The 144,179-nt window shown below is 42.0% G+C and overlaps 1 protein-coding gene and 1 long non-coding RNA gene across 2 annotated transcripts; both read right to left on the bottom strand.

Moving 5' to 3' along the window:
- Positions 1 to 16,069: 16,069 nt before the first annotated feature.
- LOC118162762 lies at positions 16,070 to 21,934 on the bottom strand. The gene is made up of 3 exons (XR_004748613.1): positions 21,885 to 21,934; positions 19,830 to 19,979; positions 16,070 to 17,491 (listed from the first exon to the last, which is right to left on the bottom strand). It is a non-coding gene; the product is annotated as an uncharacterized LOC118162762 (long non-coding RNA).
- A 41,764-nt stretch (positions 21,935 to 63,698) lies between these two features.
- On the bottom strand, positions 63,699 to 137,184 carry FER1L6 (fer-1 like family member 6). Its single transcript, XM_035319179.1, has 41 exons — positions 137,114 to 137,184; positions 128,082 to 128,164; positions 124,295 to 124,418; positions 123,213 to 123,267; positions 122,986 to 123,117; positions 122,192 to 122,254; positions 118,561 to 118,639; positions 117,473 to 117,629; positions 116,329 to 116,515; positions 114,566 to 114,758; positions 113,196 to 113,545; positions 109,986 to 110,094; positions 108,034 to 108,214; positions 104,476 to 104,596; positions 103,796 to 103,896; positions 103,032 to 103,122; positions 101,648 to 101,764; positions 100,414 to 100,566; positions 98,884 to 99,070; positions 98,254 to 98,378; positions 96,185 to 96,319; positions 95,567 to 95,716; positions 91,510 to 91,620; positions 90,835 to 90,996; positions 88,934 to 89,117; positions 88,530 to 88,714; positions 86,908 to 87,030; positions 86,721 to 86,760; positions 84,800 to 84,915; positions 83,362 to 83,493; positions 82,066 to 82,191; positions 80,557 to 80,684; positions 78,601 to 78,771; positions 77,287 to 77,447; positions 74,397 to 74,539; positions 73,740 to 73,828; positions 72,075 to 72,173; positions 70,108 to 70,349; positions 69,601 to 69,764; positions 68,270 to 68,370; positions 63,699 to 64,393 (listed from the first exon to the last, which is right to left on the bottom strand). The coding sequence occupies exons 1-41, from the start codon at positions 137,146 to 137,148 to the stop codon at positions 64,213 to 64,215; spliced, it is 5,586 nt and encodes a 1,861-aa protein (XP_035175070.1). The 5' UTR covers positions 137,149 to 137,184; the 3' UTR covers positions 63,699 to 64,212.
- Positions 137,185 to 144,179: the final 6,995 nt, after the last annotated feature.

Below are 144,179 nucleotides of genomic sequence, written 5' to 3'. Positions count from 1 at the left end.
TGGGAATAATCATTAGCAACACTTAGGGCTTCTTAGGACCAAAAAATATATATACATATATATTGAGTAATTGATCTTCACAGCACATCTGAAAAGGTGAGTGACTACCTGCCTGTCTAAGAGAAGGGGAAGACTGAGCTGTGCTCATTTATCTCCTATCCTACAGATGTTTCAGAGCCCTATGCAACCTTAATTTCCCGTGCCTTACCCTTGAGACCACTTTTCAGTTACAAAGGTTACTATTCAGTTACATTCATTTTGCTGGCCTCCTGTACAATTTTCTTATTTTATTTTTATTTTTTTTTTGGCAAATATATGGTCCGAAACATTTTCTTGGAAGAAATGTAAAACTCCATGGCACCTGAAGCCAAACCTTCTGAACTCCATTTACAGAACCGTCCGCAGGAGTCTGGCAGAGAGTTCAGTGGGAGCACAACAGTGCTGATATTTCAGTTACCGTAGGTTTGCAATAAATAACCAAAGCATTAAAAAAGTGGTTTAAATGTAAATGAAGCTCTGTCTTAATACAATTATGCAACTTAAGATGCCAGACAGCTTTGCTGCTATAGCCCTGAAATAACAATATATCATCTGCAGTGTTATGTACTTGCCTTGCACTCCCGAAATATATTTAGAAGTCAGCCAAGATCTGGAAAGAAACATATATTCCTTCAGAATACCTTCTGAGCCAGAGTGAAGCCTAGCACCCCTGAGTACACAAGTAGCAGTTGTCTTAATTTTTAAAAAAATACAAATAGAATTAATTATAGAAATAAGAATTTAAAAAATCAGGTTGGCAATGGTTTTGCTCAAATCTCCTGACCAAACCCAGGAATCAGCATGCTTCTAATGGTGCATATACATGCCCATATAAATGTATATACATCATGCAAACTAACCAGCTCAGTTCCCCAAAATCCTTTAGTAGAGACCAATTAGTCAATGTAATATGAACATGAATTGGATAGGAATGTGAATAGTGGCTGCTTGGTTTTTCGGGAGGTGCATGTAATTCATTTTTTGATAAGCTTTGAACAAACTGTGACCGATCAAAACATTTAATTACATTATAGAGAAAAATGTCTGTGCTGTTTGTATATGTTAAATATCTCTAAGCACATATTGTAAATAGGGGAAAACAGATTTTATTCTAAAATGCCCCCTAAATAGGTTCTGTAGGTGTTCTGTTGCTACATATAAGTGATCCAAGAGTGATTCTTAAGTGAAGGTCATTATTGATTTAGAGAAAATATGCACATTTAAATTCATACCTATTGAATAAATGAATAGTTAAAAAATTCAGATCTGTCAAAACTGAAGTTGTTCCCAGGAGAACATTGGCCTTGTTAGGTATTTCAATTTTAAAAGACCTGGTGACATTTTAACAAAAATAAAAAAGACTTTTTACGGTTCAAAGTGTTTTTTAATTATTTAACCTAATATTTTTGGCAAATACAATATAACATCAAGCCAAAGTATCACTGACAAGCCGAAGTATCACTGACATCAAGCTTTTTGACTTGTAGTTTCAAGCTTCCAAGATTTTGACTTCTTTTCCTGATCGAGAAATGAGAAAAGCCTTAAAAACCACTTTTTTATTCCCAAGACAGGAAAGACATAGGATAAGATTTTCATTAATCACAAAAGCAGTGGTTTGGGGAGTTCATCTCCTGACAGCCTACAACACTAATACCTTTTGGGGGGCAATTACTTCTGTTACAAATACTCTCAGCTGTCCAGCAGTGGCTGTGGTGTTTGTACCTTAATAATTGTGCATGACCTGGGGTTGTTCAGTATTTTATCATCCTTCCGCACTGTTACTGAAATCCTGGGGATATTGTTTAGCCAGCCTATTACTGCAAAGTAGATGTTTTCTGATATTGCTTAATGGGCAAAACAAAGCAGCTGAATTACACAGAGCAGTGTAATGAGGTGGTAAATATGCTCATCAGGTTTTGTCTTCATAGGCAGCGGAAGGTAATTGCATCCAAGAGGAGTGACAATGAATTATTTTTTGGCCAGGCTACTCAGCACATGGGTTGTTGAGAGACCCCCAAATGCTGTTCACATTCTTGCGTAGGCTAATTGCCTCAGCCAGGAGCATCCAGATGATACCATCCTATAAGCACAATTAGGATTGATTTGACCATTGTTTCTCCCATATCTAAATGCAGATTTAGCCATTATAATTAGCTTTAAATTCTGCAATAAAAGGAACTGGATGGAGCATCAGCTGAAGCAGCTGTTACAGCAAGGTAGACCCAGACTTTGGTTATGTTAGACTCATGAAAGGATACTGCAGCAACCAGAGTTTTTTGGGGGTTGACTTCAGAGAATTGCTGACAAATCTTCATAAGCTTTATGACACCCAGACCTCTGTGCTGTTACAGATCTGTCCCACAGACCTGGAGAAAACAAATTGGACAGATTCTCCAGGTGCCAGTCTCATCCAGGTGCCTCATCCAGGTGCCTCATCCAGAGGGCGTGAAAAGATGAATTCCCTCCAAAAAGAGCTGAGAGAATGGGAACCTGGCCTCCCTGCCTTGTCTGTGACTGAAGCAGCTGAAAGCTGCTGGACTCATACACCAATGAGGCAGCACTGCTGGTCAGTGCCTGCCTGTGCTCGATGTGGTGCCTGGTTCTTGGGTTTGGGGTGCTTCGGCGTGCCTGAGGGCAACTGCAACAACAGAGGAGCCGCCTTCAGCTACAAAAACACTGCATTGACCCAAGCTGGTCTCTTCTCCTTACCATAGGATTGAGGGGACACCTGGGGAGATGATGGGGGATGAACTGGAAGCTTTCTACACCGCAGGGCTGAGGGGGGAGTCCCATAGAATTATGGCACTATCTCATTGATAACTAATATGTTTCTGATACATTTGGATATTGCTTTTCCTTGCTTTTAATTTAATGGTGTCCTTCCACAGAAGAAAAAGAGAGATTGATCTGTGATTCCCTGTAGTAACTGTAGATGTGGCTAAGCAGGCCACCTCCCTTCCAAAACACCCTCCTGGTCAAAATAGCTGTCATCGATGCCTGGGGCTCTGAAGGAAAGCATTCAGCATCTCTCATGGATACTTGTTGTGTTTGGCCTAGCTTCATGTGCTATGCAGAGAGGCGTAAGCACTCCGTGTTATTCCGCTGCACCTTGAATCCCTCAGCAGTCAGCGTGAGCTGAGGCCTGCAGTCAGCCCTGCCCTAGTTTGTTGAAGCTCTGTGTTCAGCAACATGCTCCTGCCTCGAGCGGATCACAACCTTGAGGTCATTCTTCCATATGACATCTCTACATTGGCAGGTATGTACGTAGGCTAGTGGTGTGACAAAATGTTCTCCCTGCTGTCTAGAAGGGCAGTTTGCTTTTACAAAGATTTTTTCTTCTCCTTTCCCCACAAAGCAGAAGAGCCAGAGGAATATCAGCAGCCTGACGGAGCCCACATCTCCCTCTCAGAGCAGGAGCTGGGTATTCCTCAACATGTCAGGAAGGTTCCTGTGCTCTTGGTGGTGGGAATTGCTGCCAGCCATTGTCCCCCATAGGCCACGCAGACAGGGCTGTGGAGCAGGGCTCAGTCCACCAAGTGCCCCAGGTAACCTAAATTTGGGAAATCTTTTATATCATTGGTATCCACAGGTCTGGTTGCAAAATGAAAAATGGGAACTGAAACTCTGGTTCTCTTCTTCTTCTGTTCATGTCTGTAAGCAAAAGCTACCCCCTGCATAAAATGCAGCCAGTGAAAAGGAAACCTCTGAAATGGAGATGTTCCTGCTTGACCTGAGACCAACAGCTAGCCATTCTGAGATGCCAGGCTGGTAAACCACTGACAAGCTCCATGTTCATCCTCTGCCTAAATCCATTAAGGTACAGATTCATTCATAGCACAGGAATCATTTCAGTTGCCTTTGACCTTCTGTAATTTTAGAGATAGCCAAGAAGGGCAGATAAGCACATCTGGAGAGACCATCATCCCATCTGCCATACACATTACTTTTAGAACAGCAATTATCTGATAACTATGTTCTCAGGAGAAATGGATCCCATATGCAGACTGGGAAAATAAACTGCAGGGTGAAATGCTGCCCATCTTCATTTTCATGGTTTCTTGGAAATCTGACTTTTAGGTAGATATTTGTTTTTCTTTACCACTTTGTCTCCTCTAGGCTTTCCATTATACTGGCAGTGGTATCAGTACAGTCAATAGGTCAAGAACACTGACCTCAGTGATGCTAATGTAGATGGACTCACACTAGCTGTGCTGCTGGCCCCATATTTTATAGACTATCTGCCAGACTTAAATCTGTGAATATAACTTATGCAGATGGTTATTCCTGTTTGCTTTACTGTCGTGCATGAGGGTTGCGGGATCAAGCCTGTTATCTACAGCGCTATATTACAAGAGACTGATATTGATGGAGCAGAGATAGCAGCTGGCATGGGCTTTGCAGGACTCTGATAACACTCCTAGCAGGTTTGCTGTCCTACGTAGCCCACCAGCATCACCAACGTCCTTGTGGGCTGCCAGATGCAGCCTGAGTTGTGCCAACAGCACGCTGAACTGCTGCCAAGTGATGCTAAACTTGTTTGCTGGTGAGGTGTGCCTCCTGCACTTTGCAGGTGGTGGCTAGTTCAGCTTTGCATGCACGTAGGAACAAAACTGTTTTTCAGATAAAAACCCAATTTACCTTCACACTGTTGCCCAGCCTACGAGGATGGCAGTAGAGCTCTTCTAGGGTTCAGTTTTCAGATGTAAAATGGCTTATGACTGGGCTAGTGCCGGGCAAAGAGGGAGGACAGTGTCAGGCTCCATAAACAAGGATGGAAAGGAGGTGTTGGCCCCAAGTTCAGCATTTCTGTGGAGCCTAAGGCCACAGCTGCAGGACATGGTACTATCACTTTTCCAGGAAGACCAGGCAGAAATGGCTGGAAGGAGGTGATACAAAACATCAGAGAGTCAAGACCTCACTGGTACTCAGCTGAATACAAGGACAAATTACCTTCTGAGGTAGGGTCAGGGTTCACTGAATCCATTAATTTTAATGTGTTTCTCAGCACTTCCAAAAAGTCACCTTCTTTCTCTACTCATATGGCAGATGACTGTGCATTGGCAGGGAGAAAAGGAAGTCTGCTGGTGAAATAACTCACTAATTTTAAGAGCATGACCTGGCAGGACTGACAAAGTAAAAACAGATGATAGCAGCCAAAATGTCTTCCCACGTCAATACTTTGCAGTCAGCTTTGTTGCATAAAAACCTCAGGCTTTTGTGGGAATGTAATCCAACAAACACATTCCAAATGAATAAATCAGCTTTCCCTGGTGTTAAGCTATGTGCAGAGTGGTGCTGAAGCATTCAGGGTAGCTATGGTGACAGTATCTTCCCGCTATTGAAGAAATATACTGGAATTAGAAAAAGATTTGTGAATAACCAATAAATGTTCACCCAAAAGAGTTTGTAGAAGAAAGGGTTGCAAAGTTGCCAGACACAAGTTTTTATAATAACACTGCTTGGATGTTGTGGTTAAGTTCAGAAAGCAACCCAAAAGATTACATGCCTGATTTGCTTGGGGGGAAGTAACTGGACTTAGATGAAAGCTTTTTGTCATTAGTAAAGGCTGTGGTTTCTCTCTGCTTGCACAGTTTTCAGCTCCTTTGAAAGCATTCTGCTGAACTTTTCACCCAGCTGGTGTTTGCTCACAGCCTGGATGGTCATGGCCAGAGCTGCCTTGTTCTTCTCACTGCTTCAGGGACCTGTCCTACACAGACCTCCAGAGGTCTTGGAGAGGATGAGTAGTTGAGGGATGGTAATTACCGTGTGCTGGTGAGCATCCACAAGACTTCTGAGATAAGTTTGTTTTTTGTTCTATAGCATCTCCCCAAAGCAAATTTCTAACATGAACTCCATTGCATATCAGGAAATTCACAGTTTGTGTTACGTTTTCCTTCAAGTCACCCAGCCCACCCACACCCATGCCATTAGGAGATCCAGAAGTGTGCCCACAGTCTCACTGAGCTATGTTGCTATTCAACAGCCATGAATACAGCAATATTTATACTCATATGAATTTGTCAGCATTTTGGGGAGTGATATTCACATTTTGATGTTAACTTCTTTGAATTTAGCAAAGACACACAGGCTGTTTGGCTTACCTGGTAGCTGATAGGATCTTGAGAAACTGTTCTTGCTACGCCTGCTGAAACTTTCCATAATAAAGTAAGAGAAAATATATAACAGGAGACATTTGTAGAAAACCATGAAACTTCGGAGTCTGAAAGTAGACCTGCACACTGAAAGAGAGAGTAAAGCACCAATAAATAAGCAAAATTATCATCCAGATCCCTGCATAGAAAACTGGAGCCCTTCAAAGAGCCGGGAGGTGTTGCACTGGGTACAACTGTGCCATACATCTTCCCATCTTGATGTGAGGCATCACACAGCTCTTGCGAAGACCATTTCTATAGGAAGACTACAGATCATATCCACACATTCTCCGAGGTCCATGAGGCACTTGGTTTTCCATAGAGTTTGTGCATTGTCATTGCATGAAACCCGGCTGTGTAAAAAGGCAAGTTCTCCTTTCTTCTGGTGCAAGATGTGCAGTGTAACTCTCCTTCCTTCTCATCTGGAGGGCTCCACAAGGGAAAAAAATAAATAAAGCTCCTGACTCTACAGGCACCAAGTACCACCATTAACAGCTGTGGCAGACTGTGCAGTTCCCCTCCCCAGAGCCTCAGCTGCTTCTTGTGCCTGCCCCACAGCTGGTGGCTGGCTGTCAGCAGATGGCTTGTCCCTCTGTCCCCAGCAATATCATCAATAGAACTGTTTGCTGGGCAGCTTCCAGCCTGTTCCTGCAACCTTTCTACTGGTCATTGAAGTTGCCAAAGGTGCACACCGTGTTCATCCAGCAGCTGCTCTGTTAATAGCATACCCTTTCGTTGCTGTAGGACAAGTTGTTATGTTGGATATGTTTCTTCATTTCCCAAGGAAATGAGTGTCTGGTAGGACCTCAGGAAATAAAGTCAGCACAGTAACACTGCTGGTGTGAGTACGTTGGTTTGGAGGAAAAGATCCTTGCTTGAAGCTTTTGAAAATATTATATTTTCCCGTGTCAGTAGGGAATAGCCATCGCTGGTGTCAGTGATGCACCTGCAGGTCTGCAGCGTTGTCCAACAGAAGTTTGTAAAATCAGGGGTTGAACAGAAAAAGTAAATAGGGACAGATGTCAGTTGCCTCTTCCCAGCACAAATGAGGAGCACTAGGTAGCAGTTTCAAATGTAACACAACAGAGACTTCTTCCTGCAACCTACAGTTAAATGCTTGGACTCTTGCTTCAGGGTGTTATGAACACTAAGATTTTTATGGGAAAAGATTGGGAAAGATTACATGGGAAAAATTTTACTTGGGATTTTACATGGGACAAGTGATTTTGTGAAGATGCCCAGCTTACTCCACTAGATTTTCTGGATCAGAAACACCAATCATTTCTTTCTTTACCTGGAGTCCAGTGGGATGAGCTAAGAACACTGCTGGAACATCACAGCTGACAGCGTCATCCCTTTTTTTCCAGCATCCCAGGAGACTCCTCACCCTGCCATTCCCATTGCAGACATGTCCCAGGAGTATGGGCTGCCCACACAACAGTGAACATGAAGTACTCCATAGGAAAAAAATGATGCTATTGGGAGTATTTCACCAGTTTACTCTAGGTGAGCTTTTTGGTTTGACTGTGCCTGCTGTTGTTGATATCAAATGGAGTGCTGACTCCTAAATTTGATCCCCTTTTTTTCTCAGTGTTCTGGGCCTTGTACTTAGCAGTTTTACCCTGTGCCTTGCTAAGAAAGGTTAGATTGTGTGGTTATTATTAGCATGCATCCAGGCTCTTCGCAGTGGTAGGACACAAGCAGCAGCACAACATGTAAGGACATCTGGTAATGTGACCTTTTGTTTGTGCCAGGGTATGGGCATGAGTTCACAGATACAGAAAGTACCTTAGACCTTTCTTCCCTCCGTTATTCTATTTACAACCTGAGTGTATTTAGGGTATGGGGAAGTGAATCAAAGCAGGCTTTATTTAGTGCTATAGCCACAGTTCTTACTTTGACCCCATCAAATATTTTCTTGGTAGCTGGATTCCCTTGGCTCATTGATTGATCATTTGATGCTAGAATTATGCAATCATCTTATTGATTTACTGACTTTTTTTTCTCTACAGTTAATTTTATGAAGCGATTCTTCAAATCAGTAGGTGAATGATCAGTATTTCAACACGTCTCTTACAGAGATGTGGACACCTGGTGTTACCATAAAATTTGGTGAGTGAACCCAGTATCTGTAACATGGGAGCTCAGATTGCTCGTTAAGCATACTTTTCATGCTTTTTCTTTTTTAAATACAAAATGATGATATAAAAAATGTTCATCCAGTAATAGAAAAGCAAGCAAACCGGTAGTAATATTTAGTAAGCCTATACCATCTTTCACCTCAAGATTTAAAAGTGCTTTATCAACTACTAATTAAGACAAAACCAGCAGGGTGTTACTGTAATGAGTACTGAGACATCCTACCTCACGCTGAGCTGGAAATAGTCTTGAGCATGCTAATAAGTTTCTATTGTGGGTCTCCCTATGGTCACTATTAACAGGGGCTGGAATTTTATGAACAGGATGCACAGCCAAATATTAATATCAAGGTAAAAACTGGGGCTTACAAAGGCAATTGCAGTAGTTTCTTTTCAAATGCATCTGAGGAAAACAAGATTTTTGATCAATTTCTATTAATGCAAATATTTACCTAGCTGGGGAAAGGATCCCCTCTTTAAAATTTTGGACATAATTCATTTTCCAAATCCCATCATATTAACATTTACAATGTTCTCTTCTACAATCACATGGGAAAAGCTTTTCTTTAAAGCGTGTTTACATCACCAAGTGATTTCAGAAGTTTGGGTTTTAGGTAAAACACCAAATATTTAAGATATTTATTATAAAATAAGGAAAGCTAGCAAAAATTAGGGGAAAATTATTTATTAAGCCCTAAAGCAAGTCTTGTTCAATATTTTCTTCACCGATCAATAGGGACATGAATCGCTATAAAACAACTTGAGCAAAAGGGTAGTAAAGGTGATACTAAATCCTTATGTAGGGATGAATGAAACCTGTGGAGAAGAGCTGATTTCTGAGTGGGGTGAGACACTAACTATGCTAGAGAGAGCAAAGGTGTCATAGATATGTTTTAAATAAAGTTTGTGTTTCTACTTTCACTGTGAGTGATGTTTTGAAGTTTCTCTAGTTGCTGGAAGTATCCTGTCCCAGTGGCATTAAACTTCAGCACCAGCAACTGATAACACGAATAAGGTCACAGATTTATGCTTTTGTGAGTATCTGCTCATAAACTAGGAAGGAGCATGAAACTTTCAGAAAAGAGATTTTAAAAGCCCTTAGAAATCACTTGCTGGCAAACTTTCAGAGTTTACCCAGATCCAAGTAACTATAGCTCAATGCTTGCTGTATTCATCACAAATTAAACTAGTCATAGCCCATCAAACATGCAATTTCTGTCTAAATTACAAATATCTGCTAATGATTTCTGCTAATGAGCTTGTTCTACAATTATTAGATACTGTTTCCAAAATACTTAATAGATTTTTTACCCATCTTCTCAGGCAAGTCTATACTTAGTTTTGGAACTTCCGATATGCAAACCATGGCCCTTCCACCCATAAAAGGCCTAGAAGTTTCTTGCTAGTCAAAGGTGTTTCTTTAGCCATCGTTCTGGCTTCATCTAATCATACGACATTTTTGCCACCCCTTTTACATAGCAAATAGATTAAGCAATGACTTTCAAAATGATGAAAAATCCCTTCTGTCTCCTGATGCAATAGCAAAAGTAAACGGCTTAAGAAACCTGGAGACTGATGCCTGCTATTTTATTTTCTGCTTTCTGTTCAACTGGGAACATTTCTCTTCTTTTGTCACTTGACAAAACAAATATGCTCCCCTCAGTACTCAGCACTTGCCTGCTTTATGTGTGTGTATGCAGCTCCCCTTGGAGTGAACACTGTCCATTTTTGGTAAGCTGTGACTTGTCCTTATAAATCCTGAAAACTCACAAAAATGATTTGTGCTTCCTTTGCACTTGATGACATTTCTGCGTATTTTGCTTATGTTGATCCCATCACTTGCTTCTGTAACATTGCTGAGGCAAACCTTGCGTATGAAATCATAGCAAAAGGACATTTATACCAGGGCAGCCAAGCATGCAGCACTGACCGTAGGGCTGACTGATGAAATGAACTCTTTAAACTAGCAGTAAAACATTCAAAATTATTAACAATTTTTCATGTTTATGCAAGGTGAGACAGGCAATGGACATCTAAGGCACTGCTTTCTGCATCTCCAGATATGTGTCATTGATGAGAAGAGGTCTCCATTCAACAGTTCCCTCTTCTCTTCCAGATCCTGTGGGGTAAGTTCATGGTGCTGGGTGACAAACATATGGATGGACACAGTGGACATAAAGAGGGGGCAGAACCTCTTGGTTCAGCTCTTAAATTTTGTGCATTTCATATGGAAAAACAAAAACAAAAACAAACAAAAAAGAAATAACAATAAGAACAACCCCTGCATTCCTGTTTGTAAAGGCTGATTGAACTCATTGCACTTTAAGACAAATTCATTAAAGACAAAGCCACTGATACAGGGAACAACTGAAGAGGTACCATAGTTAGAAACCAGCACAAGAAGCAGCCTTGGTACACCAACCTACCGTTTAGATTCTGACTGTATAATTACAGAGAAGTCATGTCCACTTCTTAAAATGCTCCTCACAGCACACATCTTGGCTTAGCAATCTGCCAGCTGTAGGGGAAAGTCCTGATGCATTTGCCTCTCCTGATACCTTTGGAGAGGCATTTTCCATGGAAGGCATGAGGAGCTGGTGAACATGCACACTGTGAGCATGCTAGCAGTAGAGTTCCATGTCTTTGGGCTAGAAAGGACAAGAGTTATTTAGGGGTAAGGACTCCCTCCAAGATAGGGGGAAATACTGCCTGGGACATCTAGGAATCAGAGAATCATATAAACTTCCTAAAGGCTCGTCCCTGTACATTTGGCTCAGCTTTTCTTTGAATGTACTGCTTCTTAGGAAGAAAAACGAGGCTCCTGCTGTTTGCAAGAATATGGTGGCCTTAGGAGATAAAGTAGAGTTGGGAAGGTTTTCCTTACATATACAGTAAATATCTTAGACTGCATGAGTCTGAGCCAGCAACTTGAATCTCATCTGCTTACTAATAAGATACTGTAACTGTTTTTGCAATCATTTTTCTTTGATCAGTAATAGTAACATTTTCTTATCATCAATGTAGGAATCACAAGATTATTCACATCTATTTATGTGTATATATGTCTATGTTTGTGTGCACGTGCATATTTGCAGATACACTTTTGCAAAGCCTACATGTTCATTATTTAAATAAATATTAAAATAGAAGGTTTATTTTATTTTTCTCATACATAAGCTCTCTGATTTCTCCCAGTCAGGACATTGAGATATTTAACATCCACCTCTATTCTACCCAGGCATGATCTCCACTTGCAGCTGCCCGCTCTTTACCTCGGGCTCACCTCCCGGCCTGAAGGAGCAAGAATCTGTCCTGAGCATGACTGAGTGCAGTCAGGCTCCAGGCAGCCCCCCATTGTCTGAGCTGTGGCTTTAACATTATTTCAGACCTGATGCTGTTTAATCACCTTTCAGTCAATACTCAAAGGTTTGCTCTCTGCTTAAGCTAGGCACACACCTCAGGAGAGATATATAGAGCCATTATTTTAAACCCAGTTGGTCACTTTTCCATGCACAGACAAAAAAAGTAAGGAACAAAATGTGCTTAGCTGTTTTTGTAGATATATTTTTGAAGACTGTAACTCAAATGCTGTGGAAACTTAAGGCACCTGGCTGGAAAACAGAGCAACTCTGTGCTGCCTTCAAAATCCCTGCACTTTTAACTCTTTTATTAACTTTTCTGCTTCTCCAGCAGATATTGATTCTGTCAATTCTCATTTCAACCAGGCTGCACATGGGAGTAAAATAAGGTCTGAGCAGATGGCTGACATGAAATGAACAGCAAATTATTGCACAACTGTAGGAAATTCAGTGCATTCTGCAAAGCCCTAAGTCAACATTCATTACAGATGCCAAACAACCAGACTCAAGCGACCCTTGAACATGTAGGAACAGACATAAAGTATACAGCCTGAAGACTGAAATCCTTATTTCTATGAATATAAACACTTCAGCAAGATTTCTATAGCTTCAACTTCTTGTTCTCTTTGTGAGAAAGAAATATTGTCAGCATATGTAGAAGGACCATGGAGAAATCCAAATTCTACCTGTTCCCTAGTGAAGCTAGGGCAAGATTAGGCACTTGCCTTGATAACAGGAATACCTGCAATCAGCACAGACAGAGTAAAAACATTTGTGCATACGTGAAGGGATTTCTAGTTTTATAATTTTGGGTCACAAGCTAATTAACAGCTGATGGGGTGGAAGGAAGCCTTCTTTCTGGGCGAATCATTGCACGGCTACTTTGGGGGACAGTTCTTCAACTATCTGTCTCCTCCAGAGGTGGCCTTTCTCAGAGATGGAGGACTGGACAGTGAGGGTTGTACGAGGTGAAATTGGCATGGTAGTCCCTTGCTTGCTCTATGACCTGCATAAATAATGACTCCAATGAAAAAAAAAAAAAAAAAAAAAAGTAAAAACTGGTCTGCTCATCAGGAGGCTATGTTGTGGTTGGCATCTAGCTCAAGTGGCTACATTCCACCTGTAACACCCCTTTGCTCTTCTGGGCAGGAAGAGAGAGGGAGAGCATCTTTTCTGGCTGCCTGTGTTTTCTACATCTCTATGTAACATGCCCCCTGATTTCAGTGGTGACTGAAGTCTTGCCTGAGCCAGAATTTGCCAAGCAGTTGCTGAGTTTGCAACACACTTTGAAAGCAAGAGGGTGAAAAGTGGTGAAGGGGGAGCAAGACACATTTTTTTTTTTCATTAACAGGAAAATTAAGAAGTTGTTGAATGGTCTGGTAGTGCAAAATCCAAATGACAGGTGTTCCGACCTGACGTCTTCCCTGTGCAGAAAAGGATAATTCAATATTGCAGCCATGGGTATTTTACTAAGGTGGATTAATGGACTACACTGTGTCTTTGCTTCTTCCCCAACAATACTGTGTCAAATACCATTAGTCAGTAATTATTAGTACTCTTGGCCTACATTCACGCTTAGCTGTCTATGTATATTCTGTAAAACTATATCTTCTTCACTCTCAGCCTGATGAAAGATGCTTTCATTTGCAGGCAGAGCTGGATCACAGACTGAGTCATCACACTTCAAACAGAAAAGGAAAGTGCCTGGGCCCAACACAGAGATCACTCCCTGTTTCCTCTACACCTTTCTAGCCCAGTAGGCACCAAAGCAACCCATGCCCATTGCAGGCTTTTAAGAGACAGGCAGAGTGATCAGGGCATGAAAAGCTGGATGGCAGCTTTAACCCTCCCTGTAGGTTTGCAGTCCTAGGGACTGGCATGGTTCTGAGCCTGTTGGCGCTGCTATTTACCATAGCAGTTGTCAGAACGGTCCAGGACGTGGGCATATGTCATACCGGCATTTCAAATACCAGCTACATGGATTTCTTCCCAGAGGGGAAATGAGATGGAATAGAGGATTTCCTGAGATGGAACCAGGTCTGCAAAATAGCCACACACCTACTAGTAAACTTCCACTTTCATAGCATAGGTAACAGCCCATGCTCTGGAGGCAAAAAATGGGCCAAACTGTACATGTGGCATTTAGAAACAGAACAAGAGAGGAGGCAGCTTACTCAGTGCTGATCTTCATGATAATTCACCTTTTCACACACTGCATCTTCAAAAAGTGGGGAAGGCATGGGACAAATGTCCATGGCTCCTTGACTCTGGGCTTTCTTTCCCTTCTGAAGAGCCTAAGGGAACACTGAGTTTTCAGTAGTGGTTGGGAAGAAGATGAAGTGGGGTATTTGGGAAATATTGGAGGTTTTAGCAGAAGGAGAATTTGTTTCTTAGTTGGGTTGCTCACTTTGGAAACGATTTACACTCACTGTTCTTGTACTTTAAAGGAATGAACAATTAAATACAGTCCATGTGATCCCACAGGATGATCAGGTTTTGTGAGGAAGGAGGTGCTTTCCAGCACTCCCACTCCTATTACCAGGGACATTGTTCAGATACGTTGGAAAGGTTGAAGTACCTCATTCAGGACTGCTCTAGCACACAATGAACTCAAGAGATAATCACTCAAATGCTTGTAAATGTGAAGATGATTTACCATGAGGTCAAAAATAAAAGTTTAAAATAAGAGCTTAGAGATAGGCCTTCTATGAATACATTGCCATTATCAAAATCCATGACTGGCTGTTAGAGTTTAGAGCAGTTAAATTTTGACACTTTGGAAGGCGAACTGATGCACTTTGGAATGTCACTCCCACTGTTCAGCACCTTGCAGGGCTGTGCTCTGCCATCTCTTGGGATTGGAGCCTAGACCTCCTGACAAATAATTTTTCACGTAAACTGGACAGACTTTGGGTTATTTGAAATACAGGGGTAAATACACATTTTAACTTCTAAGCAGCAGCCACTTTGGGTTTATCTTTAATTTTTAGATTGCTTTGAAATGATCTTTGGTATAACAGAGTAGTAGAGATGATTTTTAAGCCTTTATTTCCCCAGAGACAAAGCTTATGCGATTGTATTTCCTCTCATTGTCAGTCATTTCCTCCTGGTACTTCTCAAATTCATCTTTTTAATGAGTCTTGACAAAGATGGGGAGCCTGGTAAGCATCAGTAAGTTTCAGACAAGCAAAGAAGAGAGAGGCCAGACCATCTCACCACCTTGATAGAGATGCCAGTGCAAGTTCCTTGGATACCTGCTTGGTTTGACCAAGAGAATGGGAGCTGGGGATCACAACTGTACTGCCTGGGACTTCATCACTTCTCAGAGTCCTGGTTTCCTTCAAGACTCAAGGAAACTAAAAATAACATCTATATCTTGTGTCTAGAAAGGAATCATCAAGTTCAGAGGAGAAGTTCCTTGTACATTCAAGACACCATAAAAGAAGGCTATTTCAGGCTTTTACTGCACCCAGAGAGGTGACTTATTGTTTCACAAGCGAGAAATGGTGCATAAGGTTAATTCATTGTTACCTGCAACGCTGACTGCTCCCAAGCTTTTATTGCCATCATTCTGCTCACAGACCGACAATTTAGCATGACTCAAACAACAACACGATTGAGCCAGACTCATGGCCACATCTGTGGCAGTGCTGCCTCCTTTGGGGTCATCATCTGGGTGACACAGGACTACACCGAGCACCCCGTCAGCTCCCTACTCACCTTCCCAGGTCCTCCTTCAAGAAGTACAAGGGCTTCCCTTTGCCACGGGAGCTGCAAACCCCAGGACAAGCACGCCAAAAAGACCATGATGTGGTACTTAAGTATCTCCAAACTGGTACCAAGAGGTACCATGTAGCTCTCTTGCCAATTTCTCGGTCCATAATGTTTTCCAGCTGAGTTATCTGCAGTGTTGCAAGGTCTCCAGGATATGTCTGTGCAAAGGAGTTTGAGTCCCACAGCCACAGCTGTCACCGTGTAATTCAACTGAGTCCAGTTTTGGCAGCCTGGATGAGGGTACCAGGAGGCACTTCCCAGCAGGGCTTGTTGCAGGGAAGGAGCTCTGCATTCCCTTGTTCCTTTGGTCCTCTTCCAGCCCCAGAAGTTGATCTCCAAGGATGAAGGGGAGTCACAAGAAGGTCCTCTCTCCTTTCCCAGGTCTGGATCAGTCAGGCAGACTTTTTCTTCCCACTTATTCTCAACCTTATGGGTTCAGAGCCACAGCTCAGAAGTGGGAGTTGCTCCTTTTCCATATGAGAATAGGAAAACAGGAGCAAGCAGAGCTCTTCCATGCCTCTGGGCTCTCTCTTCCATAGTAGTAGTAGTCCAAGTCTGCTGCTCTCCTCATTTTCTGCCCCAGTGTCACATGGCAGAGTTGCTAAAGCAATGCTCTGCTACAGTGGTGGTGTTTTTCCTTGCCAGGGCATTGTGCTCAGGCAGAAGGTCCTCTTGAGTGGATTCAGGTGTCTTACACAGCTGAATCATCTGTGATTCACTTACACATATTTCCAAGGGTATTTTAACAAGGCTAAATTCACTCACTGCCCTCCTCTTCTATCATTGTCTATCATGATGTGCACCCTGCAATTAGGACCCGCCACAATCGCTCCTGGCCCTATTCATCATGCACAGAGCAGAGCGGGAAATAATAACGCCAGCACAGGAAAGCTGAAGTCAGCAGAAACATTTCTGGGAGCAGAAATTTCCCCTGGCCTTTCTGCCCTCAGACTCGGGTCCCGGTTGGGACCGCAGGGCACCCAGGCAGGCAGCCAGCACCGCTGCCAGCTCCACAGTTTTGCTCCCCACTCCAGGCATAGCAGGAAGCCTGCCGTGAGTTCAGGAGCTCACAGCTGACATGCAGAGCTGAAAGGAGCTTGGAAAGCAGAGATTAATCCCTGGCAAAGGCGTGCTTGACGTTCCAGCGCTATTAGATCTGCCGGATATAAAAAGCACCGGGTTGTTTGGTTATTTTGCGGGTGAGCCCAGCGAGCTGGGTCTCTTCGTTGTGGGAACTGGAATGCTGTTGCTTTCTGATGCCATGACTCACTGTTTTATAACCCTGTTTAATCGTCAGTTCTTTGCTTATATTCTCGCTGCATGTGCTTGGGTCAGAGCTGGGCAGCGTGAACGGGACTTTATTCTGCGTCTGGATTCCGTCATCAGGAACGGAGATATTTTTAGCCTGAGCTGCACTGCTGCTATTCTTAGCTGCTCAACTGGAGCCTCTTCTGCACTCTCCTGTCTTCTCCCCCTTGTGACTCCTGAGGCTTTTTACTTTCTCTCTCCCAGAGCTTGCTAATGAGGATATTGGGAATATATCACTGCAGAGGAGGGAGTGTCTTGGGATTGCAGGCATAAAAAGGCATAAAAAATAAATTATTATTTTTTTATCACACCCTAGGCCCCAGATTTTATAAAAATGAATATGCTCAAGATGTTATGTATGAAAACATCATCACTAAATTATTGCGGGGGAGGGTGTTTACTTTTAAAATAAAGCTGTCCCCCTTTTCTTTTTTTCTCTGTAGCCACGTAGGATCTGGTATGGACTTACTTTGATTAAGAATAAAAAGGTGAAATACATGCAGCTCCTGACCTCTTGCATTTGGACTGTGGAAGATGAAATAAAGCACAGGTGAAACAATGAGAGATCCCTCAAGGCATCAGCACCACCATCACACCCAGGGCTTCTCAGCTGGGGATGAGGTTGCCTCTGCACTGTGGCTACAATTCTTGCTGAGAGAAATTCTCTCATTTTCCCTCATTCTGTGCAGCCTCCTGAGAGACCTGCTGGTCTGAGATTGTGCTGCAGGAAAAAAAAAAAAAAAAAAAAAAAAAAAAAAGCTGATAATGCTCCTTATTTTCCATTCTCTTCCAACAAAAGATATTAAACTAATGCCAGAAGTTGCCATTTGAAGCCTTAATTAATTGTAAGAGGTTGACTCATTTAAATCATCTAATGTTTCAGCATTAGGGCAATATATAGAATCATAGAATGGCTTGGGTTGGAAGGGGCCCTACAGATGATCTGATTCCAACTTCCTGCCATGGGCAGGGACACCTTCCACCAGACCAGGTTGCCCAAAGCCCCATCCAGCCTGGCCTTGAACGCCTCCAGGATGGGGCATCCACAGCTTCTCTGGGCAACCTGTGCCAGTGCCTCACCACCCTCTGAGTGAAGAATTTCCTCCTAATCTCTAATCTAAATCTCCCCTCTTAGTTTAAAACCATTCCCTCTTGTCCTGTCATTGTCTGCCCAAGCAAAATGTTGCTCTCCAGCTTTTCTGTAAGCCCCCTTTAAAAAGCTACAATGAGGTCACCCCTGAGCCTTCTCTTGAGGTTGTTGATGAGATTTCAGTGTCTCTGTAGGCTTGCTTCCCACTGTGACCCTTCCTAGCCTGTGATCCCCTCCATCAGCTGTATTATTTCAATGTTTGAAGCATCATGAAAATCATTGATTTTCAGCTGGCCTTGTGGTTATCCAGCCACTTACACAAGAAAGAGGCAGGAGAAGAGAGAGAAGCCCAAGGGCTTTTGGGGCTGAGCTGTGACATGACAGATTTCGGTCACTTACGCACAGGCACAGCATCCTGACGTTAGTCTCAGCTGGATGTGGTACGGGAAACAGGCTTCTCCTGGGGCTGCAGCATGGAAATAAAAGAAGAGATGCTTTCTGTGCTGAGTGAGTGCTGAGCCCATGTCCTGGCACACAGCTGGGGAAAGCAGGCTTAATGAGTTGTCTCTAAAATTCAGTTTCCACTTGGAAAAAAAAATTAACAGAAAAATTGCAGTCAGCCTTAAAGAGAAAATGCATATTAATACTGCTAGCATCTACTCCTACTTTCCTCCTACGGAGCCTATAGTGAAAGCAGTGGGCATTTGTAACTACTGAGGGTGGCCTCAAGCGGCCCCATTTTGGAGCTCTGCACTCTCCTGTGATCCAATGACCAAATTAACCATAGGTGGGGACATACCACATCCCAACCGTGCTCCAGAGCATGCACTGGCTGATGATCTCCAGGCCCAGGTTCATCTTTAATTACTGTCCTTGCCTTTATTGTTATCCCCCTCTGACCTTATCAGCCATACCCAGTGCTTTGTACACAGACCACGCAGCACTGGCAAGAGTTGCAATTGCGGGTGAGAATTTGGAAAGAAAGGGATTAATTTGCAGGATTTTGGAAAGAATCTGCAGAATCTGGGAAATATTCAGCAAGTGATACAAAGTCCCTCAGGAAGTTTTGATGAATGATAATTATTTTTAGCTGTGAAATGGCACTTCAGCATTAGAGCTGTAACTTTAATCTTAATTAAAAGGTGCACATAGACTTTTCTTTATAGTCAGCCTCATGTAGAAACTTCTGAAGCAGCTTCAGGGTGCTCTTGATAATACTTGACAACACTTCTCCATTGTAAAGCAAGAAAGGTGAGTTACTTGTGGCAGAGCAGGAAAAAGCACAGAAATCCATTTTGACCATTTCTTATGGCTGAATTATCAACTCCTATTCCATAAGGAACTAGGATTTGAAAGCATGCTCAGGAAACTACTTTTTTCTCTTGAATGTAATGACCCAGTTCCCTATAAAGGGGCAGAATCATGCACTTTATGAAAATACAGCAGTTTGGAGAAGATCATTTCTCTGGCCACCAGTATAATATTCTTGCTGATGCAGCATGTTGGTATAAATCATGTCAGTATCATTGGATGACAGGTTTACTGCTTGTTTCCTTCTCCAACAGAGAATTGAGCATTTCAGAACAGAGACTTGCCCTAATTACACTTTATTTTATGTGAATGGAAAGCTTGTTCTCACATTTTTTTCTAATAGATAAACAAATTCAGTTGCTTGCAACTTTGGCCTTCAGTTGTCACTCGAATAGGGATGATTTCTCAAAGACTGCAAATTCAACACTTTGCCTTCCAACCCTTTTGTGTCTTTAAGCCTAACTCATTTAATCTATCATCAGATATTACACACAGTCCTTTTCTGCCTCTTTCCCACTTCAGATTTTGAGTCCTTTTTCCCCAGTATTACCTTGAAATCCAATTTCAAAGTGCCAAGTTGCTGCCAGAGTTATCAGGGCAGCAAACAAACACTGAGCAAGGTGTTCTCCAAAAGGACTGACTGGTTAAACATACTCACCCGCAATACATCAATATGTGGGATAGTGTATGCAGGTCAGGTCACCCAGTCTCCAAAAGGATACAGTACAACTTGAAACGGAATTGAGGAAGGCAACAAGCATGATTTCACAGCTCTGGTATGAGGAAAGGCTTTAACAGGGACCTCGGTCTGGAATTAAAACAGAGGGGGGATGTGACAGAGGCCTGTAAAAGTATGAATATATAGGAGAAGGTGGAAAGGAAAGAGGATTCATCACTTTTCACAATCCAAGCAATTTACTACTTTTCATAATACATAAGGAAAATCCAATTGATTTAGTAGTTAATGCATTTAAAACAAAGGAAGGGATGTACTGGTTAACAGCAAGTACAGCTCCACAGTTGGGCTTCTTAAAGGAGGTCAAATATTAAAAACAGGCTCCAAAAGGGAACAGATAAATTCAGGTAGTAATGGGCTATCAGTAGCTATTAATCACAATTATCTCAGTGAAGTTTTTGTCAAAGAGATGATAAAAACACTAATTAAAACATATTCCAATTATTTCAGGGGCTTACTATGGACTGGCCAGTCTGGCTCTGAGGACTGAGCACACATCAGCACCAGGAGATGCTCCTGGAGCACAACTCATATTTTGTTTCAGCTGAAGGAAGCCCAGGTCCTGTCCAGCAACGCTCTGAGACACAGACTGAAGCACAATAAGCCAAGAGGACTGAGGGATTTGTTTCTGAAGTGCCTCCTGATCTGAGCTGCAACGCACACGAAGGTTCTTTATTACACTGTTAGGGACAAAAGAGTTCCTTGACTTCAGTGGATTAATTTTCTTTCAAGGGGGAAGGTGGGAGCTAGATTATCCTCTTCTCATTACTATGCAGATGAGATAGAGGCATGAAATCCATTTGGTGTTCTAAATATAGGAAATGGCCAAAAAATACAGTGGCACCATGAATCATCCATAGAGGTGAGCTAAATTTCCACACGGGAAATGGGCTTTGGGTGGAAAGTAGGTTTGGCTCTTGGGTAGAAAATGGGTTTGCTTCTCATGGCTAACAAAATGGTTTGAAATTTTGTTGCTGCAGGGACCTGTTTTCACATTATATGCCCTTTCCTCCCGATCAAACAGCAGAAATCCTAAGGGTCATATATGAGTATTCACCGGTTCACATTGACTGAGGATTAGATTCAAGGTCTTCATTTCCTTGCTTTCAAGCAATGCAACACATAAAAGCTGCCTTGCTTTGATATACCAGAAAAAGGGAAATAAAACAGAGGAATGCAGAAATTATGAGGTTTGATCCTTTTTGATGCAAAAGTATATTGCTGTTTTCACAACTGTCCTACCCTTCATGTCCTAGGAGCATATCAAAAAATATGAAGATTATGAACATTTATTTCTCTTTGGCTACCAGCCTCCAGTCTGGAAAGGGTTAAACTCATGGTTTCAGATGCAGAGAATCTGCTGATTCTCATGGTGTTCATCCTAGTTCCCCGGTGGTGTTATTTAGGAAATTTTATTTCCAGACACTTTAATATTTATAATAATTTAATCCTTTCTGTTTTTAAAAGTCTCTCTCTTCCCTTATTGCATGACAAATTGAAAACACATCAGAACAAGCTGTACAGGCTCAAGCAGCAGAAAGCTGAAAGAAAAATATGTTAAAATATTTATTAAAGCCTTAACAGGATTACATCAGTGACTGAATTTTTTTGGCATGAGCAAGGATTTTAACTGCAGTTGCTCATTCCCACCTCACCTGGGAATGCTTTTTGGCATTGTGCATTTGTACAAAACATGAATTCTCACTGGCACCTTATTGAATTGGCTGTTAATTAACTGATCACTTAACATGGAAATCGTATGCTAATAGCATGATAGTATTATGCAGTTGAGTACTACACATAATTTTGTGTTACGGTAATGATTTTCCTAGAGAAATATTAGGACACAGGTACAGTATATGAGCAATATATTGAAAAGCAACAACAACAAAGCAATCAGAATTATCATTTAAGAAGCTACTTTGGGATAATAGAAAGGTAAATAAAAGTAAATGAGAAACAGACCACAAAGCAGACCTGTTCAACTCCTAGCTGCTTCTCAATAGGCAGTCTGAATTGGGTTTATGGGGCAAGGGTTTGGTAGAAAAGGGCTCAAAGTGTGGCTTGAGCAGAGCCCAGCAGCTACTCCATGTCAGATCAGAGCCAGCTCCAGCTGCTCCAAAAGGGACCCACTGCTGGCCAGAGTGTTTTTAGTTTGCTTTTAGTTTCTCACTGTTTTAGTCCACTAGTGATAGGCAATGTTATATTAATCTCACTATGTTGAGTCTGTTTTGCCCATGACGATAATTGTTAAGCCATATCCTTGCCCTTATCTCAACATTTGAGCCTATTTTTTTCCTTTGCAGCGTACTTTCTTCACTCCTCCACCCCCTCTTCTTTTGAGGACAGGGAGTAGGGTAAAACCACCACACAGTCAAAAAAGAAAACATGAGATTGGTTATGAGATGCACTATTCAGGAAACAAACAAACAAACAAACAGACACCTCTGTTCCAAAAACATTTCAGTTTTATACTTTTGTCAAAACTAGCCACAAATCTTATTGTGGTATGCAAGGAAGGAAAGTATCAGCATTAATTTCACTGCGGTAGGGATGTTCAGGTCATTCCAAGTTCATGTCAACCTCTAGAAGCCAGCAATGTCCATTCATTTTACAGCTCTTTACCAGAGAGAGACTGATACCAAGCTCAGCACACATCCTGACTGAATTCTGTAATAACTCCTTCAAAGCATCAGGTACATTTTGAGGTTCTTATGAATTTGTTTTTAACAAGCCCCTACCATGGAAATAATACCATTAGTGCCATTTTGCAGGGGGGTATCTATGGCATAGGCAGATGAAGGACTTAACCACACAAGTGGCTACTGTTTTAGCAGAACCATGCTCCTTTTTCATACTTGGCACCTGTGGTAAACATGATGCAGTTTGTTTTCCTTTGATCCTAACTGAGATGCTAACCTGATTTGAGCTGCTTCACTGGAATAAGTATCTTGCAAACTTAGATTATTACACATAAAGAAACCAAGACAAAATAGTTCAGCAGTCAAATAATGCTAAAATTCTTCCGTTAAATTCAGAATTGCCTTAGCCGAATCAACTGGACAGTACCTGGAGGGGGAAACATTACTTCCAGTGCACCCAGTTACCCGTGGCTGAGAACCACTCCTGGTATGAAAGGCCAGGGGTGACAGTTCAGCCTTACAAGAGTTTCTCTGCAAACTGAATTGGCCCTGGGGGCCTTCTAGCCATCAGTGAGAGTTACATGCCTCAGATCCTTGAAAATGTGGGTCCTGACTTTTTCCAGCAGAGAGAGTTAATTTAAAAAATACATCTAATTGAATCCTGCCCTTTCTCTGTTCTTCTCCCATTTGCCTTATACATATTGTAACGCCTTGTTGGGTTGTGAACCAGAGTTCATGTGATGCACAGGGCAAAACTGAATATAAAAGAACCATTTGCTGCTTTCCGTAAGTTTATTTATGCATTACTTTCAAAAGTTAAGGGAGGGATTCACCTAGCTTCAGTCTTCAGAACTTCAGACGCTTCTCTAAGGCAATCATACAGCTCCTTCTATGCTCAAAGGAGAGAGAAGGGAGATCCAGAGTGTGAGACGTCATGCTAAGTCTTCTGTCTAAGCCAAGCAGAGTGATTTCACCTTTGGAGAGGTGGATGGATGGATCTCAGCTGACCCTTCTGGCCTCTGTTCTGCCCCTCAGCTGCTCATTCATCCTCCCTTCTCATCATGCAATCATGCCATGAAGTTCAAATGAGAAAAATGGTTAGGAAAAGCAGGAAATATTTCAAAGGTTTGTTGAACGTTTGATGGAACTGCTTTGTCTCAGCAGTCTATTCAAAGTGGGTTGTTTTCTGAGTCATGATGTCTGCTGAGATATATCAAGAACTTCAAACTATTAATTTCTAAAGAATCAACCAGCTTGATAACTGAAGCCTTTACAAGACAGACAGCTAAAAGGAAATAGTAAGAGGAGAAGTATGTCCTCAGCTGGCACATGTGTTTGAAAGAAAGATGTGAATGGCTTTTATATTAAGACTAGACAGAAATTTCAGTCATTTGATTTCATGTCAGATCAGTGAAATCTCTCTGGCTTTGACAATATTGCTCTTTTTTTCAATTGTGTGAGTACGTGAAGCCCTACAAATACACAAAGCTCATCCATGTAGGAGGAAGCATGCAGCACGATCCTGTCTTTCTACTATTTTGACTTCATGTAAGAGAAAAGGCCCTTTTCCAGCCTATTGGCATGCTATTGAAATTCATTGTCTGCATAAATACATCCTCTGCTGTATATTCAGTGCTTCTAAGGAGCCAAGGAAAATCATTTTAACCAAGGTTAAAGGATTCTGAAATGTTATCTAGCACCCATTCCCATGGTTACTGAAAAAGTGTTTTAGCTTGCCAGGCAGATAGTAAAGGAAAACTTATTAGCTGAGTAGCTCAAACAAAGGTTTTTGAAGATCCAAAGTAAAATTACATGAAAAGGAAGTAACTTTGTTTTAATGCAAAAAAGTGACTGTAAAAAACAGTAAAAATTATAAAAAAACCACCAATCTTCAAAATCTGGACTGAGTGCAATGTAAAAACTTGCTAAGTGTCAGGGATCAATAAAACCTCCCTCCCCAGTCCCGCACCTCTCAAATGAAGCACAGACATATATTTGAGCTCTCGTAATTTTTTTTTTTTATTAATCTGATTCTGAAATGTAGTTTCTGGAAACACTACAGGGATTGACTTTGGAGGTTCTTGGGACAGTTTTGTCTCTCTCAGTAAAGATTCCTGCACACCTTAATGCTTGTAAGTCTCTCACTCTTGCTAGCACAGGCCAGCTTGAAACTCAGCATGCCTACAAGAGGACATTAATTTTCATAAGTTACTCCTGAACTGAACCCAATAAATTGTGTTTGAATGAAGTGGTAACATCATTAAAACCACCACTCCATATGCCATTTCATAGCAGTTATAAAACATAGAGCTAAAGTTTACAGATCTGATAATTTAGGACTTGTTAGATTTTCCTATTTCTTTGGAAATGCAAATCATCACCTCTAAGAATCATAAAATTCAAATTCTTGCCCTTTTTAGGTTGTGTGCTATTAAAGTCTTCATTTGCTGGCAGTCTACCATTGGTTGTTAACAAGATTTAGGCAATGTGGTTAAAATGCAGAAATAAGGGAACTCAATATTAACTTATTTAAATTCATCTACCTTCTGTTTTCAGTCATTTTTATCTCTAATTAACATTTTTAGTAGCCCAAAAGAAAGTTCTCACCCTGTTGTGCTGAGTTCTGAGCAGATATGTAGTAAATCTCTGCAGAAACTTAAGACCTAACAAGTAAAACAGATAAAAGGCATATTGTTTCCCCATTTACAGATGCACAATGAATGAATCGTAGTAGATTGTTAAAGATATTGGAGTTATCTTTATGTGACTGCAAGTGGTTGTGTTAGCGGGCACTTTGGACCATAGCAGTACTCACCCAGAACCTCCTTGCAATGAGGTCTAACTAATCCCACCTGGTTTAAGGTAACACCAGGAGAAGAGTGTCAGGTACTGGTCAGATACAGTCACAGCTGAGAGCTGTCTCTCGTTGGGCTGGCCACAACTGCAAAACAGCAGTATCTAAAGCCATTCAACTCACAGAAGCTGTCCCCAAAGGACTCTCCAGCATTACACAGAAAGTCTGTAAGCAGAGCACCTATTCCTGTGCTTTAACTTCAGACAGGGATGAAAAAAAATATGACTATTTCTAGCTCAACTTCTGCTGGCTATTTTCACATACCACTAGTTCCTGGCTTGGATGCTCTTATTTGACACAGTCAGAGCTCCTAGCTCCTCGTCCTTGCAAAAAATTTGAAAAATAAATGAACTCAAAGAGCAAACAGAAGGCAAATTAAAACTTTTATATAGAGTTAGGTAGATAGATAGATAGATCTAGTAGCTTTAAAGACACAGAAATTGAAAAATCACTTATTTTTTTTTATTATTATTATTTTTAACTTCTAGGTTTAGCAGTTCAGAAAGATGCTTCAGAAGAGTTAATATGGAAACAGCTCAGCTGGCAGCCCTTCATCCAGAGACTGGCATATCTTGTACTTATCAATTCCAAGAAAATTTCATTCCATGGAGATTTCCTCACACTGCCTAGAAAATTGCAGAACTGCAGAGCACAGCTGCACAGTTCTAATGGTAAGGGCCAATCCTGTCCGTGCAGCATTGGTTTCATGCTTTCATTTCCAGTCTTCTGGCAGCTCCGGGGTGCTCCTGCAGGCAGCCCCAAGGATAGGACTGAGTTATTGGTGCTGTGATGCACTGTCCGTGATCCTGTGTTCTGCTGCAACCTGCTGGAGGAGGACGTGTAAATGGGGAAATGACAGCAATGCATCAGGGCCTGGGAAGACAGTTGTGCTACTTTTGTAACTCAACTTCTGGCAAAAGAAGAGCTTTGTCTCCGTTTACAGCCTGGCTTGTTTCCACAGTGAAACTGAACCCCCTCCAAAGCAAAGACACAGGCTGTTTATGCAAAGGCTGTATGGGATATTTTTGTGTGAAGGGTAACTTCTTAATGAAGTAAGGCAGGAACACCAGCAACAGCACTGTGCTTCCACTTGTAAAGCCCTACACGGGTGGAGGCAGCAAGGAAGTGACTTGCTCCCCACATCAGCACAACACACGCTCACAGGAGGGCAAAGGTTTGTAGGATAGCTCTCCTTCAGCAGCTTGTGGAAACACAGGCAATGGAGCTGTGAGGTCCAGGGGACCATAGAAGCATAGAATGGTTTGGGTTGGATGAGATTTCTAAAGATCATCTAGTCCCAACCCTCCTGCCATGGGCTGAGACACTTTCTGATAGATCAGGTTACTCAAAGTCTCATCCAATGGGACTTTGGACCAGATGGAAACGCATAAATTTGCCCCTCTGCCAGACACATGCAATGTAGAGGAAAAGCCCTCAGCACAAAATGCTGTGATGTACCAAGTTGCTTGCTAGCACGGACATTGCCAACATGGGCTGAAATGACTGCAAAGGCCTTTATTTTTAAAATGACATCAAATCCCAGCTCTAAAAAAGACAAAATGACCATAGTGATGAGGTGTAAACCCTTTTTTTTCTTTTTTTTTTTTTTTTTTTTTTTTTTTTCTCATCTCTAAACCCCAAATAATAACATTGAACCTAACCACAGATGTTGTAAGGATAAGCGAATTTCTAAGGCTTGCCTCTCAGCAAAGATAGGGCTTAGAGCTGTGGTCTTTGAGGATGCTACTCTTATCCTCATCACTGGATCTATTTATTCCATTTACTGCTTTATCTGATCTCTTTCCATTGTAGTAGTTCTAGGGTTTAGATATAAAAGAAATGAAAAAATATTTCAGGTTGAGGAGTGAAGTCAACTTAATGTTGCCAAGCATTCCATAACTAGGGAAGTGATAAAACCCCCAAGACTATAAAATAACCAACCAAAGCCAGTGGAATTATTTTCATTTGCCATCTGTTTTTTGTAATTTGAAAGCATAAATATTAAAGCCAGCAAATCTGGTGGTTAAATGCTGTTAAATAATTTGTTGTGACATTCTGAGTGGTGGAAGCTTAGACTTTCACCTTGGGGTACTTGGACTAAGCCTAACAGCATGTGTTTGAGTAAAACAAGGCTTCCAGAAGTGCATCTGGTTCTGTTAAGATTTCAAGAGAGACACAAGAGCCTCAGCTCCACACTAAGGGTTAGAATGGAAACACTTTGGAGAAAAAAAATTGAGATGCTTTCATTGCCAAATATGACCTACCTCAGCATCGGGGGCTTTCAAAAATACATTATAAAGCCATGAGAGCCAGCAGCTACATGAATTTTAAATGACTGCTAGTCACTTCTAGGTTGCTTGTGACTCGTTAAGCAGATGTTTGTGCCTCTAGTTTTATTCAAGCTCTTCAGTTTTGCTCCTTTTTCACACACATGTTCTCGCTGACTGGGAGTGCTCAACACAGAGACAGGCCTGCGAGGCAGCATGCTTGGAGCAACACCAGGAACTCAACCCTCAGCACTCGCTAGTCCTGTTTAAAAACATGTTGTTTTTATTTTTTTCCCTCTTTTATTGCAAAAACTTCTATCCTCAATGTGGGGAGTGGATAAAAGCGGGATGTGGATAAAAGAGGTTTAGGTTGGATATTAGAAAAAACTTATATACTGAAAGGGTTGTTAGGCATTGGAACAGGCTGCCTGGGGAAGTGGTTGAGTCACCATCCCTGGAAGCCTTTTAAAGACGTTTAGATGTAGAGCTTAGTGATATAGTTTAGTGGAGGGCTTGTTAGTGTAAGGTCAGAGGTTGGACTCGGTGATCTTGGATGTCTCTTCCAGCCTAGATGACTCTGTGACTCTGTGATTCTGTGAAGAGATGATTAAAATAGGCCTTGGGAACAAAAATTACTGCTATATCCTAGCAGAAATTAGTGTTCTGTACTAACAGATCAGTGTACCTGTATATTTTTCGACTTACCCAACTTCACAGTTTAATCCAGCTGGGTGAACTTGGCTTTGTGAACAGGACACCCTGAGCTATTACTGCATGGTTGGCTCTCCCCCAGCACTTGAGAGTGGAGAATTAGACGTACCTACACACTTTTCCCATCCAGACTGGCATGACTGCAGTGCCTAATGTTGGCCACGAACCGATACACCTTGTGACAGAAAGGTCCCATGCAAAGAGAATGAAAAGACAGCACTGTGCAGGGAGTACACTGTAAATACTGTCAGTGTTGCAAAGTGCAATCGGGTCCGTGTGAGGAACTCACTTCAGCCAGTACTGAAACCACATTTAGTTGTTACCTCGGTATTTAGTGGTCTGCCTTGGCCCACACACAGGTTACAAAGTGCAGTGTGCCACATGGCTGTTGCTGCTGATTGATCTTTGGTTTACCAACCCCACAAATTCTCTCCCTAACCATCTTCTGCTGATCTATAGTGTGGAGGAACAGGCTGAAAGCATATTCTCATTGGGAAATAAATCCTTCTGTCTTTATTCAACTAGATTTTCAAGCAGTCTTCCACATCCACAAGGTCAGGAATGGCATGTTTTTTTAAATATGCATATTTGTCTCTGGCCAAGCCACCCCTTAGGGCTCCATGTAGCAGTAAAATCAATCAAAGCCCATGCTAGAAGCAGAATTTTAAATGGGTCTTTTAAGTAAAGTTGCATAATTAATATCAGGCTTGCAATGCTGAGGGGGGGAAAAGGAAAAATGAGTGTAAGCCTGTTTAGAAATCTATCTTCATTACAGACTGCCACATTTTCTGAATGTGGAGTAAATCATTTCTGTCCATAAATACAGAAAAAAAAAATACCTTAAAATCAAATGGCTGTTGCAGAAAAAGGCTGGACTTGTCAGAAGCACCTTCAGCTCAAACAATAACCAAACAGATGAGACACAACAAGGCACCTCTGTTCAGCTGAGCTCTGTTCACTACCTGCCTGAGTCAGTACAAGGCAATGCCCCAGAGAGGTGGTAATAGGTCAAAATTCAGTGAAAGGCTATATAGACCAATTTTAATCATGAGATATAACAGCTTAAGTCACATAACCTTCCAACAGGGAAGAGCTAATAGCTTGCCCATAGTCAGTTATTAATAGCCAAGTGTTATGAATGGTTGTTAAAATCGTTTACCTTTGACTGCCCACAGAGCATCCTCACATCTCAACCTCTATTGCTAGTCATTGAAGACAGGGGCTTGTAGGAGTGATTTATCCTGCCTATTTTAAACACCATTGTAAAATGATTTTCCAATGCCACAAAATTTCTCCCTGATGACCTTCTGCTGATCTATAGTGTGGAAGAACAGGCTGAAGGCATATTCTCATTGGGAAATGAATTCTCATTTTGTCACCATATGACACAAAAGTCAGGCATATTAAATCTGCCCAGTCCTCTCTGCTGACTCCAAGGGGTCAGTGCTCTAGATGAGCAGTTCAGGTGAGGACATGGGTAATGCAGGTACCACTACTTACTCAGATGAATTCTGTCCATGCTACCTTGTTAAGGCTCCTTAACTCCACAAATACCTGAATCCTCAATTGCTTTGGAGTATCTGCTTCATTTCAGATCAACTCACCTGCAAAACAAAACAAAACAAAAGGGTATTTTTCAAAGACCTGTGCATAGACTGGAGAGCTGAACACAGATACACACCATAACTCACACTCCCTCCAAATGCTAGAGTTAAAATCTATAAAACTATTCACACAAGTTCATGCTGATTTTCAGCAGTACTCTTTATACTCTTTATTAGGTTGAAAGGTACCTAGAGGATAAAAGTCATTTGGTAGTAATCATGCTCTGAAACATAATTCAATTACTCAAGGACTTTATGAGCTTTTCTTTAAGTTGGATTCTTCTTCCAGACAATGATCATTAGCTTTATTTTCAGAAATTCACAAACACTGCATGCACAAAAAATGTACAACTTAGCCCTGATTCAACTGCACAGCGAACGCACACACACAGGACGTGTTTTTGTGCCAGTGAGGCCTGATCTTGCAACCATTAAATGTGAATTAAAGGAGCTATTACCTCTGGAGTTTCAAGATCACATTCAAAGCTGTCCAAGAATGTGGGTTGTGTCCTTTCTGATTTTCCCCCTGCTGCTGTCACCTTGCAGGATATAGCTACACCATTTTTTATCCCATACTAGGAGCTTAAATCAATCAGTCAAGTCTCACCTTATGGTTGATATGACCTTAGGGTCTGTCCTGTGCATTGCTGACCCCCAGGTGTTTGATGTCACCCACCACCAAACATGATCAACATTGAGCTGCGCCGACCTTCCAGCTCCTGAATTAACAACCACTCTCTAATTCAGCCCAAGAGTGTCATCTTCCCTTCGGTTTGTGTTTGAATCTCCAGATCTTTCTGAAGCATGAAAGTTAATATGTTAAAAAACAAAAAACAAACAAACAAAAAAAAGCCTTTTTCAACAAAGAGATCAAATACCATTGTTGCTCTCTCTCTTGCTGCAGCTCATTATGTCCTCTGCTTACTCTAAGAGTTAGAGCTATTTCTATTGTATTATTTTAAATGGCTGCTCCATGTGACCTCACCGTTCATTAAAAGAAGTAAAGTGGCAAGCAAACAGACTACAAGTTGGATTTCAGGTTTTGAAGTTATGTCAGGAGAATTCATGTAGTTTGGGAACACCTTGGTAAAAAATCATTACCTTCCTATTATGATCTCTGTACAGATTTGGGGAAACTGTTATAATCAAATAATTCTATAGAGAGGACCCATCCTCCCTTTCCCCATTTCAGAAGGACTCCTGGTGTTGGTAGACTTAAGGAGGTTGCACCCGCTGTGGGAGGCAAGGACCTGAGCACCCCACATCGCTGCAGGATGAAGTGCCATAGACCTTGACCAACTAATTGTATGTGTGTCCCTGTTGTCACTGCCACAGGATCTGCCGTTTCTCTCCATGCTGTGTTAGCAGAAAGAAGTGTGTGTCTGATTGTCCTTGAACTGTCTCCCAATGCATTGCACAGCCATCACGTTGCTGTGAGCCAGGAGCTACGTGACCTCTGCACGTCTTGGGGAAACATTTGATACTGCCCGCACACCCTCACTGGCATGGGTAGCGCTGCCGATGCGCAGTCCAAGAGCACTTCCAGCCTTCACAAGGGAGCAGTGCAGCAAAGTGGAGTGCTGAGGAGGGGACTGTGCTGTTTTTCAAGCCTTCTGCACCCACCTTGGTTCAGTCTCGGGGAATTAGCTGGCATGTGGCAGCCTCCAGGGAAGCCCCTGAAAAGGAGCAAGTCCCGTTGCAGAGGCTGGGCAATCTTCCTTGTAGCCCATGAACGTCTCTTGAGCCAAAGAAGGCCTCTCTGGGCTAAGAAAATCTAAATCAAAGGATTGTACAGTAAATGCACGTTGTCTGCTTGGACTGCCCCAGTTGGAGTGGGACTGACAGAGTCTGTGGCTGGGCTTGGCCTGCCATGGGGACAAGGATGCCCAACGCCTTTGTGAAGCCAAGACCTCTGTATGCAAAGTGGCTGTGTTTTATCTTTTTTTTTTCAAGATGTGGTAAGTCTTTGTTTTCTAATACGCAAAACATATGTCACATCACAAATGATGTGATGGGTTAAACAGCCTGTAAGGAAGCCCACTCTCAAGGACTATTTAAGGAATAGCATTTAAATGGCATAAAGACCTTTGAGTAAAGGCCAACAAAAGCTCGTGGCTGGAGCCAAAAAAGCCGTTACGAGATTAAGAAGCCTTTTATGAGCCCCTGTTCATCTACTGCCTGATTTTGCTACATTTGCTGGCTCTCTGAACCATGCTTCGGGACACCAAGCACTGCCCACGTGCTGTACAAAGGGGACCTGGGGCCTCATTTTACTCTTGCAAATTCTGGGTGGTTTGGTGCCAAAACTGCTGGTGCCATGGGGTGGTTGTGGGTCTGCCCCAGCATTCAAACCCTGCAGGGCCAGTCCATGAGGATGCCGGTGTTGGATTGGGACAGCAAGTACCACTACCAATTAAATTCTTATCTGTAGGCATATGTATTCCTTTTAATGGCTTGCAGGGCTTCTGTATCTAAAATATGGAATTGTGCTGGACAGGTTTTATAATAAGGGATTCTTTATTTCCCCATTAATGCCTGCTTAAAAGACTATCAGTATGGTGGGAGACATTTTGCTTTTAACAGGGACTGAGCAGTAATGAGGGACTTAAAAACACTTGAATACTGAGCATTAATTTATTTATTTTGTTCTTTATTATAGATTATAGATATGCATGTAATCAGGCATAACAATAAAGAAACCTCAGAATTTGGGAAAATGAATGATTAGGGATTGGTTTGACCTGAACTCACATGAAAAGCTCATTTTCAACACTTATTGCTCAAGATTAGACTGTGTGAAGCATGGGAAGAATGAAATAAACAAAATCCCTCCCTGTATGAGTTTACGATCTGGAGATAAGTAAGACAGAGCACACGCAGGCACCCTCATCCCTGTGTTCAGAACTGAGATTTTGTTCCTGACCTATTTACATTCAGGTTTTGGTTTGGATTTCAAAAACAATTTTCTCTCACTCCATTTTGTGGCTTGATTCTGAAAACTGTGCCACAAATGTGCAGCTGTGGAGGATGCATTAGAAAGTGTAGAAGTACTACAAAACCAGGTTTTAAATGTCTCAGAAAAACAAAGGAAGTAGTTTTTCATGGGAGATATATACACTTGTAACAGGACACTGTACACAGTGCTTCCAAAGCTCATGAAGCTCCTTGAGCTGGTTTGAGTGCTGTGTGATGGAGAGCATGACAGAGGAGATCCACAGCAGAGCATGGTCTTGTGTCCTGGGGACAGTCCTGGCTGCTTGTTCCCCCAGTCATTCAGAGGAAAAACATATGGAGAGTAATTAGAGGGAAAGAAAATGACTAAGAACGTTCTGAGAAGCAAAACAGGTGTTGACACGTGCTAGAAATACTTGTGTGCTTTCATGATTAATATGCCGCACTGTGAGATGCTGGGTCACACCTGTGGCACACGGCCCAGTGTCCTGCAAGTGAATGAGTGATAACGCTCAAATGACCTTTTCCTAGTGTGTTAGGGAAGCATTGCTTAAGGTATAAATCACTTCCAAAGCGACCAGAATTTGCAGGCTAACACACCAAACAGCTATGCTTTATCCCTTATTGAGTCAAGGGCAATTAAAATACTTTGGATTTTACTTTCCACAGTGATCAAATATTAGGATTATATTTAAAATAAGAACAGAGGTAAGAAGTGAAGGGAAAAAATAGCAAGCAGCAAAATGCAGTATGCTCTGCAGCCCAGAGACATGCAGGAAGATGAGGACACATTTCTCCTTTCACTTCCTCATGCCAGTCACTTCCACACAGCCAAGGAACTGGAGGAAACTCCCCACCGAAAGTCATAAAATAGCAACAAGACCACAGCATAGGAGGAAACGTAATCCAGAGCAGGGTGGGACCAGGAGGGGGTGATGGTAGTTGTGGTAATTCCTGACAGAGCAATTCAGCCAGTTTAAAAATAGAAGTTGTCAGGCAAAGCAGAAAGTCCTGGAGACAAGCAGGTGGCTGCAGCAGATTTTTGTTTGAAATGCTAAGGTGGAGGGGAATTACCATCTTCTTCCAGCCTTTCTGTTTCTCCAGAATCAGAAGAAGCCAGGAAAGCATATGGAAAGCTTATCTTCCCACAGAGCATCCCCTTCCATGGGAAACTAGCTGATGTGTAATATGAGCTATTGCCTCTGAGTTGTGTGTGGATGCTCTCCTCGCTCCCACAGTTCAAGAGGTTACTTAGAGGCCAGATACATATATAAATACCATATGCTGCCTATGTCAAAGCAAACCTTTTCTTTTTAGTTTCTCCAGAGTTCTGAAATACTCCATCTGTGTCCCTAATAATGCTTGCAGCCAGATGCCTCTGGCAGGGAAGAAATGTATATATTCCTAAAGTAACCGGGTTGTGTCAGAGATGGGAAGAGGCAGAAGCAGACAAACCACAGCCAGAATGATCAGTCATTCTCAAGGGGTCCTTAGCAAACAGCCTTGATGCGCTCTCAGTGCTGAAATATACTGTCAGTGTTACCAAATAAAGCTCAGGGCATTGCAAGAGGAACAAAGCATTGTCATTGATTATATGCTACGCGCAAACCAATAAGCAAGTCATCACAGTACACGCTTTTGCAGATAATTAATTTTAAACAAAGTGGGCATAGACTTTTGTGTCAAAAGTACCTCTGCTGAGATTTGATAGGGAAAGGCAGGAAAAGATTTAGCAAAAGGACGCTGTAGTGCACGTATCTCCACCCGATCTTCTCATCCTAAGATCCTTTCTCTGACAATGGCAACAAAAAATAAACAACTTTAAATGTGATTTATGTAGTGATACAGACCTTAGAGTGAGATATGGACACCCTGATATGCCTCTCTGCCACCACTATTAAGCTCAGCCAGATGAATGTCTCTGATGTACTCTTCTCTACCTTTGACCACATGAATCCCACCAAAGGAGTAATTCATCCTAAGAGAGCTTGGCCTGTGGGGACTCCTAGTAGGCAAAAAAGTGCATTAAATAATAATAATAATAATTCCCTAAACCAAAATCACCATAATGTCATCACTACACCAAAAAAGTAGACAATTTACACACAATCCACCCTTTGTCCCTTTACCACATTAAGACAACACATATTCTTCTCAATTATATTGTAAATCCTTGACAACTGTTAAATTGTTAGACAACGTCCAGTCCATGTTTTTTCCAGTTACTTCTCCCTCTTACCGTCCTTATCTCAAATTCCTTGAGCCCCATGTTGGGCACCAGAAAGGACTGTGGTGGTTTTACCCAGCTGGGCAACTGAACTCCACCACAACTGCTCTCCCACTCCCCCTTCTCAAAGGAAGAGAGGGAGAAAATATGATGGAAAGGGCTCAGGGTTGAGATAAGGAAAGGGAGATCACTCAAGAATTATTGTCATGGGCAAAACAGACTCAGTGTAGGGAGATGAATAAAATTTTTTACCTATTACTAACAGGCTAGCACGGTGAGAAACAAAAGCAGGCTAAAAACACCTCGTCTCTGGCCAGCAGCAGGTCCCTTTTGGAGCAGCTGGAGCTGGCTCTGATCTGCCATGGGGCAGCTGCTGGGCTCTGCTCACAGAGGCCACCCCTGCAGTCCCCCACTACCAAACCCTTGCCATTTAAACCCAATGTAATGTTCCCAATTCATTTCTATCATTTGAGCTCCTTATGCAGTCTCCATTACTGGAAAAATCTAGCAATTTTGACCTTTCATTCCAAACGGGAAAGAAAAAATGTAAATCTGAAATTTTCTGCCAGTACAGATGTTTTCATTTGTAGCTGTATGTCAACTAATTAAGAAGGAACATTTGAATTCCACAAAACAAATATTTTTCAAAGGAAAGCTCCAAGTCTGGAAATTTTCAGCCAAAACATAATGAAAATTGTCTATCTCCATGTTCAGTTCTGCCTTTCTTCACTGAACTTACTTGAGGGGATACTGGGTTAAAAGATACTATTTTGCCAGCATCCTGTTCTGTAGCATTTGCTAATTTTACTCAAATAGCTTTCCCCCAGATCACCCATGGGTAGCTGGTATAAACAGTAGCATATATATTGTGACTATCCTTTCAATTTCAAAGCAAGTTCAAGTTTATTTGCTGTTATAATATCTGTTTGGCAAATGGTTCCTGGTCATAAGCTATGCAGTAAAAGATGGAATTGCCTTCTGTTTTTGTGCAATTAAAAAGTAATGATAAGTCTTAAAAAGTCATGTTGCAATGCCAGTAATGACCTTATGTGCATATTCAGGTGATGAGTATTTTCCCTGTGTTTCTCCTTATTCTAATTTAGTGTTTTTGTTCTTGTTACTGCCTTTTCTGTGGCAAAGGTAAGGAATGCAAGATGCACCTCTGGTGTAAACAAATTTATGTAAATAAGGGATAAATTTGAAGAGCTTTTCAACAGCTAATAGGAAATATGGAGATGAAACATCAGAAGCAGCACAATGGAACAGAAAGGGATTTAGTTCTGTGCATATGCTAAAGAAAGCAGTATGAGGGCATATTTCTGTATGCTTGGGAAACGAGAGGGAGGGGATTTTGTACTGTGGGCAATTGAGCATGAACTTCTTCAGTACTTTCTGAGTCCTAGCTACAACGAGCTGAGTGCTGCCTTGGGGCTCTGAGTGAGCCAGCCCCATGGGGACGGTACAACCATCACCTCACTTCACCTCTGTCCTGGCCTTCTAATGTTTCCTGAGTGAGCAACAGCTGCATGTCAGAGCAAACTCTGCCCATGCCAAGGCTCGACTGGCATCCTCTTCCTACAGTACCCTATTGAGGGACCTCACTGACAAAACACCTCCAACCTCTCCTTCTCCTCCCTTCCTTTCTTTCCTAGTCTGCTCTCTGTACCTTCAGTCCTCAGGGGAGAAAGTCGTTATGATGTCCATAAGTGAAAGGAATTATAAGATCTTATAGCTTATATCTTTCAAGTTTTTCAAAACACTTCAACGATGTCTGTAAGTAGGCATCTCATTTATCTGAAGCAGAGGTCTTTGAGGAAGAAGCGGAAAATAAGGACTGTAGGGCAGTTTCTGTTCTAGGCTTTTGACACCTAAAATTTTACATTTAATCTTGACTGGTTGCATGTTCCATCTCTGTAGCTATGGGTCACCAGAGAGAGCAAATCTTATCAAAGAGTGGGATAGGAATCATATCACCAAATTCACACATCTCCATTTGAACTAATAACCCCATGTTTCTATTGAGTCAGCAGAGAGAAGTAGGATACAATTCATCACGGCTACTGTAGGATGAGATAAACTGCACCTATTCCTCTCCTGAGATCATAAAGATAATTTAGTGACAACTGGCTTGGCAATTGATGTCTATATTTTAGAAGCTGATGTTCATTCAGTTGAATTTCATCCATTGTGATGAATGTCACTGTTCCCTGAGATTAGTTTTGGTATACCATCGAGTCTGCTTGCTGCCCTGTGATGCACATCATGTTCTGACTTAGCTCCAAGGTACAAATGAGACTGTCTGATATTGCTTGGACTTGGGTGTAACTTATAGTTCTTATCTCATGTGTTCAGCTAACTTTGTAACTAAAAAGTTCTACAAAGTAGTTGACTACGAAGTCCATTTTTCAGCCAGAACTTGAGTAAGAGGATGAGAAAGCAAGATGAAAGGACCACAACCTGACATCCTTCAGCTTTATAGTGAGTTTTAGAACCTATTAGCCTTGTCTAAGAAGGAAAACTAATAGGAAAAATGAACAACTGGACAAGAAATTGCCTTGTAGACTGTTGTGACTACTGAAAGCCACATCTTCCCACCCACCACATTACGTGCATCTCTGAAGAGACACAGGCTTTTCCAAGCTTGGGCCATCACCAATCTCAAATAAGAAATGTCATGTTCTGCGCTATTACAGACTATGACATTTATTCAGTATTAGCCGCATCACCTGCCTTCAGTCCTGCTGCCTGCTTTGGAAAATGGCATTTGAAGGAACAGCACTATGCAGAGCCAAGTTCTCTAGTAGTATGACCCTGATGTATTCTTTTTCTATGTATTTTACATTTTAAACTTTTGTGTGATAAAATCGAGTACTTTTCGCTTATTATATTTTTTCAGTTAGTAAGGCCCAAGTCATGTCTCCTGAGTAAGCAGTGCAGAAAGTGGCTAGTGACTGTGAGACACCTCATTTCAGCACAGCCAGCTGTCTTGGGCTGGGATGAATTACAGCAATTCCATCCTTGTCCATGCCAACACTGGGATACATATCTTCTTATGGCAGTTAACCTCAAATCCCATTTGAGCCCTTCCTGATAATCCTAGTACCACTGAAAACATCATTTAGTCCTGCCTCAAAGGGCCATTTTGATTTAACCAGAGGGAACAGGGAGATAAAATATTATAATTTCTTCCTGATTAAAAGAGGGGGGAAAAAAGACCCCTCAAACAAAATTTTAATGGAGTGGGTATTTAATGGAGAATGGGTATTTTTGAAGAATAATATCCACTTGGCTGAATTAATTATTGAGATAAAAAGACCTTATATAATCAGCCAGGAAAGGTGAAATCGTATCAAATGGCAAATACTGTATTCAGAAACCAAGGCATTAAGCTGTGTACAAGCCATGAGAGAAAGACAAAGGGCAGACAGCTTTTTGATCATTGTTTCAGTTTTTGTCTGTGTCTGTCAAATTGTAAGGACTCCATTTCTTCTGGGTTGTCTTACATAAATGTCAGCTTTAAAGGCCAGCACAGCAAAAATAAAGCAGCAAACAGAAATGTAAAGTAGGAATATATTTGTTGTTTACAGCATTCTTATGACTGTCTTATATAATTCTTTCCAAAATCATTGCCTTTTGGCTATCATTTAGGAAGTATTCTTTCTTTACTGGCTTCTCCTTATGGAAAAATAGGTGAGTTATTGGCTCCAATAAGATCTGTGGAGGTTTGCCAGTGGTTTCATTAGATTTGCATCCTTTGGTGCCTTTTGCACAAGGACAATGTATGTTTCTCACATTTTTTCAATAAGCCAAAATCCAAAGCCTCTTCAGTCTATGACAAGATACTCATTGGATTTGATTAACTTGGATGAGGCCTTAGTCTTTTGGTCTTGCAGTGGGAAAACAGTATGGAAAGCTACTCTGCTGCTTCTCCATAGTTAGGAGACTGCCCCAGGGCTGTTCTCCATCACGTGGCTGTTTCCTGCCATGAATCCCATACAATGCTACAGCCAGACCTCTAACACAGTATTGCTCTGGAGGGTCTCAAAGGTCCCTGTGCTTCCTGCCAGCAGAAGAAACATCACACATTTCAAGCATATCACTCTCCTCCACAATATGAGCACACCACAGGGATCAGAACAAATGTGGTTGTTTTATTGTCTACAAAAGGAGAAAAACATCCACAGAAAATTAAAAATATCCAGTACAGAACCAATTCAAGTAGGCTTAGAGCAGAGCTCAAGAGGCTGTCTGGTCCATCCCCTCTCCTCTTGTGCAGGGCAGAATCCACGGCTCTACCTGAGCCAGATGGGTGTGAAATCATATACATTTCCAAGGGACTTTGTGTATGAGATTATTTTCATGTTATTTCAATCTCTTATTCTTCTCTGAAGTTAAGTTGATTGAATTCATAGCTGAACAACAACAACAAACAACATAAAAATGAGAATAAGTAAGAAGCTCAGAAAAAAGAGTTTTTAAGTTTTCTGTGCCACCAAGTCTGAAAGTGTCAAGTGTCCCGGTGGACTGACATATCACATAGATATGTCACATAGTTTTCCTTCTTAGCCAAGGTGGACTGACAAGTCACATAGACCTTGTTTAGTAGGAGTAGCTCAAAACTAACACACTGCTAGCTCTCTCATCTCACAGAGCTCATTAACTGACAAAGCTGTCGTAGTACCGAATCATGCTCGCTCTACCTACAGGCATGAAAGGAATAAGAAATTTCAGATTTCAAGCTATGCTTGTCCAAATGTCATCTAGCTTGTTGATTTAATGGATTCCTTTGTTATCTAGAAGAAGGGGACTTCTCTAGACCTTGCCTGCTGACCACAACTGGAAGGAAATATGGGCCATGTTGTGTCTGGAAGTAGCTGAAATTTCTGTATTGGCTATTTTCAGAAACAGATTCCTGAAAAGATGGACTTAGAGTCTCTCCAATCCCATTGAGGAGTACTTGTGGAGATGTGTTGGCTTCAGTAGCAGCTGAATTGTGCCTCATTTTGCCACAAAATTATGATGGAGGATTCAAACTGTAATGTAAAATATACCTAGGTATAGTCCTCCAGTGCACTAAACAATTTACTGGTGAAATTTATAAGGGAAAATTGTATGTTTTCTCCAAGCAGTTGCTATGTTTGACAGTGCCTTTGAAATATTCTTTGAACTTCATTAGGTATATGTATTAAGCCATATCTTCTTCCAAAATATCTAGAAATAGCCAGTGCTGAGAGCAAAAAGAGACAGGATAAGATTTCTTTATGATGTTCACGTACTTACATATGTGACATTCAGGTCTGTAAGCATTCAAAAATTAACATGGTGAGAATATGAAAAAACAAACAAACAGGGCTGTTCTGTGCTGGTACCCCCAGTCCCTGTGCCTCTGTGGAGAGGGGAGAACACCAAAACAAAGCAGTGTGGGGGACCATGTTGGTTGGTTCAATGTTGGAGCAGGAGCACACAGAGGTGGAAGAATCTCCATCCTTGAGATTTCCAAAACTCAGTTGCACAAGGCCCTGAGCATCCTGATCTAATTCTGAAACTAATCATTCTCTGAGCAGGAAGCTGGACTGAATGACCTCCAGAGGTCCCTTCCAACCTAAAAGTAGCCAGAGCAGAAAACTAGATGAAGCTGCTGAGATTTTGGAAATTCCGGGAAGAACAGAAGAAACCTTCTACTTGGTGGTCTGAGAAGAAACAGAGAGAAGAAAGGGAAAACCAAAACCAAAAACAAACAACCATCACCAACAACAAAACAACCCTACAGCTACAAACTTTCAGTCTGCTTGCAAACTATTTAATTACGGTGATATTTAAGTCCATAATACTAACTGGAAAAAATCAGTCATCTTTTCTTCTCATATTTTGTCCTACTACTAGGGTAGAGAACAATTACAGCTTCCTTTTCTTCTCCTGATTTTTGTCCCACCATTCTACATTAGATGCTTTAACTGAACATCATACCTTAATTAAGTACTTCAAGCTAATAAAAAAGATAAAAAGATCTTAAAGTGAAGCGAAAGGTTTGGTGGTGACAAGTCCCCAGGGAAACACAAGTGGCGTCAGACTTGTCAGACTGCGACTCCCTGATGTGCCAGAAGCATTTGCAAGTCAGTGAGGAAGATTTATACTGGGGACTCTCCTCTTTTCTCATACCGATGTGAACGTAACTCAATGTGAATCATGATGTGCTTGATAGCCTATGATTTAGAGGAAACGTACATTGGTCTTGGTACAATGAGGCACTGCAATCAGGGACGAAAACCAGGTATGAGCAGTTGCTGGTATTCAGCAAGGTGCTACTGAGAGAGAAATCGTCTTTATATACTCAGAATTGGAATCTAAATAAGGCCTGGAAAAGTTCTGTGCTGGGATGATTTGGGAAGGTCACAGAGATTCTGTGGCTTTCCTTGACATGTGTCAGTGCTGTTGGAACTATTTTCTCAGGCTGTCTTTGCAGCTTTGCAGGAGATTCACAATGGCTGAAGTCACAGGTGAGAAGGTGCTGGTGTCTTAGAGACCCTTGGCTACTCTTTCTTTGCATATAATCTTTTTTTTAAAAAAAAAAAAAAAAAAAAAAAAAAAGGGAAGTCCTTTGCATCTATTACCATTTCCCATGCAGTGTTCCCTGAGCACATGAGACAACTCCACCAGTGGGATCTGATCCTTCTCCAGCAGCAATCATCAAATAGCAACTCGATTCCTTGTGCTAATTGCCAAGAGTTTGCAACACTGATCAGTGAAGCCAACAGCCCAGTATGGGCAAAGTGATGGTCTCTTCACCCTAGGAATGAGCCATCAAAGTCAGGGTTGCAGTTCGGTGATGGATGGGTAGATGGAAGTCTCTGCTGCATCATTAGCTATGTAATGACCTGGGATTGATTAGTGAAGGAGAGCAGCTTCCAAGGCTGGCAGGCCAATCCCTTTCCTGGACACCACATTTTCACACTGCTCTGAATGAAGGACCTGGAAAAAGCCACAGTCACATCTCCTTACCTCACCTTTTGGAGTAAGTATAAAGGTGCAAACCTACCCAGCCTACAGGACCATCTGGCTTGTCTGATTATTAAAACTGTTCTCAACACTGAATCTATAGTAATTACATTCAAGTCCACACTGCAGTTTTGAGCCACCCTCTGACTGATATAATTCCCTAAATCTGATTAATTATGATTCCGCTCCTAGAGACAGACCACCACTTTTAATGAGAAAAACCTGTATGGTTGTTATGCATCAGCCAGTTCTTGGCCAGTTTGACAAAAGCAGCTTAAAGAGATTGACACCGCCACAGTCCCTGGCAGACAGACCCAGAGGCAATGGTCTTGGAAGCTGATTTATGACAGCTAAAGATATCTGAGAGCTGGTATCCAGTACCTGAAATATAGATGTATGGAGATGTACTTCTCTGCATTCTGAAGAAATTCTCACAGAAATGCTATAACATGGCCGATGGTCCTTCAGTCTTTGGATCCCAAATTTTACATTTGTGATGCATTGTTTCTTGTTAGTTGCAGTAACACATCTTTTATTTTGCCTTATCTCACACTTACATGCTTACAATGTTCCAGAAACAGCAATTGGGGTCTGACTGAATTTCCATCATTTTCTATTATCATGGGGAGAGCTAGAAAGACAGAAATACAACATAATATGTTGCCTGCTCACTTAAACATAATGGAGTCTGCATATGCAAAATGGCATTTTAAAGCTGCATTCAAGCCTACAGAAGCAGCTTTTTCTTATGAGCCAAATGAGAGATTGCTTTATAACTGAGAAGTTGGGCAAAAGCAAAAACTCAGATTTGACTCCTGACTGCAGAAAAGAAAGAAACAGGATTTATATCTCATCTTTCCCCAGCTGAAGTGGTGCCATTGCGGGATTATTGCTCCATTTAGTGAGTAATGGGATACAAACAACTGTTTAGAGAAGACAACGAGAAATGACAGTCCAGAATGAAGCAGTCCTGCAGTGGGTTAGGGACTGCACCACTCTAATTTACCACTCTGGTAATTCTGTAATATGATTCATCCCTCATACTAAGAATTTGCGTGTTGAGCTCAGGACTAGGGATTTGGTGATGGGGTAGGCATCATGACACATGGTGCTGGGATGCTGCATGCTGCTCATCCCCTTCATGGACTTCGCTCACTCATCTTTAAGATAATTTCATGCTGGGTCACTCCCGGGGTCTGCTTGATCCCACGTTTTCCTTAAAAATCCTCTGTTTCTAACCATTTGCTATGCAGCTATATGCTTTTAATATCCATTTTAAATTTCCTTCTATAAAACATATTATCCATTTTACATCCAGAATATTCCTTTCTTCCAGCTAGCAGAAAACAGCTCCCAGTGCACATTTCCTCTCTTCTAGCCTCTAGAATGCTTTGTGCTGCATTGACACAACCAAAGAAACTGCAGTACTCTGTAGAAAACATGGGAAAGGACTAATCTTATTAAACAAAAGAATACATTAAAATAGAAGTATATTGTTCAAAAAGTCTCACTATGTCAAGGTATAATCCCACAGTGGAATACCAGTATGGTTCTCCTGTCTCTATAGCTGATTTACCTTGGATGAAGTTACATTACAATAATAAAAATAACTGAGTGGAATTTTAAATGTATTCAGTGATCTTCTATCCAGCAATTTTAGAGCTAGAATTACTCTTAACTAAGTCCTTCATTTCTTCTCATTTCCTGCTCTTTGGATAGCTGAATCACTGCCTTTCATTGTACCAGAAGAGGGATCATAAAACAGTAGATAGGACTAATCAGTCTGCTGCCTATTCTGTCACAGCTAATCCTCTCTTGACAGAAGTGGGAGGCTGAGTTTGCTTCAGGAACTTCGGGGCATACTGTTACATGGTACATTTTGTGTCTTATCTACAATCTTATTTACTTGATTATTGCGGTCTGATCTGAGGGTTATAAGGCACAGAATTTAGATGACATGTAGATAAGTCACACGTCTGCCCTTCACTTAGTTTTTGAAGTGTCTGTATCTGAATCCTTGCAGGAGCTTTTCTCTTGCCACCTCTTCTGATTGGATTCTGCATACAGTAGTCCCTAAGGCTACTCTGGGTATAATGTAGTGTTGTGTTCAGCTCTGAGGCCACCAGCACAAGAACATTCACCTGTTGGAGTGGGTCCAGAGGAAAGCCATGAAGATGATCGGATGGCTGGACCCCACTATGAAGACAGGCTGAGAGAGTTGGGGTTGTTCGGCCTACAGAAGGGAAGGCTCCGGGGAGGCCTTACATCGGCCTGCCAGTGCCTAAAGGGAGCTACAGGAAAGTGCTCTGTCAGAGTGTGTAGTGATAGGACAAGGACTAAAGGCTTTAAAGCAAAAAAGGGTAGATTTAGATTAGATATAAGGAAGAAATTCTTGACTATTAGGGTGGTGAGGCACTGGCACAGGCTAACAAGAGAAACTGTGGATGCCCTATCCCTGGAAGTGTTCAAGGCCAGGCTGGATGGGGCTTTGGACAACCTGGTCTGGTGGGAGGTGTCCCTGCCCAGAGCAGGGGGTTGGAACTAGATGCTCTTCAAGGTCCCTTCCAACCCAAACCATTCCATGTATTAGTCTATATAATGGTATAGTGGAGTTAAAAAGATTTAGAAGTGCCCTGATTCAATATGTTATGTACATCTGTCTTATGCTTTTATACTCCCCAAGCACCTTTCAGGTTTTACAAAGAGCTTTATAAATCCACTGAGATTAATGACAGGGAAATTTTTCTTTGACCATTTACTTCTTTCTCCAATGCTGACTGCAGATTATGCCTCAGAAACACAGAAAACAGAGAAGTAACTGGATCTGCCTGACTCCCCCACCCTTACCCAAACAGTACAGCTTGGCTGATCACACCAGGCTAATTATTAAGGTGACTGTTGTTATTAGCCTACAAAGTCCTTGAAGTTTCCCTGCTGCTCTGTTCAGCATGGATGAGGTCTTGGCTGGAGCACTTGAGTCTGTTCAGCGGCAGTGAAGCAGAAACATGGAAGAGATCCTCAAATACATGGCAAGTTCTTGTGAGAAAGAAGATAATAGTCCTCATTTCCACACCATGATGAACAAGATAAGAAGCAAACAAAGAAACTTTGAAGAAAGTACAGACTGAAGAGCTAGAAAGACTTCCAACAGCTCAGCATACAAGGAATGAACCACCTGCCTGTTCTGAAGACAAGATCCCTTCCACCCCTTATAAGCATGGCACCTCTCACTTGTAATTTTGCTCAGCTGTAACTGTTTGAGCTGAAATTTCCCAGCCTGGGAAATCTCCCTGGACCTGCGGTACAGAGAAACGTCTTTCAGCCCAAGCAGTGACAAAGTTTCAGTTTCCACCACTTCTCTTTGCTCCATTGCTGGCTTGGACTGGAAGGATTGAGTTTGGGAAAACTTTGCTGTTCCCAATCCTCTGATCCAAACTGGAAACTGGAGAAGCTACATAAAAAAAAAAAAAAAAAAAAAAAAAAAAAAAAAAAAGACCTCTGTACAAACCCTATAGAGACACTTTGTGTGTGTCAAACTGCATTCAGGGGATGAACCTTAGCCCCTAATGGCTCTTGAAATAAATGATTGATCCACCACTGGAAATGTTCTTTTCATTGCTACTGTTTGGTGGATGTGAAAGTTTCATCAGATGCCACTAATGGTTTGCATGCAACTAACCTCACACACACCTCTCCCCCAGATAAGTGAAAAAGTTATGAAAATGTTATTCCCTCTCTGAGAACTGGTATGGGATCTATCTCAGCCCCTTATCTAACTTCAAAAACTCTCCTTGAATTTGGAGACCAAGATGAAGCACAAGCCTTTGATACCTATGCCAGTGTCACTAGATCAGCTGCTTCTGTTGCCATATTGCAATACAAAGCTCCTGCACCTTCTTCTGTACCTTGCTGATACTACCAGGGCCATTCAGACACTATTAGGATTTCTGAATGGGGATCTTCTCCCTGCTGCTGTTCATGGGACCAGCATCCAGCTTCTGGGCTGGTTTCATGATGAAACGGACTTCATTTCAGTCGGAAACTTATTTGCAGCACAATTTAATTCCTCAGCTAGTTAGCTTTAATAATAGTAATTAGCAGATTGGAAGAGCATACTTGATTTCTGAAGTCTCTGCTGTGATTTTCCTGATGATTACTTGAAAAACAGCAATGCCCTGAACTCCAGGCAGGAGTTTCGGAGTAGCAATGATGTCATCACCTGAAGAAAAACAAGTAGACATCTTATATTTTACAAAAATATTGATGAATAAATGTTGCGATGATAGAAAGATTGCAGTATTTTCACTTGGTCAAATGTAGAGGTGAGATAATTCCCTCTTTCTTCATGATTATCTCAGACAACATCATGCCTCAGTTGCTGGAGAGGCATTTCTGTTGGCACCATGGAAAGCCACCTCATGAACCACCTCTGAAGCTCTGCAGGAGGCATGCCAGCATTTCAGAGTTTCCAAACTCATCCTGAGTGACAGGTCCCAGCAGTGCTGCCTATGCACATCACTAATTCGCTTTGTTACTGTTGAAGAGGCTTCTCAACTTCCCTGGGATTTTAACAGCAGGGACGGCAACTGGACAGATTTACTTAAACCAAGCCAAAGGGCAGGTAGCTGTACCTCGAGTAGGGGAAATGATTGCAGAAGAGAAAGGCAGAATAAAAGAACCCAACCTCAGATCCTACCTGCCCAGAAATGTTCCTCCCTGGTAGTTTCTCCTCCAATGCCTTGGCCAGCCTTGTTCCCACGTCTCCCAAGGCAGCAGGGGCTAAACTCTTTTTTTATCAGTGATGGAATTTCTTTCCCAGCTGTATATGAATTCCACTTTCTGGTCCTTCCCTGTAAATAAAAAGGGAACTTCAGTGACTCAGACTGTTATTATAAGGGACCATCTGCTCTAACATCTTCCACTGTGTGTCTTTTGGAGGTAGGCTTGGAAATATAACATACAATTCTAACAGGAGCTCCCTTGTCCTCCCACAGGGCCCTGTGGTCCTAGTGCCTTTTTTTGTCTGGGCCAAAAAATTCCTTCAGCTCTACTAAATCAAGCCTTGTAAGGTTCATTTATTGTACATAGGCTGTACAACCCACAGTCCTACAGAGCTTTATCCCTCCGCAGAGACAAAGAGCTACATGACTAACACAGTGATGGAGCTGTCCAAGCTGTGCACTCCCACACCTGCCCACACTTGTCTCACAGGGGGCTCGCTGGTGGTTTATTTATTGTCCAGTGGGGAAGCAGCCAAATGGGTTTTCATTACTTTGGTCACTACCTGGGAACAGAACTTTTTCCTTGATGTAAATACCAACGAAGAACTTTATAGTCACACTTTCTGAGTGCCTCAATTTTCTTAAAGAGTTTCTTTACCTCCCTGATGCATGGTCAGATTTTAAAGGATGGAAACAGAAGCACTCAGCACAAGTGTTAGGAAGGCCACCAGCATCCTGAGCTGTGCTGGGAGAGGCACTGCCAGCTGTTGGAGGGAGCTGGTCCTTCCCCTCTGCTGTCAGACCCACCTGAGAGCTATATGCAGTGCTGGGTCCCAGTGCAAGAAAGACATGGGCAGACTGGAGCGAGCCCAGCAAAGGGCCACAATGACAATTACAGGACTGGAGAAACTCTCTGGAGCTGGGACTGTTCAGCCTGGAGAAGACAAGGCTCGAGGGGATCTCATCCAAATCTATAAGCACCTGGTGGGGAGGGAATAAAGAAAATGGAGCCAGGCTGTTTTCTGTTGGCATTTAGTAACAGGAAAGGAGGCAAAGTGCACAGTTAGAACTACAGGAACTGTTTCTTCACTTTATAAGATTTCGCATTTTATAAGATCTTTTGCCATTGCAAAAGGGAACATCTGCATTATTTTGTCTTAATAGAGCATGCGAATCTGGTCTCCTGCATTAATTACCTGATACCTGTGTGAAGGAGCGTGCTGTGGGACATTAGATAAGCCCACAGGGGTCAAGGCCAAAGAACAACTGAGTTGTGGATCCAGCCATGCTGAGCATCTGTTCAGGAGAGGAACATACTGTGTTTTTTCCATGATACAAAAGAAATCTTAACATTTTTCAGAAATATTGTAGTCTTTGGAGAGGTTCGCAGCTGCAGTACTTTGGCTGCGAAGATTTGTTATTTAAAAGTGCTCATTTGCATCGGGGAAATACAAGGAACTTTTAGCTCTAATTGTATACTTTGGAAATATTAAAGTGATTCCCAAGACCAGCACAATATAGTGGGCTGCTTCAAACCTCCTATTGCTTCACTGGGCTTTGGGTGGACCCAGCGCAGAAGGGGCCTTATTACTGCTGCTGATGGACCAGATGTGGGATTTCTGAGCTGGGAAAGACTACGGGGCTTGGTGGCCCTGCAGAAATCTCTGACACGAATGAGGGAGGAAAATCAAGCTGCAGCACTTTGCAGGCTGATCAGTGCAGGGCGAAAAAGCTTAAGAGGTCCTGAGGATGGTATTCAGAGAGCACATCAAGAGCATTTAAGCAGCAGGGTAGTCTCAAAGCCACAAAGATCACTTGTTTCTAACAGGGGCAATCCAGTACATACCCATTTTCAAGCACATCACCCAGGGATGACCAGACACACACTGACTTTTGGCTGATTGCCATATTTGCACTAAAAATAAGGATGCCCAGCCTGGAGCCCCACTCCCCTGTGCTGCCAGGTCCCAGCCCCTGCAAAAAGGAGAGGGCTGCCTTTTACACAGCCCCTGCTCCTCTCCTTACTAAGTGAGGTCAGGTAGCTCCTCTGTAGTGGGGACCTGAGAAACAAACATGCAGCTTGGAAGGGACAGAAGAGTTACTGGAAAATTTTCAGAAAAAAATCAGCTTTTACAAACCATTTAAAAGTGCATCAGATTTCAACACTCATTTTCTTTCTGACAGCAAATTTGCTGAGCTTCTACCTCCAGCACATTTCCCTGGTACAGCTGAAAATGGTTGCAAATCAAATGAAAACATCAGGGCTGCTAAAGATGGTAAATTTGTTTATGCAGGTTGCGATTAACTCTCTCTCAAGAGGCAAACGTCTGCCAGCCAGCAACAGAAGGGACTGGGTACCCCCTGCCACAGCTACTACAGCTCTCTCAGAGCTGCCTTTGTGCTCAGCTGCGAGTCCTATCTGACTGCACAATTTCACAGCACTCAGCCTCTCTTCAGGATGCTGCAAGGCTACACAAATGTTTTTCTTCAAGAAGCAGGCTGTGAAGATGAAGTTAAACCCTACTTAGCAGCATGGTTCTTGCAACTTTAAAAACAATGGAACGAAAAGGAAAGGGGAAAAGGGAAAAAAGAAATGTGGGCTATCAGAGGCTTTGTCCTTGCTGGTCTTTAGGAGACAAGCTTGCTCTGAATGGGACTCAGTGCATCTTCACTGCCCCGAGGAGTCAGATATGTCCGTCCGTGCCTCCCCTCTCCTCCTGCTGTCAGGAGTGGGGCTCAGTGTCTCTCACACCTCCCCTTAGTCCTCTTTGCCATCTCAGGCCCCTTTAAATACTGTAAAAATAGATTTATCTCAGGCTTACTTCCATTAGAGATATAGGTGGGAGGCAGCATGCCCCCAGATGAGCCCACTGCCACGCGAACAGTCAGGAGAGGCCTTCGCTGATGGTAGGCAGTGTGCCGTGATGGCAGTCTGCAAGAGTTCGGATTAATTCTCCCAGAAAGTTTCCAACCTGTCTATGTTTAATAGAGAAGGCAGCAGCAGCGATGTCATATTGAATGAAGACCTGTCCTAAAACCCGATTTCCACCCCGTCTAACACTGATTACTGTGAGTACGCAGAATAAATGGGGAAGCTGAGAGGAGAGGTGAAGAGAGCAGCTTCTGAGCCGTTGGGAAGCTCTGCCCCCTGGCTCATGTGGGGCTTTCAGATGCTGAACTCTGCTCACACCAGTGTCCATGGGGCTCTCTGACAGCCACCATTCGATTTTATATTTTACTCCAGAAGAAAGGAAAGTGTCAGTGTTAGCTCAAGGGAGAGCTACAGCCCTTCAGCTGTGCTAGGCTGAGTGTCTTCCAGGCTTTCTGAGTCTCCCTCAACCAGTAGATGCCTTATTTTACCCCGTTGTAGGCTCTAAGAGTAAACTGCACTGATCTTCCCCTGCTTTTCCTTGCTCTCAGTGCAACTTCCAGCTGAACTGTAGCTGTGGTTTTCTTTGTACAAGTGCTCACAAAACAGAGAACATCAAACTCCCTCTGCATGCAGCCTTTCCTCCTGTGCCCAGAAGCAATCCGTTCCTGTGCTGGAGTTACAGAACACTTGTACTTGGAAAACCTATAACCCACCATCACATTTTTCCTTTTCCCAAAAAATTAGTTTGCAAAAATTGGATCTCAGTGCATCGAGAATGCTCCCTGAAATTACTGACCACCCAGACATCCCACCTCCATCTCCTATGCCCATCTCAGGCAGCAGCTCACTGGGAAGAGCCTTTCCCACCTGAACAAATCGTCGGCCCTTAAGCAATCTTGCAGGTGGGAGTGTGACCATGCAGAAGTGATGTATTGCTAAATTTGGTTCCACAAAGGGCAGAGCAGCCATGCAGAGGCATTGGGCACAAGGCAAGGTCCTGGGTGCATCCCCTTCAGCTCCTCAAGGCAGATGTAAGTCTTCTCTGAAGGGAATGTGATGGATTACAGGAGGCATTATTTGAAAGTACATGCCTGATATTCGAGCAGTAGGAAGGTGTGCTGCATTCACCCTCCCATTCCTGTTAAGGTATACTATGGAAAGGCTTTTTAAAATTTTCCTCCTAAAATACAAACTCTTCCCAATTTTTTCATTCAAAAAGTGAATTAAGGAAAGTTACAAGGCTTCTGCCAAATATGAGCCCAGGAACTAAAATTCATAAAGTTACTGCATACCAAAATACAGTGGCTCTGTAGTATTGCTGTTATGGCATATCATTTCCCTTCTCCCTGATAAACTCTCCATGTCCCCCTTTTTCTACGTTATATTGCCTTCTCTCTCCCCAGGAGATAACCTCAGCACCTTTCTCTCCATCCTATTAATATCTTTCCACTTGATAGGTACCAGCCTCCCTTCCTTCAGAGATGGTCTGATGCACAGACATCAAACCGGCAGCTTTTCTCTCCCGTTATCTGCCTTTGAAGATTCCTGCTTTTATCACAGAGCTGAAAAAGCTCGCGTGCCCATAAACTTACTTCATTTTACCTTTTTGTGATGATTGTCCTAAGAAAAAAAAAGATGATGCTTTTACTTATATACCTTGTCTTGAATTAGTAATTTAATAATATTTATTTTTTAACGAAATGTTTGCATGGCATTTTAGGATGCCAGAACAACTGAGCTTGCTGCAGCAGTTTGTCTCCAGCGTGTGGAGTGATGCATTTGCATTACCAACACCCTCATTAGGCTGGTGGATTTAGAGGCCCCTGCAGCCTGGTAAGTACACCGGCATAACAGCTCTGATTCTAAAGGACTTACCCAAAAAGTGTAACTGCAGATAACGATTAATTACTTGTTTTACAAACAGGAAACGAACAAAAAGGAACAGATGGTAATAGGATGGGTAGATGAGTCAAATTTTGCTGTTTAATGAAGCAGTCACTTCATGCTTTCCCCTTTGGGTCATGGCAAGCCATATACAACCTTTCAGAGTGGCGATGAGATAAGAGACTTTTGGCATTGCTGCTCCATTGCAGTCAACAACAGGAGGTGAAAACATAGCATATATTATGGTTAAAATTTGTTGTTCCCATAAAAATATAATGAAAAAGTAGTAATGAAAAAGAAAAAAGGTAGATATAATGACGGTGGAAAGCATCAAATGGTGTGCTAGAAACTTCACCACATTATTCATTTGGTCCCATTCTCCATTATTGCTCTTTTTCAAACTGAAATGTTACTCATTCTTTGGCCATTGCTGAGATATGATTTAATTAGAACTTCCACAGGCTCCTTTCAAGCTTTTGCAATAAGAGGATTGAAATCAGCAAAGTAGGAAGCCGGTAGGTTTCCCGATTGGCCCAGCCTTACTCTGTTGAACACTCCAGCTGTTAACCCAGCGCTGCCTCATAACTGTGATGGTTTGATGGCTGGGTTTGGTAAAACAACTTGTTCTGGGTCCCTGATGCAAAGCAACCTGAACTAAGCAACCCTCCTTTTTTTTTTTTTTTTTTTTTTCCCCAATGCTGAGTTGTTCTTTGCTAGGAGGGGCCAGTTCTGCAGCCACTGACAGATAAAAAATCTTGGCCTCACCAGCCCCATCTCAACATATTCTTTAGGGCATTATTTGAAGCAATAGGCATCGTTCCAAGCAATAGGCTTGGAGCATCACCTGCAGAGCCTTTGGTGCGGACGGGCTCATCAGGTCCTCACATCAGGTGCTGCAGTGGAGCACGGGGGGTGCCCCTGCCTCGGTGTCCCCCAGGGCAATGCCCCCACATGTCACCCACTGCTTCTGAGCTGTGCTTGGCGATCCTGGGTGAGGGGAATCGGTCTCTGGGGCTGCAATCTAGCTGCAGGAGTTTAGAGTTGAAAGAGGCCAATATTTTTGGAAGTGTTGTGTTGTTCTTTTTTTTCTTTTCTTTTTTTTCCAGTCCTCATCTTGAGCCCTAAGCAACAAAATAGAAACCCTGGAGCTACTAGCAGCTTTCTTATAATGGAACATTCGATCACAGTGGCTCCTTTTCACACTGTGTTAAGCGTCCATCACCATACACAACTATCAGAAGCTCGTATTTTTCTATGAGAGGCAACAGGGGGATTTTTCCAAAGCCTCCAGCAGCAAAGTTACTTACCCTCAACCTGCAGTTTGAAGTCAATCAATCTCAGGCCCGGCACACATGAGAAACGAAACTCCCAGCACATTGAGTGAGAGCAGAATTGCTTCCCCATGCAGTGCTCTGCTACACCAGGGGCTGAGCACGGGCAGAGCATCATCTCCAATTAATATTTAAGCTGTGCCAGGGATGACGACCACACAAACTGTATCGCCTGCTCGGTAAATAGCGTAGCGTGGATGCTCTGGCATACCAATGCTTCAGGAGCTCTGCTCCAACAGCAGGTCTCACTGGGAGAGTGCTGCAAGGTGTGAGCAGGATGCGTGCCAGCTGCTGGCAGCCCAGCAGGTGTCTGGCAGCTACGCACACGGTATTGGGAGCCACGCTCAGTGTGCCTCCCTTCCAGCAGGTATGGACGGGGCAGCAAGGAAAACCACCCCACGAGGGCTCCCAAGACCCTGCAATGAAAGGCATGTGGGTGGATTAAGAAACAGATCACAGTTGTGCATATTGTTAAGTCAAGGGCCTGGTTAAAGCTCCAAGTTAATGTAATTATGAGCAATGCAATCAAAGAGCTGTCATGTATAAAGCACTCGCAGACTGCCCCAGGTTAAAATAGCATTTTTTGCTGACAAACTTGCCTTGCCTCCTCAAAAGTGCTGACAAAATGATACTGCCTGTTTTTCTGAGATGGGGATTATGATTTATTCAACTCGGTTCCAAGGAAAACATGGCTTCTCTTGGGTTTGACTCAATCATCACCTGTGAGAAACTTGCACATAAGAGCTACAAAAAGTGCCAAAATGTCATTGGACCCACAGAGCTGAGATGAGGCCAGATCACAAGGGGGTGGGCTTGTGCTGTCAGACACTGATGTTGATCAGTGCTGAGGGGTCTCAGCAGCATTGGGTCCCATCCTCCACCACACATCCCACAGGGCACCTCGGTCCAGGTGCTCCATCCACTTCTGTCATGCCCAAGATGCTCCGAAGCCCAGAGGCAACAGGACCTCTGTGTGATCTGGAGGTGGATCCTGCTGCAAGCTCCTGCTGTGGGTTGGGATGTGCAGGAACTGGGTTCACATTCTGGATCTCATCTGTGCTACCAGACCATCTCATAAAACACACTTTTATGTAGCTCGTTTTCATTTATTTGAAATGATGTGATCCACCTGCTTTTGTCCTCTAAATTATAGCCAATAATTGAGCCAAAGCCAATAATACAGGCTCACTAAGGAGCGTACTGCTGGCTCTTTACACTGCACAAAGCAGTGATGAGCCAAGTTACACCAGGTGTGCATCTGCTTTTCGTTGCTGATGTTAGATGAGCTTGCTGCATCGGTATTTAAAATGAAGTAACATGCAAGGCTGCTTTCTTCCAAAGAGGAGGAAATTCTCTGTCTGTTACTGCAGTATAGGGAAAGGCTTGCACAGGGGAAGAGAGACGGGGTTTTTAACAGATCGCTTGGCAGTAGTGAATGTTTAATTTTAGCAGCGAGTGGAAACTGGTTTAGAAACCTCGTCTTCCGGTAAGGGACTCACAGGAAGCCCTTGTGCCCTCACAGAGGGGAGGGAAGAGAGCAGGGAGTGACCCAAAATGGGTAAGATTCATATTCTAGGATCCACTCATCCTTCAGCTCTGCTTTTAGGGGTCAATTCACAAAACAAGACATAATCAGCCTGGCTTGTTAAATACTAAGGCTTTTCCGAGACCAGACTCAATCAGCACACCAGTATTTTTCTCCCCACATATCGGTCTCCCAGTACGAATAGGAATAAATTCAGAATTGAAACTCTCTCTTTGTGCAAAGCTGCTGCAATGCAAGCGATGGCAGCGTCAGGGCTTTTTGTGTAGCAAGATCGTTTTCTTGCACTGAATAAATTAGCATAGTTGAATGCTAACCAAGTGGAACAACCTTTTTTATTCTCCATAACCTAAAAAAGGATTTGTCCCTGGCAGAAGCAATTGAGTGTCTGGGGTCTGGCATATGCCCGAAGTCCCAGCAAATTCAGTCTGCAGCTGGAATTTGCAGGTGCAGGTGGTTTATAGGTGCCACCTACCCATTTGGATCAATAGGAAGAGACCCTTGGATAACCAAACACTTGCTGGGAAATTATTTGCTTGGTGTAGTAAAGTTTCAGCCCCCAAATTAGAGGTATTTTGGGGGAAAGTGAAATACTTGGAAATAAAGAAGTTTGGGGACATGCCTGAGGACCTGGGCTCTGCAGTCACTGGAATTTTAGGGGCTGTAGTGGAATTTGGCCCACAAACATATTTATTCCAAACTCCATGGGACATATCCCTTTTAGCTGTCTCCACAACCTTTGTTCTTACAAATCCCAAGGGCCATGATCAAAACCTGTGGAGTAGGGGTTCAGTCTTTCCACCTTCCCTCTCTCCATCACAGACATTGCAGAAATGAAAATACAGTGCCGACAAAGCATCCCATTTTTCAGGGTGGGATTTTTTCAGGCATGTCCAAAGTCCAAGCAGGAGGAGGGACCAACAGATTCCTGTTTCTTGAGCTGGCCTCACCCTGCAAATGTCGCTCCAGGTGGGCAGTGAGCACCACGTGTGAGAGGTGTTTCAGTTATGCTCCACAGCTCCACAACAGCCTCTGAAGCTTCTGTGGCACAGCTCTTGGGCAGCAGCTGTGTGCACCCGGCTGCAGTGAGGGTCTCAGCTCTGGAGAGCCATCAGATAGCGGCAGTGCTGCTCTCCTGGGTGGACCTATGGAAACACCATGAGCCAGGAGCATAATGATGGTGTCAACAAGCTTCAAGCTTTTGAAAAGTGCTTTGTGAAGTGTTTTGGGGAGGTTTTATTGCGATGGCTAATTGAAAGCTCATCATGTGAGCCAAACACAGCCAGCATTTCTTTGCTGTACAGTAATATTGACAGGCAAATGCTTTGTCAGTGTATTAGAGCTGTGTGCTTGTTTCTGGAGTAGATTAACTATTGCTTATCTGTCAGGAAAAAGAAACATCACTAACAAATAGGTAAACAGCCAAACAAAATCCCGGTCTCTCACAATGTGCCAACAGTCTTCAGAGTTCCTCTTGCATCTAGCACTTTAGCTGAAATCTGCAATCACTTTTTCCTGAAATTTGGTACCTAAGTACAGAGCTGCAGCAGCCAGGACCAGAGTGTTGTGGGCAGAGCAAAAGTCCCTGGGCTTCCTTGGGACAGAGAGCACATCTGTCCCCTACCCGGAGAGGAACTGCAGCTGGAACCACTGCTGCCTGGGTGCTTTGGCCATGGAGGAAGGCTGAAGAGGCAGGGCCTCCTGTGCAGGCAGCTGGACCAGCCGAAGCCATTTTGGCTGTGGGTAGCGAAAGTGGGTGAAGAAATCCTGCCTGAGGTGTGATACCCCAGGGCACTGAGCACCCAGGTTCAGGGAGCAAGGGCACACAGAGAGCCTGCAGGATGAGGACTTAACGCAAATTGCAGTGAATGGTGAGGATGCACCTTGAGTGCTGTGTTCAGGTTTGGGCCCCTCAGTACCAGAAGGACATCGAGGCTCTGGAGTGTGTCCAGAGAAGGGCAACGAAGCTGGTGAAGGGCCTGGAGCACAAGTCCTGTGAGGGGCGGCTGAGGGCACTGGAGGTGTTTGGTCTGGAAAAGAGGAGGCTCAGGGCAGACCTCATTGCTCTCTGCAACTGCCTGAAAGGAAGCTGTGGGGAGCTGGGGGTCGGCCTCTTCTCACAGGTACCTAGTGATAGGCCTAGAGGGAATGGCCTCAAGTTGTGCCAGTGGCGGCTGAGGTGGGAAATGAGGAGACATTTCTTCTCAGAAAGAGCAGTCAGGCATTGGGACCGGTTGCCCAGGGAGGTGGTGGCGTCACCATCCCTGGGGGTGTTCAAGGACAGGTTGGACGTGGTGCTCAGGGACATGGTTTAGTGGGTAACATTCGTGGTAGGGGGATGGTTGGACCAGATGATCTTGGAGGGCTTTTCCAACCTCAGTGATTCTGTGCTTCTAAATGACAAAGAGCTGGGGCAAAGGAAACAACTGGTGGAAGGTGGCGGCAGCATAACTATGTTGTTCAACCATCCCACATAGTAATGTACATATCTGAAGTGTTCTTGGTCTTTATTTTTAATATTTTCTTTATTACAGTGGTTCCCAATGCCCAATGACTCTCAGTTTTGCCTATACATGGATGTGAAATTTCTGTACGTGCCTTCCTCAAAAGCCTTTTGGGGAAGGTGCCCTAACACTGGAGATAGCCCTGCAAATCTGCCATGCTTACAGTGCCTGGTAGTCAAGAGAAAACGCAGGCAGGGGGCAAACATGAAAACAGGTGGTAGCGGCATCTTCCTGTGCCGCCAGGCCAAGCACAGCCCTTTCAAGGAGCTGCAATATGGAAAAGTTCTGTGCTACAATGAGCAGGTAGCACTGAAAGAGCAGGTGCTGGAATTAGCTCGTTAATTGGCTGTCATTGCCATCACAGAGAGCTCAGCCAGGGCTGGCTGAACAGCGGGAGAAAGGGGAATAGTCTGAGACCTTTCCCGGTTGCTCTTAATGAAGGTGGCCGCTGTTGCTGCTGCAGAGTCTCGGGGCCACAGCAGAGAGGCACTCAGGAAGCACACACACAGTCCCACTAATTACTGTAGCACTGATAGGCCTCCATACCTGCTTGCAGAAGTCCTTGAAAAAGACACAGCCTGGAAGACTATTATAGGTCGTGTTTTCTCTAGCAGAAAGATGTGAAAAGTTGTTGTTTGCTTGCTTTTGAGGTGGGGACTTAATTAGAAAGTGGAAGGGAGAGGTGGTTGTTGTATACCAAATGTCTGGGAGTCTGGAACCAGATCTTGGGTTGAGCTTTTCCCCAGTCAAAAATAACTGATAGACAATGTATAAATTTGTCTGGAAGGAGACACTTTGGAGCTGAAGGCAAAATAGGCTGCTCAGCTAAGGTCATAAATATCCCTTTTGGAGCTCGGAGCTAGCACACGGCACAATGAGCAGCTTCTCCTGCCAATTGAGAGTTGTTTCTGTGACTAATGTGTGGAGGAAGCAACTTTTTATACCATCTCATCAAGAGATTTGTTTCTTCCAAATGTAAAAGTCATTTTAATGTAGTCATTAGTCACTACAGAGACTAATGTGCCTGGTGCAGCACACTGGTAGAAACACACGGAGTATTCTGCAGAATGCAGAGCAGGACAAACCCTCGGTGAGCTCACTCTGATCCCGTTGGCTTCATGACCCCAAATGAACCACCCTTCCAGCAGCCTCTCGCTGTCACACCTCAGAAGCAGCAGCAACTGCAATATTGCAAAGATATTTCTGGGCTTTATGGAAAAAATGGGGCTACAAACCATGGAATTGAGATTGGATTTAAAATATTATCCAGCTGTCTCTCATCTATATGGAAGAAAGAGTGGTGAGAGTTAAACATGAAAGGCCTGTAGGGTACCTTTTGGTGGGGGATGAGATTTGAAGGTCTGGGTAACACCGTCCCATTTTCCATATGTCCTTAACGTCCTGGGAAGTGCTGACCGTCTTTAGTGAAAACTGGGTGGAAGTGGAAGACATTTTGCACTTGCTGCAAGGTGCTAGGGCTGGCCTGAGCCAATGCAATACAGGGAGTGTAAAATGGTGGGAGACCTCCAGGGAGTGTGTGTAATGCTAGGGCGATGCCCACGTGTTGAGCCTGTAGATAAACTGGCCTCTGGAGCTATGGCCGCATGAGCACCAATCATAGTGCCTTTAAACCTGTTTTAAGTAGGAAAGAAATTTCTTTACAGGAGAAAATTCTCTTCAATTTGTTCAGAATTTCAACTTTCAGGGCAGTTCGGGCAAAGAAAATAACCCAAAAAGTAAAGAAAAAACACCTGCCCCCCAAATTCAGGAAGTCTTGAATTCTCAGGCTATTTCATATTGGACTTAAAAACCATGAAACATCAGCCCCGCCAAGAGGAATGAGAGCTTTTGAATTTGTCTCAGAAGAATGATAAATGCAGGACAAAGATGTATACGGTATGTTTGGGATCTTAGTTTTTATTCCTTGCTTTACTTTGTAGGATAAATTGTTCTGCCAAACCACAAATTCAATATTCATTACATTAATGAAGCCTAGCAATTAATGGCCACTCTCAAAATGGTAATCCTACCAAAATTAATCAAGTGAGCTATTCATATTTTTTGTCAGTTACATTGTGATCTGGTCTTTTTAAAATGATTGCAAGAAGAAAATAAAAAGACAGGGCTTTCAGAAAAAAAACTGCCTGATAGACTGAAATGTGTATGAAAATTGGAGGATGCATTTTCAGAAGTTATCTTTTTACCTTTCTCATCATTTCATCGACAGTTAGGTGTCTCTAACATGGGAATTTTACAGATTTAATCAGTTCTTTATGCTTTTCATGGCTTGCATGAAAACCTGACTGTGCCCTCTCAAAAGGCAGAGAGGGAGCCCACGGCAGAGCCAGGAACTGGTGGCAGATCCATTTGTGCTGCTTTTATGCACGGAGAATTCAAACTCCAGTGACTGGCCTGGGACATGGTTACATCATATCCTGCCAAACCGACTGTTTTGCCACATTTCTGGCATTTTGGAGCACTTTGGAGGTGCCAGGTGCTACTCTCGGCCACGGCTGTGCAACCACAGCTGCTGAGTGTTGCGCTGGAGAGAGCTGTGGTTCTACGCGAGCAACTGCAGCACCAGCAGCAAATTAGATGCTAGGTGCTAATAGGCTGATTGGTTGGGGCAGCCAGCAAATGCATGCATTTCTGTAGCTGCAGAGACTCTTTTGAGATGCCTGGTGTGGCAGAAGAGATGAGCACACACCTTGCTCAGAGCTCAATGGGTCCCAGCACAGGACCTGGAGACGCTTGTCCAGCAGCTGGGTTGTCAGAAGAGTCCCCCCACACTCCATTTATTTGGGAAGGGAGGCAGATGTGCTGCCCCATTCACAAGCAGAAGCAAATCAGCCCTTGGCCAAGGTCACACAGAGATGGCACAGGGACATACGTGCTGCCAAGGGGCCAGCAGGACAAAGAAAGGAAAGAAGATCTCCAGAGCAGAGCACTTGAGAGAGGGCTAAGCTGCAGGGGCGAGTTTAGCCTGTGTGGACAACACATGTCCTAGCCTGCACATCGCTGCTAGCTGCTCTTCTTCACTCCTACAGTTAGAAATCAGGCAAGATTGTGACAAACCGCACCGTGGTAGTACTGCTGGTAAGTCTCTGCTTTTAGTGGCCACACTCAAAACTTCTGCTTCTTAAGTGTTTCAGGTTCTCACTTGCCTGTAGCATCACCATGCCATCCTCTGTTCCCAAACTGAGGCAATAGGAATGACAGAGGTGTAAATGAATAGATATTTCCCTCGAGGCCTCACAATTCAGCAGGCAGTTGAGGTTTCTTTTTCAGTATTGTTCCCTCTTACGCGAGGCCCTGGTGGCAAAGATCTGATAGCGATTTTCTATCACTTTCCTCCTGCTCTGCTAAAGTAAGAGGTTCCAAGTCTCTGCTCTGTGATGGCAGCAATGCGTCTTCCTTCTAACTCAGGTAACAATGATGCTTTAGAAAGATTTCATTTTAGTGTGTGCCTGTGATGAATATGCCTGGAGCTTTTTTCTTTTCTTTTCTTTTTTTTTTTCATCTTTTCATTCATCTTTTAGTGGTTCGCATTCTATCCTGATTAGGTTCCACTTTGTTTTTCCTCCTTAAAATTAGACTTTCCATTTCCTTTCCTTGGATGCTTTCAGCTGTATTGCCAGCACAAGTGATTCATCCAGAAATCCATCCAGTCTTCCCTCTTGCTCTGTTTCTATCACTGTGCTGTTGGACACCTGATGGTTCCGTTTATAAACCTGTACAGGTTCTTTTGGTGTAAAGATTACATTACTTATAGACTGGAGCCTAGAGCCAAAAGAGTTGAACCAGCTTGCTCCCCAAATACTTAATCATGGGACTCTGCTTCTCAAGTGCCAGCAGGAGTTGAGTTTGTGTCTAAAAATCAGACTCAAGTACCTGAAATTGGGCACTCAAAAATGATTACACCCAAACTCGAATCTGTCTTCAACAGTACAGGCACAGGTCTCTCCATCTTTCAGGTTTGCCTGCCAGAAAGGCAGCATCTACTCCTACCTGAGGAAATTTCTGGAGGCAAAAAGCAGTGTTTATTGCTGCAAGCCAGATGTCTCCAAGCAAGATGTGCATATTAAGACCAGCAGTGCTAGGCTATTATTTCCACATAATTTTAGGATTCGGTCTAAGAACACGATCTTATATTCACAGCTCTTGTATTTGCCAACGGTAGCACTCAGCTATTTAATGAGCTATTTCTGGTCAGAAACCAGTTGATAAAGCTCCAAGCTGTACCAGCTGGCCTCAAAATTAAGCCAGCATAACTGCAGACCGATGTTGAAGTAACTGCTCGGGACAAGGATCTCTCCTTTCCGTATGAAACAGATAGGAGCCCTTGGCAATAACAACAATCCTCAGCGCAAACCTCACAGCCTGTTAACCACAAAGCCGTGTCACCATCAAGTCATTTAAGATGCAAAACTGTTAACAGTTGGCTTCTGTAAGAGCAGTCCAGCCTTGAGTGGTGCTGGATTTTGTTTCTTTAATACTTCCTGACAGCCCTGCTTCTCCAGCTACTTGGCAGCCATCTGGAAGATCATGAAAAGGTAGTTGATTTTTCTTTGTCCCCTGGGACAGCATTTTCTAGCTCAGCCTACATGTGTTGAGTGTAATGATAGGCCTGAGCAGTTTAAGAGTTGTAGAGGAGTTGGCTAGCCTGCATTTTGGATGAGTGATGCTGCTTTTAGACCAGACCACAGGGCTCTGCAGGGGTATGGGGACATTGGTGTTCAGCAGTACGAGGGGGTCAGGAATGGCCACGCTACAGGGGGAGGAAGACCCAAGGGGTGCACAGGTGAAGCAGTTGGCTTTTAGGCAGGGGATGCAAGGGAAGAGGGGCAGAGGGTATGTGCACAGTCACTGCTTGTCCAGAATCACACCAGGACTTGGAGGGAGATGTCACTTCGGCCGTCTTATAACAGCACTGCCAGTGTGTGCTTGCTCCTGGTGTCCAGAGCCGAGGCTTGGTCCTGGAGCCACGCAGCAGGACCCTCTGCCAAGGACAGGACATTCCAGCCACAATCCAGTGCTTCGCACAGCCCATGGCAGTCAGGGCAAACAAGCAGAGTAAGGACAGCTGGACCCAGCAGCTGCCGTGCAGGATAAGGCCTCCTTTTACACTGGATAAAGATGAGCAGCACCGCCTTCATGACTGTCACCATATATTCCAGTTGTTGTGATTCATATTCCACGTTTTGCATCAAACTAATTTTATTTGCTCTTATTGGAGCTTTCAAATTGCAATTCCAAAATTCATAGCATGGTGAGACGTACTGGGAGAAATCAGATTTCCTTTTCTGATTCATACAAAGTCGAGTGCAAAATGGCACAAAAACAAAAAACGAGTGGTTTCAGAGGAATGTGTCATATGTGCAGGGGAACTGGAGGCTGTACCAGATAAGAGTCCTGCGCAGAGGGATATGAGGTGAAGAGAGCTCAGGGGTGCCCGGCACATTTCACCATCACTGTCTTGCATTGTTACATATAGCTAGTGCAGACTCAACTAATTGCATTTTAATCAGTTGGTCATATTAAATACACACCTAAAACAAAATAGCCCAATGGTAAAACCCATCCACTGTGGTCCTTTCCCACATGTCTAATTGCAGTGTAATTACTCACCTAAACAATTCAGTTGTGTTTACTGTATATATAAGCACGAGATTTAGAAGGAACACTGAGAGCCTCAATCTACTGGATGGGGTGGGGTGGGATGCTTTCAGCCTGCATTTAGCCATCTGCCTCTGTCATCAGTGGAAAGAGGAGGAGACACTTTTAGAGCAATTCAATCCATCCAAAATAACCCACTAAAATGCACTTTAAATGTAAAACATTTTCTCAGTGGAAGTTTCTTAGACATCTATTTCTCTGAATAATGCAGTTACCACCTGTGTTGTCAGCCAGAGGAGAACACAGAGGCTCTTTGCACAGCCTTAAACCAGCCTAGGTGCAAACAATGCCACACAAACTTCCTACAGAAGTGGCTTTTGAGAATGACACTGAACATAACATTTTTATTTCTGCACCTTCAGTTTGGCAGAATGATCAGCATTTCTGGGATTTCTTTTTCTTCTCTTTTGATACTTTAAAATTTGCTAAAGGTGACGTGCTTCCAAAGAGCTCACACTTTGTGTGAGTGGAGCATGATGGAAGGCATTTTCTCAAAGGCCATCTGTACGACGTGCCTGACCATGGATGAGACAAGAGGAGATTTTTGTACCTACTTCAAAATCATATTTGTTTATTTAAGGCCACACAGACCTTAAGTTTTCAGGCCTTTCCTTGTGCATGATAGGCTGCAGCATTTTTTCTAAGTAGGATGAGGATCTTCATAATGACTATTGTGTAAGGTTTTATTCCTTGTTTTCTATAATCACTCACAACATGTTCCACTCTGCACCCTTTGTCTTTTCCATTCCTTGTTCCCTCTGTTCAGGCAGCAGGATCCTCCCTGTTCCCTCTCCTTTACAAGGATCATTTGCTACTGCAGTACCTGCAGCTGAGTCTTCATCTTCCTGATCCCTCCCCTCCAGCAACCTCCAGCACTTGCAAACTGCAGCTGAAAAAAGTTCTTTCTGTCTGTGCTTCTACCACCTCCCATCACCATCACTTACCTCAGAAGTGTTTACAGAGCACAGAGCACCTACTGGGAGGCGCAGGATGAATTCTGCTTGTGACATCAAACAAGGCAATTTAACTTCTGATTTTTTAATAAACCTTTTATCTCAAAATAATAATACCATTATAAAATCATTGAAAACAAAATCAAATAATTAATTGCAAAACTATGCAACAACTGAACTGTACATTTACTTGTATACAGATTTTGCTCTTGAAATTTAATTACCTGTTTATAATAAAACATACTTGATTGACATATCACTTTCTGCATTGCATTAAGGAATTTACTTCTAAACTCGGTTTTAGGTGTAGAATCAAGCTGTCATTGCCACTAAAGCTACATCAGGATGTTACAGATAATATACAGTAAGGCAGGATCTGAATGAGCAGACAAAGAAGTAAGACATTAAAATATCCTAAGACAGCTTTTATTTCTCATAGGAATAGTTATGCTTTCTATTTACAACACATGAGATGTGTTTCAGGTTCATTAATTCTGCATGCCTGACTTTTATTTTTAACTGAAGTGTTTGTGTATGATTGGTTACAATGAGAGCCATGATCTTATGCTCATCCTACAATTATCTTATGACTGATTGCGCCTGGCATTGTGTAGATGAAGAGCACCAAGAAGACAACAAGAATAAGCAGAATTATGCCAATGATGATGTACTTCTTGTAGTTTCTCCAAATCAGGTGATACAAACACTTGAAAGGATTTACAAACCAAGAGAAGGATGTGTCTGGTCGGCTAAGGAGGAAGAAAGAAAAAAGAAATAAAAACTTTTGTAAAGGCAGAACCGTCTATTTCCAAAGCTACCCCACTGCAAAATACACATTTGAGTCTACAAATGACCTTTAACTCCTCGGAGCCCACTAAAAGGTTTAGAGAGAACTTCTGTGAGTGTTACCTACTCTCAGGTCATCCATCTTGTCCCCAAACCCTAGCTCCACACGTGGCTAGGAATGAAATTCCAGTTCACATTTCATATCTACTCCAATTTAGGGCAAGATGTGGGGTTCAAAATTATAGAAAAGATTGTGATAAATCCTTAAGAAGAAATGCAGGCATCTTAAATTAGAGTACAAAAGCTTTCTATTCACTGCAAAGAATTTAGCATTGCAAAAGGAGTAATTGAGTCACTACAAAACGTGATTGCTTGGTGATAGTCACAGTGCCATAACAGGCAGTCAGCTCAGGCCTAGCATACAGCCCCAAATGAGATATTGTCAGAAGGAGTTTTAAAACAGGCCTCCTGAAAATGGGAGATGAGAGGAACCTCAAAATCTAGGTAGATTGCCTGGGTACGTAAAAGGAAGAAGGGCCACCTTCTGGTGGGGCATATCTGCACTCCACAATCCTGTATTTCTTCCAAATGTCCCATGTCATATTCTTCTCCATAACCAATTTCTTCATGTTGTACAGCAAAACTGCACCCAGAGAGGAAAGCAACACTCCCCTTAGGAAAAATGTCGGGGTAATCTCTCCTCTGGCATGCCAAGCAGCTTGGGAGGTCATTATGCCTCTGACTTAACAGCCCTACCTCTGCAATGAGCTGAGCCAACATCTGCCAGCAGTGTGTGATGGGATGACCTGCAGAGTGCAACGATGTCAAACAACGATAACACCAGAAAAATTGGGTGCAGGCTTTCTTTGTTATCAAATATCACTGTAATCGTGCAGATGGTACAGCAGTAAGGAGAATGAAATTGAGACTGAGGGGTCACAAAAAGTAATGTTTTACTCCAGAAAGATGTTTAAGTAATTTAAATGATGTCTTCTGGAGAATTCAGTATTCAGCACATGACAGGGAATGCCAGTCTGACAAACTCAGGAAATCTAAAGGTCTACCAAATTTATTATTTTTTTTAATTAAAGACAATATTATAGTAAGGGTAGAAATGGCTTGGAAATAAATTTAAAAAATAAGCCCTCCGGGTTAAAAGGAATTGTAAAAAAGTGGATGTGATAAAGAGTGAAGCTGACTGAATCACAGACTTGAGTAACAAAAACATTATTCCACATGTTCCACCTAAAGGGCTTTTCATAACCTTTATGGACAGGGGAAAAAAGCCAGACTCTGGCTCATTTAATTTATTTTCTGGGCAACATAGGCAACAGAATTCAGTACCAGCTGTAACAGTATATTTGTTACAACAGAGAGCATCTACCAGAAAAGCATCCTATCTTGATTGGCAGAGATGAAGAGATGGATAACCTCTTTTTACCAGTTTTACCAATATGAAGTTACACTCACTGCTAAAAACCATGCACCTTATTTCTCATTTGTCTTAGTCCCCAGACACTTAATCTTTGTCAACCTTTTATTTGGTAGATTAAAGACTCTGACACTGCATAGTAGCTCCTGGAATATAATTTAGTTTTTAAAAATATTTTGTTTTGCATGATTAAGTTTTAAAATGAACTATCTGAAAATGTATCTGCTTCTCTCTGTATGAACCTACATGATTGGCAACAAATGTGCAAACCTAGAGTACTAGCACAGAGATATGGAGACCCACCTCTTCCTGAAGAGAGCTTATTTGAAGTGCAGAAAGACTTTTCTGCCATCTCTCAACTGATTTTGACTGCTGTGTATGGGTGAACCACTTAGTCCATACTACACATGGTGGCACTGAGTTGGTAAACTTTAATGCCAACTTTATGGAACTGAGGCATACAATGTCTCCAGCTATTATTTTATTTTCTTTCCTTTCCAGTAACTGGTCTTGATGTATTTACTATCTGCATGCTGATACCACCTTTTTAACCTTAGGATTTGTTCTGACCAACATTCAAAGTCAGGTGTCCAGCCTGGTCAGTCATGTAGGGTTATTGTGCAGTCAGTGTGGAGAGGAAGAACCTTGCAGAGGACCTCTCTCCCCAGTTTCATGATGGTCACTGCTCCCATCCTAAGATGTGTGTTGAGTAAATAGGATGACTCCTCCATCTGTATGTGGGTAACTACAACAGGAACCCAAATTACTTGCTTCTGAGATGGATAATGTCAGGTAGGACTTGTCACATCCCAAATTTAATTGAGGCTTACATCCTAATTAAGCATAGATCTGGGTCAAGCCATGTGTTGCCTGTGTACTTCGTCATAAAAACCTAGATGTGGAGCCTTTCTGGTTACTTAGCACAAAATCTGAAGACTGGTTTTGCTGCATCTGGGTTGAAACACCTCCAGGCTGGTTTTGCAGCAGAGAAGGGGCCACCAGGCTAGTGACCACATGTTGGCACAACAGCACATTACCAGCAAAAATGTTCTTGAGGTGAAAATTCAAGGTGCCCTGGAGCACCAGGCTTCCTGGGGTGCACGGGCTGGACTTGATGATTTGAGCTTGAAAATGAGCTGTCTCAATCCTCTCTGCTATGTAATAAAAGTGCTGCAGTTTCCATTACTGGGCATTTTTTAGACATCTGCCAGGTATAGCTCATCCTGCTCTTGCGTAAAGAAAGATGCTCAATGATATGATTGATTAAAGTTTTTCTAAGGCTAATTCTCAATAAGTCTCTGTTAGCTCTAATTTTCAGGCAAAATTCATATCCTTTTGAGAACTATTGGCAATTCCACCTTTATGCTGTTTTCTCCTTTTTCATATTTATTCTGAAACATTTGTTTGTATATCAAACAAATGAAGAATAAACAATGTGCAATGATTACTTTTAGAATTTGCAATAGAAGCTTTGGTAGCAGGAAATGTAATACCAATTTCCTTTTTTTCAATCTAACTCCTTACTTTAGTAGAACAAAGTACTTGAGCCAAAATAGATTAGAAGTATATTTTTTTTTTCTGAATGCAAAAATCTCAGTTGATAATATATATTTTTTAATGTGGTAAATACTGAAAGATAAAATGCTCCTTTTAGATCATCTGCCTTTATTAAATCACTAAAAATGTCCTATTTAAAGAGCATTATGATGAAAAACAAGCATCTTCATTCTTTGATTATGAAGTACAGAGAAATTAGAGACATATGTTAAAGTCATATGGTTCCTGTATGACATGATTTTTGTGTTTTATGTGCCTTTATCTGCATGTGATTATGCAAGAAGAACCAGATGCATGCAGAGGTCAGCTTTTCACTGATAAATAGCAATTAAGATACCTTCAAACACTAAGACTCTGCCTCCTAACGGTCAGATTAGCAACAACAAAAACTCAACAACAAAAGAAAACTGACACAAACATGGCATACAATAACTTTAAAGCACTTAAATTTTAATGGCTTGTATATATCCTCTTAATATAGTAAATATCATTCCTCTGATATTTACTTGTGGCCAAAATAAAGTGTTGGGTATGTGCAGTGGTTGAAGAGGTTATCACGGACCAGGTCAGCCATGGAATGAGCGTGTGTGTGAAGTCTAGCTGAGGTCAGATGGGCAGTAATGTGATTTGTTTTGCCTTCTACAGGAAGATATTTCAGCACACCTGGAAGGTGCTGCCAGCTAAGAGTGCCATCAGCTAGCCCTGACACAAGGAAGCCTGGCATTGCCAAGATGGCCAAACAGCTTGCTCAAGCTTATAGCAGGAACGAGAAGAGCATGGAGAGCTGCTCTTCCCTGACTGCTGCTGAACGCCCCTGCCCCAGCTTTTTAATGAATATGCTCCTACTCACTTGGGTTTTTCCAAGGGCTCCGGCTCCTTTCGAGCTTTGCCTACTGGATTCTTCTCAGCTTCTTCTGCTGTGACTAAGTGAAATTCAGCTTCCACTTTGCCCTGGATCAGAGAGATCATACGTAAGCATCCATTACTTGGTTATTATAATTAAATCACAGCAGGAATTGGCTTGTGGAGAAATTATGGAACCAGCTGAGGGCAAATGAAACTGATGAAATAAAATAAGAGAAAGTCTATGCAGTTACAGAAAAAGCACAAAGGAAAAAACGAGGCACCAAATCCCTAACTTACACCCAAGGAGCATAAAGAAAGAGAGGTTTTCTTCCAGAAATATCTTTTCTGCTTCCTAAATCATAGTGTAATTCATCTGATAAGGCCCGTTGCAAAATTTTTCCTGTTCACTCCAACTATCATATGTCCCTGGAGAGCTGAATGGCTGAGCTGGGAGATGGTGGCTGGGCTGGTCAAGGTGGAAACGGGGAACATTCAGTCTGTCACAAGTGATTGTTCACTAGGGTCACATATCACAAAAGCAGATGGCTAGAGACCTGCGTGCAGAAAATGTCATGAAGTCCTAGAGCTCTGTTCAGGGGATAGAAAAGCTAAAAGAACCCAGCAGGTGGATTTAAAGTCAATTTTCTTAGTGGATGGCCAGAAGATGACACTCAGATGTATGACAAAAGGATAGCTTTGTTCAGAACCAATTTACCAATAATTTTCAGAATCCTGCTGTTCTACTGCTTGTTTCCATTGAAACAAGCCATTGAAATTTGTTAAGTGACCCACAAAATATTAGCACCAGTAAAAGATCATGTTTACTACACCGTGCAGTAGGAATACGTAAGTTGAGTTAACTTGTATCCTTAGTATTAGCCATAACTTCCGCTACAGAAGTTAGAGCTTCCTATATATGAGTTAAATCTTTTCCCCTTGCACTCATGGAAGCACTTGATTTTCCACCCTACCCATCCAGCGTGCTGGAAGATGAGCAGTGGAAGAAAGCAAAGAAAAATACAAAGTTGTAGCGGTTTAATCCAGCATGCAGCTAAGTCCCACACAGCCCTTCACTCACTGCCTACCCCTGGGGATGGTGCAGAGAATAGGAAAAAAAAAAAAAAAAAAAAAAAAAAAAGGTAAAACTCTGTCTGTCTGGGATTATCTGAACCAAATCTATGGGGGCACAACTGAAGCACATGCAGAGTCATGTGGATTGCCAGTGGTGTCTCTTTTTCAGGTAACATATTCAAAATTAGCATCTGTCTCTGTCAGGATTGTAGCAGAGTCTATCAGCCCGAGCAAAAATCTGTTCATCTGTAGTGAGCTGCCTACCGTGAGCTCCCCAGCCTTGATGAAAGGCCACCAGCCTCTGACACGCTTCTGCTGAAATATGGAGATCTTGTTTTCTTCACTCATTGCCACAGCCATGCCTAGGTCACAGCTCTTGGCTGTCTTTGCTGCTCGATGGAAGCCATTTAGGTTCAATTCGAGAGTGCCTGGAGAGAGAGGTGATGTGACAGCACTGAGAGACCAGAAAGACACAAAGGCATTCAAACAGCAGTTTCTAGGTAAGACACACAGAGCAATGCAGCATTTTGGCCCACGCTTCATAGCTGAGCATCTCCCTGTACCTTCAGCGATTCATTTATATTGCCTTGGCATTGCCGTATCTGAGTCCCTAATTATTCACTCTGCAAGAAATGGATAAGGTGGCAATGTGATGCCTCGGAGAAAGACGTGAAAAACTATGGTCTCAGACACTTCCTTCTACACACCTTTATAAAATACAGGTACAGAGAGACCTCACATGAAGCTCAGACGTTTTCACTGCATACTTACCCAAGAAATCATCTGAAGAGAGTCTCTCAAAGTCCCACACCTGAAGCACCAGCTCTGCGGGTATTTTGCGCTCTGTCTTTTCCAAGGAAAATATGTTTTCTCTTTTACTAACCACCATTTGTTTCTCTGCTGGGAGGTAGTGGAATGGGAACACAAAGCGCCAGTTGAAGTTGCCCTCTCCTGTCAAGGAGTTGTAGTGTACGTCTGTCTCCTGTTTGTCCTCTTCCAGGCCCTTTATCCACCTATGGCAAACACGTAGTGGAACACACTGCCATCACCAGGGAGCTTGAATTGCAGGTGTTTTCATTCAGTAACAACAAGATAAGCAAACAGAGCCTTTAACCTTTAACTATTTTTATAATCCTTTAACCTTTACTAATCACCCTGTAGTCATGTTGTGCCATGCTAATGGATTCCACGTCAATGTCCCAAAACTGGCTTAATCGGTTAGTACTAGTGTGTATAGTGTTTGCAGTTGCAGTCTTAGGGGTATAAACATGACATAAATATGTCTGGAGAAGTCTCCCCAGCTTTTCTTGTCTTTTTCCCCTGGTTTCTGCTATACTGTGCGTATCATTTGAAGTGCAATGCTATGTTACAGGAGACTATGCTTTCCTAAACATAGTCTTCTCTTCTGAAGAGCTCCACCGAGGTAATGATCCAGAATTACGCATTTTAGTTCTGAAGATGATCATAGGTTGAGTAAAGGTTACCATTTTTGCACTGCACCCAAAGAGTGGTGTTTTTCCTGCAAGCCCTATTAATTCAACAAGGAATAGGGAAAACTAGCAACAATTCGAGTGCAAATCCTGGTGACATTCAGTGCTGAGTGCACTATCTGAACATAACAAGATATGTACCTTTGTCATTAAGGCACAGAAACAAACAGATATCCGATTCTGTCATTCTCTGTCAGGCAGTTCTGGCAGTGATAGCGATGTCCTCACATTATCACACAGCTCAGCACGAAGGATGGCTCCCTATTTATTTCCTTGGTTTCTAGTTTGCACTGCATTTTATGCTCTCAGAGTTACTCTGCTACTCCTCTGAACATGTTAAGTTTCTTGCTAAGGTGGGTATATGTGTGAACACCAGGGATTTCAGAGCAGCTCCTCTCAGGGAACTGCAAGGGAAGGTTTATTCAGCCAGCATGTGCAATAGGTGCTCACTGGGGACCATGTGGCTGTGTTGGTGTACACTTATCTAGGCCAATATCGTATTCTCCAATGGATTACTACCACACAGAATGGTCAGAACTAACTCAAGTTTCCCTGGTAAAATGGTTTAGGTTGGACAGGACCTTAAATATCACCTAGTTCCACCCCCTCACACCCCTGCCATGGGCAGGGACACCTTCCACTACACCAGGTTGCTCAAAGCCCCATCCAACCTTGCCTTGAACACTTCCAGGGATGGGGCAGCCACAGCTTCTCAGGGCAACCTGTGCCTGTGCCTCACCACCTTCATAGTCAAGATTTTCTTCCTTATATCTAATCTAAATCTAAATTTATTTTGCTATATCTTTACTGCCCTAGATACTCAGATTTTTCCAGGACTTCATTCACACATGCTTACTCCCACATGAGGTTAGAAAATATTTCCCATTGAAATAGTCTGGTATACACCAGCTTTTTGTCTCTATTGTGTTCATACTTCTTTTTTTATGTAGTTAATTTCATACCTGTCTACATCTATTTGAGCCCTTACAGTTCAAATTTTGTGTTTTGTCTCTGCTGAACTGTGAGTTTGGTTCTCTTCTTATGCCAACTCTGCCTCAGTCATTTTTAAGTTACTTGATTTTAAGTGTGAAAAATGGCGAAGCGGTATTCAGCACACATGACTAATTAGGACAGGCATTTAGAGTGAAATACCAAGGTCACAGAAATACCTCCTCAGATATTTCCACAAAATATTTTATGCGACTGAATATAATTTGTCCTTTTGAAGACAAGTACTGAAGAACTTACCCTTTGACATAGATATCACTTGATTTTTGCCCTGTAAAGATATTTTCATCTTCTAGAATTACATCCTCTGTATTCCAGATAATTACCCTTAGTTCATAGCTGAAAAAGAAAAGAAACATTTTGCACAGTTAAGATCATGCTAACAAATGGTCATTTTTTTAGTAGGTGTGTGTATACTCAGGCCCAGGTCAGACACTAATGTAAAACTCTTCCAAATCATGCTTTTGTAAAGTAAGAAATGTTGTATTTGTGCAAAAGTCTTAAAATAGCACCAGCCTCAGGCCCCTTCTGTTTACAAGAGGATGTAGCAATAGAATGGGGATGGTGGCTCCTCTGCACTCTTAGAGCATGCCAAATGACAGCAGGGTCATGGCCAGCTTCAGAGAGATGGAAAATTCCTTGCTTTTTATATGCTGTTTCCTTTTCAGTTCACTTCACTAAAATGCTGCAGTGTAACAAGGCAACGTCAATATGAGCAACATCATCAGCTTTCCCATCCTTTCCACTCCATATATACAAAATTTACAGTGGCCATCCAAAGCTCTAGAAGTTTGAACTGAAATACAGATATTACAGGTGACATAAACAATTGATTAAAAAAAAGTCAGTGTGTGAACTGCAAAATTAAAAAAAAAAAAAAAATTATTTGGGAACACCCACAAATGATTTTTCTATTATGACATGCTGTCTTGGAAATAACATCAATCTCATGTGTGTAATTCTTTGACCTTGGAGTTACCAGATATCTTAGGTCATGGAGCTCTTCAGGACATGTGGACCCTGAAAACCAAGCCTCTGCACTAGACAAAGAAACTTTCCTCTACAAATCTCCATCAAACCCTGGTTCACTCAAAGCTCACCAACAAGAAAATTTTCACAAAGTGTTTGTAGTTCTATGGAGCCTGGAGTCTCTTTTGCTGCATTAAATAGGCGTTTCCAGGCAAACTGTTTAACTCCATTTTTATGTTGACTTTCTTTCTCATAATTAATGATTTGTAAATATTTTTGCCTGGTTTTGTAGACTACAAAATGGCATCAACATTTTGCTTTTGTGTTTATTATTAGTTTAAAATATTTTTGCTTGGAAAATGCTTGTTGTTAAGGAAAATTACAGAAAGTTCTGGTCTGAGGAAAGTATTTGTTACATGGACTCTTATTTTTGACAAATGTTGGCTTTTATAAAGAGAAACGAAAATAAACAAGTCTGCATTACATCGCTCCTTGTTCAAACGTAAATAAAGCAGGAATAGTGCCAGGTTCCTGGTACTTAATTCCATCAGATTAAAGATCTCACCTAGGGGTTAAGCACATTACATAACTAAAAAGGGGTTTTAAAACAGAATTATTTCTTTCAGCTTAACAAATGGATGATAATATCAGAACTGTTATGGGACTCTTGCCTCTAGCCTACTGAAATGTCTTTCTGAAAAAGGAAGATCTTTCTAGAAGATGTGTGGTAGCTCTTGATGCAAATGTTACTAGCAGTTCTTTGACTTGTTTAATGAAAGAAACCAAACCAGAGCCTCTCCTTTGACTTCATTTTATGTGTATCAGAATCACAGAAGTTTGTTGTGACACTTCTTTTAATAGTTCTTTCCAGACGCTTAAGACTCAGTCTGGAAAATTTATACCACTGTGCTGGGAGGAAGCATACAGTATTATTACCCCTTGGGTTTTCTTGGTGAAATGTCCACCGGGGGTCCTGGCAGAGGCATATCTTTAGGAAATATGTCAACCCACATCTGTACACGACCCTTGAAAAAAAGAAATAAACATCACTGTAACCCTATTTTGGTGAGACTTTAAAAGGTTTTAAATGTAGTTCTGTCTGACAAAACCATGGCTTCCCCTCTGAGCACCAAACAGTTCATTAGTCTATAGCAAGTTAATCTATAAGCAAACTACACAATATATTTTTTTTCATACACATATTCTATCAATCTCTCAGCAGTTTGGTGAAGCTGGAATTATGCTCAAACATTGGCAACTTACAAGTGAAAGTCCATATAAAAACAGTACTTGATGAAAACTGAGAAGAGCCAAAGTCCACATACAAATAGGGTTTGTGTTAGCTTAATAAATGAGCATTTAAAAGAATGGAAATAAGCAGTTACAGCTTAAGCGGCTACTGTGTTTAGGTAACTCCCTGTATACACACATGCATGACAATTTGTAGGTTGATACTGTACAAAGTCTTGTGTATGGTACATCACCTGGGCACAGTCTCTGTGTTTGCAGATACAATTAGAAAGCACTGTAACTGGAGGAAAGGAAAACTTCTCTTGGGTCTACCATCACTACACCATCACTGAGCTGCCTTACCTGTTCCATGCCTGGCTTGTCCTTATGGTAGAGAGGCCGAGTCTCAATGTGCTCTGGGACCAGCTTGTATCCAACCCCAGGGATTTCTTCCCAAGCACGTAAAACCTTTAAGGAGAGATGTTCATACGACTCAACTGGCTCCTCTATAGGAAAGAGTAAAACAAAAGAACAAAGCTAAATTAGAATGCTAACCCCCTTGGTAACATGTTCCATTAAATATATAAGATGGTCATTAAAAACCTGCTTGAGTTAAAAGGAATGATTTTATGTACCCCAGCTAAGAAGAGAAGGGTCTTAAAGTGCATTATAAATAAGGGTACCCACTAGGATAAATAGAAGAGTAGAACTTACAGAGCAGTTCATTTATGTATAGAGTAAGTCATTTTATTATTACAGTTTCTAACAGGAAGATGGAAATAACGTGTGAACTACACTTTTTACAGAAAATTGCAAATGTGAGGTTTTTGTGGCGCATGAAAGACAAGGAGACAAGACTTTGATGCAGATAACAGCAAATAGGCACTAGAAATTACATCTACAGCCTTGTTTTGCCTTGTGATGGCAACAGCAAAGATCACCCTGGAGAAGAAAATCACACCTCAAGGGAAGAACAGTAATGTGAGGGCTGAAGTCTATGGGCAAGAACATGTCTTCTGAGAAGCTCTGCTTTGCCACTGGAGGAAAATATAAGGGAGACCCTGGAGGAGGGCATTTTAAGGAAGGAACAGTGCTAATAGTGCAGGTGATGTGGATATTGAAAAGCCTTTTGAGCATTTGAGTCTCTCTTTCCTCCATTTTTGTGTGGGTTCACACAAAAGGAACCCAGAGATGTGAAGAGGGATGTCTACTAGATTAGGAGAGAAGTACCCAAGTGAAAAGAAAGTTAAAACTATTTTTGTCAGCAGTTATAACTTTTCCTAGATTGCTGCTATCTCAGAGTTGCTGGTAAATTACAAAAGGTTTCATTTGGATTTAATCAGTAGGTATTGAACACTTCCTAATGGCACAGATAGGAAGGAAGAATGAACCTGTGGTTCTGAGTCCTGGCTCTCTTTTGTGTGCTGGCATGTGTTTGAGATGCAATAGATTTCATCTAATTTTATCCAGCTAAAGACAAGGTTTTTAGCAGGACAGATCGTCCCTTGATAACCCATCCCCTGTCTCAGGCACCTTTCTAAAGACAATTTGTACGCCTTCTGAAGATGCCTGTTTGTTCCTACTGGCTGCAGATAGTCTTAGACTACTTTGGAGTAGATATATAACTTCTATACTCTTGGAGCAAAGTTAAACTGTTCTTTCCCTTGCTATTTAAAGCTGTATGTACAGCCTTCGGGTACCAGTTTCACCACCTGTAAAGTAGAAATATTGCTGTTGACCATTTTCAGTAGAGCTCAAATCTGTGGCCTTTGTTAGTTTTACAGACCCAAATGATGAACAGCACAGGAACTCAGCAGGAAATAAGGACCAGATTGCCTTGTCAGAACAGCAGTCTGGATAAGGAGCATGCAAAAGACTGCATGCTGTAAACATTCTCTGCAACATGCCAAAAAAAGTTGTGTGAGTAAGCTTTTCAGGAGGTGGACTTTTCCATCTGGTTCTGTATTTCCTTGCTTTTAGTTTTCATCATCTTGTCTGACATTGGTTGGTTTGAAGCTCATTTTAATGGACCAGAATTTTGATCTACATCTGGCAGCCACATTTGCTTGTGTGCTGGTGAAGAAAACAAGCTGCAATACTGAAAACATAAATCGCTCTCAGTCCAACAAACCAAAAAATGGATCAGCTCTTCTCCCTCCAACGCTACCTGAGCAGCCTTCCACTGGAGGGGTGGCCTATATTTTGTAGCTGCCAAAGGGAATTTGCTCAAAGATGAATGTTCTGAAACACAAAGAGGTGAATAGAGGTTTCCCTACTCCACAATGTCCATTACCTCCAGGACCAGCTCCTTTTGTTCCTCCTTGTCTCCATCCTCATTTCTCTTTTCCTTACTCAAATGATAGTAGTGAAGCACTGATAGCTCTGTCCCACTCCACCCTTACACGATATGGACACTCAACTTCCTGGTAGTTTTGCCCTCTTTTTAATCTGGGACCTCTGAAAACAAGTTATGTCCTGTCCTCTGGATTCATGAACTTCCCAGATACCTGGATTTACACAGCATTGTGTTAGCACTTCAGAAGAGCAGTCAGAGTAGTAATAATCAGGCCAGGAGGAAAAAAAAAAAAAAAAAAAAAAAAAAAAAAAAAAAAAAAAAAAAAAAAACAGAGAGAGGGGGAAAGGCAAGCAGGTCAGGTAGGACTGGCAGGGGTAAGTGGCCTGGAACCTAACTGGGGTTGAACAAGGACTTGCCTGACCTTGAGTAACTCACTTCACATATGTACATATGTAATTCTTTTTCATTTTCTCCCTGCTTGGTTCTGTCTACGTTATGTGTCTTCCTTTAGATGGGGAATACATTTTTTAAAGTCTGATGGTTACCCTCACTTCTCATGTCTTGGTTTGCTGTGTGGAGGGGTCTCAGATCATGCAAGCTGCACTAGTTTCAGATGAAAGTAAGCCAGAAGACATGTTCAAACAGCATCACCTGCACTCCAACTGCTCCCCATCCTTGGGTCAGGAAGGAGCTAGCCCAAAGTACACCCTAACACCTATGGGGATGTTAGGTCCTCATCAATGGCTGTTTTGCCCTACAGATTCTCTCCAATTAAGCTACAGTACTAGGTAATACAGACACAGCCTTCATCACCACAGTTACATGAGTATTTCATAGCAGAGACAGGTTCCAGTAATCTGATCCTAGAGAACCCTGCAAAAAGGACCCCAGCTGCAGGTGGGGCAGCCTCTTGGTATTGCTAAGACACAGTCAAAGAATGATGAACTACTGCATTACCGTTCTCATCTTCAATGAAGACCGTCTGTCCCTTAAAGACTTTTGTTCCTACTTGTATCTCCCCTGGCCGCATGAAGGGCCCATTTATTCTGTAGTCCTTACACAGCTTAGTGAGGATCTCACTTGGCTTCGTTGCATCTCGCCACGCATTGTACCCTTCTCTGCAAGGAGGGAACAGAGTGGAGAGAAATTGATGAAGTTTTCCTCCAGCAAAGTGTGCTGTCAAACAAGATTTCATATGCAGAGATTCACTTCATGGCCAGTGGCCCCAGTGTCTGCTCAGCCCAATTGTTCCTTTGAATTGTCCAGCACTGAGAGGAGACACCTCCTCTCAGGTGCTCAGACCCTGAGGCCAGTCACTCTTTTCTCTTAAAACACAAGAGAAGTTGATGCAGCCTAACTCCCAGCTTAGATAAAGTGGCACAGGCACTGGCATGCTCCCCAGAAGAAGAAGGACCAGAGTTCATTCCCTGTTCTAACTTAAGGATTCAAGTCTACACATTCTACCTCCAGAATGACATTTAAGGAAGAAGTACTCTGCTGCTCCCACATGCAGAGGAGAAGCTGAGATTGTCTGGGACCTGGAACAAGGACATAAAGAAATACTTCATACTGGAACTGGTAAGGGAAGAGGTTTGGGTCTTGGTACACACTATTGGATCACTTTTTTATTTTATCCATCTTTTGTTTATAGATAAAATAGCAAAACAATTGTACGACAAGAATCCCAAATCCTCACCTCCCAGGTAAATTCTCCACCCCAGGGCAATGAGTTATTTAGTTTGGCTTTCTTCATACTAATTAATCTTTGTGCTTAACAACCTTGAGAGTCCAGCCATGTGACTGGGACCAGGAGCTCTGCCATGTGCCTCATGTCCAGCACAGTGGCCATGCCAGCAGCCCCACACTGCTTCCTCTCCCCCTGCTTCCATGCCAGTCCCACCAGTTTTGCTTCAACTGCTTCGGTTCCATTTGAATAATGGGGAGCAGGGCTGAGCCCTGGCATAAGTTTCCTGACAGACCATTTTCCATTTGCCCTTTATGTCTGTCCAAAGACAGTTTATCAAACAGATATGTTATACATATAAGCTGTTTACTATTTAGAAGACTTGGTGAAAAAAGTTGTTAATTTTAAAATATCCCCTTACTATTTGGGAGCTAACTAAAGCTACTGCTAAGCTCTGTGGTAAATTTAATTAAAATACCTCCTGTGACTTCTGTGCTGTCTTAATATTTGGCCACATCTGGAATTTCTCCTTCAACACCTTCATTCACAGTGTGCTGCTCTCTGTGGCTGTCTGAAGAGGTACTTACATTTCGTATTGACTTTGTAACCCACAGGTAGCTCGATGCCTGCTGTAGAAACGGTTTTCCAAATCAATTTTAGTTTCCCCAATCAGATCATCAGTTCCCACGAAGTCATGGTCATAGATCAGAACTGTGAGCAAGGAATCCCTGGGAAATGTAGCCTGAATTTCAAATGACCTACAGCAAAAAGTGGGAAGTATGCGCAGTCAAATCAGTTTTGAAGCCTAAAAGATTAAGTTAATGAATACCATGCAGACCATGTGTGGGACTTTTTCTGCTTGCGTTTTTTGTTTTAATAAAATGCCTGAATGTACTAGAAACACACAGTGCAAAAATAATTTCTTCCTCCTGTTTCCATATCACCTCCTCTGCAGTTCTAAGGCTGTTCCTACCTATAGCAGACAGAGCAATGGGAAGGAGTAGATCAGCTACAATGGTTTATCCTGAACCCAACAGAGTTGAACATATGGAAAGGTGAACATATGGAAATTATGAGGCTAATGAAATTGTATGTATGAGAGTTATTGTGCACTTTTCAGAACCTCTAAAACACACTTTTCTGTTTTCTTCCAAAGGCTGTTTGTAGATGTTGAATATAGGAATTTGGAGGCACCCAGTAAAATCATCAGGCAAAGGCTTTAAAACAAGTTTCAAGAAAACAGAATAGAACTCCTTTTTCACTCTCTACATATTTTCAGGGATAAAAACCATTGTCATTAGATGTTTATGGAAGCTGAAAATCTAAAAGTGACCTTAAAAGGCATTTGATAAATTGATGGAAGACAGAACGTCCTCATCAGCATGTCACTGGCTCCACATTTTTCCAAAGCACAGGCAAACCTGATCTTCATCTTCTGAAAGAGTTTAATCCTTCTCCTCAAAATGTCCAAAGCCTAATTTTGTAGCAAGAGCAGAGCAGGTTTTGGAGGAGAGAGAAATTTGGGAAAGCTCTGGGATTGCTGTGGGGTTGGTGGTACTGTGCTGACCAGGCCTGCAAGGATGGTGAAAGGTGGTTACCATGCTGTGGCTGGAAAAGAGTTGCTGGGCCAGAGTTGCAAGGACTATCCAAATGAATAGCCAGTTACTATCTTGTCTAAATCAAATATAGCAGCAATTTTCCATTCTGTCTGTAATCTTCAGGGTTTATCACAATGATAACTCAGTTGATACCTCTATTAAAGAAGAGCTTTAATCACAGAAACTGAGATGGTATGCTATGGAGGGACCACTCTACTCTTGTCTTTTCTCCTCACACTATTTTAAGTTCCTGCTGTTGCAGACAGGATTCTTGCCTAATGGGTTTTCAGTTCAATACAGTATACTTTCTCTGTCTTACTGTTCTGCTAGATCAAGTCCATCCCAATTCAAAACATTTTCACACATCTTTAAACAGTGAAAGTTACTGTAAAAAAACATGGTTATTAGAATTAACATTAAATAAGTTTAACACCTTGACAACACAAATTTGATGTTTTCTGAGAGCTCACATCTGTCTCCCCCATTCAAAAGACTGGGGGGGTATTAATTTTTTTTTGGCTTAATCCTATAACCATGAGATTTATTTGGCATTCCGTTCAACCTGAAATGGAAACAGATTTTGAAATTGCACTTTACTGTGCTAATGTTTATTTCACTTTAAACTTGACAGTTGTACTAATTTGCGCAGACAAGATCATTTATTGCTTCATTTCCTCTCATGCATCATTCCATAAAACCTTTCACAGATTGCATTTCAGGATGTGTTTTGACTGGTATGAAAATTAAATAATTTGTAATCATACAGGGTGATAACAATTTTTAACATTTTAATCAACAGAATCATACAACATCCGGGTAGGCAGACATCAGCCTATATAACAAACACTTTATAACAGAAACAAAAGTGGTGGCAAGGGACAAAGCAGGGAAAAAAAACCACAGTCGGGAAAAAAAAAAAAAAAAAAAAAAAAAGACATTACTGACCTTCCAAATACTGGGTTTAGCTGCTTGGGGATGTAGTTTTCCCTGTCTTTAATTTCTGTGTTTCCCAGTCTCAGTACAATGTAGGGATCTGACTTGCCATCTGGATCAGCTGGGCTGAGGTTAAATGCCTGTTAGGAAGAAAGATTTCTGTCTCCTCAGGAAGCCTGCTTAAATGTAGTATGGTCACAGCACAGGTCTGTGGGTCTGTGGGTACCCTGCCTGGTCCTGGGTGTTCTAGAAGTCTGGGGGCTTTGCTTGCCTTGAGTAATACAAAGCTTGCCATTTGGCTTCACAGGCTGTTGGGAAAAGACAGTCTGGAGGAGAGAATTTCCAAAGGTGAAGCAGGTGGAAGCACCATCCCACCACTACAAAGATGGGAAAAGAGAGAAGCACAAGAGGTCCCATAGACAGGGACACCTCCCACCAGACCAGGCTGCCCAAAGCCCCATCCAGCCTGGCCTTGAACACCTCCAGGGATGGGGCATCCGCAGCTTCTCTGGGCAACCTGGTCCACTGCCTCACCACCCTCAGAGTGAAAAAATTCTTCCTTATATCTAATCTAAATCTACCCTTTTTTACTTTAAAGCCATTACCTCTTGTCCTATCCCTGCACTCCCTAACAGTCCCTCCCCAGTCCCTCCCCAGCTTCCTGCAGGCCCCCTTTGGGCACTGGAAGGCCGCTGTAAGGTCTCCCCAGAGCCTTCTCTTCTCCAGGCTGAACAACCTCAACTCTCTCAGCCTGTTCAATGCTGAGGAAGAAGCTGTCTGTACTAGTGCATGCTGGATTCAGGAAAGGTTTTCCTAAAAGAGTGGACCAGGTCCTTAGACAACGCAAACCAGATCCTCATGTTACATTTAGAAGAAATGGCTTCAAAGCTTTTATAGCCAGGAAATAAAGTAACCTCCTCTTATTCTTCTCTTCAGTTTTGTTTATCGTTGTCTCTTTGTATGACATTTGTTCCTTCTTAGATCGCCTGAAACTCTGAAATACCTGCTCCATGTATCTCTTTCACTTCTCACATTGCATTCCTTCATTATCTTGTCCTCTGTATTTCTATCTCTTTGTCAACCCCATTCCTTATCCTCAACATCTACCCCTCTGATTATACCCAATTCACAGCCCTCACAAAATATTCTCCCATTTCTCCCTCAGTGTGAAGGCTGTGTTGATGTGTTATTTTGAAAAAAAGTCTACTAATTCAAATTTACTGCATTTGCATAATATGACTGGAAAAGGTTGTCCATGATGTGTTAGTTACATTTCTAGCCCCTTCAGTCCTAACAAGTAAAGTGATTATCCTGTCTTGTGGCTGATCATGAAGCATGTGTAATGTTTTCAATTCAGAGCACACTTTTCTACAACATGAAACACTAACTGAAACACAATAAAAAAATCTACTACGTAGGTGAGGATTTTCAGAAGCTTCACAGCAAAGATACTGGAGGTAAACCAAGTTGAAAAGCAGTGTCCCACTTATTTCAAGGTTAAAAAAGCAGCTTTGTACTTACTGCCACAATATAAACCCTGATGAGGACATTGACGGAGTGGTTTGGCGGTATCCCTTGCAGAATGCGGGGCTGCCCTCCATCTAGCAAGCTGCCATCCTCAGGACACGGGTATATGCAGAAGGAGCCCTGGCAATACACTGTCTGTTATCTCCCTTGAAAATAGATTAAGTACGATATGGAAACTAACCTCTGCATGCAAGCAAAACATCATTCATACAGCCTGCACTGCAGCACATACATATGCACAACATATTTTGTGATACCACTCAAAGGGAACACAGGATTCAGCATGTTAAACATCATCTGTTAAAATGTTTTTTTGGTCTATAACATGATGCTATAGAACCACAGAATCACCGAACCTTCTAGGTTGGAAAAGACCTTCAAGATCATCACGTCCATCCATCAACTTGACTTAATGAATCCCATCACTAGGCCATGTCCCTTACTGCCACATCGACATATCTCTTAAATACCTCCAGGGACAGCGTCTAGATGGTTGCAAGAAATATTTGCATGCTCTCAGCTATCCATTTTATTATTTAAAGACAGACACCTGCTGGTACTACAAATCTACTTTTCTCGGTATTAATATTCTAAAAATAGTATTTTGCTCTTAACTACATATCTGTAAGATGGTAATTTCAGTGAGCTACTTTCGCAGCAGTGAGACTGGAAGCCAGTATGTTTTTGAAACCACCACACAACTCATAAAAACCAATATTGATTCATGCTGCTGAGTAGCTCATGCTGCCTGAAAGCAATCGGCAAGTCATGTGCACAGAAATTTGCATTGCAAACTAACAGAAGTATCAATGAGTTTAATCAGTTTCTCTGAAGTACAAAGTGCTTGAAATCCTACTAATATTATTCAGGCTTTGAACTGCATTTTCAGATTGCCTAATGGTGCATTTTTTTCCAAACCGAGTAGCTATAAAGGCCTCCAGTTAAACTACTCAAAATTACATATAAGTTGGTGTAACTGATAGTGTAGCAATAGAAGTCGCATTAGTGGAATCTGAACAACATAATATAGCTCTTCTTCTCCTTCTGTGACTTAATTTGTTTTGTTTTTTTTTCAATTCCTTGTTTCAAATTAACAGTGAACACCTGGTGCTGGATGCTGCTTTCATCTATTGGGTGATGGGAAAGGAAAAATAAGACTAGATCCAATAAAAGAGATAATTCAATTTACCACAAACTGTTAATGTCCTTTTCTTTCATCTTTGGTATACTTGAAGTATGCATGAAATGTGGGTAATAATTTAGAGACTGTATGTTGACATTAGAGCTCACCTTAAATTTTCCTATTATTCTGTCTTCAGAGTCACCATGAACTTCGTCATTAGATTTTCCTCTTAAGAGATGGAAAGTTTTCACCCAGTCCTCAAAGTTATTAAATTCACTCTCCAAGTCTCCTTCATAAATCTTTGAAAAATAGGAGAATGCTTATTTTTTTGTAGTGCAGTGAATATATTTATAGCAACTTTTTTTATTACAGGATGACTTGAAATCCATTTCAACTCAAAATACAGATTTTAATAAAACCAAGGTTTTGCAAAACTCCTTGAGGGGGAAAAAAAGTTAATTCCCAACTCAAAACAGGAACAGATTTGTTCTTAACAAAAGTCCTTCCCAAGGACTGGAACAGCTCGTTAATGCAATGGGTAAAAGAGGCTCTTGAAGATCCAGAATGAACATTTATAAGCACTGGTGTGGGAGAAAAACATTGTGGATGTGCTGCTCTTTACAACTGCTTCCTCTCTGCAACATACCTTTGATGTATCGATGCATATTAACAGCTATGTTAATGTATCAAGGAATGACAGCAAAGCAGACAACAGTAAACTGCTTTGGGGATGGAGCTTTAGGACAGGTAAAAAGACCAAATTGTTTTTAAAAGGACATTTTTTCCCCCTGAATTCCCCACCCGTAATTTATGAAGTGTTATTCAGCATGAAAGAAAGGGGTCTAGTTTAATGCCATCTCTTAAAAAATTGAAATAGCAGTTTCAAATTCCCCTTTATTCAGCTACAACCTAATCCAAATAGTCCTAATCTTTTCAGACTTCCTCATCTCTCCTGTCTTTTGGCATGTCCTTACCCAACCAAATCTAACACAAGCTGAATATTACCCCCCTAACAGGTAGAATGCACTGACAGTTACAGTAATGTTTTCCATACTTTTTTTGAAGTCATTTTAATAGGATTTAACATTAACAACATAACATTAATCCCTCCCCTCCCCCCCAGCTTAAGCCAAGCTATTAACAAGAGTTAACTGAATTGGCTAGTTAAAGTGTCCTCATCTTGTAGAGATACATTTGATTAGCTAAACTCCAAAAAAAAAACAAAAACAAACAAACAAACAAAAAAACACTAAAACAGAGAAGAAATGAAAAAAAGGAGGTTGATATTCACAATAAATTAATTCAGGGTAGCAATTCCATGATTTACAGGTGAGCACCAAAACTGAATTTTCACTCAAGGCTCTCTATGTGCATTTATATTGGTAAGTGAAGGTCTAAGAGCAAGTGGGCCACATCCATCCTACAAGACTCTGGGTGTTTTCTGGACCCTACGTGCTTATGTACAGAATCACTATTATCATGTGTGCATTATCAGTTTCAAAGTGTTTAAAATAAATAGAAGGGTATTGTTAAACTCAGATCCTGAGGTTAAACTTTGAGTAGGCTGAAAAACAGACTTACCTCTTAGACTTACTTCTTTCTTACCTGCAGTGTTGCTAGGTTTGGAGTCGTTTCTTGCAATTTCCTTTTAAATATCTTATCTTTCCTTTTGTCTGGCTCCTCTTCTATGATCAACGCAATGTGGTCAGAAGTCTGCTTATCTGCAGAAATTTCATGACATCATGTAGGTTTTTGGTCAGCAATGCTTATCAAGTGCTTCTGATAAGGATGCAAAATACATTTTGAAGATTACCCCTTGCTCTTTCTCCATTCATTCTTCTGCTACCAAGCATAGGGTCCCCTCTTTTCCCACCATTCCTCCCAGACAGAGAGGTGGCATTTCATCTTGCCTGTGGCTGATAGTCCTCATGATGATCTTGGACCAAGTGTGATGACATCCTGTATCACTCTTTCCCTCCTTTCCACCTCCCAGAATGTCCTTTTGCTTTCTCTCTCACTCCTTCCAGATGTGAACCAACAGATCTTAACACCTTTCACATAACATTTAAAACTGGAAGCTGCTATTTAGGCTAACTGGTACTTCATATAACGAGTGATCCAATCTTTTCTCTGCTTAAAGGCATCACAAAACAGAGCATATCTCACCTTGGGAAAGACCAGAAGTAGGAAAAATGGCAGGAGGCATCTGCCCAACCTTGAGCAGGACTCCAAATAATGAGAGGGGATTTCTGAACAAAAAGAGGATGAGCCCTCAAAAATGGCACTGAGATAGTTCAGTTCTTGGGCTGAAGTCTGGATTTTGAGTTCACTTAACTTTCAGTTTTTGAGTCATTCATATGTGTCTGATACCACTGCTACTCAATAGTTAGAACTACATATATATGTACATATTATATCAGTGCTATCCTATATGTATAATGCTTTTCATCACAGGTTTAAATATGTAACAAGAACTATCAGAAGAGAATTTATAAGTTCTTGAACCATCAGTCAAAAAGCAATATGCCACAAAACTGCCTGGATAGCAGATAGATGCATGTCAACATAGCAAGAAAAAATCTAATTGTAAGTGAACATCACATCTTTGTGGAATGTTTTCTATCCAAATATTTCTTCCATCTAGAAAAGTGAATTCCACTTAGAAACTGATCTCTGCCTCATCTCTCAGCAGCACTGATGATCATTGAAACACTGTCAGCTGCTATTTCGAGAATGATAGCATCTGACATTTAGGCCATGTCATCAATCTCAAGCAATCTGGATTGCTGTAAAAAAACACCCTCTTAAAAACAGAAATCATTTCAATCACTGGTGAAGTGCAGTCAGCCCTGGCATGGGAAGATGCTGTAGTTTAATTTTGAATAACAGCCCTGTGCAAGCAGTGGGCATTTGTTTTCTTTGTCAGTCCGCTCAAGCAGCCACATTTGTCAAAAATAATTTCTAGAGCTGTTTGACTAAGGAACTTGTTAAGCCATGGACTGTTTTCTTTGTGTTGTGTATATATATATATATATATACACACACATATAAATACACACTGCCTGTTTCTGACCAATTCTTTTAGGATATTTTTTTCAAATATTTTCCCCTTGAACCTAATCAAGGACCAAAGCTTAACAGCTATGGAAGTAACACACAGGATTATGGACCCTTCCAGCAGAATCTGTTCTTATGTCATTGATCCTGAATTGGATTCAAAATTGAGAAGAGCTCCTTTTTCTGAACCTGTTACAAATGTAGCATGAGATTAAGATAATCTTCACTTTCTATCATTATTATTTTGACATTAAAAATCTTTGTGCATGAGACTGGAATCACAAAAAAATCATGCTAAACCAAAACTGCCTGTGAAGTTTTAATCTACCCACCATCCAATCAGCTGTAGAGGTAAGAACTCTCTGTGCCAGCAGAATTCTGTTCAGACAGTAATGTTTAACAGTAAAATAGTAGAGAAGAAAAGTATTAGTAACACAAAATAATTAAAAAATGTAAATAATTTACTTACAGTCTTCAGCTTTTCCATCACTGGGAAAAAAATCTTTCACCTTTAAAAAAAAAAAAAAAAAAAAAAAAAAAGGGTAATCAACAAACTCTTCAGTATTAATGCAATATGAAAAATGAATCATTCGGAAGTACATATAGCTTTACAACATTTCTTATCAGTGTGAGTTTGGGGCTGCTGGATGACTTACTTTTTGCATTTTGAGCACAGAAGCATAGTATTTTGACCACCAGTCAATAACATTTTCAGCTGATTCATCTGCAATTGTTCTTTTTCTTCTCTTTGTTGAACGTTGGATGGATTTTTTCCTATCCTAACAAAGCATAAAGAAAACACTTTTGAACTCTAGGACTAATTCAAATTAATCACCTTACTCATGACATCAAGCATGACCAGATGTATATGCAGAAAATCTCAACCTCCACGAGATAAATAAATTGCAAGACAAATTACTGTCTCTGTCTTTTATTCTGAGACACTTCATCAACCATGAAGCAACCCATACAATAGGTAAAATATTACTACCTATTTCTCTGTGTAGATTTAAGGGATATAAGCATCCAGGTACAAATTGATTTCTCCTGTTCAAGTTCATAGGTATTTTTTTAGAACTCCCATTATTATTTATTGCCTTTTGGAAGAAGAAAGAGTTGCTGCAATTCAGCAGTTTTCTTCATTAAACTACCAAGTAAAAAACAAAAACATAAACTAAAATCTGAACCCAAAAATGACCTGCTCATGCAGCAAATGTTACTAGCTTTATTCTTGTTTAAGAAGTCTGGGCCCTTGTTAAATGGTATGTTTCATCCTACACCCTCACAGAGTTTTCTGTTTGGCTGGGGAGATAGACAGAAATAGGGAGTGGGGATGGTAATTAATGACACAGACAGTTAAATTATAAGGTTCTCTCTAGGAATCTTTTCTTACTATCTTTTGCAGTCGTATATTTAAATTGTTCCATAACAGATCAAAGATCCAAATGGGTGTATACAGCTAGGCATAAGACATCCCTGCATTTTCCTTGACCCCCCAAATAAGAAGGATGCTGGAAACATCTAATGGTTGAAACATCAACGGTTAAAGAAATCTGCTTTATGCAACTGCAGAAAGAACTTCTGAAATGAAATTCAGTGCTGTGTTCTCCTTTGTGTTACTGTTGTTAATAAAACATTGATCGTGATGGCAGAAACCACAGAGAAAGGAAGAATGTGTGCACCCCCCAAAAAATAATGTACATATTCTAGAGCATTTACTGTACAGTAAGTGCCATGCTGACCAGGACTGCCTTGTTTACTTGTGCTTTTCTGTCTCTTTATATCCACACATTGAGACCAGTTTAATACGTCAACTGTAAGATCTTTTGAAAACAGACTTTCTGCTCTATGTTTATACAGCATCTAGCACAATGTGACTTTCATCCATGCCTAATGCCATGAACTTTGAAACAGTCACACATAGAGATAGCTTTGTAATTAAGTAGATCATTCAAAGCTAAGAGGAGCAAAAATTCTACTACATCAGTAGTGCTTGTCCATGGGATGAATATCGAGCACAGAAGGAAAAAACAGCAGTATCTATTAATGGAATTAATTAAATTATGTGGGGTCAAAGCAGTATTGCTAACAAGTCCTCTAAAGGGCCAGTGAGAGTGTGGGTATTACCACCAGTACCCAGAACCTTCAGTAAGTTGGAAAATAGCCCCCTTACTGCTACAACATCTAACATGCAAATGAGAGATTTCCTTCCATAAGGAGGGGCTAAAGTCTACAAGACTGAAATAGACAGTTAGCTGCCAGTTTAAGCTATGCCCACCTTCTGTTTCCTGTCTTTCGCTGGTTCAGTGGTGGAGTGCTCTGGTTCAGCAGCAGGAACTGTTGAGGGAACTGGTTCTGGTTCTATCACGGTACATTTACCCTGCTCCACCTCAGCGTAGATGTGATCAGCTAAAATAGGTTCTTCCTGGGATAAACCTGCAGGCTGGGATGACTCAGGTGAAGCTGAAATTAAAACTTTGCAACTTAGGTAGATTTTACCAGAAATGCTGTCATCCATCACATTTGGTGACAATCATATCATTAAGGGTTTGACCCTACACTCAACCCTATAAAACAAATCTTCTAATCATATAACTACTATGAAGCCTCTGAGCAGTTGCTTCACTGTTTTCACAAAACAGTGCTTTGTCTTTCTATTTGGTGTCAGGATTCTCCATTTACCTTTATCTGTTTCTATAATGTCTAGTCTTCCTGGTGTAGCTTGAGGACCCAACTGTTCCTTACACAGGAATTGCTTAAGGCAATTGATGGTGTGTGTTCCAACAAGAGTGCTCCTCCCAAATGCTCTCCAGTCAACTACGCAGATGCTTAGTGGTGGATGCAGGAGTTCATTTTCAGGCAGTTCCTAGTGGAGGAGGACAGACAGCAGCATGAGAATTGCTAGAGAACTTAGATCACATTTTGAATTTTTGTCATGCACAGCAATAAGACTGATAATTTTACCTCCCTTCTCCTCCCCAGCTATTTACAGACTCGAATGCAAAATGAATACAAAGGTAACACAGTTCTGGCCACGGTTTTCTGCAAAGTCTGGATAAAGCCTTGTCCTGGTTTCAGTTAGGACAGTTATTTTCCCTCCTAGTAGCTGGTAGGGTGCTATGTTTTGGATTAGGATGAGAAGAGTGCTGATAACATGCTGATGTTTTAATTGCTGCAGAGCACTGCTTATACTAAGCCAAGGACTTTTCAGCTTCTCACTCTGTCCTGCCAGCGGGCAGGCTGGGAGTGCAGCAAGAGCTGGGAGGGGACAGACCCAGGACAGCTGACCCAAACTGGCCAAAGGGGTATTCCATACCATCTGACGTCATGCTGAACAATATATAGGGGTGGCTAGCCGGGGTGGGGGGCTGGCTGCTCGGGGTTGGGCTGGGCATTGGTCAGCAGGTGGTGAGCAATTGCATTGTGCATCACTTGTTTGTACATATTATTACTATTATCATTATTATTTTCTATCTTAATAAACTGTCTTTATCTCAACTCACAGGCTTCACTTTCCCGTTTCTCTCCCCCATCCCACAGTGGGAGGGGGGAGGGTTAGCGAACGGCTGTGTGGTGTTTAGCTGCCAGCCGGGTTAAACCACAATAAGCCTTTTCCTTAAGAATACAGAATGAACCACGTGGACGATATAACTGAGTTGAGTCCCATACTGACATAGGCAAGCCCTTCTTTTTAGGACAAACTGTGAGAATCAGGAACATTTAGAGGGAATGAACACAGTGCTGAAGGCTGTGAGTATTAATGCCACCACTGCTTTGCCCAAGGCTATTAACCCTACCTGCCTCAGCTTGCCCAACCATGAGACATGTATACTATGTGGTTTCATGTTTATAGAATGAGTTTAAAGGGTAAAAACTACCCTTTGGACATGTAACATAGAGTGGAACTTTAAAATGCTCTAGTTATTGTGCTTCAGTATGCAGGTTAAGGTTTTGATATTCTTTTGATTTATAAATAAAATTCCACCTCTTTTAATGTTGCCAAGTAGAGCAAATCAGATGGATATTTTTTTCTGATGTTGGCCTTTGTCCAGTGAAACTAATAGCTCTCATAACCCAGGAAACAGGTAATAATTAAATTACCAGTCATAACAGCAAGGGTTACAATGTGAAAAGGTCCAGAGCTCATGATCCAGAAATGATCAATTGATCTTCTTAATAGCCAAGTAACACTCTAAGGGAAATTCAGAGAATTGAAAGAAAATAAAGGAAACTGAGCTTTACCTTGCAAAATGGGAGATGAGGAAAATATATATATATATTAAAACCAGCCCCGTTATCTGGCAACAATTTCCAACCTATCAGTAAAAACCTGGTTGCAACATATTTCTTTGCCTACCTGGGACATAGCATAAGAAACATCACCTTCTTTTACCATGCATTTGTAGCAGAAGTCTTTTAGAACATCTTCAAACCATTAGCTTTTCACATGAGAACTGATGTCCCATAGCATTTACTCAAGACACAGAAGAAATGATTTGACAGGAAAGAGGGAAATTAGTAATTAACACCTTGCCTAGCCGAAACAGAGAATGGATAGGCAAGAAGCAGTATACTATACACACCACTTCAAACCAGTCTGCAAGGACATTGAAATTGGGATTTTTCTTGTAGCTCTGGATGACAGAGGATTTCACTCCTTTCCCTGCACACTCGATGAAAACCTGGGGGCGATCTACAGAAAGAAGTTGTACTTTCTTCAGCTCTCGAACACCCCAGAACAGGACCTGTGGCAGGCAGAGAAACATCAGTTGCACAAAGTGGGCAGAGAAAGTGCAATGATTTGCTAGCAGGCAGGAGACATTGGTTGGCTGAAATTTGGGACACCAAAAGAAAAAGCCTGGGAGATGGCCAATGTTGAACATCACCTCCAGTGAGGTCAGTTACAAGGGGAAGGCCTCCATCTCCTGCAGCCATCTTCCTGGGCTGCACTGAGCACAGGTGAGGGGTGGCAGGTCCCTCAGCCTCACTCTGCAATGGGAGCGGTCCCTCCCAGCAGGCCAGGACTGACACGTAGCCTCTGCTGGTCTCAGGTGGAAGCACTGCCTCACTTGCCCAGCCTTAGAGAATCACTGTGATCTGAGCTTATCACATCTATTTTGGGATCCAAATGTTATTTTTACTTCATTGCTATGGATTAGAATTTTAAGATTATCATCACACATAATTAAAACCTTATAGTCCAGTAACAGATTAAAAGAAGCAGAGATTCGGAAATGGAAACACTGTAGGTAGCTCACCTCCACTCTGTACTTGCTTAAAACAGGACGGATGTTGGCTGGGACCGGGTAGATCTGGGAAACATCTGGTGGATCCACTGGGGGAAGTCTGTCTGGATCAGAATCAGGAATCTGAAAAATGTAGCAGTCAAGGATCAGGACTGTTTTTGGAAGAATAAAAACTGTATCAGAAGTATCTGTGAATGTTGTATTGAACACCAATTTAATGCAGTCTCACAAAACACGTTACAGAGCAGACAGGTGTAATGTGACTTGGACCGTGGTCTGTCCTGCTGTGATGCTAATACACTTGGCAGGAAGCGTGTTCAATAGACTGGGGTTATGTACCTTGCTGAAAAAATAGTCCCTGTTGCCCCAGCAGGACGTAGTCTGCCCTACAGATATACACGTATTGAAGCATGGTAATTTAATTTATGAAGAACAGAAAGCATGGTAATTCTATTTAATAATAATCCTGAACAAAACTACTTAGAAGACTTTCACAGACAAATTCTACATATGATTCTAGTTAAATAAGGCTGATGAACAGACAGTACACGAGTTAAATAGTACATTTGCCAGCCAGACATGCCAGAGCTCTTCAGCTGCATTATATTTGAGAATAGCAGTTCTGCTCGACTGGATGCTGTCAGCATTTGAGAACTTGTGAATTACATCTCCAGCATCAAGGCTGGATCTTCTCTGTGCAACTACTAAAATCTTGCTGCAAGCGGCACTTACGTTTTTCGTGTGTGATTGCATATAAGCCTGCCCCACATTCAGGAGCTTACTCGGGTGTACACAAGCTCCCCGTGCAGGTGGGTGGGAGCAGAACATGCTCCACCACAGCTCTGAGGCTTCACCATCTCCCCATGCTCCTCGCCTCTTGCCACGCTCCAGGCTCTGCTGATGGTTTGGTTCACCTTCTGTTGGAAAGCTCCCTGCTTTCATTTCCCAACCCCTTCCCAATTCTCTGCAGTACATTTATGACCTTCTCATTCCATGCAGGGCAGATCTGAAGCCTGACCTGATTTAGTAAATTTCTATTTACAGCAGTTAAAGTCAGGGCCTGATGATCACTCCTACCAGAAGCTCAGGCTGTGCTAGCAGACAGCAGTAGGAACATTGGCTTCACAGGTAAACTAACAACCTGCAGGCAGAGCTCTCCTTGGCTTTCTCACAAAACACAGCACCTAAAGTGCACTGCACATACGGTTCTGGGAAAAAGAAGCACACCTTCTGGAGAGCCTCATCGTTCCTGGGCTAACTTGTCACTGCTGAAAGGTGAAGCATTGAGAGACAGCTCTCAATGGACCTGTAAACTTGAACTCTTCTACTTTTAACTAGGCCATCTGCCTATACAGCTGTGTACTGCTGTGTGGGAGTTTCATTAGCATTAGGGAGCAGGGATTTGTTCCGAGGATTTTGTAGGTGAATGAGGAGATGGGTGGAAAACATGTCTTCTAGCATAGCACCTGCAGCATATGCTAGCAACAACATAATTAACAGCAATCATTCACATGAACATGTTGATGGCCCCTTATCAGTAAGAATCTGAAGCAATTCTTTGAACGGACTTCTTGGAGCTTAAGGCCAGAAATGTAGGCCTCGTTTTGTTGTTCCCCAGTGTATCTGGTTTCTATCAGCCACCTCCGTGATGCTGTTTAAAAAGCCAAACAGAAACACATAACTCAGTGAACGACACCAGCCTGTCTAAAAAGCCAGCTGTTTGGATTCAATTATATTCACTTCACATTTTCTCCCTCTGTATTAATTGACATTAAACACTCCAAAAATGTACCCCATGATAGATTAACTAGTACTATGAAAGAACTTCAACTAGTAATATAAAAGTAAATGAATAACAGGCAAAGACCATCTGAACCAGATCACATACCAGATATCATATCCCCACATATAATTTGGCTCTCTTGGTACCCGATTTAATTGCGCTATCTGACTTGGGGACTGATGACAGATGACTACGAAAAGTATGTTCATCTGCATGCTACAGTGACTTTGGAAAATCATTTCTAAACTGCTCCTCTAGCTATGAGAAAAACTTTACTTCCCAAAGATGCAACTTAGGAGAGGAAGACTGGAGAGATCTCACATTTGAGGATAAAATTGACTCATAAAGAGTTTTATTAAACTGATGAAACAGTCCCCTGCACTCAAGGATGCCAAAACCTGACCAGACCATTAAATATGGTGAATACCAATATCAATCAAGAATCCATGGATCTTCTTTTGTTCTTTTTAAATATTTCAGTTAAATGAACAGTTCTCCAATATCACAGAATCACGGAATCACAGAATGATTGAGGTTGGAATGGACCTCCAGAGATCATCTAGTCCAACACCCCTGCTCAAGCAGGGTCACTTGGAGCATGTTACACAGGGAAAATGTTACACATATCTTGCAATGTATTGGACTTTTCCAAGATTTAACAACTTCTAGTGAAATTGAGTGTTTCTGTATTACACCATGAAATTCCACTAATTTCAGTGGTATTAGCTTGCTGTAACTCAGCAAGAATTTTGCTTCATGGCCACAGTGAAACTACATAGAACAAGAGGTGAAGAATGATCTAACACAATTAAATGAAAGCACAGGAGAGCACCTACAAGGTATATTTTCAAAACAACTTTTCTCTTTTGATTAAAAAAAAAAAAAAAAAGGCAGTAAATCTTGAGCCCGCCTTGAGCAATATCAAGACTTCTAATATCCATTAATCTATATTATTTTAGTCTAATATTTTTCTAAATTCCAGGATACTGCATTATAAGAACTGGGTTAGCTCTCTAGCACTGACCAAGCATAATAGCATTCATTTTGAGAAAGGAGTGCTCAATTTTCACACATGGCTTCTTCAGCTGAACCAAATGGTACCTGCAGATCAGAGTTATTGAGCATGGTTTGTCACAGGAAGGGTTATGGGCTTGGAAGAAGAGAATGAATTAGTGATTAGAGGTATTCACTTCCACCCTCACAAATTCCCTGTTATTGGAAGGAACCACTGGCACAACAGCTCCAGAAGTGCTTTGAAACCTTGCAGATGTTTATATGCATTTTTTTCCTGAAAATTTCTTTCATGTCCACATTGCTAATATCTGCCATGTGAGATGAACAGAACTACAGGGTCTTTACTTAGAATTATTTTCAACTCTCTGGAGAAGTCTTAGGGGTATATTTGGATATATCCCAATAGTAGTGCTCCTTCTCTAGTCCCATAAGACAGCAAAACAAAATAAACTATTCCCTTTGTTCACAAAGATTTCAATAAAAAAGAGGGAAAATTATGGCTAAGGCAGTAGACTCTACCCCTAGGTATCCACTGTAATGACATCCCCTGTGTGTCCCCATGGTGTCATATTGCAGGGTTTCATCAAGAACATAATTAGCCTATCATGCTTAAAAGACCATTTTATCCTTGGAATATCTGTAAAATGTGTCACACAGCTCCACATTTTTACCAATTCTGATTTCAGAATAAATTGTCATAGTTTTTTTAGCACAGAGAAGTTTCCTGTAAATAGTGGCTCTGCAAATACTGCTGGGGCCTGAAAGCCCTGACACTTTACACTCTACTCATGCATCTGCTGGGCTAGCCCCAGAGGTATGTCAAATTTGCCTTTTGTCTCATAGTGGGAAACCAGTGTAACATTTCTCCTAATATGTTATGGGCAGCTAAAAAGTGGGTTTTCCTTATCCAATTATTGTTATTCACAGCTCCCTTCTTCTAAGAGACAGAGAAATATTGAGAGAGTTTTGAAGTTGCTTAAGTCCAAAGAGTAGGTCATTGCAAGGGCGATGGTAGTTTCACCATTGTTTCTTGAACCAGAGCCCAATTTAAAGCAGGGCAAATGAAGGGTAAATGACACACAGAGCATATGAGAGGTTCACTATTGTTTACACATCAGCAGTGTCCCCTCTTCCCCTGGAAGGATATAGACTAGGAGTGATGCAGACTGCATGAGGACTAAGAGGTACAACAGCAGAATGATCCTGCTCCAGTTGCAGTTCACACCAATTCCCGTGGTGTAAAAGACTAATGGTCCAGAAGGTCTAGTTTACCTCCAAAAGCTCAAATGCAGCAAGAAGATCTCCTCCAGAAAGATTCCCACAATACACCGGGTGGTAAGACAGTTTAGGTGGTTCATATTTTTGGTCAGCAAGCCTCACCACAGGGGCAGCCACTGTAGACCCAATATATTCTGCTTTACCCTAAATAAAGGAGAACGCAGGTGTCAAATGTATATGAAGCCAAGATGATGTAAAGATAGAATATTTGTGGAAAAAAAATAAAAACATAAAAAACCTTTTCCTGAAGTAATCAGCAAAGAAAAATGCAAAACCAGAGATAAATCCATGCCTCCACAGACATAGATACAATATTTACAGTTGTGTGCAATGAAGGTGGGGGAGAAGATGCTTCCAATTGCTCTAAGTCAGTCTTTGGGGGCAGTATTCACATGGGCAAAACAGGGCCACAGCTTTGCAAAGACAAAAGGTTAAGTCTCAGGGCTGTTTTTCAGATGTTAAACTGCAAATAGTTGTACCACTGATCTCCATTCATTGAGGTTATCCATGTTGCTTGGCAATTTTCCCTTTAACGCCTACTCAGTGACACAGCTTTGCCTTTAAACAACAGAAAGATGCAACAGCCTTTTCTAAGAAGGATTTCAAGTTTACCACTGCATCATCATCATACAGCTCGATGACAATTTCTGGGGGGAACTGTGCAATTTCCTTTCCATCCCCATGAAGCACAATGCCGTTGAAGAGCAGCATCTGGTTCCAGGTGGGGGACAACGTCTGAGAAATGATCTAGTGAGAGAAATGAAATGTTTAATAACCTATAAATTGCTTCATTGGCAGTGCTTCATCATGAAGTGTGGATGTGCTGGAGACATCCCAAATGATGTTTTTTGCTTGTGTCCAAGGTTTCAGAACTCTAAGCCCCACTAAGATAGCTGTAGAAGGCTCAAAACCTCTGAAAATCAGTTTTAAGTTATGGGTAAAAGTTCCTTTTTCTTTATATAGTCCCCATCAATGCCCACAGACAACCATTTGCCCCCCAAAATATCAGAGGGAGATGTGTATTGGGTTTATGTGGCAAGGTTTTGGTAGCAATGGGCTGCAGGGGCGGCCTCTGTGAGCAGAGCCCAGCAGCTGCCCCACGTCAGATCAAAGTTAGCTCTGGCCGGCTCCAAAGGGACCTGCTGCTGGCCAGAGCTGAGCCAGTGAGTGACGTTTGTGCCTCTGTTAGAGCAGACTTAAGAAATGGAAAAATAAAAAATAAAAATAAATATGCTGTACAACAGCAGCTGAGATAGTGAGAACCAGCCCTGCAGCCCCCAAGGTGAGTGCAGCAGGAGGTGCTCCAGGCACGCAGCAGCAGTTCCCCTGCGGCCTGTGGAGAGGCCCCTGGTGGAGCAGGCTGTCCCCCTGCAGCCCATGGGTCCCCCATGGAGCAGATCTCCACGCTGCAGCCCGTGGAGGAGCCCCCGGTGGAGCAGGGGGATGTGGCCTGGAGGAGGCTGCGGCCCATGGAGAGCCCCCGCAGGAGCAGGCCCCGGGCCGGAGCTGCAGCCCGTGGAGAGGAGCAGGAGCAGGAGCAGGGGGCATGGGGGGAGCTGCTGCCCGTGGGGGACCCGTGCTGGAGCAGTTTGCTCCTGGGGGATGGACCCCATGGGATGGAGCCATGTGGGAGCAGTTCCTGAAGAGCTGCTGCCTGTGGGCAGCCCCCGCAGGCTCAGTTGGGGAAGGACGGCATCCCGTGGGAGGGACCCCATGGGGAGCAGGGGCAGAGAGGGGCCATGAGGCTCCTCTCCACTGGTGGTGGAGACAAAGTGTCAGGGACTGACCGCAGCCCCCATTCCCTACTCCCCTGCTCCACTTGGGGGGAGGAGGTGGAATAGGGTGGATGGGTGGAAGGTGTTTTTAGATTTTTTGTTTTCTCGCTGTTCTAGTCTGTTAGTAATAGGTAACAAATGTTATTAATCTCCCTATGCTGAGTCTGTTTTGTCTGTGACGATAATTGTTGAGTGATCACCCTTTCCTTATATCAACCCTTTTTCCCTTTCCATCATATTTTCTCCCCCTTTCCCTTTTAGGAGGGGGAGTGAGAGAGCGGTTGTGGTGGAGCTCAGCTGCCCAGATGGGTAAAACCACCACAAGATGTGGGACCACTTCCTATGGGCACATTTCTGCAGCGTGCAAAGGGATGCAGAAGGTCTCACACCTCTGTTTTCTGCTTATTTCAGCTTTGCCATTCTAAAGTGATCCTTGTAAACTGAATGTCACTGCAAAGAGCTGTGCTGACTCACATGGCTACAGAAGCCATATAAAGGTGGTCTTCACTCTTTGCTCAGTCATTGCACTCAGCCTATAAGAAAAGAGTACTGTGGGATTCATCCTCACACCAAGCAATGAAAATGGCCCAAACTGAAAATACATAGAAAAAGAAGCAGAGAAAGGTAGTTCACTTGCTGCAAAGGCCCAGAAGCCCCAGATAATCTAATGTCTGAAAGAACTAGAATAAACAAGTATTGCACCTCATGTTGAGTAGTGGGCTACACCAACACTTTTGCTTTGCTTGCAGTGGACTGTCAAGAGTTGCCTTTTAACAGGAGATGGCCAGCTTTTTGTGCTAGGCAGCTCCATGCAAAAATAATATTTTTCCTTTTCATGGCTTAATTCAACAAAAAACAACCAACCAAACTGTGTTTCCATTTACTGCAAGGGATTTTGCAACTTACCTTTGTGGTCTGGCAGTATGATGTGAAAGTAACTTTTGCAAAAGGATCGGAAAGTCCAGTGCTGTCAGCTGCAATGAGCCCCCTTGCCTGATACATGTGGGCTCTCAGCTGGAAGAGGTGCATGGCTACATCATTGCAAAGAAAACAGTAATGTCAGCCTCACAGAAATGCTGCAGCACATAGGCAGGAGGGGAAGATCCACCACCTGCCATCCAACTGAGATCTGACAAAGGGAACTGTTGCTAGTGCTGTCTCACTAACAGAACACCTGAAACACTCAGAAGTTTGTGTAAGATTTCTGGATTCACTTAAAATCGATGTCTTTACTTCAAGGTTGCTAACTGGCAGTTTTTCTCTCCTCATCACAAGGAGACAGACCCGTGGCACAGGGAAGAGAAAGTGTAAGAAAACAAGTGCTTCCTGTCACTGACACCTGCAAAGTGGCAGCAGCGGGACTGAGGACTTGACAACAAAACGAGTTTTTTCTAAACAGAATTTGCTGAGTTGTGATTATCTTAGAGCAACTACTTTAAACAGAGGTCTTGCAACCCTCTGAATTAGAGTTTTTGATCTACCTGGCTCTTAAAAGTCCTCTTACATGGCTAATATGGAGAAGAAACAGTGCCTTACTTTTATACCACAGGCAGGCAGGTGAGGGCACCATGCTGTGCTCTGAGCTGCTGTTGGATGGTATTTCAGTTTCATACCCTACAGGCAAATTCTCCATAATGCTGCGGGCATAGCTGGCAGGTCCAAGCCATAGATAGATGTCCACCTTTGCCTGCACAGTCCAACCCAATGGGCGCTTGCCTGGTAGCTGAAGAAAAAAAATCCACACATTAACAACAAGCTCTAGAAAGGGGGGTGGCTGGATGCTGAGTCCTATGAAGGCAGAGAAGACTACAAAAATAAAGGAGCATTCGCAGAATTGTTATACCAATATCTCCACAGTGAGTGGCCCTGAGACCCATTCAGCACAATAAAATTCTGTGATTCTTAGGGAGGAGACAAGTAGTTGGTTGAAAGTCTGCATAAATGGCTTAGTGGCTACTGTTTGTCTGTTTGTGTGGACTGGCTGATAGCTGTAAGCATACCAGTGTTAGCTGATACCCTACTTTTCCCAGACTTCATCCCACTTCACATTTCATGCAGTTTTGCTGTTCTCCAGTAGCTAATCCCATGCACTCCTAAAATATTACCTCATTAGGTAGGTCAGAAAACATATTCCAGTATAAAATGTTACTGGTCTTGACAAACAATACTAATCTTTCCTTACTCTCCTCTCCCACTACATCTAGTTCCACTTAGTTCAGTGTTTAGTAATACCTGTTCATTATGTAATTCTTGATATTGTAGGGGCTGCAGGATGAATTATGTTTGTTTTGTTGGTTTGTTTATGCAGGCAGATAGCACCGTGCTTAACAAATACCTATGGCAACTATCAGAAGCTCAGATATTTCTGTCCGCTCTTTAGCTGTGCTTTATGGGAGTGCTCCCAGCCGCTCCAGGTGAAAAACCACTACAAAGCCATTAAACAACATTGCTATTGCCTGGTGTGTTCAGACTTTTCTTTCTGGCCACAGTAACAATTCCACTGTGTAATATTCCACTGCTGGTCACTCTGCCTTTGCAGGCATATTATATTCACTAAGATGTTCCTTCAAGATGAATAACCCCAGAACAATATTTTAGATAAATATTGCATAAACCTAGGCACACTATAAACAGCAAACATAATCAGTTGCTATGTTAGCTCTGAATATCTAGGTTCCTTTGCTATCTGAGTTGCATGCATGCTGAGCTCTTACCAGTCTCCTCCCAGTCTTCCATGTGCTGCATTCTGACGTCCTTGCCAGCAAAGAGGCTGCACCTCTGCTATCTGTTTAGTTATATAGCTATAGATAAACAATGCTATAAACTTGCTCTAACAAGTAGTAGAGGAATGAATCACTCAGACACCAAAAGCCTGGCAATAATACAGTACTTCAAGAAGGACAAGCATAAATAGGAGAAGTAAGTATTACCAGATGGCATATATAAACATGTACACATTGTTAGTACATTACAAAGATAAACTTGTAAAATACAATCCCTATGTGAAATTTGAATACCAAGGGCTCCTCAGTCATTACCTGTGTTCACAGAATGCCCCAAACTTACTTTCAGGAAATGGGTTTTAATCTTCCCACAGTCCTTGCCTCTCTGTTCTTCCTCTGGGGAATAGAGTATGTGTTTTGCCGGGACTCTTGCATATGCAACCCTCTTGTTGTTGCTGAGCATCCAGATGAACACATCAGGCACTGTATTCTGTGGCTTTAAACAACAAGGAATACCGAACTAAAGCTGGATTCTTTCTGTAAGCCACCACCCTATCTTTTTTGTTAAAACAGCCGGCCAAGAGCTGAGTCCCCACCTCTCTTGTGAAGTGGCAGATATATACCCTGAATAAAAGAGGCTTTCATGCTTTGCAATCCAAACTCTCATTCCCAAGCACAGCTGAAAGTAAAGAGCTTTGTGTGGTGATTAAGGAGTGCCCATTCTGCAGATCATTACAACTACAAATCCAGGTATGACCGTCTCAGGAAGCCACTTACCCACGAACCGTGTAAGCTGAAAGTACCCACCATGGAAATGTTATCAACTTCACCTTTACAAGAAAAACAAAAAGGACCAGGGCCAAGCTTAAGCACTGGTATCCCATCATCTATTCTGCTTGTGATGATACTCCATGGAGCCCTGCCCTGCCCTGAAGAGCATTTCCCCAAGCAAAACCTAAGCATGGTTCAAAACAAAGAACAGCCCAGAGACTGTTCTCAGGAGGCACTAGGAGTCCAGAAAGCACTAGGTTTTGGGAAGGAAGACAGTTTGGCTGTAAGATGCAAACCATGCCAGTCTGTGGCACTCATTCCCTGAGCCCAGGAATATCCATAGCCCTGTTTGGCTTGCTAGCACAGACAGTTTGCAGAAAGAGAACACTTGACTGGCTGGATTTTGGCCTGACCAAATACAGTTGTTCTTCTGTTATTCTCAGACTTAATAGTATGTCTAAACAGTGTCTGCACAGCCAAGTATAATAAAGAGATCCCTGAGCTCATACTAGTCCAAATCACTATGCCCATACAAGCAAGACATGAATTCAGATCAGAAAGCAGGCTGTCTCCAAACCACTGGGGCAGGACTTTTTTTTTTAAACAACAACCAACACTGTACTACATCCACTCCATACCACTGACTCCACTGTTTCCTACCCTAGTGTGTTAACAGCCCCATGAATTGAAAAACAATTGGGCCAGATATCCAAAGGAGAACTCTGGATAATGAAGTCAGGACGTATTATTCACACTGCATTATGAAAATCAAATTGTGAATTTATCTGAATTTCTGTATGGATTACCTCATCAACCAAGAATCGAATTTTATCTATAAATATCTGAGTCTCACGTATCATTTCATCCAGTGACATCTTTTTCTGCTGCTGAACAATTCCCTTGGCATCATTGGACAATGCTTCCTGCAATCAGGAAAGATAACGTAATTTGTATGCATTATCAAGTAGTTTGAACTGGACACAGAAGACAGAAAGAGTCTTAGATGCAAGATAAAAAAAAAAAAAAAAAAAAAGAGAGAGAGAGAGAGAGGGAGAAACAACAAAATGAGATTAACTCTTTTGAGCTGAAAAACAGAATTGTGAATGTACCCCACCTTCTCTCTATCTGTATGTGCACTGTATGTATGGAAGTCCCAGGAAACACATGCTTGCCACCTAGAAATATAATGCTTTGGTCCTGAAAGAAGGCACCACCTAATTCTGTGCTACAAACCATAAATAAAGCTAACAAACATTTTGATAAGCTGCACCCTTTTTTATTTGTTTCTCACTGCTTCCTGTGAGGAGGTAAATAAGGCCTCACTGAGGAGTTAGGTGCTTAAACCCAACTGAATCCTATGGTGCATCCTCTATCCTGGCTTTCCTCACTGGAAACAGGTCTCCTGTCTACTTTTAAACCCCAGCAATGTAGGATTTCAAAGCTTGCTTTATATACAATAGGAAGAAAAAAATGTTTTTAAGGAGTGACTCATCTGGCCTATTTTATATATATCTACTTTGCCAAAAGGTGGTCATAAACACCTCCTCATAGATAATAGACAGACAATCTTAAAAAAAAAAAAAAAAAAAAAAAAAACAGTGCAAGTGATTCTTGTGCTCTGTTCAGCCTAATCCAGATGCTCTCTTATACTAACATCCCTCTAGCACTTGAGGGAGGGTAAATGTAAAGGAAACTTTAAAATGCAGAAATGAAGAATAAACACAAACTAGAATACATGAGACCACACTGATTCTGGTGTCTGCTTCCCGGTGTCCAGGAATATGAAATGCCAGACTCTACTAGTGTTGAAGTTCAACCCCACCACAATAATTAAATTGCAATGTTAATTGTGTATTATTCTACTGAACAGCAATGTTAACTGGGTATTATTCTACAATACTCAGCATCATCACATTTTAAGATGCATGGAAAAGAAAAATCAGCTCATTATTATAATGTCTTATTTTTATTTAAAAGCAGTATGTTCTGAATGATTTCAGGATATATTACAACTCTTCATTAAGCACAGCAGGCTTTATCAAAAAAAAAAAAGTGCTCATGGATATTATATTCATATTAATTATAAAGCATGCCACTGTGGTTGAAATCAAATATAAATTAATACGTATACAACCCGTGTGCTTTCAGTTAAGATCATTGCATCAATGCTTAAAGAAAAAATACACATACCAGCTCTTGCCTGAACAGCAGGAGTCTTTTTTTGTCCAAAGTAGTGTAGTTCAACCCTTTAGGCTTCTTTTCAGCAAGGGTAATGAAAGCCCTAGGACAAAACAATAACAGTTTTTTTGAATCTGTGTTTGTTGGTATGGTTTGTTTTTTATGCGAGTTGCTAAAATATATTGAAATTAAATGCTCCCTGCCTCCTGCAGTACATGAGCCAGAAAACAGAGAGACTGAAATTTTCTGTCTAAAATAAATACGAGCACCTAGAGGAGTCAAAGAAGAGTCCAGAATCTCTGCACCATACTTCACAAAAACAGGATTAATAAGTTAGGGTTCATATCTATTTTGAGCCAAATCATGTTGTCTGACATAGAGCCCATTGGAGCATTTATCCCAGCATGTGGAATCCTTTGCTTTATGTTAGCTTTGCATATTTCTACAGTATGACTATCACACACTGTATTAAATCCTATTTATTTCCACATATGTTCTATTCTTAGAGTCCAGAAAGCCAAAACAATGTGGAAATGATTGGCAGTAGTCTCCTGTCAACATTGAATGTTGACAGTAGCAATAAAATATTTTCTTTGTGTAAATAGAAACTGCAATTTGGGAAGGCCCTTGTTTTTATAGCAAAATAAATATATATATCCCAGTAAGTTTACTGTACTTTTTATTATTAATTTTATCACCAGTTTCCTTGTCTAGTCTTGAATTTGTGGCCAACATATAAAGTTGATTTTCTGTATTCCTTTAGTAAATGTAGTTACCTGCTCTGATTGATAAAATCACTTAGGGTCGTTCTCATTTTCTCCTCAGATTCAATTTCTGAAACCTTGATCAAATCCTTTACTTGCTCTAATGATTCCTCCTAAGAAAAACACATGAAAAAGCTGTTATGCAAAGAAGGGTGCTTTGTCATACTGCCGGTGCTGTAATGCCATTATTCACCATATGACTAGCAAGAATGAGGCAGGTGAGTTTGCTACATGACAAAACAGGACCTTTGATGTACCACTAAGCTTGATGTGCACAGAGAGGTCTCCAGTGACATGATTTGTTTTGACCTTTCCCCAGTCTCTCCAACACATTTCTATTGCTTGGAGCTGCTTTGTTTCGTCAGTTCGGTGAAGACCAGTCAAAGGAAACATTCTCCCCTAGCTGGGAGGAAAAACTATATAATTCTCTTTGGTTCTTTTTGCAGCCCTGCTGCTTACATTTAGCAAGCTGCTGGAGTTAACTTCTCAAACCTCAGTGGGCACACAGAAGGCCTAGCCCAACACCTACAGTCACCATCGAGAACTGGAGTCTGTCCTCACTAGCTAAGATAAAGGGCTGAATGGCAAGAAATAGAGCTGGAGGAAATTGTGGGGACCTGTTCTGGGGAACCTTACCTCTCACTGCCATGATCTGCTGAATGCCTGAGCCTGGGAGTATGGTTGCCACTTACCAGGTGGTCTGCCATTTTCTCAAGAGTGTTGGAGGAGTACAAGCGAAAGGTCTGGTTGCCCCAGTAGCTCTTGACACAGATGCAGGGCTTCCTCTCATCATACGGCAGGTACTGATAGTTCCTAGGAAAACAAAGTGCAGAGCAGACTGTAAAAGTAAGAAAGGAGTTCAGGGGGAGGCGATGGAAAGAAAAGGTGTTTGGTGCTCTCTCACAGTACAGAAACCTAAGACCACAGGATGTGTTCATATGTGCTATCCAGTAAATACATGGTAAGAAAAAACAGAAGCATCGCTTACTTACAAGATCACATGCTTTCTATGAGAACCCTGAAAATAAAAGTCTTGAAGTCAGTGGATCTAATTCCAATGTTTTTCAGGGTAGGAGAAAAGCCACACAAAGAGGCACACAGAGAAGCTCTGAAATACTGTGTTAATGATGGTAAGCAGTAGGAGTAAAACATAGAGCAGAAAAATGAGCAAAGATTAAAATCTGATCATGTCTTTAAGAGCAATGGCTCTGTGCACTGCATGGCAGGACAGGTTTGGCAGAGTCTCACTGACACTTTGATTTCATGGGACACTTTTTTTGAAAACAATGGCTAGTGGACATTGACATGTCTTGGCAGAAGCTGATCTGCAGGACCCTGCTTAGTAAAAGTGATACCTAACTCATAACAACTCAGCAATACAATGCATCTGCTGCTCTCTCATTTCCCACTTTCTATCTCAGGGCCAAGTTGTCATATTGACTTTTTCTGCAGAGCTACTTTCTTCTGATGTTTACATAAAAGAGGGTCTTGTACTGAAAAAGTGAGGAAGACACTAGCACAACCAGAAGCTCTGCAAACTTTAATGCACACTTGGCACAGAGCCTGGTGTTTTCATTAGAGTTGTGGCAGCCACAACACCAAAAGCATGTACCTGATGAGCACCTGATGTCCTCCTTTTATATAGTACTACATGATACACCACACTGAGCCTTACTGGATTTAACACTAGAAGCCTCATCGTTTTAGTTAATAACAGTGGGAAAGTGGAAAGCATTTTAATGGAAACCAAGCTCTATGAACTGCTTTATATTCTTCTGGGAATGGCTCCAACCCAATGCCACCACTACATGCTCTGCAGCTGAGCAGAGGCTGTACCAAAGAGCTCTTTTCTGGTGTGTACTCATCTTATGACTGTTCGGTATTTCTCCACTGAAATTGATTCTCCAGATAATAAAGATAATAAAAGTTCTTGAGCATCCTACTCTTCATAGTGTCCCACAACTTGAAGGAAAAATGGTTGCATTTTCCATTTCCTCTCCTCTGGGAGAGGCTTTGGTTCTTCAGGTCCAGTGCCTGGAGCACCTCCTGCCCTCCTTCTGCACTGACCTTGGAGTCTGCAGGGCTGCTTCTCACTCCTCACTTTACCAGCTGCTGTTGTGCAGCAGTTTTTTTTCCATTTTTTAAATCTGCTCTCATAGAGGTGCAAACAGCATCACTTACTGGCTTGGCTCTGGCCAGGAGTGTGCCCCTTTTGGAGCAGCTGGAGCTGGCTCTGATCTGACATGGGGCAGCTGCTGGGCTCTGCTCACAGAGACCACCCCTGCAGCCCCCCACTACCGAGTTCTTGTACACCCTAATAGGTTTTAATAAGAGTTTTTCTGTTCAAAAATAGATGAAGATCATTCATTTGACTGTCCTATGGAATATCAAAGGACAAACAGAATTTCCAATATATTTGCTCCTCAATAACATCAAGTTGTGCATTACACATCAAATTCAGTGAGCAGCAGAGCTCTACAGGTCTTGGACAGTCAAAAATTTGGTGCTTTCGTAAGAGGGAAGAACAATTCAACTATCTCTCAGTGCCAGAACTTCTTGACCTGAAATTCACAGAGCTCATGAGTTCTTTCATGGGATTTACTAAGAAAATTATATGGCCATGAAATAACTCAAATGGAAGATTGAGCTCTGAAGTTTATTACTTGTTCTATGAGAATTTGGGGGAACCGCTTTTTCCATTTTAGCTTATCCATGTCATATATTTTGATATAAATGTGGAAAATTCCTGGCAATTTCACGGTGTCTATATTAGCGGTCTCATTGTTCTGCCTGCTCTTTTAATTAGTTAGTGGTTTAATCTCCAAAATGGACTCCTGTTATTGTTTTCTGCTGTTCATTTATGATTCAAAAACACAGAGTTTATTTAAAATATTGCTATCCCATTAAGTACTAATTAATACAGAAAATAACCAGCAATGAGACTGATAAGATTCCAATATGAGGTGACAGTCATAAAGTCACTATTTGGTATCTGTGGCTGGCCAAACTGTTTTAGATAGCACAGGAGGGGAAAAAAAAAAAAAAAAAAAAAAAAAAAAGGCAGCATTTTACATAAATTCAAGGAACAGGGACCCATAATAAGAGCAAACTTGTCTAATATTGGAGAGAGTCGAGAAGCAAACATCAGATTTGAAGAATGATTCATTCTTTTACAACAGTTCTTGAAATCTGAATTTTTGTTAAGGGAAAAACTAAAAATCTCAAAGTCTCTCATGGAGGATAACCCAGCATGTACCCAAATATGCAATCCTGTTAACAAGGAGAGGCAACTATCTTTCTGATAAACATTGTTTTTCCCCTTTTATTTATTTATTAGCTATAGAAAAAAGAAATCTGCCATGGTATTTTCATTTTTGTTTTGTTTCACTGTCTCTTATTTAATCTGGCTGAACCACCAATTGCAGGAAAGGATGAAAGTACTTCTCAGCTTTAGGAAGGCCCAGAAACCAACCTGATCCAGGCTCCAATTTCCCACCTGGCCCTTATATGTGTGCCTGGCCTTCTACAGAAAGAGATACCATCTAGTCTTGGCACTTGGCTATATTAGGGATTGTTCTACCTAACAAAGCAACAAAGAAAAGATTTCTTTTTATTGGTATCTTTGAAATGAATTAACCCTTTACACTTCTATTTATAAACAAGGCCATTTAGAAGTCTTCTGCATGTATTCATTCATTGCTCCGTCCTTTGCTTTATCTTAAGAGGACTGTTTCCTCCTAGTTTTGTTACTACTTGCTATTTAAGTCTACATCTATAATTATCAGCTCTGGAAACTGTTCAGGGAAACTGTCTCTTTCTTGACCAGATGTCAATATTTTGATGTGTTGTTCTGCTTCTGGAGCTGATCATTGGATCGATGCTACTTGTGATCAGGGTATAGGACCCTCAGCCAGGGACAGCACTGAAGGAGTTGTACTCTTTCGTACAGCTTTCCAAATGATAATCAGCATAACACAGCCCTTTTAAAAACATCAGAACAAGAAGTCCAAGAGCCCATGAAGCCAAGATCAGAAGACAGTGAAAAATGTCATGTAGCCCATCCACTTCAGTGGAGCCTGGAAAATTTACTGTTGTGAAAGATGTGGTAGAAGATGCACAACATCCTCTTTTGAAAGCCTTAAATCCACACAATTAGTTTAATGCTGCCAGGGTTAATTAATGAGTCCCACAGGATTATAAAACAGTAACCAGAATTGTGCTTGATGAGGCTTTAAAACATAGATCCTCACCTGTTCCCACCTGTGATTAGTGGCTTCTCAGGGTGTGTGGTGGATATCAAGGGTACTCCAAGGTCATGAGAAATTTCATCCTCCTTCTCATGTAGCAGACTTTCTTCCACTTCTCCACCACGTGTCTTCTTTTTCCCTCCAGCTCCCACTGACACTCCATCAGTAACTCTACCAAAGTTACCTACAGACACAGGATTACAAGGGAAGAGTGGCTACCTCAGAGGTGGTAAATTGGGATGAGGTTTTAAAAAGAGGCGAAAATTCTTTGTCCCCCCATGTTCATTAGTTGTTCTGGCCATTCCCCAGCATATAAAGGTCCTAATAATTAAAGTCTATCACAATGTCTTTTCAGACTCCAGGACAGGGCTTTCTGTGAGCAGAGCCCTACCTAATAGGTACCTAGGGTATCACAGAGTGGTGTGATCTTCTGTTTGCTGGCCCCTAGGAAAACAAAAGGAACTTCTGCTTTTGATAAAGAAATTCAGAAGCAAAACCAGTACTGTTGCTGATATTTCTAGACCTGGGAGCTTCTGTGTGTGTTTGATTTAAATAGCAACTGTATGTCTTCTTTACAGCATGTGGATTATCATCCCAAAGTCTGATCTCAGAAGTGCTAAAGCTCATTTTCAGCCAAGAAAATCTTGCAAAGTATGGTTGCAGAGGGACCTTCAGCAATAACAATACTTGGAGGCCCCAACTTCATGCCTGATGCCACACAACTCTGCTAACAATACAGCCAGCTTCTCTGATATGATTTTGCCTTAAAGGGCAGTTAACAGCACTGGGGAAGAGGTGCATCCATCAGAGTGGTAATTACAGATTTTATAGGAGACAGGAAGAAAACATTCAGTGCAGGAGAGGGGTGTGCTGAGTCACCCCATACAACATCATGATCTGGATATTAGGAAATCATGTAAATAATGGATATTTGCCAAATTTGGATCTGAATTTCAACTGCACAGATAACTGTCAGATGTTCAGGTTCAGAGTTCAGAGCCATACTCATCTTTTGTATTAATTCCAACAAGACTCAATATCATTTATTGCCCAATTATGTACATGAGCTTCTTGTTATTCCTAGCTCTGCTTCCTGCTCAAGTTTCAGCATGAATCAATACCACTCATTGATTTCTCTGTTTGTCAGAGTAACTCACCCTGCACATATACCCTTACAATTGAGTGTACCAATTTATGTAAGCACTAAGATGGCAAGTGTCAGGGTGTTACTCTGACTTTGGACTCTAACACAGAGATAAGCATACCCCTGTAAGGGAAATAAGACCATTTCTGGCTTCCCTCTCAAGGGAAATTTCTTCTGGTTTGAAAATACCCAGTCAACATTCATGAAAATGTCTTATTTTTTTCTTTAGTCTGCTCCTGGGGAAAATTCAGCTTCAACATGAGGATACTGCTCATGTGGTACTGCCCTGTTTTACCCAGAAAGAGAACAGGATTTATCGGGAGGATCTCACAAGGCGAGCTGGTGCATTCATTTTGAGGCTTGGCTATACAATAACCCCTGTGCCACACTCACAAACCCACATGTAAGTTCAGCAGGTTTGGCCAAGAGGGTCCACACAGATCCTCCCTGCAAAGAGGCTCCATCACAGCCAGGGAGAAGTTGCAATGAGCACTGCAGAATGAGCACCATGCTGAGATAAACTTTTTCATTTGGATCTCCCAGGAGATTTGGAGGCTAAATATTGGGTGAATTGCTGTGTATTGAGTGAGAGGATTTCTATTAACACAGAGCACTTGGGAGTAGAGACAGCTAAGTGACTGGAATAAGCATGATGCTACCCAGGGAAATGATGATCAGAGTTTAATACAAACCTGTAATCCCTGCTCTGAAGATGATGCCTGAACCCTGAGACAGAGCTGTCAATAGCATATAGTGCCCACTTGCAGTCAAGACCTCCTCTCTGCTTTGGAGATGAGCTTAACACACTTACCAACAGAAACCTCAAAGGTTATTGGCTTGTCCCCAACCTTCCTATCAATCATTGTGGCTTCAAAAAATGTCCCAAAGAGGAGGAAATCCTCCATTTTCTCTTCATAGATCTATTGGAGAAGAAAGAGGCAGAAAAAAATGACATTTATTTTATCTTCTACTCTTTTTTATAGCAGAGAGCCTTTACAAGTCTCTAGCAGCTGTGTTATTGTTGTGTATCTATCAGTCTGAGGTGCTCAGTGAGACAATATGTAGGGAGAAGTAATATCACTCTAACAACAACAAAAAAAAAATCTGTAAGACTTTGGTCTTATCTATAGCGTACAGCTACATCAGATGGTCGCATGAAAGTCATTACCTCTCACTTCATACTCCGCCTCACCAGTAGTCCCTATTAAATGGTTTCATTATGTCCACATGTTCTATACCATCATTCAATCTCCAACAGTTCAAGGGCTCTCTTTGGGAGCAACAGCAACGACATGTCACCATCCTGAGATAAGTTATTTTGCAGTAGGTGTAGAAATATTCATTTGCATAGTGATAGTAAATGCTACCAAGCTAATGCCTCCAGGCAGAGGAGTGCTTGTCCAGCTCTGCTTCCCCAGGGACGACTGTAACCTTGAGTTTGTACTATCAAGACATTGACCTTGCTCGAGGATGCTCAGTGAAACTAGTAAGACTCAAAGATTTCTGGCATCCACATTTTATTAGATGCCAGCCCCGTGCAAAAACCTACTGAAACCAAGCAGCCATTGATTTTTTTTATTATTATTATTCTGTGCTTTAAGCCCCAAGCACAAAGGTGGGCTCTCCATGTGTGGGGAGTAGTTCTTTGCTGTTTACCTTCCCTGGCATCACAGCACAGAGACTGGTAGCCGTCTGCAGCTTTTCACAGAATGTGGAAGCACAGGAACCAAACAGTCTCAACACAGAAGCACACCCTGAAAAGGGTAATGACCTTTTGTGGAGTTTTGAGGCTCAGTTTGGCTCTTTATAAACCTATTGGAGACCCATCCAAGGAAAGCTAGCTGAGACCTCCAGTGCTCTCAGGTTATTAACAAAACAAGCTATTAGTTCCAAGACAAGACTAAGTTCACATGAACTGATTTTTTTCATTTGAGTTCTCCTCAAATTCATATCCTGACTGCCACAATCTACCTGATGCAAATACTACTGATTTCACAGCATGAATACCAGTCTCCTGAAGCCCATTAGGCAAGATCAGAACTAGTGTCTTTTGCAACAGTGAGGCAATGAATAAAACATCAGCTGTTCATGAATATTTGTTTCCCTGACTTTTGCAAAGCAGAAACTGCTTTTGACATAGCCCATGACCTCTTCATTTTGAATAAAAAAAAAAAAAAAAAAAAAAAACCTTTGCTATACACAGCAAAGGAGCATAGGTCTTCACCAAAAGGATTAGCAGCATCTCAAATCAAAGTTAACACCACAAGCAGACCGCAGCTCCAGAGCAACGTTAGCTTCTCTGCACCTTGATTATTTTCAGCATGAACCCAGAGCATGGTGTGCCTAGTAAAGCTGAGGCTCAGAGCTTATGACCAACACATCTACCACCCATTATAAAGAAAGCAAATTACAAATGTTTAGTATCTTTTTGCTGTTGGACTCAGTCAATAAAGTTGAGCTCTGGGGCCAGGTAATTTGCCTCTGTTGTCTCAGAGGCACTATGCAACATTTTTTGCCTTATTTGTAATGGCTCCCGTTCCTGCTTTTCTTTTCAGAGTCGTAATACAATTATTGTGTCTACTGTAGCATGAAATATTGCTGAATATCAAAAACAAAAGAATATCAAGCAGCATTGCATTATGTTGTTGCCTTTTACACATTCTGTATTTGAAACTGAGGCAAAGTTACCAGAAATAAATCCTTATTACTGTTACTAATATTTATTGGTGTTTCAGCAGGGTTTGTTCCCCTACCTGGAGTAGCTAGCACCTAAAACCATATTGTCTGAAGACTTCATAAAAATGGATCTCCTCTATATAAAGGAAAATCTATATGAAAATAAATTTCTTTTCATGTCACGTCTATTACAATCTTCAAAGAAGACCTGAGGGACAAAGGCAATTTACAGCTATGTAAGTATATAAAGCAAGACCAGGGCGCAGGCTTGCACACTGGCTTGCAATTACCCATACCATTTCTCTACTAACGCACTCCTTGACCTGTACCAGCTAGCCCTCATGCAGGCAATGATGGGGCACATTCTAAGAAAAAGCACTTGTCAAGGCTAGACCTCAAGACCAGAGAGCCATTTCTCATGTCTAATTTACTTGTAGAGATGGAGTCAAAAGACCAAGAATAAGATCTACTCAAGGACACAATTACCTTAGGCACTAAGGTGAGACTCCCAATACAAAAGCCAAAATTTTGATCAGTGGCATACTGAAGGGGGAAGAAAACTGGTTAAAAAATATTTTTTCTTCCAATTATTGGGTAAAAAATAGAGCTTTTGTATGTAACCATATACTGTTACTCCCAGACTGTGATGTGATGGAGCAAGGAATGAGAGACTGGTCCAGCATCTGAGCCCACGTCTTGCCACAACTGCACAACTTCCTCAAAGCATCATAGCACAGATGCTCCAAGGATGCAAATCTGTACAGCAAATGAAGGTAGTATATTTACATCAGTTAACTTCAGTTGAGGCTAAGCCAATCTACAGCTGCACTGACAATGCAGGACTAAAGGAAGAAAGTTAGACACAGCCATCTAGGCTGCACTTGAATGTCTCTGCACTTGCAGAAATTTTACATCAGTGTTTCCCTACTGACTTCGATCGACAGCTACCAATTTTCTCAAATGAGTGCAGGAAATCAGACTTAATTATTACGATCTATTCCCTTGGCTCTCTACCATTTAGCAGGTATTACATCCTGGTAAGGTTGTAGTAGGAACACATGGATGCAGCTATTGCGGAAAGGGTAATAGGGCAGAAATAAGTTTTATGGAAACCGAGTCCTAAGCGATACTTCCTATCAGTTATAGATACATATTAATGCTTTATTTTATATTAATGCTTTTTTAATGCTAATATTAATGTGTTGCATGATTATGGGAAGATGCCAAGACTATGGAACTAAGACATAAAAGCAGTATTGCATGACCTGAAGCCAAATACACAAGTCAGAGTCATCCTCAGAGGTACAGGGACACATGTTAATCAGTCTCTTAATATCATACTGACCTCTGAAGGCACATCAAATGGCTCGACTTCCACTTCAGTTGAATTTGTCTTATCTGAAGGATAAGCTGACTTTCCATCCTCTCCTGCTTTGTCAGTTTTGTCTTTTCCTTTGGATGCTTTGGAGTCTTTATCTTTAGACGGCAATTTGATATCCTTGATAACCCTTGAAAACTTTGACTCACGGGCTCCTCCTGAAAGTATCTCCACAGCAATCTCTATGAAGAGACGTCCCCTGAAGGAGGCCCCTTCTCCAAAACCTTCGTTAAGCTCCTGGTGGTCATCCATGAGGCTGTGATTCCTGGCTGAGCCATAGAGATTGATCCAGGCAGGCCCAAAGGTAGGCAAGAACCCTGAAGATAAAACACATTTTATGGTATTTCCATTTGGCATTACCATACTCTCCTGACAGTCTGCTCAAAGAAAGCTTGCCTCTTGTGCACCAAAAGCCAAACCTGGACTCATTTCTATACCAGTGGAGACCAATTCACTATTTTTCAGGGCAGTTCTTAGGTGCCAAGGAGCCTCTATCAATACACAGCCAGGTACTCTGCCAACCTGAAGCTCTTTCTCAGAAGCTATTCATACTACATGTGCTTTGTGCATGGAGCCTATTGTAAAAAAAAAAAAAAAAAAAAAAAAAAAAAAAAAAAAGCTTGCTTCCACAGGCTGAAGACTGGGACACAGTGGGAAAGGCTTTCTCGCCTTGCCAAGACTGTTCACAAGCCCATGACACTACCCACCTTATATGATTTAACTTTTTTTGTTGTTGTTTAAGGCCTCAGCTACAGATTTAAATTGCCAGTTTAAGGGAGTACCATGGCTTTGCTGAGCTCTGATAGCTGACCATGTTCCACACTAGGATAACACAGCATAAATAAGGCTATAGATGTACGCTCAAACATCAGTGAAAAGATTCCAAGTAGTGAACTTCATATACGTGAGGGCTTACACACTAGTCTATGGTACCTCCTTGAGCTGTGATGGCACTTTGCTCTTCCTGGATAGATCAGAAACACAAGCCCATTGTGCCTGTAATTTGCACTTTGTGCTTTCATAGGTGTACAGAAACTAGCACAAACTACAAACTTACACCAGTCATCCCTTATGAGCTAGAGCAAGTTATTGCCACAGTCACAAAGAAGGTACCAAATTACATAGCAGCCCTGTAACAGGAAAAGCAGTGGCACACCGCCATACACCAAGCACAACAAAATACAACTTCAGATTAAGCAAGAGCTTTCAGAACCAACAAAAATATGGATTTCCTTGAGCTCTGTGAATCCCTGAAATGGGATTAGTCAATGCCCAGGTCTCAGGCAAGTAGATTTTACTGTAGGGATATATTTTAGAAGAGGCATTTTTCCCTTTACCTTTGTCACCATCTTGTTCATTTGATATTTTCTTCAAATCGATGAAGTGGGTGGCTAAGGCCACATCATTCATGCTACCTTCATCCCAGACCTGGATTTTGACTCTTCGGCAGAGTGGAGGGAACATTTCCTTGAAGATAATCTGTTCGTGCCATACAGGATCTGCACAGTTCTTTTGCACTGTTGTCCGACCCTGAAATGAAAGTCCAGCATATTTAACCCTAGAGGGATCAGAATCTGGAGAACAGCAGTGAGTATAGCAGAAATTGCACTCAGCAACATCTCTCTAGTCAATTTTTAAGCATAAATATCCTATCTTGAAAGTACATCTGTTTCTCTATTAGATTGTTTATTTTCCCCTCTGTATCTAATAAAACACATTATGGCTTAAGAATTCTCACCTGCATATAGTGGAGCTCAGAATAAAATCTAATTCTTCAGGGCCCTTATGCACAAAACATGTCTAGGAAGCCAGACTTTGGTGTTTCTTCTACAAACTGCACATCTTTAAATGGCTTTTGAAATACCTTGGTAATAGTAATGCAGTGCAATTTGTCTCGTAATATGAAATTCATTATAGCTGCCAGGCTGTAGGTAGCAATGGAATTACCTTAATCGAAGCAATTTATCTAGTATAAAATATGATTACTGTGGCTCATGTTCTGGGCACATGCCTGTGTGCTAGAGAGGTAAGCTGGAGCTCCTCCTAGCCTGGAGGAGAAGGCAGGACCATAACACAATCAGTGCAGCCATGGGTCATCTACTTTCACATTTGATGAAGAGAAACAAGTAAAAAAGCCCACCAACAATACCTCTAAACCCATATTTTACATGCCAGCCTGCAAACTCACATCAGTCACCCATTCTTGTGTCTTCTTCAGATCTCTATTAAGCCTGAAGTTGCTGCACACATTTGACGAATCATTTTAACCCATACTAGTTTCAGATGTAACACTTTGCAATTGGGGTTCACAATAAAAGATGAAATCAGCACCACAGACATCATTCTCATCCCCAAAACATCTGTAAAGGATGAAACTAGAGTTCACCCCAGGGCTTCCATGCACACAGAAATATTGCTGGTTTAAAATCTTTTCCAGTTAGATTCTTTCCTTGATAGGTTAATAATTAAGACAAGCTCCCTGACACGGTGCTTCATGGACTTAACAGAGGAACCAAACCCCTGGGCTCTGGTCCTCTTCCACAATCAAGTCATAAGGCCCCTCTCAGCAGCACTGTGTTAGATATTGCAGGAGCTGCAGGAGTAATGAAGCCTACTTGAATGCTTCTTCCCTTGCTACCCACAGAAAACCTGCAAGGTTTTCTGCTGAATTACAGCAGAATAATTCCCCAGTGAATACACATCCCTAAAATCCAGATTGAACCTACCTTACTGATTTCAACTCTGTTTTCTTTCTTCACTTTAGGGAGACCAGGATATAGGACCGACATAATACTACGCTGGGTGATTCACTGTCTTGTAACTGGATTTTTAGTAAATTCTGCAGTATTCACTTTCCCTTCCTGCTGCCCGACTCTAACCTACAGCTGTGAGGCTGATACCAGTTCTTCCACTGGCATTACATATTTCCTTCACTTTGTTCCTGCATAATTTAAGAACTGAAAATTTTCCTTCTGATGAAAGAAATATGCCTTCCCTGTTTAATATAGCAACAAGTTAAAGGACGTCAGATCTATTGCCTGCCTATAACACAGCTAGCAGGAAAGAAGGCCTACTTTGTGATCAAGAGGATCCCAATTACCATTTGACCTGCAAACATGACCACCACATAGGGATCCACAAGGTCCTTACTGTCGCCTATGAATGCTTTGGTGACATTGGCCATGATGCTAGAGTTCATCTTCGGAAGCCCTTCTGCTTTGTAAATTCTCACATAAAATCTGGCCCACGGTCTTTCAGATGGAAATCCTTTGGGGATCAAGAGGTTCCTGAAAGCAGAAAGAAACCAAATCCTTAAAACAGAAAACTCAGACAATGAAGTGATGTTTTTCTCCAAAATTGTCACCTCAAGTTAGCTTGTGTTCTGAGTAGAAACAAAAAGGGATATGAATTTGTTTCTGCATCTAAACTAAAATGTTTTCTGGTTACCATGAGAAAGTGGTACAGCATTATTCAGGAAACGTGTCTATGTGATAGAGAACTAACTACAAAAGCATAGAAAACATAGTTCAGAGGTGACCTCTGGATGTCATCTGGCCCAACCCCCTGCTCAAAACAGGTTCAGTCCAGCTCTGTCCTCTTCATTAGACAGATGAAGACAACAGTAAGATGGTCCTTAACCTGATTTTCTTAAGGCTCAAGTAACCAACTCACTCCCCCTCTTGTAGGCCATGTGTTCCAGCCCCATGTCATCTTGGTGGCCCTCCTTGGACTTGGTCCTGTATGTCAATACTGACCAGAAACATTGCTCTTGTAAAATGTGAAGTAAGCTGGCAGCTCATTACCAACTTGAATTTCTGTATTTTACATGGAGAATACACTTGAGTTTACCTATGGATATACAAAATATCTATGTGCACACATTTGATAGATGAGAAGGAATAGCATCTCCTCTTGCTTTTTCTTCTTACTTCACTGCTTTTCAGAAATATTTCAACTGGTTTCAGATCAATGAACTTTCTGTCAGGGATAATCTGGCACTTAGCCACAGGGCATGGTCAACTCTATCAGCTATAGAGAAGTGACCCTAATGTGCCTTTCAATTTAGATGAGAGGATTATAAAAAGCTCTCTTTGAGCACATCAGAACAGCCAGGTATATGGTGACTTCTGCCATTAACCCTGTGTTAGCAAGGCCAGGACTGAAAATAGAGCAGAGGACTTTTGAGGTACTTAGTAAAGAAGAGTGCAGTTAAACAAAACCAAATAAAAAGTCTATAGCAATACTTTTCAATCTGCTCCTCGGTATCAGCTGTTTTCTGTGTGGCTTGTATTGTGTCTCCTTTGCCAGTCACACTGATGTCACACTTCAGGTATCCCTTGGCCCCGGTCCTAATGTCAGCAGGGTCTGTGAGAAGCGCCCACTTGTCACAAAAATGATGACCTGTAAGATGAACAAACTTAAACACACAGCTAGAGTTGGGTGCAAAACACGCAAATGTTCATGCAAATTCACCCACAAGAAGCCCTTGCTACAGCCCTGCTTGATCAACCCTCCTCATGCAAGGTCCTAAAACTTTACATTAAGTCGTTGACCATCACCTTGGGTGTGTAAAGGAATGGGAGAGACCAGAGTGTGCTAGGATGCTCTGGGATCCCAGGGCTATGATCAACCCTCAGACACAGCTCTCCCATATAGTTATGAGGAAGAAATACAGACACTAAAGCAGTCTGACTAGTGATATAGACTGCTCACTTCAGTCAGGCTATATTTCTTCATTCATTAATTCAGGAGCCCTGAAGAGAGGATGGCCTGAATGATTCTGCTGTTTTGGCTTCAGATACCATAGCTGGGTGACATCTATAGCAAGTGGCCTAAATACAGCCATTCCTAAAGACTGAGACAAGATCTGATTCTTGAGTAATTGTGGAGGAAAGAAAGATATGTGTTCTGTGGATGATTGTAAAAACAGACACAATAATAATAATAATAATAAATGGGGGGGAGGGTAGATAATTTTCTCTTAGCTTCAAATTTTAGAAAGCACTGGACATCTCTGAAGATGGCAGGTCAGGTGGAGCCATGGTAACCTCTTCATCACTGCCTTCATTCTCTCCCCCTTTCTGGTCAGCCTCTATTCTCACCTTGAGCTCTCCTCACAATTTCTTCTATGCTCATTTCTCTCTCCCTACCTCCACCCATTCTACCCCAACACATGTGGTGGACCTTCAGCTGCTCTGCAACAAGCAGGTGGATTCAGGTTTTGTAAGCATTCAGGTGCCCACTCTTCTCCCTAAAGAAAAGCTGGGTCTGATAAGTGCATCCAGCAATGAGCAGATTGCCAAGATGTTTTTAAGGAAAATGTACCACCTACCTGGCTGGCCATACACTGTCCCCAGATCAACTTTAAAGGAGCCTATCAGCACACTCCCAATCAGTTTATGGTGCATAACCTGTTAGAAAAAGACAGATTAAAGAATGTCATTATCTCTCTTCTCAGCATAAGAAAGAGCAATCCAAAGATCACATTTGGTTCAGGGGTAATAAGCGGTGATGTTCAGCACCAGCCGAAGATGGCTGCACTTAGCTGCAGATACAGAGAGCATTTAAAATCTCTTCTTCCCCCATGCCTTGTGCCAATTTAGAAACCAATACAGTCATGTCCAGGTGGAATCACCGAGGTTCATCCCAGCTCCCAGGATTAAATATGTCAGGAATCCGATGGATGCATCTTCACAGCAGATGCATTTATATTACTTATCCTGTCAGTTTAAAATAAATCATAATAAATATAAACACATGGGGCACAGCTGGTTCCACATTAGGCTGCAGAAATTTTATCACTTTATTTGAAAGAGCTGGATTGCCATGTCAACTGAGTACACCCACAGGAGAAAGAATTAAAGTGTTTCTTTGCAATATTTCAATGTGAACAAAACCATGAGACTCAATTCTGCTTCACCCCCCACAATATTAATGAAGTCAGAGAAGTGATATAGATGTAAATGAGATGGCAGGCAGGCCCCAGTGAGTCTGTCTCCTTATCCTTCCTGCCAAGTAATGAACTTAATTTAATTCAATTTAATTCAAATTTAATTAATAATATTCCTTTGTCAGATGATTTCTGAATCTATGTCTTTGTGTGTCTGGTTTTCAAATATGTGTGTGTGTTCCATCTTTCAGACAAGGCAGATGCTAGCAACATATTCCAAAGGAAGATCGGCTCCGGAACTGCATTTGTGAAACAATATGACTCTCACCTTGGTTCTGAATAGTTTAAAAGGTTGAATGAAATCCATTCCTTGCTTGGGGAAAAGTTTCTGAAGGCAGCCTGTTTTATCTGGGAAACCTTGGCTGAACTGCAAAGAGAAACTAAACCCCTGGGTCCACAGAAGCTAAATCTAAATGTTGGGGCCAAATATCCACGCATCTGAGAGTATTTTAAGGATGTAGAGGACTTCATACCCTGCCTTTGGACCTGCACATCCTTGATAGAGATACAGGCCTTTTGTAATTTTTCACTGGATATTTCATGTGACTTCATTTTGTGCATTATTCTCCACAGTGCCTCTGTGATTTAGGGATCGTACTCACTTATCCTTGGTAAAACCTCACTTCAACATGGTGGGTGTTGAAGTAGAGCAGACAAAGGAGTAATTAAGATTGAACCCTGTTACTACAGCTTAAAAATTAAGTGACCTTTGTGTTGAAGAGAAGCCAGTGTGAAGCCATGGCTTCATAGACTGGTGCTGCTTTCTCTCAGTCCCTGCTGACACCAGGTCCCATCATAACATTGGAGCCTTACTCTGATGAAGCTGGACTAGGGCACCCATGGGGAAAGAAGCCATGAAAACTGAAGGGTTTCAAAATTACACTTTTGGAGGAACTACGTGGAAATGTCCAAATTGACTCTTTCCACCACAGGATGGGTGGAAGAGGGAAGTTGGCTATAGGCTTTCTGTGGCCAAAAAACAACAACAACAACAACAACAACAACAACAACAACAAAAATGAGTTATTTTATGATGCAGAAATGAGGATATATGGTAAATTCATATGGTCTTGTCTCAATGCTCTTTTGTTTTCTCTCCAGGGAATAACAAGATGTTCAGACAATGTTAGAAGTGTAACCCTCTACTCTAAGCTAGAGTAGAGGAGATTTGTTGTGTGAACTGTGATGTCCTTGGGTAAATGCCTTCTATTCCTACTGAAACAATGAGGGTTTCCACTCCTTGTAGGGCACGTGGCACTTTTAACTGCTGAGGAAATACCTCACTGCTTCCGTTTAGTGCTCTGCATCTTTCCTAGTATTTTTTCAAGAATATTTTTTTCTAATGCAGCAGATAATGTGAACATGAAGTTTATAGTGAATGCCTCCTGTCTTTGAGAGGGAGCATTGTACCTAATCTACATTGTACCTCATTAAGGGTTTGTGGCTTTCCAAATTTGATTGACTCTATAGATGGCTGAATGTTTTTCTTTGGATTTTTTGAATGAGGACAAAAATGAGTAGTGTTCAGCTAGGGAATATTTCACTACTAGAGATATAGGCTTAGCATGGAAGGAGCACCTAAGTTTTACTATGGCATTACTACAAGGTTGCTGGGATGCACTGGGAGATATTAATTAAATATATATATATATATCCCTTAGCAGGTGCTAAGAACCAGCTAATCTCATTTTTTCCTCAAATGTAGAGTTTTAATGCAGCTAGAATAACTGCTGATCTGATGCGCAATAGCACTAATCTTTTTTTGATTTCCTTGAGCTTCCAGATGCAGACGAGTTCATTTGCACAGATTAAATGAATTCAGTGCATGAGTGATTGCTATATAATGGAGGCTGCCAATCTTTGCTTTTCCTCAGGTGAGTTTCATGCTAAGAAAGTGCTGGGAATATTTCCATATCCCAGGGTTTCCTCCTCTCCCAAAGTGTGTTTCCTCTCTTATTTATTTCTATTCCTCTGATATGTTGCCTTCTCCAAAACTGTATTGCAAGGTAGTGATTTTCTGTTTTCAGCAGCATACATGAGCATTGCACTAGATTAGTATTTTCTTTTAAAAAGTCATTTTTTATCTAAAAGGCCTTCTTTAATTTCTTGGTCTTGCACCTTCAGAAGCTGTAAATCAAAATGTTCTCTGAAGCTGACAAAACTATGCAGATCGATACCAGTAAATACTGGCATATTCTCCCACACACTGCAACACCCTCAGAAAGCTGGCAATTTCCCCTCCTCCACGGGATATATGGAAGCATTATCTAAAGAATGCCAGATCCAAAAGACTGGTCATACCTTGGAGAAAAATAACTATACATCCCCAGCAGCAATAGTTCACAGAATTGTTCAGTATTATCCTGATACTAACCATGTCAGAGGAATGTATGGGGGCCATACGTTGTGATGTAAGTCATAACAGTGAGACAATATCTATCTCCATGCACAAAATGAGCCAGTGTCAGCCTGTAGTAAACTCTGTCCTCATGGATACATGAAGGTCAGGTGTGCAGATACCCTGCAGAGGTATGAATTTCATGTATCTGAGCTGTGGACAGCCCAAGAACTGCTGCTGAGGATAAGGTACCTGAATATTTCAGTTAGAAACAGTTGTATCTGAGGAACTGAAATAAGCCAGAATTTTCAACTTAGCCATTTGATACAAGGTGCAGCTTCAAAAAGACAAAGACAATGCTGACAACTGTTAACTAAGGTGAAGTTTCTCCTTCTACCTCACAGACTGCCAAGACAGCAACACATGTCCCTGAAAATGCACACCTAATCTTCCATTACATTTAGCTTTACATTCCTTCAAATCATTGTCAGCTGCCTTTCTTCCTTTTCCTCTCCCTCTCCTTCCTCCTTCCTACTCTTCATGCTGCCTTCATAGCACTCTTGGTACCTAAACTTATTTCACCTTTTAATTGCACTAAGAAGAAACATTTAGAGCCAAAATGACACAAACAACAATGACCTTTACTTACTGTACCGGGCTTTCCTAGGTACTTACAGAGATGTTGATTATTTTGTCAAATAGAAACACCTGTGGTCCAACAAAATCAAACACAAAGTACTGTGGAAAAAAAAAAAAAAAAGAAAAAAAAAAAAAAAGGACAGCAGATCAGAATCATCCTTGTGATGGTAGCAGCACTGTCAGCAACGTGTCCTGGTGAGAAACTGGGGGTGTGTGTGGCGAGGGGGGGGGGGGCGCGGGCACACAGAAAAGCCCTTCCTCTGCTCCCTGGATCACCATATCTATAACCCAGGCCCATTTGCCCTCTATCCAGTGGGCCCTCTCTCCTTGCATGGCTGCATAGCACTGCCCATGGCACTTACTCTGCATCAGAGGTTAATGTCAAAAGGGACAAGAGACATGAGGAAAGCCAAAAGAGTATTTGTTCTGGGAGTTGTTTTCATGTGATTTGTCACCAGCTGGGAAAAACGTACATCAAGGAAGGGTTAAAGCAGGAAAATGGTAGACAATGGAGGTTGTTGGTAGTTTAGACAAAGCTCCCAGATGGATCATTTGGAAAAATGATGAGGCACCAGTAGTGGGGTGAGGCAGGATGTGGTGGGGCAATCAGGGTGGACAGACCTTGAGAAGAGAAAGGGCAAAGAGAGCTAAAGTCAAGAGAGCCATTGCCAGTTCTTTTCCAAGCTTGAAACTCAAACAGCTCCTGGACAGACATCCCTACACAGACAGGCAGATGCTACCAACTTTTCCCATCCCTGTTCAAGCTACCATCCAGTGGAGAACACCCAGAACAGCTGAAGAAAGTGCCTTCCCCAGGAGAAATCACCGACCTCATTGTAGAAGGGGGCATTTGTTCCTTCTTTCACTGTTGTTTGCTTCTTCTCATCACCAATCTCAATGATCACCACCGGATCGATGTTCTCACCCACCAGCTGCCTGGCCTCGATGATGGTGATGGCAATCTGCAGGGTGCAAGGACACTGTGTACTCTCCCAGGCTCACATCCAGTCTACCCTGGGATTTCACAGGCACATAAGGGCTGTCACCCCCTCCTCACCTGGTAGTTCTGGGATTTCATCTCCTCTTCATGAATCCTAGGCACCAGCTTTGCCCTATGTCAATCACAAAACAGTTCATTAGGCATCTCTAGGCAAGAGTTACCACTTGGACATGTGTTGGAAAAACTAAACTGGCATTGTTTGTGGCAGGTAGCTTTGTCACGAGCTGTTAGGCTTGCTTTCCCCAGAAGTCACTCAAACACCATCAGAGGGACATGTGTGGTTGACAGGAGTAGCCCAAGGGCTCAGACTGTTATCAAATGAGGGCTGCATAGCGAGGTGAACCACAGTAGCTCTCCTTGGGCAAAGCCCATGCATACAGAAAGCAAAATAGCTCCCTCCTCTTCTGTTGGAATTTGGCTACAAGCACCGGTCTGCTTGTATCTCTCAGGAGCTCTGAGCACACTCAAGGACAGTTACTCAGCTTTGTAACAGGCAATTTGGTAAATACCACAGTTTGTAGCTGAGCAATTCCACTTTCCATGCAGAACGGTGCCCAGTTATTATTTTACCTTTTCCTATTGCTTCTCATGAAACGTGAAGAGGATGGCAGGTTCTCATCCAGTTCACATGGCAGAATTCAGTGTAATCATTCCTTGGGTACTACAGAATTTCATGCCTGGATATGTATGGCGTGTCTCTGTCTGTCATGTATCTGCTAATAGGGAAATGCTTTGCATCTGCACAACCCAGAGCAGCTACCTGCCATGCATGGGAATGATTTCTCACCCATTGATCCTGTCAAACCTGACTCCATTCCTCCCCCATATGAAAAAACAACTACACAAACACTTGGTTATAAATGTTGCTATCCCCTTTGGCTCATTTTCATTAGAAGTAGAGTTCAGGCCCTCTCAGCATTAATTTCAATCTCTCCCTGCACCTGGTGACAATCTGTCTTGAGCTGATAATATTTTGCCGAGAAGTACATCCCACTCCATCATCTGGAAGGAGTGAAGGGATCACTGCTGTCAGCAAATGGATTTTCTGTCAGCAGGTGTGCTGCTGTATGGCAATGCCATTCCCAGAAGGATGGAAAAAGTATTTTGGGGGATGTTAGATAAGATATGCCAAGGACAACCTTTTCCTCTTTGGGCTTAAGGATGCAAAAACACTGGACAAAGCATTGCTCATCGGGTCTTCCTCTTCCTCTTCTTGTCTTCCAAGAGTATCATGGTGAAGATTCTCAATTCCATCATGATCACCTGGTGAGTAAAACAACCAAGAAATCTTTATGCCTCTGACATTAGCAAACAAAAGATAACTTGGAGCAGTTAGCAGCAATGAATTCATCAACATGAGCTGAATATTTTGTTTATTTGGGTATCACAATTAGAGATCACAATTAGGACTTGTATGGAACAGCACAGATGAACAGCAGCTCCCCTTCTGTGCAAAGACATATACTGCATGTAAATGCCCCTCTCTTCACCCCACATTCATTTGCAACAGACACATATGCACCAGTGGTATCTGATTGCCTGATCTCTCATCTGCTAGAAAGATGGCAGGAGAGATTGTAAGGGTTTTTTTGCATGTATTTGCAGCAGCGAGTCTGCCATTCATGGTTTGTTATAATAGTGTGGCACCCTCCAGTTCCTTCCAACTAACCGAGGTGGATCCTAAATTTGAAATCATTTCTCACTTTTCCCTATTGCAGAGATGATGACCTGGAGATCAAGAACAGAAAAAGAGAGCTGAAGAACACAATTCATGGGATCTCTTATAGACAGCTATACTCAGATGAAACAAATTGCTTCTAGCAGTGCCTTTGCTAGTACTACTCCAAAGAGAGTCTCAGCAAGTAGCTCAGAGGTACACATCTACGTTTGGACAGAGAAGCCCTTCCCACACTGCTCCGCTTTGTCCTCCTAGTCCAAAGGAAGCACTACCAGCATCTCTGCCCCTTGCTGAGTGTGTTTATGTTCAATGCCTGCCTTGGGAAGGGACTTGTGTGTTTTGGGTGAAAGTTTAGAAATTGGTTGCCTGTAATTGATTCTGATACATACATATAAGCACAAAATGTTCATTGACTCTGGACTTGAACTATTTCTGGTCTAGAAGCTGCCAAGTGGCACCCACAAAACTATTGATGAGTTGCTCATCAACACCCAGTGGCTTTATGGAGACAGCTCTACAGCAGATGAAAGGAAATACATTCAAGTGCAATTTCTGCAAGTGCTCTATGGCACTGTGTTCCAAATACAAAACTAGACAAAGGGTTTTAATAGTGCTTCCCTGTCTCTCTGCAATGGTATGGTTCCTTGAGGAGTACTTAGAAACTGCTGATGGTAGCAAAGGACCGTCCACCATCTAGTCAATCTTACTTGGATTTCTCATTTTAGCACTCACCAGGTTTGAATGCATCTGCTCGTTTGGCAGCTGGATTCTACAATCCCCTACTCCAAGCAAACCACCAGCCTGGTACATACACAAGGGACTTTTGATATTGCTGCAAAGCAGCCAGGCATGTGCCAGCTCCAGCCTGGGTGCCCTACTGCCCTGTTAGGGCATCTCTGTGTTTGAGCTGACATACCTCTTAATGAAGGTTCCTCCACTATAAGTCTCGTATAACATACATGCTCTCTGTCTGCCCCTCTGGCTCTCATCTAATGTCCCCAGAACACAGGAAGGGGGAATTGTCCCTGTGTAGACATGGCTTGATTTGCACCCCTTGAGGGAAAGGCGTCTGTTAAGTTTTGCACCTGTAGCACTAAGCTCCCATGACAACCCCATATCCTATTTACTCTAGAGCATGCTGTTTGATTATGGGCTTGTAGTACTCTGTACTGTTTGCTATGTAAGCTAAAACAGATAAAACGTCCCTCTCCTCAGCTGGGAACAGGCATGTGCCAGTGTGATGTCCTGCCTGGACCACTCTTTACAAGCTTTTTACATGTTTTTTTTTTTTCTGTCAAGACATAAACTCTTTGCAATTTTTTTTTTATTATTTTTTTGTTTTGTTTTACAGTTCCATTCTCCTGACACTTTAATATCTGAATCAATATCCTTTTTTCACTCAATAACCATGTGTATGCTGTACATAACCGATCAGCAGGAATTATTCCCTTATGTGGATCCGTCAGATGGTTCAAAGAGTGACCACACTCCCTCATGGCATACTTTTAAGTCTCCTAAACCCAAATCCGCAGTCAACCCAAGAGAGAGCAGGTAACTTCTGTATTTTTACTACTTCAGACCCCTCTGCAAGAAGGCACTGATGAAATGTGTGAAGATCATAGAATATCTGAGTTGGCAGGGAGCCACAGAATCATCGAGTCCAACTCCTGGGTCCCCAAAGGACCACCCAATAAATAAGTAAATAAATAAAACAAGCCATGTGTCTGAGAGTGGTGTCCAAAGGCTTCTTGAACTCTTGCAGGCTCAGTGTCATGACCACTGTCCTGGGGAGCCTGTCCCAGTGCCCGACCACCCTCTGGGTGCAGAACCTTTTCCTAACCCCCAGCCTGACCCTCCCCTGTCCCAGCTCCATGCCAGTCCCTCAGGTCCTGTCGCTGTCCCCAGAGAGCAGAGCTCAGCGCCTGCCCCTCCACTCCCCTCGTGAGGGAGCTGCAGGCCCCATGAGGCCTCCCCTCAGCCTGCTCTGCTCTGGGATGAACAAACCAAGAGACCTCAACTTTTCCATTTAAGACCTCAACTTTTCCATTTAAACCAAGAGACCTCAACTTTTCCATTATGCAAGCATAAGATGCAGCATAAGGACCCCAATCCATGCAAAGACTCAAAGACAGTATTTGAAAAATCAGTTGCAGAGAACTGGATGCTTACATGGAAAACAGAAGCAAATTATAGAGTGGTATTTCTTGCAGAGCATGGTATATTTATAAAGCATAAGATAAATAAGATAAATAAACTCTAACATAACTGTAATTACTAAGAAGCTCAATAGTGCTTGGTTTTCTCTTTCTCTAAAAGCCAAGATCCCTTGCTGTAAGGACCAGAGGAAAATCTCTTTGTTTAAGGTAGTGCCCTTTAGCTAAATAGTGTTTATGACACAAAATAAGTATTCCTGTTTCTACCCAACAGTGAGTCAAAATACACATGGCTGGTTTATTGCAGCACTGTAATTCACAGGCTGAACTAAACCCTTAGGAGTCCATGTTTTAAAGATCCCATTAAATTTCAAGCATGAGATTGAAAAAAAAAAAAAATAAATAAATAAATAAATAAATGTAGCTGAAATATGAGTTTTGGTGAAGGTGAATGGGAGGTCTTTGGGGATAGGAGGAAAATAGCAGTGGTAGGGTGTTCTAGAGAATGTCTCCTTAGCTTGAGAACCAACAGTGTGTTATAGGGTAAGAAATAAAAGACTGCATGTCTTACAGATGTACCTATATCTGTTAAAAATTTAAAAAAACACTGCCATATACTTAAGAGGAGAACTGCTACTAGATAAACCTCCCAGATTTATTTAGCCAGCCTATCCAGCCCTCACAGACTACTCAATTTATGTTCTGCAGTTTTTAGAACAAGCAGATCTTCTGAAGGGATTATACAATGATGTATCTATCTCTAGACTATCTAGACTATAAATATAAAAATAATAGTAATAATAATAATAAAACTTTTAAAAACATGCCATCTATCTATGGAAATAATCAGGCTAACATTTTTGTTTTACTCTATCAGATACAGACAGCAGTCTGAGCTTGCAGGATCCGAAGGTGGATTTAACAACACAGTTAATATAAAAAGAATAATCTCTCTGTTTACATAAGAGCTATAAAAAGTTTACTGCCCATTTTATCAATATTAAGACACAATTCAAATGAGTTCACATGAAATTAGGTATAGTATAATCCCCAACTTGCTCTCGTCAGTTGCAGTATTGATTTATGGGGCCTTACCTAGTGCGTCTTTGTTTGCAATAGTCAACCCTTTCTCGCCTTTTTTCTTCTTCTTCAGCTTCATGCCAGCAAACAGCCCCTTTCTGAAAAATTAAGGAAAAACAATCATTGCAATAGCTTCCAGCCCTTCTCTGTGCTGGACTCTGATTTAAGGACCTGTTGAGAGAGAGATCTGATTTCCATGTGAGATCATTATATTATGATTTGCCTTCAATTGAAAGAAAACAAGGGAATGCTCTGGATTATTGCTTCATCTAATTTTGTTTATTTTTAAAATTTGGCAGTGTACAGACAAACATGACAAGAGAATAGCCAGAGCTTCTTTTCAAACCAAGACAGCAGGAAGAGACCAAAAAAGGAAATCCAAGTTTCCAGTTCTACTGATTTCTCCACACATAATTCTTATGCCTGCAATGAGACCAGAGATAAAAACTTCTTATAGATTATAGGGTCCAGGTCGAAAGCAGTTTCCCAGTGAATTAAGATAAACATAAAAGCATTTTTTTGAACTTTATTTGTAAGGATGTGAACTGTGCTGGTGGCACATCCACTGCAACAGCTTTTGCCATTTATTTATTTAGTTCTCACTCCCTCCCAGCAGCAAAGCCATGAGCAGAGCTGGACAAGAGTTTCTCCTCAAGCTGTGTTCCAGGGGTGCTTTAGAGCAACATCAACCCCAGCTACCACTGCATGTGGCTTTTCTGCTCCCACTCCTTCCTATTCTGCACTAAGGAATTATTCTGGTTTAAAACTAAGCCTACTAGAGCTCAGCGGGGTTTTAGGCAGATCATTTCTCAGATCATGCCTGGTTAAAGTTGCTCTACAGCCTCCGTGAGGAAACATCTCTATAAAAGTCATACAGTATTTTGCCCTCAAAAAAGAGTCTTATTTTTCCTTCCATAACCCAGTCCAAAGAAGGCAAAAGAAGGGCCATGAGCCCTCCTCCTTGGCTGCCAGCCAGCATCATCCCACCAAACACCTCTTTGCCCTCTGATGGGGTCCAGCAGCAGCAGTCCTGGAGAAGGACACTGATGCTGTTCTGACATTTCACAAGTGCAGAACAAACTATGACTATTAGACTAATAAATTTATCAGTCCTCAGTTCAGACATGACCTGCTGCTCCAACTTCTGCTCCTCCATGTCCCAGAGCCAAGGCAGGAGCTGATGCACTGCAAGGAAAAACCATGGGGGGGAGATGGGACTTCTGGCTGTCCCTGAGGAGGCCTCAGCATAGCATCTCTTCTCAGCAACATGAAAGAGAAACACCATTTTTGCATTAAAGCTGCACCCAGACTTCCCCTTTCAACTTAAGATTTTGAACAGGGGTTGAGGAGCAGCTGCTGTCCTGCAATTGCATCCCCAAGAGATTAAAGTGGGGAAATTTAGCACAGCTGTACTTTGGGAAAGGACTGGCTGGTTTTTGTTTATCTTCATTGTTTTCTTATCTCTTTTTCCTTTAATAAAGTGTGTTTTTAAGCTGCATGATTCATCATTTGAGAGGAGACTGGGGAGTGGAAATCGAATCACTGAGCACTGGAGTGTGTAGTTTAATTTTTCCAGGTTTCTGAAGGATTGAACCAGTGGTTAATAATGATCCTTAAAGTCTGCATGTGTCATCTCTTGGTGCCAAACTAGCTTTGGCAAAACAATTACAATAACATAGGAGACATACACAGAAGTTCCTCCTTAATGATAAACTGGGCAGTACTTGGAATAGGGGTGGGCATTAATGGTCTCTTGGCCTTGAATGCCTGAATTAAGACACAAAAAAATAAAAAGTAGAGAAACTGGGAAATTATTTTCACTAGATAAAACCACATGGACTTATTTTGAATTAACCAGACCACTCTGACATACTCAGAAATCCAAAGTCATTGCAAAGGATTTGTTTTGCTTTACTTCATGGTGAAAAATTCACGTTGTTGCAGATATTGCCTGATTGTTGTCAGCATAGTTATAATTTCACATTCTGTATACACAGCAGTGAAATAAATGGTTCTGTTTGCAGGCAATTTGGTCCTCTTCAATTTGAAATGTCACAAAAAAATATATCAGCATTGCTGAAACATTTCATTTTGAAATGTTGAAATTACATACTTTTATATTTTGAAAATAGACTTCTTTACAACTTATTTTTAAAGCTGAGACACTCACTGAAACCCACACAAATTTGTGAGCAGTGGTGGATTTCAACCCACCTCGAACTTCCCTTGTATTAGGGTACTGCTCTCTATCATTTTCCCAATTGTTGCTAGCATTAATTCAAGAGGAGGTCTCTACGGGCATGATTTCATACTACGTTTTTTTCCAAGGAAACAAATATACCTCACATTTCAGAGGGGGAAACAACCTATGGTGCTTGAGAATGTTGTGCTAGTAACTCCAGTGACAAAAAATACAGGTGGGGAAAGTGAAAACACAAAACATTTAGGATAATGGACATATTTTTTCAGGATTTCCATTGGTCACAAGCATGCAGGGATAAATAGTCAGCACATTTTCCCCTCTTGTCATCAGAGAAATTGTTCGCCTGAACTGGAGTAGCAATAAAAATAAGTTTTCTGGGAAAGTGTACAGTCCAGATAGCCAATCAAGCATGCATCCACTGAGCAAACCTGATAGCAATCAATGCTCAAACACCTGAAATCACCTGCAAACTCAAGGTGCATTTACTTGTGAAGGAAAAATTACTGCAAACCAGAAAGGGAAGCTGATATTTAAAATTCATATTCAGAGCAAGCGTGTTATGCTTAATGGCCAGGCCCAAGAGGAACATCGGCGATTCTGAGCGCAATCACAGAAAATTCACAACTTCCATGTCCCAAATAATGCCAAAACCCGACCAGTATTGGTGGAATACATTTAGAAAGTTGTTTTGTTTTGTTTTTAATGACCCAAGCAAAGCAGTAGTTAGAGGGCACCTGGAGAGGCAATGTCCATTAATAAAACCTGATGTAGAGACTGGGACATCTTCTATGATTTTTGTATGCAACACCAAGACAGATTAAAGACAGTATGATTATGGAATCACAGAATCCTTTAGGTTGGAAAAGACCTTCAAGATCATCAAGTCCAACTGCTAACCTCACCTACGGAGTCCCACTGCTAAGCCACGTCCCTTAGTCTCAAAGAGCAACAGAAAGAGCCAAGATTGAGATAAATCCACGGCAAGATTTGTCTTTGAAGCAAACCAGATTTCAGTCCCAGCCTGGCCCCACTAGTTATCTTGTCCAAAAACAACTGGGGCCATGCAGAGAAACATCCTTCAAAAATATCAGAGAGGCAGCCAGCACAAGTCATTTGCAGGGCTCAGCTTTGGGGAAGGAGGAGAGCACAGGGCCATTTCCCCAGATGTCAGGGTAGCATTCATTGCACGTGGCATTTGCCAATCCCCTCAGTAAAGGTCTAAGTCAAATAAATGAAATAGTGAAGAAATTAAAGGTATCAATCCCTCACAACAGAGAGACTCCGTCACTTTAATATGCAAACTGCTTGTCATCCAATGATAGTGCACAAGCTCCAAAGCTTGTGCACAAGGGTTGCATCCATGCTGTTTAACAAAATCATTTAGGCTCCTTAAGCATATTCTGTGATTACTCTCTTTAGATGATTTGTTCTTTTGGAAAGAAAAAAAGTAAGCTCTCCTCAAATTTCCACAAAAAGTAATGCTGTTTAACTCAACTTCAAGCCACAAATCTAATCTGTTGCTGAAAAGCAGAAAATTATTCCTTCCCCTCACCCCAAGATTGTGGAAATGTTCACAGGAAAATATTGCCAAGAAAGGAAAGTTCCAGGCTTCCATGCAGGTTCACCATTACATTGCCAAAGTTATTCATATCCCTAAGCCATGCACAAAACTGTTTGGAAGACCCAAAGATGTCGTGAGGAAGTATCTCCAGTGTTCCCCAGAGGATCTATGGCAATGCAAGAATCTGGTAGACCAGGAGGGATTTGATTATTTGATGTGCAGAAAAAGTCTTTCATCTGTCTTTGACCTGTGGTAGTGGTAGTGTTGATGAACTTCAATGGACATTTAGTCCCCATATACTACATGATGGATGGTTGGACCAGATGATCTTCAAGGTCTTTTCCAACCTTAATGATTCTGTGATGATACACTAATACAGACAAGGATTTTGTTCCTTCCTGGAGCCAGCAAGCTCATTTAAGAGACACTGAAACAAATTCACGTCCAAAGAGGAGGTAGAGAGAAAAGCCCCTACAGGCTACAGACGTACTTACCTTAGAGGTTTACCATTGCAATTGCTTTGATTAGAAGGAATTAGCAATTAGTCATCTCAGTTTATCATGAGAATTGCCAAACACAAACAGGACCAAATCTCTGAGCTCTGTCTGCATGAGAATTGTAAAAAATCTGAAGTAAGGACAACCTTTATTCTTCTGCATGTGTACAGTGATGATGTGAGTCCTAGTTTGACTGTGATCCATTGAGGTTTCCCAGAAGTAGTAAAGAAGAGCAGGATACCAACCACACAGCAACATTTGGTTATACTTGGACTATGCTGGAATTGCACCAGCAATCTATAAGCACAAGGGTTCATTTCCCATTATCAGTGCCACAGGTCCGCTGAGGCTCTGAATTCATTATCATACTTTCTGAAAAAGACTTACTAACTGTACTCCGCTCTCATCAAGATTTATCCCGGACAGCTTCCAGATTTCCAGCTTGTCGACTTTCCAAAACATCCTTTGATGCCCTTTCTTTTTCATTTAAGCTGTTCTGTCATCACAGAGACTTCATGATGACATCTTACACGGCATAATGTTCTCTCAGATATCCAATAATTGCAATTTGCAGGCTAATTTAAGGGCAAGCTGACAAGAAAGCACTTCAGACTTGTCAGCATGAGAGTACAAGTGACCTTACTACCCACTGAATCTCCTTGGAGTTTTTCAACATTAAGTTTAAACTTAGTTTCTTCTTGATCAAAAGACTTCCAGAAGTGCACGCTCTTAGAGAGTTACCATTTGGGGAGAATACCTTCTTTCTGCACGAATGGTCACACATCATGCATTCAATCTTCACTTCAGGACATGGGCAACAGTCTTCATCCCCAGCAGCAGGGGAGGCACTCATCTCTCCCAAATCTGGCATTGGCCTCCGGCATCCTAGGTGCTTTAATCATCAGCAGAAACAAGCAGGCACTTCTAGGGTGCAGGTTACCTAACTCACTCTAGACACTTGCTACAGGATTGAAGAAATCACTTTTTTTCCTCCATTACTTACAGCCCGAAGAACAACCATGCTGAGCTGTCTAAATGCAGGGGTGCATAGCTGGAGGAGGAACCTTCTGCCCCTTCCAAAAGGCCTCCCTCTCTGTGCAGCTTTCTCCTTGCCTGTCCAGGCAAAACCCAGTCCTGGACTTAAACTGCATCAGACAGAGATGCTTGTGAAGACCAGTATATACAGCCACGAGCCCTGGGATGGCTTTCTGTCATGCTGACACATGAACTGTGCTCCTGGTGGGCACAGAGGAACAGAACCACGGAGGTGGCAATGGGGGATCCCTGGAGACACAAAGGGCAGGCACAGAAACAAACCCAATTTTATCTGTTACATCCCCAGAGACCATCCAGAAGTCCCCACAGGGACAGCATGAATGAGCTGCCAGCACACTTCTGGCAGCAGAAAATCCTGAGTGGGGCAGCTGCCTTGCTTCCTCCCCAGAGCCCCTTCCTCCCTGGAAGCAGCAGCCTCAGCACAATTTTTTGGCATCATCAAAATTATTTAATTCAGAAATGATCAAAGGTTCCTGCAGCTCAGATCTGAGCCAGCTCCAGTGCCTAAGGACTGCAGAGCTGTGGATACACTAACTGCCTGGACTGGGAAAATGTTAGAAACATTTGAAGTAAGAGGAAAAAAAACTTTAGCCTTCTCACACATGAATATAAAGCTTTTTAGGTAGGTCTGCATCTTTGCATTTTGTTATTTGCATGTTGCATATTGTTAGGTTTCCTTTTTTTTTTTTTTCCTGCAGGTCCTTAAAATTCTGTCTCTTTCAACAAAACTTAGTTTTCCAAAGAATTTTGCAGTAGATCAAACAGTATTGCATTAGGGGAATATTCATCTCCACACAAGTACTTTCTATTTTCCTCAAATAATTGTCTAGGTTATGTATTTTCTTTTTCCTTTTTAATGCCAAAATATAAGAAAGATTCTCCGCCCATTTTATCACTTCCACAACATGTACTAGTCAAGGAAATTGATAGGAAAATTAAATTATCTCATCATTTAAACCATTCATTTCTAAGAATAAAACATAATTACAACACAAAGATGGGGCTTCAGAATAAGAACGCTAATCAATCTAAAACTATAATGCAAGTGTAATTGGATAAATCAACAACACCTTTTATTAAGCTAGTATCTAATTTCTGATAATAAATGAAGTTTCTGGGAAGAAATTAATCGCATTGCATTTAATTGTCACAAAGTGATGAATAAAATAATGTTTATATACTCGGTGAAACAGAAAGAAACACCTTAATGAACAGTTAATGGTGTATTAATTTCATGCCTTCTTTCCTCAGGATTACAGAGAAGCTAAATGAAATGAACAAACATTCCCTTATCTCTTTTGCCAGTGCAGGATTGCTTCATACAACATATTGTCAGATACTTCATCCTGATTCAGTAATGAGACTCCCTTTATCCCAAAATCCATTATTTCTGCTGTTGCTCCTTCACAGCCCAGCACCCTAGCTGTCTTAACTTGTTTCCATTCTTCCTGATTTCCTACTTGACAGGTCCAAGGATTTGCAGATGAAAACCTTCAGCTTCACGAAGGTGGATACACAATCCTGCATGACCAGCTGCTATTTAAAAATCAGCTGTGGCACACACACTGGTATCAGTCCTGAAATTTCTTTTTTTTTTTTTTCACATTGATGTGACACTATGGCACTACATGTCTTGTCTGAACTAATAATATATCATTAGCAATTCAGAAACAAAATTGCAAGGTGACAATACCACAGTCTGTGTTGTTTATACACTAACTCTTAACTAAGCAGTAATAGGCTCCACATTAGCCGTTACCACTCAGGAAGGAAAATCTTCTGTCTTTATATGTTGTTTATATTCTGATGTTTTATATGTCCATAAATCCATATAAATCTTCGGTTTACTGCACTGCAGCAGTCAAAAAGTGAAATTGGTCATTAGGAACTGTAGGAAATGAGATAAAAAATATGATAAAACATATACCACTAAATAATTGCATTTTGGCTACTGCTTGCTGCTCCAAATATCTCCTCTCAAAAAGGACACAAAACTCAGCAGTGGGCAGAAAACACTGCCAAGTGTGATCAGAGGGTGGCAATGGCTCCTGGAAGAGTCAGTTCAGATGGGAAAAGAGATGATAGCCTGTGTTTTTAAGGTAGTACACCAGGGTAAAAAAAATAATCCTGTGTGGCACTGAACACAGAACTGGCAGTCGACTTCACAGAGATGGTCCTGGAGTCTCTGGAAGCAGCAGCTCAGTGTCCAGCATGAGGCAGAAAAGCCAACACCATGCTGGGTGTCATCAGGACAGGTGTTAGGAACAAGCCAGCGGGTGTCATTGTGCCTCTAAAGCATTGATGAACCCACACGGAATCATAAACACCAGAAGTCATGCTGGATTTGAATCATGAATAGGTTCATTACAGCACTTCTGTCAAAATGATCAAAGCGCGCTGTACGAGCTTTTGCCAGAATTATGCCTAATCGGGCAGAAAGCCTGATAGTGAAAAACTAATCCATTCTTGGAGCACATTTGGACAGCAACGTGAGTTTATCTTCAATTAGTACTGCCTCCTGTGACTCTTGTGCTCTTGATCAGATATGTGTACTAACTGCGGCTGAAGGGGTATTTCGAAAAGAGCTGTAAAATAGGGAATGACATGGAGGAAATGAGCAGAGGAGTTTCTCAGCCCTCAAACCACTCAATCAGGTGACAAGTTTAAAAACAACTGAGCAAAAGTGTCCCTCAGCTTTACACATAAATCATACAACTCGTTGCAAGGAAAAAAGAGACCAAAGAATTCAAGAGGTTTCATGCGCATTTATGGAGTTTGCTGGTGGGGGGGGTCTAATGTCTATCCAGCTCAAACTGCATGAACTACTGATGACAGGTCACTGGCTCACACCTGTTCCCAGACTCATTTCCCAAGTATTCATCCTCAGTCCCTCTTGTGAGACAGAAACTGGAGGGAAGGAAACCTCACAGTCTGATCCAGTTGCTCCCACCGTCTTGGTCCTTTAATTTAGAAGTATTCATCTAGATGCTATTATACACAGAATGACTGAAAGATGTTCCAGCAGGGGAAATACCAGGTATATTCAGGCACACTCTGGACAAGTATAATTCAAACTTTGGAACTGTGAACACAATGTCACCACAATTTAAACTCCAGAGCTCTGAGGAGGCTTCAGAGATGGCAGCACCACAGCACAGGCCCTCTGCAAATGCCGACCATTTACCAGGTACACAAAGCCCTTGTTCTTCCCAGCCCTTCCCCTTCTGCAGGAGAGCAATGACTTGCTACTGACACGTTCAGCATTCTTGTACATGGTGAGTCACAACGGCAATGAAACCACATCTTGAACGTATGCAAACTAAGAGTCATACTCAGTAGCTTTTCTTATGTCAGTGCACAAAAACTGGCTAACAGACCTACTAAACACAGTCACACACCCACAAAATAAAGAATGCAGGTATTACACCCAGGGGGGTTATTTCTCTTGTTCCTGCACCACTTCAAGTCCTTTCCCTTCTCAAAGGGAGCTTGAGACATCACCATCCAGGCTCAGAAAATCTTACCTTGACTTCATGCAGGCAGAAGTGACTGCATAAAGCACAAGGCAGCATGGAAGAGACGAACAGAAGCCGTAATAATCACTCCTGCCATGAGCAAGTAAACATGCAGTAGAGGATTTGTGTATTTTCCTCCAGGAAGAAATCTTCAAATACGACCAGCTGAATTTAAATCAACCCTTGGAAGAGTTCCCCGAGGGCATCAGCCATACCTGTGGGCCTGAGGTGCCACTGCCGAGGGCTCCATCCTGCTGTTTTCCTTCCAGTCGCTGCCTTTTACATTGCAAGCAGGCTCTCCAAGCTCGTGTTTCCATATGCAGGCAGCAAGTAGAAAACCTGGTGCCTGGTCAGTCCAGTTGGTAAACACTGAACCGGAACAAAGACTTCTCCCTGTGCCAACATTAACTCCTCTTGCTCTGGGGAGATCTGCAGGAGCCACACGCTGCCCTCGTCCAACAGCACCGAGCTAGAAGGACTCTGAGATCTTACCACCAAGACATCTTGGAGGGGGTTGGTTTCCAGGGTGAGAAACCTTTCTCTGGGACTTTTCACCCATTTTAAGTATTTGTGTACTTGTGCTCAGTTATTATTAAGTTAGAATTTTGTTTTATTTTCTCATCTTTTTTTCCAATTCCACCTATGGCTTGCCTGACTCTTCTCTCTATTGCAGCCCAGCATACAAATCTCTGGGTTGTGTCTCTCCTTTCTTCTCCTCCCATCGTCCCAGTTAATACAGCATGTCATTTTTAGCCACTAAGCTTGCAAATTATTCACAACTCTTGCCTCCAGACTTGTATATACAGCTACTTCTTGACATTTCCTCTTGGACACACTCCAGTCCTTGCTGAGAACAGGTTACAGATGCACAGGACCTCTTTTGTTCTGCACTTCCCATAAGACCTTTTTCACGCTGTTCTTAACTTTTCCTGATGCAAATAAGAGGGAGCTGACCCATAGGGGGGAAGGACTACAGGCATGAGGCTGAACTCTCCAAGGACACCTTTGGAATTATGTATTTGAATTTTGGGGCAAATTCATTCTTCCCAAGATACATACTTAAGTTTCCTGCTATGATGAAGTGCCCGTAGCCTGTCACGCATCAGCGGTTTTACTGGAGTGAGAAGTGCAGCAGAGAGATGACAGAGCTTTGTGCAGTTTAACACAAGCGATTGGCCAGATTCAGATTTCTGTATTCTTTTGTTTCTCTTGGATGACTTCTGGGAGGTGGCTGCCTCTGCAGGCCTGCTGTTTGCTCTGTTTGGTTCAATGGGGCACAAGGTTGCAGCCAGGAAGCTGCCCTGCCCGACGGTGCCCCAGTCACAATCATTTGGCTTGAGCAGATTGGCAAAGCTCTGCTAGGAGGAGAAATGCTAATTAAATCAGGTATCTCATACAATCCTCTATCTCTAAAAAGCACATGCAAAATCCCTTTTTCTTCAGTGGAGCAGAAAATGATTTTTTTTTCATTCTTCCTTCTGAAGTTTGCACTTAGGCTAAAGTTCTTACTCTGTCTTTTTATCAGGGTATTTTTCATCAGTTCATTTTCTCAGTTTCTCTCATATTCTTTCTCTTTACACCACAAACAAGCCACCATCAACAATAAGCACGATAACAAAAATCACCAGCAGCGTATGTCTTAAGTTTGGGAGATAGTGTGTCTATGCCCTGGGTGACCTCTGTGGTTTTAGCTGTCCCTAATTCTAAATCTAAACCGACTTCATAACTTCTTCAGAAAAAAAATATAATAATAAAGACAGACTTTTCATTGCATAGCTTTCAACTACATTTCCCTTGAAGGGATGAATTTAGAATTGATTCATTACCAATAGGATGGTTTCACTAACTTGCCCATTTATTTATTATTATTTCTTATTTTTCTGAGTGGGAAGAGACCTTAAAGATCATCTACTTCCAACCCCCCAGCTCTGGGCAGGGACACCTTCCACTAGACCATGTTGCCCAGAGCCCCATCCAACGTTGACCACAGCAGCCCCTCTTTTGGGCTGTTCTCTGTGGGCACAGGGCAGGAGGCCCACTGGCTGCTTGGTATCTAAGCACAGCAACATCAAGGAAAGGCTGCGAGGGTGGTATCTCCTGTTCTCCCTGCCAGGAAGGACCACATCATTACGCTTCCAGCTGCAACTCCTGCTCATGTATCCCAAATTTTACATTTCCAGAGCTACCATGCAACAAGCAGGGCAGAAGCGGACTCCATACATGCACATCTGTTGAAATCGATCTATATTTGCAGAGCACCTAGTGCAACTGGGAGTCCTACCCTAGGAACTATCCTTTTCTTCTATTATTGATGATTAAAAGAGTGATGTCTGTTATTGAGAAGGTAAATGCTGAATTATTTAAATCACTCTACGTGATGTTTCCTTCCTGCATGACCATTGTACTGATAATTCCTCACCATTTGCCTTTCTTCCAACTCAGTAGGTTCCTAGCCCCTACCTGCCATCCTATCAACAGCAGTGAAAATGTCACCAGAAAAAATCTAGCTATTGCTGTGCCACAGAATAAACGTTCCCTGAGGAGCACTGTGTCCATTGAAGGGATAACAGCCTTCAGGCAGATGATAGCCAAACCTGAAGTTTTCTTCAGCAGAGGATACCATCGTCATACTGGAATTGGTACCAAACGAAGGGGTCTGTTTCTAGCCCTGGTGTTAGCACAGGGAAATGGTAGCAAACAGCCCCAAAGGGCTCCCTGCCTTCACCAAAACACTCCTACCACAAACCCCTGATCTGTTCCGTGTCAAGATTGCCACCACAGCAAGCTGTAGAAAATGCTGTTATTTTTTATTATTTTCTGATTCTGAGGCTGAACAGAAAACTCGCTTTTACTTAGAAAGGAGGTGTTTCTCTGAGCTGCCTGACGAATCAATGTGGGGGCTGTGCCCATCGCCAAGCCACAGGACATTTGGGAGCATGAATGAAGAGAAAGCTTACATAAGGGAAGGTTTTTGATAGTCAATATGTTTTTAAAAGCATCTCAGCCTCTCTTCTCATAAACCAGCAGTGCAGCCCTGGGCTAAGACAGGCCTCCAGTAGAAGGGAAGGGATAAGAAGAAAGTCAAGGTGTGCAGTCTATTTCCAGCCTCACTCCTGCTACATCCATTAAGTTATGTAGCTTTGGGTGGTCCATTCAGCTAATGGATGTAAAAAATTTCCCTGTCCTATGGGAGGAGCATCAGGAGGCTTCCATGTTGCTTGAGAAGTGGTGTGACCTGAACCACAGCGTTTATAGCAATGGGTTGGTGCATCCAGAGAAAGACCCCACTGAACAAAGTGCTGGAGGCACTTAGCCATTAATATGTTTTGGTTTGGGTTGCTCTAATGGGTACAGAACATTGTTCTCAATTGTCTTTGAAACTCTGAGGGACTCAGTGACTTTTGCTCTGTGGGACCTGGACTGAGCCAAGCGGTCCCAAACTGGGCACATAGCTGCCAGATGCAAGGAGCTAAGAACAGGATTTGGCTCCTGTTGTGGTATGTCAACCTGAATCATAAATCATCTGCTTCTGGGGAGTCCTCTAAGTGTTGGAACAAGTTATTTGAGAGAAAATGATACTTTCTTAGAAACTTCATAAGCTTAAATAGGCCGTCTCCTCCGCAGGTATAAACCAGGCATGCTATCTCAGTGACTGGGTGGCCCCAAAACTGAGATTACTGCAATTTTTGATAGAGGAATCCATGTGCTGAAATCTAGGCAGAAGCATCTAGCTCATGGTCCAGCTGAAAGTAAGTAAAGAAGTTTGATGGTGCCTGGTATAAAAAGCAGAATTTGACTTTAAGTCAAATTTTAAGTCAAATTAAGTCAAATTAAGTCAAATTTTAAGAATTTGACTATAAGTGATGCTGCAGAGTTGATCACAGGCCAAGAGAAGTACAGATACAGAAGCATCTATGTGGGACCAGAGCAGGAGCTTTGGGGCAGCTTTGGTGTTGCAGTGCAGGTGGCCGGGGTTGGAGAGCCAGAGCCTGCTGAGCGCTGCAAGTCCTGGCTGGTGTGGGGCAATGTTGTTGGGTTACCCTCAGTGAGTGCATTTCCTACTGAATATTGAACTCATGTGAAGGAAAAGATTTCAGGTTTGAACAACAAAAGAAAAGCCTTGTTAAAGTGAGCAGGTGAGCAGCTGCTGGCACGCAATTCCATGTCCCTGCAACCCTTTTTCCCCTCCCACCCACCTGTTTGTACAAAAGCTGCTCCTACATTTTGGCCTAACTGCACAACTCAGACCCCTGCTAATCCTTTGGTTCCACTTCTGTCATGCCATAAAAATTTCCTGTATTTATGAAAGTAAGGAAGCATCGGTGACAGCCTTGGGACTGCTCTGCAAAGGAAACTCCTTCAGCTGGCAAAGCGCAGAGCAGTTTTATGCCAGGTCAGCCTGGAGGGGTCTATAAGCAGCCTATAATTAGTGCCGGTACCTCACTTAGCACCCTGTGGATGTAAAACTGAGCCTGGGTCTCAGTCCTGGGCAGGAACTGTTCAGGCCTTTGCTCACACGAGGCCAGGCAATACAAACATCCCTTATCAAGCTGTTTCTCACAGACAGTGCCGGGTCTCGGCATTCATGTTTGTGTTCTGCAGCTCAGCTGCACATCCTTCTTCTCCCCTAGGGACTTGTTATTTTACAGTACTCCAAATGTATTTAATCTTCAACTTTCCAAAGACTGTTGGCAAGATTTGTCAGCAAATTACTGTGGAGCTAGAAGAGAAAAGGAATAATAAGTCCCATCTGGGAGGACTTAGTGCACAGTAAGATGTAAGCTTTGGGCACAGCTGTAGAGTCAGCCCCATGGTAGAAATCAGACTCCTGACAAGATGAGGACTAAGCCACAGCTATTTAATTCCTCTCCCTCCCTTCCCCACACGTTCCCAGTTGTTGAAAGCTGCCTGGGACATGGATACAAAACATCTCGAGGGCCGTCCTATTTTGTACCAAGTGCTGTCAGTGCCAAAGGCTGAGCCGTGAGCTCTGCCTTCTGCTCCGCACAGGGCCATGCATCCAGCTGTTAGGACTCATTGCCCAAAAGATCAACCCACAAACTGCTGGCTGGTTCGTCACTCTCCAGTGATGTTGCAAAATATCCTGGGAATGCCAGCTAAGCAATGACATTTGCAAAAATGCTTCTGTTTCATCAGCACGTTGTTAGCACTGGAGCACAACCATTGGCTGTTCAGCAGGGAAGAATTAATCCCAAACAAATCCTTCCTGGCATAGGGACCAAACCAGAATGTTTGCTGCGGGAAGTGCTCAGCATCTGAACTCACTACACACATGAAGAGATTCTCTACCAAGTAGGCATGAAGTTTAAACACCGTTCAGGAGGCTGGTTTCAAATAAAAACGTGTCTGAGCACAAAGGAGCTCAGAAGTCAGCCTGCCTGGCAGACAGCCTGTTTTTTTTGTGTGTGTGTGTGTGTGTATGTGTTAGGTTGGGTTTTTGTTTTTGTTTTCATTTTTTTTTCTCAGCTGCAGAAAAGTTGTAGTTCACCTTACCAAGTCCACGACAAGTATAAAGATTCAACATTGAGCACACAGAAGTACCCTATGCTGGGCACATACGAGCAGGATAAGGGATGCAGGTTACCCTCCCAGAGTTTTACCAAAAGCAGCTGCCAATTCTGGAGCACATAATTCTGCAATTGCAGCTGCATGCATATGAGATCATAATTTTTCCACTGCCAATATGCTCGCAACACTCTCTGATTTCCTCTGTCCCTGCAATCCTACATCACCAACATCACATCTCTTTCCTTTTTCTATTTTTCCATCGTAAACCTATTCTTATGGAGCCTACTTCAGCCCTAGTCTGAATAATAGCAAAACAGATGAAAAGCTGCTCCTAGACAAGAGGCTAGTAGCAGGTGTTTCTGACATTTCTTGAAGTGGGACAAATATCCCACTTCTCTTAAAGCACTAAGAATTCATTTATTTCTGGTTCAGTGGGGCTGTGAAATGCTAGAGCTTAACAGTTATGCCAGAATAACCTCTTGTTTTGCACTGCTTTAATCTTCAGTATGATTTTAGGGGGTTACCTTTCTAACATTTATATCTTTTGAAAGTCAGAGAGCAGCTGCTGCCTTCAGCCATGCTACAGATATCAAGCTTAAACTGAGCATTTAATGAAACAGCTGGTGCAGAAATTCTGTCCAGGTTCAGACAACAATCATCGCAGGGTGATTTGAGTTCCATTCTGGGTAGCTTGTACCACGACAAACTGAAAAAGCTCCTTCCTTGTCTAGTCCTGAACTAATCAAGAGAGAGAGAAAACTAACATCACCTTAAGCAGTTATTTCTAGAGCGCTGCCAAACCCAAATCCATGGGAAATTCCAAAGGCGACGTGGGACAGCTGCCACCCAGCCCCAGGTGGCCTTCTGGACGAGCTGACCAGGGAGGTAGCAATGGTCACCCACAAATACATGTCCTTCATGCTCAGGCTCTCAAACCTCTTTAAACCAGAAAGTCAGTCTCCATTTGTGTTGCAGCAATTCAGTTTCTATTTGCTGCCAGAAAATCCAAGCTTATAAACAGAAAGTGTTCAGGAAGAAACTGGACTTTCAAAAAAATTAAATAAAAAAAAAAAAAAACACCCTTTCATCCAAAGCCAGCTGTATCTTGCAGATAAGAGGACCCGAAGGTTTCTCAGACAAATATCTCCTCTCTCCACTTTTACCATAGCCAACAACATAACATCATTCATCAATATTGCTCTTTTATTTCACTGGAGCTGGAGGGAAGCTGTACAAAATCTCTAGAGGACTAGTGCCTCAAATAAACGTCTTTGTATCTCAGTATTTGCTTCCCATCAACATCCCTGAAAGCACCATACCTTCACAACATGCAACTCAAAGGAGCTTGCTGTTCTGGGATGCGAGTCACACTTTGCCAACAAGGAGCACATTTGGTTGAACCAAGCCCTTTCAGTTCCTGGAGTATTTCTCCAGGTGTTTGCAAGCAGCCAAGCTCCAGCAGTTGCCGCTAGCATCGGTAGCATCAGAGGTGGAAATGGCTGGTCACAAATAGCTGTCCATGTAGTCCGGCGAGGTGCCTGTCTTGAAAAGATTTGGAATGAAGCCCTTTGCAAAGGATCAGGTCTGCAGCCCCTGTGCTTCAGATTTCACTAATATTCTACTGGGATTATTTAATAAAGAAAAAAGCAAACAAACAAACAAACATGGTATCGTGATCTAAGGTATGGATTATATGAAGAAAGTTTGTTGGAGGAATGTCTAATACGCTCCCTTCTGTATAAGCACACAGAG

The sequence above is a fragment of the Oxyura jamaicensis genome, chromosome 2 (assembly GCF_011077185.1).
Source record: "Oxyura jamaicensis isolate SHBP4307 breed ruddy duck chromosome 2, BPBGC_Ojam_1.0, whole genome shotgun sequence".
NCBI classification, from domain to species: domain Eukaryota; kingdom Metazoa; phylum Chordata; class Aves; order Anseriformes; family Anatidae; genus Oxyura; species Oxyura jamaicensis.
This window is presented reverse-complemented; position numbering and strand designations above follow the sequence as displayed.

Excerpts from the sequence above, each read along its gene's own strand:
- FER1L6 (XM_035319179.1), bottom strand. The coding sequence starts at position 137,148 with ATGGAGCCCTCGGCAGTGGCACCTCAGGCCCACAG. Across the intron at positions 113,546-114,565 it reads TGAACAAGATGGTGACAAAG|GGTTCTTGCCTACCTTTGGG; the intron begins GTAAAGGGAAAA and ends TTTTATCTTCAG. Across the intron at positions 103,897-104,475 it reads AGAAAATGGCAGACCACCTG|GAGGAATCATTAGAGCAAGT; the intron begins GTAAGTGGCAAC and ends TGTTTTTCTTAG.